The sequence below is a fragment of the Dama dama genome, chromosome 19, assembly GCF_033118175.1.
Source record: "Dama dama isolate Ldn47 chromosome 19, ASM3311817v1, whole genome shotgun sequence".
NCBI lineage: Eukaryota > Metazoa > Chordata > Mammalia > Artiodactyla > Cervidae > Dama > Dama dama.
The window spans coordinates 18577055-18721233 of record NC_083699.1 but is presented as its reverse complement, the minus strand read 5'-3'; the positions used below and the strand labels follow the sequence as shown (position 1 = coordinate 18721233).

The 144179-nt window shown below is 35.9% G+C and overlaps 1 long non-coding RNA gene across 1 annotated transcript; it reads right to left on the bottom strand.

Annotated features, from left to right (window-relative positions):
- Positions 1-41161: 41161 nt before the first annotated feature.
- LOC133074046 (uncharacterized) lies at positions 41162-135869 on the bottom strand. Its single transcript, XR_009697080.1, has 3 exons — positions 135745-135869; positions 45186-45314; positions 41162-41323 (listed from the first exon to the last, which is right to left on the bottom strand). It is a non-coding gene; the product is annotated as an uncharacterized LOC133074046 (long non-coding RNA).
- Between the last annotated feature and the right edge of the window lie 8310 nt (positions 135870-144179).

Sequence of the window (144179 nt, the reverse complement as noted above, 5' to 3'; positions counted from 1 at the left end):
AAGAAAATGAATGACACTACGTTAATATGTTCAGAATATATGGTATAACTGAAAGATGATATTGTTGAATAAACTAAAAGGAGACATAAGATCAAATGAAAAACTATAGTCACTATTACAGCAAATCTTCAAGCAAATATGGGAGATTATTATCTATAAAACTTCATGTTAAGCACTTCAGAGAATATAAAGATGAGTAAATTTACTATTTCATATGCAAGGAAGAAAAAGTATACAAAAGTCAGGATATATAAAGTGTGAAAAATGAAAGATATGTTAAGTATAAAAATACTAACAAATACTAGAAGGTGTTAATGAAAAATATTGGCTGCCGTATCAGTAAACAAAGGATTTTGCAGTCATCAAGCCATCACATCACAGCCTCCCAGACAATGAGTCCTGAGAGAACTCAAGATGGACACAGGATGCCTGCCCCAGCCTGCACTCCCCTTGCCTTTGTAGCAGTCAACCACTGCAGCCACCACAATAGTGCACCCTGAGGAAACTCAGGATGAGAAAACACAGGATACTGAGGATACTGGCTCCAGATGGTAAGGCGCATATCAAATGAATGACTTCAGTGAGCCCAGACATTTGTATCTCCATATCAATAACCTCAGATATGCAGATGACATGACCCTTATGGCAGAAAGTGAAGAGGAACTAAAAAGCCTCTTGATGAAATGAAAGAGGAGAGTGAAAAAGTTGGCTTAAATCTCAGCATTCAGAAAACTAAGATCATGGCATCTGGTCCCATCACTTCATGGAAAATAGATGGGGAAACAGGGGAAACAGTGTCAGACTTTATTTTTTGGGGCTCCAAAATCACTGCAGATAGTGATTGCAGCCATGAAATTAAAAGACACTTACTCCTTGGAAGGAAAGTTATGACCAACCTGGACAGCATATTAAAAAGCAGAGACATTACTTTGTCAACAAAGGTCCGTCTAGTCAAGGCTATGGTTTTTCCAGTGGTCATGTATGGATATGAGAGTTGGACTGTGAAGAAAGCTGAGCACCGAGAAATTGATGCTTTTGAACTGTGGTGTTGGAGAAGACTCTTGAGAGTCCCTTGGACTGCAAGGAGATCCAACCAGTCCATCCTAAAGGAGATCAGTCCTGGTTATACATTGGAAGGACTGATGCTGAAGCTGAAACTCCAATACTCTGGCCACTTCATGCGAAGAGTTGACTCATTGGAAAAGACCCTGATGCTGGGAGGGATTGGATGCAGGAGGAGAAGGGGATGACAGAGGATGAGATGGCTGGATGGCATCACCGATTGGAAGGACATGAGTATGAGTCGACTCTGGGAGTTGGTGATGGACAGGGAGGCCTGGCATGCTGCAATTCATGGGGTTGAAAAGAGTCAGACACGACTGAGCGACTGAACTGAACTGAACTGAACTGATACACCCAAAGTGCTAAATTCCTTAGCTTGAGATATGTGTTTGGTTTTTTTTTTTTTCAGTTAACAGGAATCTTTGGATGAGATCATGGCATCCGGTCCCATCACTTCATGGCAAATAGATGGGTAAACATTGGAAACAGTCTCAGACTTTATTTTTCTGGGCTCCAAAATCACTGCAGATCGTGATTGCAGCCATGAAATTAAAAGACGCTTACTCCTTGGAAGGAAACCTAGACAGCATATTAAAAAGCAGAGACATTACTTTGTCAACCAAGGTCCATATAGTCAAGGCCATGGTTTTTCCAACAGTCATGTATGGATGTGAGAGTTGGACTATAAAGAAAGCTGAGCACAGAAGAATTGATGCTTTTGAACTGTGGTTTTGGAGAAGACTCTTGAGAGTCCCTTGGACTGCAAGGAGATCCAACCAGTCCATCCTAAAGGAGATCAGTCCTGAGTGTTCATTGGAAGGACTGATTTTGAAGCTGAAACCCCAATATTTTGGCCACCTGATGTGAAGAACTGACTCATTTGAAAAGACCCTGATGCTGAGAAAGATGGAAGGCAGAAGGAGAAGGGGGCAACAGAGGATGAGATGGTTGGATGGCATCACTGACTCAACGGACATGGGTTTGGGTGGACTCCAGGAGTTGGTGATGGACAGGGAGGCCTTGCGTGCTGCGGTTCATGGGGTCACAGAGAGTCAGACATGACTGAGCGACTGAACTGAACTGAACTGATTGGATGTTCTGACTACATGACTTTTGTTGCAAAAACTCTTATGTATCCTGGCTCCCCCCTTGCCTCTTGAGAGCCACCCCTCAGAGTGACCTGAGAGTACTGTCTCAAGGGTTTGAAGCCCTCAGAACGTCTGTCAAATAAACCATAAATCTCAAGTTTTAGGTTGTGTGTTTTTTTCTGGTAGAGCCAGGGATCAAGATAGTTATAAATCACATGAATTTGGCTAAAGAATTTAGAAGAGAATGGAGAAGGAATTCCTTGGAGGTCCAGTTAGGTGGGCTTCTCAGGTCATGCAGTTGGTAAAGAATCCACCTGCCGAAGTAGGAGACACAAGAGATGTGGGTTTCATCCCCGGGTGGGGAAGATCCTCTGGAGTAGAAAATGACAACCCACTCCAGTACTCTTGCTGGGAAATTTCCATGGACATTGGAGTCAGATGCGATTGAGTATAAACACATCAGTGATCAGGACTCCACATTTCCATTGCGGGGGGACACAAGTTTATCCCTGGTCTGGGAACTAAGATCCCCTGTGCCACATGCTACAGGTAAAAAAACAGAGTCAGGAATTCAGGATATGTTTAAAGAAGTAGGTGGAGGTATACATAGAAAAGTTAACTAAGTGATAAATTATTATTGAATAAAAATATGCATTTAAAAATATATTCTATATTTAACATTGTATCCTTTAAAGTATGTATATATTGGGCTTATTTTATACATAGACATACTTAGAACAAGAGAACATGGAATGTAAAATAATAAAAAATTTAAAAAAAAACCTCATCTTTCCATTGGCTTCCAATATCAATTAGGAGATATATCATTAAAGGGGATAAGGATAAAAAAGTGGATTCCCAAGTGACAAAACAGTAACTTCTTCATATTCATCCTGTCTGTCTCATCCTATTTAAACCTCTTTTACTTGTGAATGTGTGCATTTGCAACTTTAAAAGCTCAGCCTTCCCCTGATACTTTTAAGTCAAACCAGGCTGCTTATGATCCTTTTAGAGGTTTTGTAACGTTCTCATATAGTAAACACAAGGAATCCCTCAGAAATGTGACTTCAGCTAAAACAAAATGAAACCTGGATCATTTTTCTTGTTTTTCCATGCTCCCCATCATCCTTTCAATCCCATATTTCCTATTGTCAATCCATGATCTATTTAGTAACTTCTTAACATCTGTTATGTTTTTCAAGTCCCACATCATATTCATCAGCTTGAACATCACACAGAACCTCTCCACCTCCAAGATCTTATATTAGATGCTTTCTCTTATTATAAACCTCTTATCTTTTTTTTCTTTTTTCTTTCAGGTTCACTAACCTTATTCTTTGTATTTTTATCACAAACTCCAATTGCTTCCCTCAACACTCTGTTGGTAAAGAATCCGTCTGCGATGCAGGAGATCCCGGTTTGATTCCTGGGTCTGGAAGATCCCCTGGAGAAGAGATGGGCTACCCAATTCAGTTTTCTTGGGCTTCCCTTGTGGTTCAGCTGGTAAAGAATCCACCTGCAATGAGGGAGACCTGGGTTCAATCCCTGGGTTTGGAAGATTCCCCTGGAGAAGGGAAAAGCTACCCACTCCAGTATTCTGGCCTAGAGAATTCCATGGGGTTGCAAAGAGTCAGACATGACTGAACAACTTTTACTTTCACTTTCCCATCACTCAACTCTGCCAATTTACTCAGCTCTTTAATCTCTAACTGTAATTGATTCCAGAATGCATCATGATCTTTATTTCTACCACTGCACCCATCCAAAGCTCAGATTTCCCCAGAGTTTATTGCCCTTTCTCTACTTCTAGGCCATATATTATTGCTGATTAAAGATTTAAAACATGAAGTCATATATATGTGCCATGAGCTCAGTTGTATCAGACTCTTTGTGACCCCATGGACTATATAACCTGTCAGGCTCCTATGTCCATGGAGCTTTCAAGGCAAGAATACTGGAGTGGGTTGCCATTTCCTCCTCCAGGGGATTTTTCCAGCCCAGGGACTGAACTCATGTCTCCTGTGTCTCCTACATTGCAGGCAAATTCTTTGCCTGCTGAGTCATCAGGCAAATGCTCCTTCAAAAAAATGGCATTCATTTTTTAGTGGGGCTCACTATTGCAAAATATATTTAGTTCACACATTTTTTCTCATTCCCTAACATACTTCCAATAAAGAAATACTAAAATTTACACACCACCATATCACTTTAAGAGGGCTTCCCTGGTAGCTCAAATGGTTATGAATCTGCCTGCAATGCAGGAGACAAGGGTTCGATCCCTGGGCCAGGAAGATCCCCTGGCGAAGGGAATGACAACTCATGCCAGCATTCTTGACTGGGAAATCCCATGTACAGAGGAGCCTGACTGGCTACAGTCCACAGGGTTACAAAGAATTGGACACGACTGAGCAACTAACATATCACTTTAAATCCCCAATTCACATACACTTTAATAACAACTCCCAATATGAACTTCCTCAGGTAATATCCTCCCAAACTCAGCAAATTTCTTTTACCATATTTATCTCTTATTCTATCATCTGGTCTCAGAAAAAGATATATCTATCTTCCCAACATTTATATTTTAAAATGCTTGCTTTACCATATACTTAGCCCCTTTCTTGGGCTTCCCTGGTGGCTCAGAGGTTAGTGTCTGCTTCCAATGTGAAAGAACTGGGTTCGATCCCTGGGTTGGGAAGATCCCCTGGAGAAGGAAATGGTAACCCACTCCAGTATTCTTGCCTGGAGAATTCCATGGACAGAGAAGCCTGGTGGGCTACAGTCCGAGGGGTCACAAAGAGTCGGACACGACTGAGCGACTTCACTTTCACTTTCACTAAGCCCCTTTCTTACTAATGTCTATTATCTAATACTAAATATCCACCTGAGTGTTCCACACAAACATTTATTAAGACAAATATCTAATTCATCACCTTGCTCTCCTCTTTTTTCATATACTTAACATAGTGAACCAGCCTCAACTTTTAGACCATTTTTTTTCACATTGTTGTCAAGTTTTTTAAAATCAGCTTGCACAGTTTACGTATCATTGTACTGTCCTCCACCTCTTTATTTCTGCTGCCACCAGGACTGAAAAGACAGAGCTTGTGAGATATCGTAACTTCACTGTTGCAAAAACCTTTTCACTACTTTGATTCTGCTCTGATTTCTCTTTCATATATTATTGCCAAATTAATCTTCTGAAAAAAATACACTATTACATTGTTTATTTCCTTGACAGTACATCATTTGCCAAACAGTCTCAATTCATTAGTCTGATGCTGAAGACTCTCCTGAATTTGAATTTCTCAGCTCTATTTTTAGAATTTTACACTCTTCCACAAAATGAGTTTTATACTTCACCCAAACAGAAATGATACACAGTGTCAAAGTGCTTTTTTAGCTACCTAGCACTTTCGGAACACACTTCATGTGTTGAAAGGAGTTTCCTTCTTTATGATTTCAGCCTCCATTACTGCCAAGAAACAGGCATGGTCCCCTAATTAGACACACTGACTTGAAGAAAAAAAAAAAAACAAGAAGAGAAATATAAGAAAAGAAAGGTACTGTGTGAACAACTTTATATGAGAAGGCTGATGAGATATTTAGCAGTCAAAGGCAAAAATAGAAATCTTTGTCCATAAAATTCTCAATTTAGTGTTATGTGCCAACTATCTTTATTTTATTATAATTTCTTCCTCTTTTTAATATTCTCAATTTGGTTTACTTCCTCAAAGCAGGATTTCCCTGGTGGCTCAGTGGTAAAGAATCTGCCTGAAATGCAGGAGATGCAGAAGAAGTATGGCAGACATGAGTTCATTCCCTGGGTGGGGAAAATCTCCTGGAGGAAGAATTGGCAATGCACTCAGTATTGTTGTCTGGAAAATTACATGGACAGAGGGGCCTGGCAGGCTATAGACCATGAGGTCACAAAGAGATGGACACAACTGAGCATGCAATCATATACGTATGGCCATTTATAAATATGCACTTTAAATCTCAAATTACTTTTCTACTAAATAATAAAATGTACTCCTCTAGCTTTAGTTTTTGTAAATTTTACTGAAGTATGTTTCACCTCTGACGAACTCTTCATCCTTGAAAAAGATCTTTTTGCCTAAAATCATTTCTTTTACCAGTCATACCTTTCAGAACTTTTACATTCTCTCCTCACTAACTTTCCAAATGTGGCTATTCCCTTTAGTTTAAAAAGAAAGGGCTTTTCTTGCTCTACATTTCTTTTCATGTTGATTTAATACTCATTAATGACTATGTATTGATAAAGCTAAAAATATATTTATCTGACATGAATTTTTGTCATATGTCTCCAATATACTTCAAGATATTAGTGCTAAATATCACACTATGTTTCTAAATTTCCTATATCTGGAATTTAATTTAAAGAAGCTTTCCATTCCACCTTTCTGGCTTCTGTCAGCACACAATTACTCTTTCTATGGCACTACCTTGAAATATCTCTCCTTTAGGATTCTCTGTATAAGGCAGTGAAAGTCATTCAGTCGAGTCCGATTCTTTGTGACCCCATGGACTATAGAGTCCATGGAATTCTCCAGGCCAGAAAACTGGAGTGGGTAGTTGTTCCCTTCTCTAGGGGATCTTCCCAACCCAGAGATTCTTTACCAACTGAGCTATCAGGGAAGCCCGTATGAGGCAGGGTCATAACTAAATTGGAATATGAATTCCATGGAATAGTCACAATATTCTTCAAGGAACTGAACAGCAAGCTAATGGACCACCCAGAATTCTCCTCTCAATCATAATTGCAGGAAGCTGAGGATAGAGTGGTAAAAATACTTTAATATAAAAAAAAGAGAGTGCAATAATTATATTCATTGTGAAAGAGGGGAAAATATCTTTGCAAATTTAACATAATCATTATTTAAAACATCTTTTACTGTTATGAAACAATTAAAATAAGATTACAAACTATAAGAAACATAGTACTTTATTGATTTTTTTGCATATCTAAGATACATAGGCCTTGTAAACCAACTTTCTCAATCCTCACAATGTAAAATTTCCCACTTGTTTTCAAATTACATTCAGTAAGGACATATAGATGAATGCAATGATAACTCCATTCACTTTAGGCTTATAATAATTTTTACAATATGCTTTGATTTGGAGATTGTAGGGTTGTGTAGCATAAAATGTATTATGTAAAAGTATCTGTTTCCACATCTGATGCTGACATTCAAAATTCAACATAAGAGCAAGCAGAGGAGATAAAAATGGAGAATTTTTAAAAAGGCCCTATGAGTTGTTTGGAAAAAGACACAAGGCCTCTTGGGGGGATATTAGGAATTTAATGAGGAAGATAGAGATGGAAGAGTAGTTATGAGAGAGTGGAGAACCTAATCAAAGTATGACATATGTTTAGAAAGAAGACACAAGCAAATTTAGGAATAAAAGAATAAAGATAAGGGAAGGCTTGGGAGTTTGGGATTAGCTGATGCAACTGTTATATATAGAATAGATAAACAACAAGGTCCTACTTTGTATAGCACAGGAAACTATATTCAATATTCTGTAAGCTATATGATTGACACAGAGTTTCTGCCAAGCTACAGAAACAAGAGTTTTCAGTCTTAGGTCTTTTAGTAAACTGCCATATCTCTTAATACTGTGTATCCTTCGGTATTTCTGAAGTTATATTTTCAAGTTCAAAGTTTTCCTTTAAAAGACATATGGCAAAGTGCCAGAGAAGTAACTGTATTGGATTTCGAGTAGATGGACTAAGCTTTAGCCTTCTAAAGTTTCCAAATTTTCTATTATGGACCTATATGACTTTTGTAATTGAAAAAAAATTGCTAAAACATGCCAGTCTCTTTTAAAATCAACAGGTTCTGTTATTCATTAAGTCAATCAAAGAATGAGTCCTGATTTTATTTCATGAATTAGTATCAAAGAAATAAATATAATATATTCACCCATAATGGTGTTTAAATGTGAATCTTTTTTTACTAGTGTAAGTTCCAAAAAAACAGATAGGATTTCATAGATTATCTTCCAAAATGAAGCAATGGGAATGAGGGCAAAATGGTGATCATAAGACTGCTTGGGCTCCTCAGTGACCAAGATTCATATTCTCTCTCTGTGTCTCCCTTAATAATTACTCTATATTTCAAAGCAAAGCTGCACTCCAAGATTTCAGGAGGATCCCATACTTCTACACTGTAAGAATTCTTTTAACTGGAGTGCTGTTAGCTAGGAAAACATTCTAACATCATAGTTTAGAATCATGGAGAACTTGTATCTAAAACTTTCTAACTGATTGGAGTTTAATGTGAATATATTGATAGAAGCAACCTCTCAGGCCTTGTCTCCTCCTGCTAGAGCTCTGAAATCATGAAAATCCTGGTTACTTGCTTAGCTTGACTCGGCCACCAAGGCCATTTGTGACCTTAACCCAGGAAGGATGTAAGTAGTTTAGTCTAACTGAATGAAAATTAGCATGAAATCATCTTTGTGCTAGTTATTCATTATCTTATTAAACTACAATGTATACTGGAATGATTGCGTGCCCAAGACTACTCATGCTGTCGCTTAAGTCATGTCTTCTTTGTAATCCCATGGACTGTAGCCCACCCAGCTCGTCTGTTCATGGGATTTTCCAGGCAAGAGTACTGGAATGGGCAATTTCCTTCTCCAGAGCATCTTCCCAAGTCAGGGACTGAACACATGTCACCTGTGTCTCCTGCATTGGCAGACAGATTCTTTATCATCAAGCCACCTGGGAAGCCATTTGTCTTACACTGTGTCCTTAAAAAATTAAAGCTACCTTCCAAATACAGCATTAGAGCTAAGGGAAAATGCAGACTGGGTGAAAACTAGACCAGTTTTGTACAGGTCATTAGGCTTATTAAATATTAAAGAAAATGAGCTGCAATTTTCAAATATCATATATGGTAGTCAAAGCAAAAACAAATGGAACATGATCTGCCTCTCAGTTTAAAATGTCTACCAAATATAAACATATTAATTGCTTGATGAAAGCAATAGATTTGTTGTTACTTAGGACAGGAATATCTCTCTTTAAGAGATGCTAAGAGATGTGATGCATCCCAACAACCTCCTTATAATAAATGTAATACTGATTTTCAGAAAATAGAATCACATTGGAAAGGAGAAAGAACAGTAAAAGGGAAGTGTGCTTCATCTGGTAAAAACCTAATAGTGGGAGATCAATTTTTAACAATCTTTCTCCATTTGTCACCCCCTGAGACTAAACTGCTCACTATGAGACTATTCTCTCTGATATGCACTAACCAATCCAAGTAGTGTATACTCCAGGAGTATAAAACTACAGAAAAGGAAAAAAAAGGTGACAACACTGGTATTGAGATATGGGAAGAGGCCGTAGCTTTTAAACACCACCCCACTTCTTGCCACACATACATACATAAGCATATACACTCACAATCTTAGTTATACTTTTGATAAAAACTAAATGGCACACAGTTCAAGATCATTTATGTGAGGTCAAATTAGACCTGCCCCAAAGTCTATCTAACTTTGATCTTGAGCAAATTAACCAATCTCTTCATCATTAAATAGGGATAATACTGGTACCTACTTTAAGAATTTTGAGTAAGATTAAATAAATCAATTTTTATAAAAGGCTTAGAAAACTGCCAGCATGTACTATGCACTATTTGTTTATTTAAAAAATAACAAGAAATGTCTATAAAGATTTGGAGGATCAACATTCTACGTTGTTCAATCATCTGTTTATTTAAAAAATGTTCATTGTATATCTATTGTGTCAAGCCCTGAATTTAAGAAACATCATGGCAGCTGTGACTATGATAGATCTGCTGTCAAGCCCTAATATCCTAATAACTATTTCACTTTTAAATCTAACAACTGATTTCTGTCTCTTTCTCTCTCTTTTTTTCATTTCTCTCTTTTATTTAAAAAATTGTCTCACTAATTAACAGATCAATAAAATATTGTACATAAAACATAGTTTAGAAAGCTTGTCTAGTCAGATTGCTTGGATGTAACACTTTACAGATTAAAGTGACTGTAGTGTTAAATTTTTGTGAGAGTGAATTGAGAAGCCAAATACAAAGTCCACCTTTATTTTGAGATGGGCTTTTAACTAGTGAGTGCTATCTGGAGATATGGACCTAATCGTAGAGTGTATAGCTAAATATGTTCAATTATGAAGGAAGTTTGGCTCTAGGCTTGTTTACTCCATATCATCCTTCCTTATCATAAACATGGTAACATACAACCATTGAGAGCTCCAACAGATACAAACACAATGTATATTCTTGGTAACGTTTGACCGTGGCCAAAACTAATGCTTTATTTCAATAGAAACAAGACACTTAAGTATGCATAGTTTGAAATCAAGGTGTGGTATTTAAAATGTCTTATGTTGACATGTATATTTGTTGAGTTCTTGATTTAAATCACCTATATTTGAATATATGTATATGATTTATGCATATCCTGAATGCATATCAGAAAGCTAAAGTTTAAATATTTTATTTTCATTTCTTGGCAGAAAAGTTGATTGTGATGTAAATTTTCTTCTAAATTATTTGTGACATTGTTTTGTCCACTAAAGAATGAAAGACCCCAAACACTTCATAAATTAAAGATATCATTATTTTTCCTAATGGAAAACATTCACATTCATGTCAGTATTAAAGCCTCATAGGAAAATATATTTATGTATTAAGTAAATGAAATATTTTAGGATATATATGTAAATCATTTTAAGGGTTTTGAAAAAAAGAATTCATTTAGTTTACCAAGGGGAAGTTTTCAAAGTTAAATTTTAATTAAAAGAAATTACATTGATATTGCTCAGATGCACAGTTAACTGAAATACTGAAATTAAAAGTTCGATTAAAATTTTTTTGTGAGCTAATATTGGTGACAGAAAAGTAAATATTTTAACATACATTAAGTTCTAAATAAACAATGACTCCATAGGAATTATAAAATTCTTACATGATACATATTAGTAACAAATATTACAGAAGATTATCTTTTAATTTTGTTGGCTCTAAAATAGTCATTAAAATATATCCATACATTAAATTTAAGAAATATCTTTTGGAATATAGTGTTTCAATATTTCAATATTGAAAAGTATTTAAAATGTATATGTAGACTTCTGTTTTATTTATATCTTTAATACCAATGAGTATGGCAACATAGTTATATGTTTAAAACAATAATGATTATTTGATAGATTGACTAAGCAAAGTTTTCCAAGAGTCTATTTCCTCTTTGCAAGATATGCAAGAAAGCAAGCATAAAAATACCTTACTTAGCAATATTCTTATAGAATATCTTATTACTGCAATTCTATTATTGTCAGTCTAATATAAAACTAATTTGAGTCAAATATTAATGTATTTTAATATATTTCCATAAAATAACAAAAATTAGCAAAAAAAAGCTGGGATAAATATTTTAGAAAATAGGCAATATTGGAAAAAAAGAAAAAAAAGGCTATAAAATTTATAGCAGTTTTAACTATAGGACATACAAAAACATTTTCCCCAGAGTGACATTTTAAACTTAAATTTTGTTTATAAATGTTACTTATAAAATGTATTAATGCTGGAATAAAATATATATATATAAAATATATAATCTATGGCATCAGGTATAAAATCACTGTTAATGGAAGCATATAAACAACTGTACATAAAGGAGAACAATAAATATCATGTCCTCAACAAATGCTGTGAACCACGTGGTGTTAAAATAAAAACTTATTAATAAAACAATTTTAATTTGTTTTTCTATAATATTTTTATATAGACCAGGGATTGGCAACCTCTGTCCACAAACCATATCTGGTCCACCAGCTGTTTTGTAAATAAAGTTTTACTTAAACAAAATTGCATTCATTCCTTTACATATGGTCTATGGCTGCTTTTGTTCCACCATACACTTAAACAGTTATGATAGAGATCATATAGCTTACAAAACCTAAATTATTTACTACCTGGTTCTTTATAGGAAAAGTTTTCTCAACCCAAAATAGATCATTGTTATAAATAATCTATTATTACTAGTTACGTGATTTAAAATGGTTTTTCAAATGCTTCTTGGTTTCAAATGCATATTTTCAAAAGAATATATCATATTACCATAAGAACTTTTTATTTCCTTAATGCTTCAGTATTTTAACGGTAAAGATAAAAGTTCTACTTCATAATGTTCTCTGACATGTTAAAATTTCTAAAATTAAATAGGTTTTTAAAATACCATTTTAATGAAGCATTGGATTTAATTAATTTTATATATCTGAATTACCACAAGGGAATTCAAACTCTACAACTGTTCTTTGTGAAATGAACTTGGCACGTTTATGGATCTATGCAAAAAATAAAATAGTCTATGCATCACTGCTCAGTTTTATCCATTTGACTTATCACCAGGTATTTTTTTTTATTTAAAACTTAAAACGCTTTTCTCATATACATGCAATTACCTGCACTTTTGTATTTATTGGGCTTACCTGATAGCTCAGTTGGTAAAGAATCCACCTGCAATGCAGGTGACCCCAGTTTGATTCCTGGATGGGGAAGATCCACTGGAGAAGGGATAGACCAGCCACTCCAGTATTCTTGGACTTCCCTTGTGGCTCAGCTGGTGAAGAATCTGCCTGCAATGCAGGAGGCCTGGGTTCTATCCCTGGGTTGGGAAGATCCCCTCCAGAAGGGAAAGGTTACTCATTCCAGTATTCTGGCCTGAAAAATTCCATGGATTGTATAGTCTATGGGGTCACAAAGTGTCGGACATGACTTAGTAACTTTCACTTTAACTTTGCATTTATTTAAACAGATGTGCACAGGTTTGCACATATTTTTTAACAAAATAAAAATGCTATGATTAGAATAAGTATATGATTTTATAAACCCATCTTGATAATCCATAATTTGTTTTCCGATTTTTCTAAATCAGCAATTCTTAGTGACTGGCAAGTCAATAAACAGTTTTCATTTCAAGAATGTCACTTTCTGCTCTGCCTCAGAGGTATCTTTGTAAAGAGCATAATTTCTGATAATATGTAGATTAACACATGTAAGAGTCACTCAAGTAGTTATTATTCAATTTAAATATAATTTCTGCATAATTGCATCATAATGCAGCTTCCATTCGGCTGCTTAATATTCTTGACATCATATAAACTCAAATCGCTAACCTAAGAGCAACCTCTGCTGGCAAACAGAGATTGAGCTGCAAACATTTTAACCATAGTTTTACAATGTCATTTGACCATGTCAGAATAAAAAGTGTTTGAGGGACAGTTTTAACATTTTTGTTGTATATAGCTGAGTGACAAATTGTACACTTTTAATATAAAATGAAGGTAAGTATAGTATATTGGTTTTAGGAGTAAAAAATAATTTCATAAGGTTTCTATTAAATGCTTGATTCTCAATTCTCAGTTTTGTGGCCTGAGGATCACTTAGGAAGAAAAGTTAAACATACGAGCTCAGATTTCAGAAGATCTTAAGAATATTGAACGAAAGGATGATGTATCAAAAAGTTTACTGCAAAATACAAAGTTTTATATAAACAAGCTAATTCTAAATGTTAAGAATGGTTCTAGTACAATGAACCCAATAGATATGAATTCCTTAGTGAATTTTCCTTTCCAGATAAATATTGCAAATGAGACCATATAGAAAGATTCAGATAACACTTCTGTATTAGAAGCATTTAAAATAAATGCCATCTCGATATAAGTTCCAAAGATTACATCTACTAAGGATACAATCACACTTTTGGGGTCTATGTTACGGAAACATACACCAAGTTTAACTATAAAATGTGCCTTGTGTAGTAGCAAATAATTGTTAAGTAAGTATATATAATATTTTGTCTTTTAGACTGAGTTTCATGGAGGATACATATTGTATAAAGGCATGCACATCTAGTCTAACAGAACTATCCACACAAAAATATTACACTTGAACAGTGAACAACTCAAACCCACAAACACTGAGTGGGATATATATGTCCTAAATCCACTTGACACTGCTGTCCATTTTTTGGATAAAATTATCCCTCTGGTCTTCATGGAGACATCCTGATATATCGTGAAAAACAAATAAAAATGTAGGTCCTTTTTTAAAAATGTTTAATACAGACAGTTCTTTATGAAACAGAACTCTCTACAACTGAGAGTTGTACAACTGGCTCTTACTTCTCCCAAGTGTATTTTCCATAGGAATATGCCATTCATATTTATCCACTCTAAGTCTTTGCACAAACCTTGGCTCTTCTTTCATAATAATAATACTATCTAACATGAATGCCTGGTACAGTGGTTCTCAAAGTGTGGTCAAGGATCTTGGAGGTCTCTAAGGCACTTTCACTGAGTTCATGAAGTCAAATCTATTTTTGTAATACTAAAATGTCATTTGCCATTTTCACTTTGTTGACATTTGCACTGAAGGTGCAAAAGCAGTGGTGGAGAAAACTGCTAGTGTCTCACCAAAACTCAGGGCACTGGTACCAAACTGCATCCTTTACCATCATACACAGTTCAAAAAGAAAAAAAAAAAAAATATCAGATTCACTTAAGAATATCCACAATGCAAAAAAAAAGCATTAATTTTACTAAATCACAACCCATGAATATGTCTTTTTTACTCCTCCCTGTGATAAAATAGAAAATTTATATATGCACTTCTGCTATATATTAAAGTACGATGGTCATCTCCAGGAAAATCAGATGTGTGATTATTTGAGTTGAGTGGTACTAGTTGCACTTTACATAGAAAATAATTTTTACTTGAAAGAACAACTGACACACAAACTGCAATTATCTTGAAGATTATCTGGCAGAAATTTTGACAGAAAGGAATACAGTGAGTTTATACTTCAAGGAAAACAATTATTTGTTAATAATAAAATTCAGGATTTTAAGCAACATTATGAAGTATAAAAACACTTGCATCTATCATGATAGGCTTAGGAACTTCCCAATAAATAAAGATTTTTCTAATATGATTGGTGGTGACATTAATGAATGTTATTTTTGAATGTCGCATAATGAAATGTGGCAACATTTGAGAGAGAGCATAATGAGTTAACCAACATTTTTCAAGTGACTAATGCATGATGTTATGAAACTATGCATCATAAAAGGTCCATTCCAAGTATATAACAGATCAATGGGCTTTAATGTAACAGAGTTCTGAAAGTTCATTGATATAGTTTCAAATCCCACATTGCAACAAAGCTTTAGGAAACTATCAATTGTCAAGATTTGATGTACTACCAAAGAATATCCACAATTATCAGAAAAGCTTTTAAAAGTATTTCTCCATTTTCCAACTACATATCTATTTATGAGCTATTCTCTTCATATATTTCCACAAAAACAACATATCACAACATATTGCATGCAGAAAAAGATATGGTAAGTCATCCCTGTTTTATTATGGCAAACAGTATAGACTCACAAAAATGTAACAATGTAACAAAGCCATTCTTTTAACTAAATTTTTGGTCTGGAAAATATAGTTACTTTACATTAAAAAAATATTATTTATTTTGGCTTATAAGGGATACATTGCTATAATTTTAATTAATTAATTAGAAAATTATTTTAAAATTCTTTTATGCAGATATTAATAGTTATAGCCAACATACACATTCATTAGGGTGCACAACAATTTTTAAGTTTGTTGAACTTAAAAATTTGAGAACTATTGACTTGATACAGTTAGATACTAGTTTATTGACTTACTTCATCAGTCCTCAAAGCAATCATATGAGCAATGTTATTTTAACGATTTATAGATGAAATGGAACTGCAGAAATTTGCCAGAGGTCACATAACTAAAACGGAATAAAGCCAGGATCTGAACACCAGGTCCCATACTGTTTACTATTATACTACTTCCATGATTTTGGTGATGAAGTCTCCTCCAGAGAGTTTATCTGATTGTCTAAGTTTTACACTGAGTAACACTGTATTACAAACAGAATCAGTGACAAAACAAAATACCTGAATTTGATTCCTAACTCTACCATAAATTCCTTGCAATTCAATAGCTTAAACACTGAGCAAATTAATAATGTTCATAGTTCTTGTAACAAGAAAATTAAATAACACATATAAAATTTCTGTACAAATGTAAAGCATACTAAAGTTATTACTGCCTTTGCTTTATGTCTCAACTGAAGACATTCCTCCCCACAAAGCCTTTTTTAACTATCACATTCCTCTGTGTTTGTGGTCTTACAAAGATTTATGGTATTTTTAATGCACTCATTTGAGAACTCATTTTTTATTTTATGTATGTCTTCTATATTCATGCTTAAGTTATAGGATCTATAGCATAGGCAATCTCATATCTAAGTGAATACCCAGCTTCTAACTTAGGAAGTTAACTCTAGCCAAAAGCACCCAGTAAGTGTTTTCTTATGAAATCAGTGATTCCACCTTTCATTCAGGTTTAATATCAGTCCACTCCAAACCTTATGAATCTGACTTAACTTTTTTTTTTTTTTTTTGAGGAAAAGAGCCAGTAATTATATTCTTACTGAGACCTGTGTAGGAGAAATTTTAGAAAAGTGTCTACCAAGGACCATTAAAGCCAATAAAATGAAAACATACTTCAGGGAAGAAAAAAGAGTAATGATGATCGATACTTGTAATGAAGTTCTGAAGATCTATCTATACACATGTGCTCCTGTTTTTAACTCTTAGGTCCTTACATGCAGAGTTTGTAAATATTTTGTGTATTGTCTTTGAGATGTGCAAACCTTGATGAGTTGGTCTGCAATCACATCCAAACACATCACAAAAATTGTACTGGATCTCTGGATACCATAGTGATGACACTAAAGGGTTGAAGAATACACTGAAAGAGTGTTTAGTTTCTTCACAAAACTTCCCTGATGGCTCAGATGGTAAAGAATCTGCCTACAATGCAGGAGTCTTGGGTTCAATCCCTGGATCAGGAAGATCCCCTGGAGAAGAGGATGGCAACCCACTACTGTATTCTTGCCTGGAGAATTCCATGAACAGAGGATGCTGGTGGGCTACAGTCCTTGGGGTCGCAAAGAGTCCGACACGACTGAGCCACTAACACACTATATCTCCCATGTCAGTGTCTAATAAACTCCAGATGCTAGAGTACTTACAGTTTATTTTTAAACAGTGTGCAAATTGAGATAAACACACATATTCTTCTTTCTCTTGGGTACACGTCGTTTTCCTTCTTTCCTTATAGCAAAGCAGAGCCCATATTTAATACCCATGATTATCTGATTTTCCCTGTAGGCTCACTGTATGACTTGTTAATCCTTAGAACATTGTGAAAACAATGTTTGGGTCTGTATTCAAGAACAGCATGGTACTTGTTACACTGGAAAATGTTTGAGTGTATCTTTTTTAAGTAGGGCAATTCTGAATATTGACTTGTTTCCTAATTACATTCTAAAAAGTTAAAAAAATCCAATTAATTCAAAATAATCACCTCTTTTTTTAACTTCACATTCGTTTGTAAGTCTTCAACTACTTCTAAATAACATCAGACCTTCACTGGAATATTTAGTTGTTCATCTTCAGTTCACTGATACATCAGGGTGTCATTTTTGATAAAATATCAGCTCACATACTGTATAAAATAAAATTATTGTGTAGTAATTTAATGACATAGCTCTTTCCTTTTATGAGTTCAGAAAATATCTCATTAGCAGTTTCACAAATTACCACAATAACTTATGCTGACATGCTCATTTATTCTCATTTATGGATAAATCTGGTTGACAAGCCTAATGAAATATTACAGGAATTCCAAGTCTATGATATGGATCAGGCATCATTAGAGAATCTCAAAATGAGGACTACTTGATATAAGGTGGAGGGAAGTTCATCGGTGGGGCCACGAGCTGAGTACACTTAGTCACTCTCCCCCATGTCCCTTGAGAAGGTCTGAGACTAGGGCCAAGAGCAGGCAGTAACAGGGCCTCCCTGGGCTTCCCAGAGGTGAGTTCCCAGAGAATGTGGCTCCATGCGCTAGAGCAGACAGGACAGGAGATGCCATGGATCCCACCCTTGTGGAGGGGCCTGGAAGGTGCCTCTTTAGCCAGAGCGTGGAAAAGACTCATGCCCACCAGGACTACTTGATGCAAACACTTCACTATAAAATGAAATATCGAGCTTCTACAAATTTTACACTAAAAATGTACTTGTCTGTAGACACTTATCCTTAGTACAATGTGGAGATGTTCTTACTTCCCACTCAGCAAGAACCACAGTGATTTCAACCATCTGCATGATACTTCATGAGAGAAAATAATCCTGCAACGTTGAGTTTTTCTTTGTCTTTAGAATATTATTTTGTGTTTTTTGGTTGATAAGTATGATAGTGAAGAAAAAACACAAATGTTAGAGGCTCAGTCATGTCTGGACTCTTGGCCACATGGACTGTGGCCCACCAGGCTCCTCTGTCAATAGAATTCTACATGCAAGCATACGGGAGTGGGTAGCCTTTGCCTTCTCCAGGGGATCTTCCCAATCCAGGGATCAAACCCAGGTCTACTGCATTTCAGGCACATTCTTTACCATTTGAACCACCAGTGAAGAGGTAATTATTACAACCCACTCTCAATGACCACTTCTAGAAATGAAAAGAATTTAGTATACAAAATCATTTGGAGTTGATACAAACACGTTTTATTTAAAAACGTAAAATTATTTAAAATCGCTATGAAGAGACTAATGAACAAAAAGTTATACTTCAATCTTTGAGGTTTTTAACAATTATCTTAATTGTTTAAGGAATTATAAGTGAACTTTTAGAGGTTTCCCTGGTGGCTCAGATAGTAAAGAATCTGCCTGCAATGCAGGAGACCCAGGTTCAAATCCCAGGCTCAGGAAGGTACCCTAGAGAAGGAAAGGGCAACCCACTCCATTATTCTTGCCTGGGAAATTCCATGGACAGAGGAGCCTGGCGGGCTCATGGGGTTGCAAAGAGTCGGACAAAACTGAGTGAGTAACAGTTTCAGTTTTCAAGTGAACTTTTAAAGTATAATTGGAATATATATTTTAACTGAACATCTGTGTAAAAGATACTAATTAAATATCATACAAAGATTGATAAAACAAAAATAGTTCATATTCTTTAAGAGATTATAGTCCAAAGTATTCTGGATATATCTATACAAAGATTGATATTCACAAATTGCTCAACTTCTTTGTTCATTTTAATGTATCTCTTCCTTCAACATAAAAATTTATTTTATTATTTCTTTACATACTATTATTGCCAAATTCAGACTTAAATTGACAAAAGTGGGGAAACCCACTAAACCATTCAGGTATGACCTAAATAAATCCCTTATGATTATACAGTGGAAGTGAGAAATAGATTTAAGGGACCAGATCTGACAGACAGAGTGCCTGATGAACTATGGATGGAGGTTCGTGACATTGTACAGGAGACAGGGACCAAGACCATCCCCAAGAAAAAGAAATGCAAAAAAGCAAAATGACTGTCTGAGGAGATCTTATAAATAGCTGTGAAAAGAAGAGAAGTGAAAAGCAAAGGAAAAAAGGAAAGATATATGCATTTGAATGAAGAGTTCAAAAGCATAGCAAGGAGAGACAAGAAAGCCTTCCGCAGCAATCAATGAAAAGAAATAGAGGAAAACAATAGAATGGGAAAGACTAGAGATCTCTTCAAGAAATAGAGATACCAAGGGGATATTTCATGCAAAGATGGACTCAATAAAGGAGAGAAATGGTGTGGACCTAATAGAAGCAGAAGATATTAAGAAGAGGTGGCAAGAACACAGAAGAACTGTATAGAAAAGATCTTCATGACCCAGGTAATCATGATGGTGTGATCACTCACACTCACCTAGAGCCAGACATCCTGGAATGTGAAGTCAAGTGCCCCTTAGGAAGCATCAGTATGAACAAAGCTACTGGAGGTGATGAAATTCCAGTTGAACTATTTCAAATCCTGAAAGATGATGCTGTGAAAGTGCTGCACTCAATATGCCAGCAAATTTGGAAAACTAAGCAGTGGCCACAAACTGGAAAGGTCAGTTTTCATTCCAATCCTAAAGAAAGGCAATGCCAAAGAATGCTCAAACTATCGCACAATTGCACTCATCTCACACGCTCGAAAAGTAATGCTCAAAATTCTCCAAGTCAGGCTCCAGCAATACATAAGCCGTGAAATTCCAGATGTTCAAGCTGGTTTTAAAAAGGCAGAGGAACCAGAGATCAAATTGCCAACATCCGCTGGATCATCAAAAAAGCAAGAGAGTTCCAGAAAAACATCTATTTCTGCTTTATTGACTATGCCAAAGCCATCGACTGTGTGGATCACAATAAACTGTGGAAAATTCTGAAAGAGATGGGCATACCAGACCACCTGACCTGCCTCTTGAGAAACCTGTATGCAGGTCAAGAAGCAACAGTTAGAACTGGACATGGAATAACAGACTGGTTCCAAATAGGGAAAGGAGTACATCAAGGCTGTATATTGTCACCCTGCTTATTTAACTTATATGCAGAGTACATCATGAGAAACGCTGGGCTGGAAGAAGCACAAGCTGGAATCAAGATTGCTGGGAGAAATATCAATAACCTCAGATATGCAGATGACAACACCCTTAAGGCAGAAAGTGAAGAAGAACTAAAGAACCTCTCAATGAAAGTGAAAGAAGAGAGTGAAAAGGTTGGCTTAAAGCTCAACATTCAGGAAACTAAGATCATGGCATCCAGTTCCATCAATTCATGGCGAATAGATGGGGAAACAGTGGCTGACTTTATTTTTCTGGGCTCCGAAATCACTGCAGATAGTGATTGCAGCCATGAAATTAAGAGTCACTTACTCCTTGGAAGGAAAGCTATGACCAACCTAGACAGCATATTAAAAAGCAGAGGCATTACTTTGCCAACAAAGGTCTGTCTGGTCAAAGCTATGGTCTTTCCAGTAGTCATGTATGGATGTGAGAGTTGGACTATAAAGAAAGCTCAGCACCAAAGAATTGATGCTTTTGAACTGTGGTGTTGGAGAAGACTCTTGAGAGTCCCTTGGACAGCAAGGAGATCCAACCAGTCCATCCTAAAGGAGATCAGTCCTGGGTGTTCATTGGAAGGATTGATGTTGAAGCTGAAACTCCAATCCTTTGACCACCTGATGTGAAGAGCTGACTCATTTGAAAATACCCTTATGTTGGGAAAGATTGAGGGCAGGAGGAGAAGAGGACAACAGACATGAGATGGTTGGATGGCATCGACAACTCAATGGACATGGGTTTGGGTAGACTCCAGGAATTGGTGATGGACAGGGAGACCTGGCGTGCTGCAGTTCATGGGGTCGCAAAGAGTCAGACATCACTGAGCGACTGAACTGAACTGAACTTACACACTATTTCATAATGCAGATAAAGAGAGACTGCATGACTGCCTATGTGCTTAGAAGTCAGTTGTGTCTGACTCTTTCCAACTCCATGGACTATAGTCTACCAGGCTCCTCTGTCCATGGGATTCTCTCATTAAGAATACTGATGTGGGTTGCCATTTCCTCCTCCAGTGGGTCTTTCTGAGTCAGGGATTGAACCCACATTTTTATCAGTAGTGCTACCTGGGAAACCCCCATGACTATCTACAGTAACATTTTTTTGATAGCCTCATACACATTTTTCATATTTATGGTGTGAAAAGCACGCTACTGTGGTGTGAATATTTTATTATACTTCATATATATGATAGTGCTTGGACAATCATAGGCTTGCAATATTTTAAAAGTACAGATCTAAATCTACTAATCCATTTCTTGTCATCCATTGCCTTTATTATACCATTGCAACATTAAATTGATATCAATTATAATTACTAATCATTAAAGAAAAACATTTACTGAAGAACCTCTATTAATAGCATAATTCATACAGTTCTTGACTATTTCTCCCATATTATCTGACAACGCTCTTTCACCTTTCTGTACACCTTCTAGTAACAACAAGCCTTTTCTCAATTCCTCGAACCACCAAGCTCATTCTTATTGTTTTTGACTTCTCATCTGTCTAAAACTCTGTTCTTCTAGATCTTCATGGCACTAACATAGTCTTACCACTCAGTTTCCAGCTTAAGGATCACATCCTCAGATATGCTTGTTCTGAAAAGTTTCTTTCAGTTCAGTTCAGTTAAGTCACTCAGTCATGTCTGACTCTTTGTGACCCCGTGAATCGCAGCACGCCAGGCCTCTCTGTCCATCACCAACTCCCAGAGTTTACTCAAACTCATGCCCATTGAGTTGGTGAAGTCATCCAGCCATCTCATCCTTCTGTCTTCCCCTTCTCCTTCTGCCCCCAATCCCTCCCAGCATCAGGGTCTTTTCCAATGAGTCAACTCTTCACATGAGCTGGCCAAAGTATTGGAGTTTCAGCTTCAGCATCAGTCCTTCCAGTGAACACCCAGGACTGATCTCCTTTAGGATGGACTGGTTGGATCTCCTTGCAGTTCAAGGGACTCTCAAGAGTCTTCTCCAACACCATAGTTTAAAATCATCAATTTTTCGGTGCTCAGCTTTCCTCACAGTCCAACTCTCACATCCACACCTGAGCACTGGAAAAACCATAACCTTGACCAGATGGACCTTTGTTGGCAAAGCAATGTCTCTGCTTTTTAATATGCTGTCTAGATTGGTCATAACTTTCCTTCCAAGGAGTAAGGATCTTTTAATTTCATGGCTGCAATCATAATCTGCAGTGATTTTGGAGCCCCCCAAAATAAAGTCTGACATTGTTTCCACTGTCTCCCCATCTATTTTCCATGAAGTGATAGGACCAGATACCATGATCTTAGTTTTCTGAATATTAAGCTTTAAGCCAACTTTTTCACTCTCCTCTTCCACCTTCATCAAGATGCTTTTTAGTTCATCTTCACTTTCTGCCATAAGGTTGGTGTCAGCTGCATATCTGAGGTTATTGATATTTCTCCCAGCAATCTTGATTCCAGCTTGTGCTTCTTCCAGCCCAGGTTAGACCAAATGTTAACTCTCCTTTTATTACATTATTCTATTTTATCTTTTATCACAATCTGAAACTAACTTATTTGTCCATTTATCTGCTGGCTCTTCCTCTAAAATAAAGAAAGGAAGGAAGGAAAGAAGGAAGGGAGATACAAAAATAAATAAATAAAAAGAAACATAGAAATAATAAAAGGAACATGAAAACCTGGTCTTTGTTACTTTTCTTCATCAGCATTCTTTCGCACAACAGTGCCTGCCTTCTAGCATGTCTTAATAAAATATTTATTTAATAAATAAATGAATGAATATATAGTTCTGGCACCTAAAAGCATATTCTTTAGAGTAAAGAACATATTATTAAATAAAATGTTAATAAAAGTGTTCAGTGTTGTAGCAAGCATTTAATTTTTTTAACTCCCATAGGAGCATAAAGAAAGAAACAGTGTTCTGCTATTGGAAACTTAGAGAAGCTTTGCAGAGGCATTAAATGTATAAGCTCCAACTGAATAGAAGGATGATTACAGAATTGTCATTCATACCAGAATACATTAAAGAGCAAAAGGCAGACAACGGGCATAAACTGGAAAATAGCAGATTAGGAGTGTGTGTGGAGGAAGACAGGAAGACTAAAACGGAGGATATTTTGGCTTAACATGATGTCAAATTAAAAAGTGCACACAAAAGAAATAGATTTTATCCTACAAGCAATAGTTTCTATTAAAGGTAGGGTATGGCAAGATGACATTTGTGTTTTGAAGATAACAACTCAAATATTCAATGTCTTTGTAAAACTTCCCTAAATTCCCATAAGCCCCCTTGAGCATGGGAAGAATGTAGCTGAGTAGAAAGGAGGGTAAAGAGTTGAGAAATGAGATAAGGATGTGCTAGTGATATTATCCTTATGTACAACAAAAACTCTGTACCTCCGGAAGTCTCTGGATTACATGCAGAGCCAAGGGAGTTACAACAAAAACCTGGAATTTCAGAGTTGAATGGGAGGGAATGCAAAGAAGAAAGCCTTGGAGTTTAAATGAATGAGATAACACTGAAGACATCTTTAAAAAAAGAATAATAAGATTGAAAAAGAGCCTATTTCAGTACAAAATAAGAGAACACATGGAAAACCACTCTGTGCTAATCTGTTTAAGATTTTCTCTGACAACAGTTAAACTGATTGCACACATTGACATAAGTATTCAATATATTTTTATGTAACAATGAATAAATAATTTTATTGGCCATTTCCAATATGGAACAAGATAACAAAAAACAAGCAAAAACGAAAGTAAATTTTCTGCATTTTTAGTTCCATTGATGAAACAAGTGTAGATCCAATTTACAGCTTTGTCAATTTCATATTCTAGTTTAAACTAGTTTTTATTTAGACTTTCACTAAAATTGGTAAATAAAGATAGATATTTCTGTTAAGATTTAGGATAGCTAAGCAAGATAATAATATAAATAGAATGTAATATTATATTTATTTATTAATATAATAATGTAAAAGAAAACATAAAGAACATGTTGGGCTGTATGTATTAGGCTGGGAAAGCAGAACTCTACATCATTTCATACCAGTAAAGAATGCTAAACTCTTTACAGGATGGATATAAAGTGGTCCTTTTCCCTCTGTTAAAATGCAGAGTTGTTCTTTTCTGCTCAAACCACTTTTTATGATAATGGCTTTAGGAGTGGAAGTGAAGAATAATTCATCTAACTGAAACTTAAAACACTACCGATAGGCAGAAAGTAATTACCTATGACACAAACTACCCAAGCTCTTGGAATAACATCCATATCTTTATGAAAAGTGTTATGAAATCATTCAAAACCATGAGCATCATGGGACATTCATTTACATCTTATCTGCCCCTCTCAGAGTTCTATGGGATGCTTAAATAGAAGTAGAATAAATAAGAGCAGCAAGGTAATCCTCCTATTATATTCAGCCGTGGTGAGATCCTACTGTGTCTAGTTGCACACCTTGGAACTTAAGAAGAATGAAGAGAATTCAGGATAAAGGAAGAAAAATAACTGAAGGGTTAGAAAAATGGGAATCCCAAGAAAGGTAAGAAAGATTTACATTATTTAGTTTAGAGAAGAGCTGGCTGAAAGGCCCTTATTAACAGTCTTCACTGAAGAGCTATTTCACAGATTGTGGTGATCAGCTCTTTTCATTTTTGTTGAAAACAAAACAGACAAAAATGAATTTTAATACCAAAACAAGGAAAGAAAGAAAGAAGTTTTTGATAAAGGGAGGGCTGTTGGACATTAAATCAACTTCTAAGAGATTTCAGAACTTTGTAATTGTGGAAATTTTTTAAAAAGGGAATACGTGTAAATCTATGGCTGATTCATATCAATGTATGATAAAACCCACTGAAATGTTGTGAAGTAATTAGCCTCCAACTAATAAAAAAATAAATAAATAAAATAAAAAATAAAAAAAAAATAGAATTTTAAATGTTTGAGGCTTCGAGGTCAAGAGAAGGACAAGATGACCTTTTAAGATGATTGCCATGACTTCAATTCAAAGACTGCATTACAAAAGAATACAGGACATCCATTATTCACCAAGACGGATTGTGTAGATAGGAGAAACAAAAATAAGTACAAAAGGCAGACAAATGTGGCATCTCTTCTTGAAGTTATTTACTAATTTGTATAAATGCTTTCTTCATGTGACAATGAAGGAAGTGTTTTTCTCTCTATTTGACACACAGAGACTTCTGCGCAAATAAGTAGATACATACACGCTTCAAAGAAATGAGAAGATAATTCTTTCCCTTAATGAGAACTTTTCTTCTCAAGACAAGTTCCTTCCATATTCATATGAGATGGGATCTCCCACTCTATATTAACACAGAAATAAAAAAGAAAACCTTAGAGCTGCTGATTTAACCCTTCAGTGACACTGTGGGAAAGTTTGAGATTGAGAATATAGAAAAAAGCTTTTAAACTTCAGTGTGTGTAGAAACTACCCACAGGTTTGTTAAACGTGTACATCCATGGCTCAAGCCCTCAGAGATTCTAATTCAGATGGACCCAGGGATCTGCATTTCTAGCAACAGCTCAGGTAATTATGATGCTGGTTTCTGAAGACTACAATGGCAGGAACAATGTTCTAGAAACTTTGGTTCTGGCTCATTTATACATTTATTCAATATATTTTCTAGTAACTGTACATAGTTAAGTTAGAGATTAATCAAGTTATAAAATCACCATGGAAAAATAATGTGTAATCAAAATTGTCCCTGAAACTCCCAAACATCACCTGTAAATTAGAGTGTGATGTGTGTACTAATATAAAAACACACTATGGTCTAACAAATACTTAGATAATCCAAGACACATTTAACTAAAATCAGTTCAGTTTGCCAAAGCACAACTATTCACACCAAACTACCATTAAGATATAATAATTAATTTCTAACGGTTAATATGTAATCAATAGATAATTCTAAAATTAATATGCTTGTCGACAAGGTTTAATATTAGCCCTATGTAACAGGGAGGCCTGGCGTGCTGCAGTTCATGGGGTCACAGAGTCAGACACGACTGAGTGACTGAACTGAACTGAATTGCACCATATATGCTAACAGTTCTAAATGCGGTTGTGAGGATTAAATGAGATAATAAATGTGGAAATATCAAATACAAGGTTGGATGCCCAATGCTTTCTAAATTTCTAGTTAGATTTTTCCTAATTACTACCACAACAACTTTTTTTCTTTGAAAACTATGGAGAAGGACTTGATGAACAGATTCTCAAAACTCAAAATCTGTGCTCTCAAACATAATCTCCCCTTCTCCATTAGCTCTTTAATGCAATAAGAGATTTGTTTCATGACATTTTAGACACAGAGTTAGATGATAAAATCAGCTGATGAATTAAATGCAGGATGGCAGTAACCGACAAAACATTGTAAAGCAATTTTCCTCCAATTAAAAGGTAAATTTAAAAAATAGATAAATAAATGCTGCTTGATATGACTTGCATGTTACAATAATCTGTGGAAAATTCCTAAAGAGATGGGCATACCAGACCACCCAATCTGTCTCCTGAGAAACCTGTATGTGGATCAAGAAGCAACAGTTATAACAGGACAAGGAATAACTCACTGGTTCAAAATTGGGAAAGGAGTACAACAAGGCTATATATTGTCACCCTGCTTATTTAAATTCTATGCAGAATAAATCATATGAAATGCCAGGCTGAATGAGTCACAAACTGGAATCAAGATTGCCAGGAGAAATATCAACATCCTCAGATATGCACATGATACCATTCTAAATGCAGCAATCGAAGAGGAACTAAAAAGACTCTTGATGAGAGTGAAAGAAGAGAGCAAAAAAACTGGCACAAAACTCAACATTCAAAAGTACTAAGATCATGGCATCTGGTCACACCACTTTATGGCAAATAGAAGGGGGAAAAGTGGAAGCAGTAACAGATTTTGTTTTCTTGGTTTCCAAAATCACTGTGGATGGTTATTGCAGCCATGAAATTGAAAGATGCTTGCTCCATAGTAAAAAGCCATGACAAACCTAGACAGTGTATTAAAAAGCAGACACATCACTCTTCCAAAAAAATGTCTATATAGTCAAAGCTTTGGTTTTTCCAGCAATCATTTACGGATGTGAGAGTTGGGCCATAAAGAATGCTGAACACTGAAGAACTGATGCTTTCGAATTGTGGTGCTGGAGAAGGTCTCGAGAGTCCCTTGGACTGCAAGGAGATCAAATCAGTCAACCCTAAGGAAATCATCCCTGAATATTCATTGGAATGACTGTTGCTGAAGCTGAAGCTCCAAAACTTTTGGTTACCTGATGCGAAGAGCCAACTCATTGTAAAGACCCTGATGCTCGAAAAGGTTGAAGGCAAAAGGAGAAAGGGGTGACAGAGAATGAGATGGTTAGATAGCATCACTGATTCAATGGACAGGAATCAGAAAACTCCAAGAGATAGGGTGCAGGGGTCCATGGGGTTGCAAAGGGTTGGACATGATTTAATGACTGAACAATAAGTGACAAAATCATGATCTGCCTGTATCACTATTTGACCATTATGAGCCTGAGTTTTCTCAGGGGTTTGGACTATATAAACTCAACATATACATTACCATATGTAAAATAGGTAGCCAGTGGGAATTTGCTGTATGATGCATGGAACCCAAAGCTGGTGTTCTGTGACAACCTAGAGGGAAGGGATGGGAAATCAAGTGAGAGAGAGAATTAAGAGGGAGGGGACATGCGTATGCCTATGGCTGATTTGTGTTGATATGTGGCAGAAACCATTACAATATTATAAAGTAATTATCCTTCAATTAAAATTAAATTAAAATAAATGAACTCAAAATTTTGCTCCCAGCTTTAAATTTTCATGCTTCTATATAGTTTTAGGCTTCCCTGGTGGCTCAGATGGTAAAGAATCTGTCTGTAATGCAGGTTCAATCCCTGGATCAGGAAGATCTCCTGGAGAAGGGCATGAGAGCCTACTCCAGTATTCTTGTCTGGAGAATCCCATGGACAGAGGAGCCTTGTTGGCTTCAGTTCATGGGTTGCAAAGAGTTGCCACAACTGATTAACACATATGATTTTCACATTCCTGTTTGTTTTGTTTTATCCCAGGTTACAAACATCAGCTGACCACTCATAGTACCCCTTCAAGTAATTCATTTCATCATTCTGAACCAGATATCAAAAGAAAATACAGAAAATTGGTTAAAATCATGTTTATGAAAATCATTCACACCTGGATTTAAAACTGGCTCTGACCTTTAGTAACTGTGCAAGCATTTATTAAACTTTCTAAAGTTATATTTCTCAATTTAAATGAGTAAAATATTACATACCTCTCATAAGTTTTGAAGAAATCAAATACTGTATATAAAGAACTTACTATGATATTTGGCATAAAGTAAGCACTGACAAAGTCATAGATGTTAATTCAGTTGTCCTCATACTGAAATGATCATTGTTACCCCTCCTAAACCTGACTTCTAATTTTTGTTTAGGTAAAACTCAAAAACAAGTCATAAAAAACTGCAAAAGTGGAATGTCAGCAATTCATTAATTAGACTCCTGTTCATACTTGTTAACAATTAAGCTTGTCTAATTAAACAAAAGCCTCTCAACTATTCAGATAAATTATATTTATATATTACAGATATTTAAATTGCACATACCACATTTTTCTCATAGGAAGCAGGTTTTAGACAAGCATTCCTTTTTCATTAATAAGTGATTGTTTCTCTTAAAGTTATTTAACATAACAAATAAATCTGACAATAGTCTGCCCTGTTCCTAAAAAAAATGCATTTAGTTATTAGCATTAATAATGACATGGCTTTAATTGCATAAACTATAATGGAACTCAGAATATAAGCCAGTGGTATTGTGAATTGTCTTTTCAGGCCCATTAAGTAAGGTTTTTTTTGTTTTTTTGTTTTTTTTTTTACATTTTAAAGTTTGTTACAAAAGAAGATATTCTCCCAAGTATGTAAGACCAAAATATTTTCACAAGTTAAGGTTTCAAAGATTGCTTTTACAACAAAGAAAATTTAAGAAAATACTTCAGAATTACCTTAATAAATTACATAATTTCTAATGCTTATTTGGCATGAGCAATGAAAAGTGAACTTCTTATTCATTCTTATTAAATAAAAGGGAGGTTTACAATGTTCATATAGTCTGGTTGCTCTAGAATTTGCATATATGTAACTTGCCTATATTCATAAAATTAGCATATATCAGTATCCACTAAATCTAATTTGAGTGCAACTTAATCATTAAAGATTTAGAAAGCAACTCACGATATTTTAGTGCTCTGGGTTATCATTTAAAAATCAGTAATAATTACAACTAGAAATATCTATTTAATAGACTCTTAAAGAGCATTGTTCCTAAGTCTAGTTTTTTATTTTTACTTAGTTCTCTCTTTTTTTTTCCCATCAGTATTCTAAACTCATTAATTCCCATGGTCTCAGGAAACCCAGTCCTGAATTCCTCTGTCTTTAACATTTCCATCAGACTTTATTCAAGGGTTCCTTTCATTCCTACTATAAGCACATTAAAGAGTTCTTCAATTTTGAACAAATCAAAGAGAAAAGAAAAGCTTTTAATTTTCTTTCTATTCCACTGCTCACTAGTTTTTGAGCAGTGACAAAACCCTCCTGGACATGATATATGCCCATTATTTCTCCACACCATCAACCCATCTGTTATCTTTCTAATACATGATATCTGTTTGCTTTTCCAGAATCGTCTTTCTCAAAAGTTTCTATTCTTATCACTGCTTTTATCTGCCAAAAGCACTTCTATTGTTTCCTGTTTAATAATCTGCAATTCCCTATTGCCACTACATCAAGTGCAAACTTTTCTGTCTAGCTTTCAAGACTTGCCATGATCTAATTGAACCTATTCTATCAAGGATGAATAAGCAGTCACTCTCTAAAATACACACACAGTTACAGTCAAGCTGGTATTTTCACCATCCACTCTGCACATAATGTTTCTTTCTTAAATTGTCACTTTCTTAATGTTCTTTCTTTCTGGGATTGTTGCTTTGTCATGAAGTTGTGTCTGGCTCTTTTGCGACCCCATGGACTATAGCCCACCAGGCTCCTCTGTCCATGGGGTTTTCCAGGCAAGAATACTAGAGTGAGTTGCCATTCCCTTCTCTAGGGGATCTTCCCAACCCAGGGATCGAAACTGCATCTCCTCCATTGGCAGGCAGATTCTTTACCACCGAGCCATCTGGGAAGCCTATTCCTTATCAATTTATATCTAGATTACCTTCTTGGCCAGGATGATGCATTATCTTCAAGGGCACCATCTTTTACTCAAGTTCTCACTTACATTTTATTCTCTTGAATTTATGAAATATGTGGTTGTTTTCTACTTGTTTTTATACCAATGAACTTCTAATTTTTTTTAACCAAATGGTGTAAATAATGACTTTTATCCATTCTTCCATTCTTCCTTTCATCTACAAGCACCCTGGGGTCCACATGGCGAGAGTGACAAGCTCGTTAGTTCCACAGGCTATATACACTAGAGTCATCATTTATACATAAAGATATGAAGGTGACTCCCAAGATTGTTGAGGAGAGAGCCCACATTGTAATAAAAATGGCCCTATAATCACAGGAGATGAATATTTATTGGAAGGACTGTTGTTGAAGCTGAAGCTCCAGTACTTTGGCCAAATGATATGTGGAGCTGACTCATTGGAAAAGACCCTGATGCTGGCAAAGATTGAAAACAAAAGGAGAAGGGGGTGGCAGAGGGTGAGATAGGTAGATAGCATCACAGACTCAATGGACATGAATTTGAGCAAACTCCAGGAGACAGTGGAGGACAGAGGAGCCTGGTGGCTACTGTCCATGGGGTCACAAAGAGTCAGACAGGATTTAGCAACTGAACAACAACAACAGTAATAATCATAGAAGATTTCTTTCAATATATGTTTCTTATTTTTTAAAAAAATGTTCTGTATTTAGGTCAAAGTGCATATAGATGAAACATTGCTATATAGGGCTTTCCTGGTTGTTCAGGGGTAAAGAATCTGCCTGCCAATGCCTGCAATGCAGGAGACGTGGGTTCGATCCCTGGGTTGGGAAGATACCCTGCAGAAGAAAATGGCAACTCATTCCAGTATTCTGGCCTGGGAAATCTCATGGACAGAGGAGCCTGGCAAGTTAAACTTCAACACTGAATCTTAAGAATTTGTAAATTTTGAGCATTGGTCAGTAGCTACTGCAACTTCTGCTCCCAACATAGAGTCATTCATACTATAAAGACGGTCTGAGGAAAAATTACTCTCAAATTCCTTCTCTGCAGATTGAGGTTATTTTTATCAGGAAAATATAGGAGATCCTCAACTTATTATTCCTATTCAACTCATCTCGGGTTCAGAAACAGTACTATAGGTATCTATCTACAATCATTGATTTAGAAGAAATTTAAAAATATACCAAAGTCTGGGGAGCCTTGTACTATAAGAGATTCTAGTGGTCTAAGAGAATTGATGGTTTCCTAGGTGAGCAATTTTCTGCCAAAAAGTATCTTAAGCATAAAAAGAAATAAATTCCATTGGTTATAATAATAAATCACCCACACAATTTTAAAGTACTTATCTTTTTAACAAAATATATACTTTTTTGCCAACTATTTGGAAATATAAACTACAAATGTCTCTGGACTTGGGTTCATTTTCTTAAAACAGAATTTGGCATCAATTTTTAAATTTTCTGGTAAAGCAATGTAGGTTTGAATTAGCATTTCCAACTCTAATAATATGAATACATTATATTGATAGTGCTATTAGAATACAGACAGGAAAATGGTAGTCTCATTATAACTATTCATAAAGATAATGCATATCATTTTCTAGTATTTGAGGGAGTATCTTTTGATATACGCATTTGAATTCAAGGAGATTTATGCCTGTATAAGGATTATATCACAACCTTTTTTATGTTTTATTCTATTGTATGAATTTTACCGAAGACATTATTTTATGGATTATAATTCTTTTGATAATGCATTAACATTTCAAATAAGGAACACATGGTGACGCTTCATGGGTCTCAATCTATTTCTTTACAGGAAAAAGAAAAAGAATGGAGGAAAACTTTCTATCTTATGTTAATCCAGAAATGCCTAAAGAAAATCAGAATCTTTAACTTGTTCCTGAAAAGAAAATTCTGTTACTGGGAGGGTCTTGTTCAGGGATAAATAAGGTCATTCTTGTTCTGGGAGGCAGGCTGTTCCCTGTCAGATATAAGTGATAAAATGAGAATAAAGGAGATGATTAAAGGGAAAAATTTTGGCCTGTCAAGAGGCTAAAGTAGTGGTTCAGACCTCCTGCTATTTAGAGCCTGCATTTATGCTCTGACGTTGAGAAACCTTGGCTAGTGTCTCTCGGTAGGGCTTGGGCAGTTGGGAAAGAAGGAGACTTAATCTGAGGAAACAGGAATTCAGGGATGCTTCAGAGCAGAAAATGATCTGCCTTCTACATATGCACAAAAGAGGGAAGATTGCTTTTAAATTAATATAATCTTTTCTGTAAAAACTCTTTCTCCAATTCGCAAGCTCTTAATCGCTTATGTTTCCCCTTTGGTTAGTTGAGTTTTCTCCACTGTTTTGCACAGTACAAAAATAAAAACAAATGTAGGCATTCATGCAGTATTCATCTCCTGAAAATAAATGAGCATCACCTAATGATATGCCTTCTAATGAATTCATCAATTTAGCATATATCTCTATTGGAAATTACAACATGTCACTATGAAAAATGCCATTTATTTACAAAGCAAATGGTTTATATTACAAACAGACTTATTAGAGAAAGTAAAGATATTCCACCACTTGGAAATCCATAAAGTGAGTGACCCACCAGATCTTGGTAGTATGGAAACAAACTGCAACCAATTTTGCAGAAGCTTTATATTCAAATGCAGATAAAGTGTCAGACCTTAGCTTCAGGCCAACTTCAATGTAGTATTTATTAATAATACTAAAACCCACAATAACCTGAATAAATAGCATACATTTTCTTCCTAGGATCTCAAAGTGCTTCTCCTAAATTATCTAATTTATTCTTATGACACATTTCTTTAAGGGAAAGAAGGCAAATACTATAGGTAATCTTAATGTATACTTTACCAAACAACCTCGAGAGGATCTTGGAACATTCTGGTACTGAAACCTGAAGGCTTATAGCCAATTGGCTACATGCCTGGTGGTCTTGTAGCTGGGCTTTCTAATGGACAACTTGGGGCTGGGGGAAGGGTTGGCTTTATAGGGAGGGTGGATTACCTTTATAGGTGATTACCCAAGACTTAAGAGATGTGTACTTAAGAGATGCTTGGAATATAAGTTAATATATGAAATCTCACTATGAATTGAGGTTTGGTGACAATACCCTACTTAAGTGTAATACTGCCTTACTGCTTACAGTTTCACTTAGGAATATCTATAAAAATATTAGCATACATTATTTCACCAGCAATTTTATTAACTGTGAGTTTATAATGAAAGAAAAATACGTCACTTAGGTTTGTATAGGGACTATAAAGTTAGTATTTTCATAAGAATTTCATAATTAGAGTGTTAATTACAGTTCTAACACTGTAATAGATCTGACAGAGAAAGAATAAAAAGTACCAAGGCTATTCAGGCATAGGCAGGACTTCAGGATTCCAGAGAGGTAGCAGGAAATCCAGCAAGGAATACGGAAGTAAAGGGAAGATATATCAAAAGGAAAAGTGATGAGGACAAACTGAGATATCTTTTGTAATACTGCATATCATTAGAGATAATAATGACAGGCCCATAACTCTGGGTTTTGTAGATTGTTCCAGATTTTATTCTTTAGTACTAATGATTTGTGTGCATGTTTAGTCACTCAGTTGTGTCTGACTCTTTGTGACCCCATGGACTGTAGCAGGCCAGGCTTCTCTGTCCATGGGATTTCCCAGGCAAGAATACTGGAGTGGGTTGCCATTTTCTCTTCCAGGGGATCTTCCTGACCGAGGGATTGAACCAGAACCTCTTGCATCTGCTGCACTGGCAGGCGGATTCTTTACTGAGCCCCCTGGGAAGTGCGCTAGACTACTTATCTACAGTTGTTATAGAGACTTGCTGTTTTACGAGAGAACCAAACATATAAGAAGTTTTCCGAACAGTGACACTCCTAGAGAACAGAGAAAACAGCCTGTGGTACCCACCACTCAAGAGGAACTAGCTTTATATATGTGTGTGTGTGTGTGTGTGTGTGTGTGTGTGTGTGTAATTAGATTATCCCAACTATTACAAGGTTATTTTAGGTGTTGTAAAAAATTAAACCTCTAATCTTAGCCTTACTTAAACTACAGGGAGTCAACGTGTGAAAGGTTAAATATAACTAAAACCAAGTCAACCTTTCCAATTAGTACAAGAAGTTTCATATTGCTATACCCTTATTACAAAGAGGGCTGGACACCTATCCAGGAGAAAGATGTAACTTTTTTCCTATGTCAGAAGTTAATTTCTTAGTCCAGTGAATACAATTTGATTTGTTATGTTTTTTGCTGTTCTTATGGAAAGAACATTTCTTCTCATGCTGTCAAGACTTCCTCACACTTAATTTCCCTCAACCCCTCCCCTAAAATATTCCCCTTCTACGATGACCTGTTTTTAACATCCAAAGAAACTGATGTAAATTAAGCCAGAAATCTCTTTAAGCAGGCTCTCTAGAAAGAAACTCAATTCCCATTTAAATTGTTCAGTAGAATGATACCCCTCTGACGTTCAGGAGAGCTTCCAGGTGGTTTAGTGGTAAAGAATCTCCCTGCCAATGCAGGAGATGGTGGTTCAGTCCCTAGGTCAGGAAGATTCCCTGGAGGAGAAAATGGCTATCCACTGCAGTATTCTTGCTGGGACTATCCCATGGACAGAGGAACCTGGTGGGCTACCGTCCATGGGGTCACAGTCAGACACCACTTAGTGACTGAGTGTACAAGCTTGCACACACACATGCGTGCACATGCACACACACACACATACCCCATAGGCTCTCTCCCATCACCATAATAATATGACAGACTTTTATGTGGCCATAGGTTTGCATTATCCTTCACTTCTTTGTTAGTTTTGTCACACAGAGGAAAACATTTATGGTTTCTGAATATAAGTTAGCGCACACACTGAAATCTGGGAAATCAGGCTGTTATGATGATTGAAGATTTAAGTTTAAAAAGAAGAAAATGGAACTTAAGTACTAGTTATATTACTTAGGAACTGTTGACCTCAATCAAATCATTTAAAATCAATGAGCTTCAGTATCTTTTCCCCCTATAATACATGATAATATGTTTTGTTTTCACTATGAGACTGTTAGAAAAGAAAGGCATATACATGTATTTCAGAGCATTTTTAAACATGACACTTTATCAATATGAGCTTAACACATATTGATTTCTTTGCTAGGCATTTCCTAGGCTATGAAACTATAGAAAGAATAGGCTCATCTGAAAAAGGAGATTTAGTGAGACAAAGAAGTTAAGCTGAAATGTTAAATAATTTATGAACTTTGATCTCAGTGCAATGTTCAGCTAGGGTCATCTCTAGTATATAAACTCTATCACAAAAATGCATTAAGAGTTATCATAAAATTGCAAATCCCTGCAGACTTTGAAAATGACTTTCTCATAACATACCCCTTATGTATGTCTGTAGTTCTTGTGCAAAGGCTTTTTTCCCCTAGTTACATAAAAATCTAAAAGTGATCTTTCTCACTTTGATATCTGGCTGTCAGTTTCTGGGACTAACTGTGCTGAAACACTATCTCAAGCCATCAACAGCAACATTTCCAGGTTTTTAGCATTTATCGTTCCTGATATCTGTTGAGGATATCTCCTCTACTTGCTTTCAGCCCCTGTCTATTAAACTACCCAAACATTCATTTATTAGTGGCTAAACCAGGGTTAGTGAGATTCCGCAGATACCATACGATCAGCATTCATCATCTATGTTGAGTTTTTGCCACACGGTCTTGCATTGATTATTAGCTGGGATAAATCCCAAAGTACTATATTCTTCAAGGAGAACCAAAACATGGCTTTGAACCCAGAGTAACTGAGATAGCAGAGCTTTGCAAAATTAGAATTCATCTTCAGGATGCATACATTTATTTTTAGAAAGAAGACCATTCATAGTTTCATTTTTTTAAAGTAAAGCTTTAGGAAGAATTAAGCTTAAACTCATTGGTTTCTCTAAGTTAAATATGCTTGCTTATTTTGTTTGGCAAATTTTCTTTAACTTTTTTATAATATATTTGTCCATTCTATTTACACTATTGTCCCTGTAGTGCAGATGGTCAAGAATCTGCCTGCGATGCAGGAGACCTGGGTTCAATCCCTGGGTCACGAAGACCCTCTGGAGAAGGAAATGGCAATCCACTCCAGTGTTCTTGCCTGAAGAACTCCATGGACAGAGGAGCCTGACGGGCTACAGTTCATGGAGTCGCAAAGAGTCAGACACGACTGAGCGACTAACACACACACACACACACATTTACACTATAGGTTTCTTAGAATCATAACACTTAAAGGCCATCTAAGCCATTTGCCTCTTATTTTTAAAGAAGCTAGTAAGGCTTCACTTCATTTCAGTTCAGTCTCTCAGTCATACCTGATCTTTGTGACCCCATGGACTGCACATGCCATGCTTTCCTGTCCATCACCAGCTCCCAGAGCTTGCTTAATCTCATATCCATATAGTCAGTGATGTCATCCAACCATTTCATCCTCTGTCGTCCCCTTCTCCAGCACTCAATCATTCCCAGTATCAGATCCTTTTCCAATGAATCGGTTCTTCGCATCAGGTGGCCAAAGTATTAGAGTTTAAGCTTCAACATCAGTCCTTCCAATGAATATTCAGGGTTGATTTCCTTTAGGATTGACTGGTTTGATCTCCTTACCATTTACAGGAGTCTCAAGAGTCTTCTCCAACATCACAGTTCAAAGCATCAATTCTTTGGCAGTCAGCTTTGTTTATAGTCCACCTCTCACATTCATGCATGACTACTGGAAAAACCACAGCTTTGACTAGACAGATCTTTGTTGGTAAAGTAATATCTCCGCTTTTTAATATGCTGTCTAGGTTGATCATAGCTTTTCTTCCAAGGAGAAAATGTCTTTTAATTTCATGGCTGTAGTCACCATCTGCAGTGATTTTCAGTTCAGTTCAGTTGCTCAGTCGTTCCGACTCTTTGCAACCCCATGAACTGCAGCAGGCCAGGCCTCACTGTCCATCACCAACTCCCAGAATTTCCCCAAACTCGTGTCTATTGAGTCGCAGTGATTTTGGAGACCCCCCCAAAATAAAGTTTCTCATTGTTTCCATTGTTTCCCCATCTATTTGCCATGAAGTAATGGGACCGGAAGCCTCATTTTTCAGAAAAAAACCTCAGTTTTCTGAAAGTTGAGTTTTAAACCACCTTTTTCACTCTTCTCTTTCACTTTCATCAAAAGGCTCTTTAGTTCTTCTTCACCTTCTGCCATAAGGGTGGTGTCAACTGCATATCTGAGGTTATTGATATTTCTTCCACTAATCTTGATTCGAGCTATGATGTACTTCTTTCCCAAATTGGAACCAGTCTGTTGTTCCATGTCCAGTTAACTGTTGCTTCTTGACCTGCATACAGATTTCTCAGGAGCCAGATCATGTGGTCTGGTATTCCCACCTCTTTAAGAATTTTTTAGTTTGTTGTGATCCACACAGTCAAAGGCTTTGGCATAGTCAATAAAGCAGAAAAAAATGTTTTTCTGGAACTCTCTTGCTTTTTCGATGATCCAACGGATGTTGGCAATTTGATCTCTGTTCCTCTGCCTTTTCTAAATCCAGCTTGAACATATGGAAGTTCCCAGTTCACGTACTATTCAAGTCTGCCTTGGAGAATTCTGAGCATTACTTTGCTAGCATGTGAGATGGGTGCAATTGTGTGATATTTTGAACATTCTTTGGCATTGCCTTTCTTTGGGATTGGAATGAAAATTGACCTTTTCCAGTCCTGTGACCACTGCTAATTTTTCCAAATTTACTGGCATATTGAGTGCAACACTTTTAACAGCATCACTTGAGTGCATAGCATATTGAATGCAACACTTAAACAGCATAAAGTTTATAATGAAGTAACTTTCCCAAGACTACTCTCCGAGTCAATAAAAAACTCTCTTCTATTGAACATCATTTTTATTACAAAATACTACGTTCCTGGGGACAGGGATCATTCTTTAAAAAAATCTTTCCAATATTATTTCCTCTTAAAACTATATTCTTCATTCTTTATCATGCCAATAAAGAAAATAAGGATATTGTTGGTGTATATTTTCAAAGTGTGTATTCTACCTAAAGTAATGATGGAAGATAATTGAATATGGGGGATTAATATACAAGAATTTTACTTACAATTTACATTAAAATCTGGAGAAAACATATAAATAAAAACTACATCTAGAAAACATTCATAGGAATTAATTTAACAGACATCTTTAATGACAATTGATGTGTTTTGAACAGGTACTGTGATGTGAACTTTTATTATCTTATTTTAATATCAACATGATTATATGAATTAGGTCTATTTATGCCACTTATTTTTGCAGAAGAGGGAAGTGAGGTACTACAAGAATTCAGTTTTAAATGTATATAGGATTTTGACATTTGAACATAAAACGTTCATTACAATGTATTCAATATTTACAAGATTTTACATGCATAGGGCATGTAGATCTTACATATGTCATTATCACTTATTGCTATTACTATAACTCTTTGTGTTCAAATAGATGGGGATACAGTGGAAACAAAATATTTTGTATTCCAAAATAACTGCAGTTGGTGACTGTAACCATGAAATTAAAAGATGTTTGCTTCTTGGAAGAAAAGCTATGACAAACCTAGACAGTGTATTAAAAAGCAAGGACTTTACTTTGCCAACAAAGGTTCGTATAGTCAAAGCTATGGTTTTTGCAGTAGTCATGTATGGATGTGAGAGCTGAACCATAAAGAAGGCTGAGCACTGAAGAACTGATGCTTTCAAACTGTGGTGTTGGACAAGACTCTTGAGAGTGTCTTGGACTGCAAGAGATCAAACCAGTCAATCCTGAGGGAAATCAATCATGAATATTCATTGGAAGGACTGATGCTGAAGCTGAAGCTCGAATACTTTGGCCACCTGATGCAAAGAGCCAACTCACTGGAAAAGACACTGATGGGGGGAAATATTGAAGGCAGGAGGAGAAGGGGACAACAGAAACTGAGATGGTTGGATGGCATCACCGACTGGATGGACATGAGTTTGGGCAAGCTCTGGGAGTTGGTGATGGATAGGGAAAGCTGGCATGCTGCAGTCCATGGGGTTGCAAAGAGTTGGACATGGTTGAATGATGGAACTGAACTGAACTGAGGGAAAATACTGGGTATCTCAGAAGGTATCTAAGTAAGAGAAAAACACATAATTATTCTGCAATAAATACTAAAACAGTGGATAAATGCATGCACTAAATAGCCAGCACTTGTTGTAACTGGAATAAATGATAAATAAAAAGAAGTTTTGAGGTGGGCGCTAAGTACTCCCGTAGAGCTATTAGTGTCCCTAGGAATTTTCAGACCCAGGACAAAAAATAATTTTCTCTTTTATCTGGCTAACTCACCTTCATCAGGCTTAAAAATACTAATTTATAGATTTTTCCATTTAAAAATATGTATTATATTAATACTGTTTTTCAGTTCAGTTCAGTTCATTCCCTCCGTCGTGCCCGACTTGACAACCCTGTGGACTGCAGCATGCCACGCTTCCCTGTCCATCACCAGCTCCCAGAGCTTGCTCAAACTCATGCCCATCCAGTCAGTGATGTCATCCAACCATTCATCCCCTCTTGTCCTCTTCTCCTCCTGCCCTCAATCATGCCCAGTATCATGGTCTTTTCCAATGAGTTGGCTCTTCGCATCAAGTGGCCAAAGTATTGGAGTTTCAGCTTCAGCATCAGTCCTTCCAGTGAACACCCAGGACTGATCTCCTTTAGGATGGACTGGTTGGATCTCCTTGCAGTCCAAGGGACTCTCAAGAATCTTCTCCAACACCACAGTTCCAACTCATCAATTCTTTGGTGCTCAGCTTTCTTTATAGTCCAACTGTCACATCCATACATGACTACTGGAAAAAACCATAGCTTTGACTTGATGGACCTTTGTCAGCAAAGTGATGTCTCTACCTTTTTTTTCTTTTCCTACTTTGTAATATGCTTTTTAGGTTGGTCATAGCTTTTCTTCCAAGAAGAAAGTGTCTTTTAATTTCATAGCTGCAGTCACCATCTGCAGTGATTTTGGAGCCCAAGAAAATAAAGTCTTTCACTGTTTCCATTGTTTCCCCATCTATTTGCCATGAAGTGATGGGACTAGAGGCTATGATATTAGTTTTTCGAATGTTGACTTTTAAACCAGCTTTTTCACTCTCCTTTTTCACTTTTATCAAAAGACTCTTTAGTTCCTCTTCACTTCCTGCCATAAGGGTGGTGTCATCTGTGTATCTGAGGTTATTGATAGATCTCTCGGCAACTTTGATTCCAGCTTGTGCTTCATTCAGGCTGGCATTTCACATGATGTACTCTGCATAGAAGTTAAATAAGCAGGGTTACAATATACAGGGTTTGGGTTTCTCTTATTACTTGTGCTCATCAGGAAATTGAGGTCAACCTGATTAGCTTTTATCTAAAGTGACTGTTATCTAACTATACCTCAGAGACCAATGACCTAAAGCAGAATAACAACAAAATACAGAATTTAAAAAAAATACAGAATTAATGAATTTATGAGGAAATACCCTCAATAAATCACTATATTTTATTTACTTTTACAATTCAGTAAACTATTACAAATCTGGTCTTCTTATCTATAAAAATAAACTGATAATCTATCATGATACCTAGGAGAGATTATTTTTAAATTTTCCTACTGAATGATAAATTAGCAGGCAATATTATCCATCAGGTTTTATGAAAGCACAGCTAGGAAAGCTTAGCTGATGCAGAATTTAAGGACGTTATTTCGTAATAGATGAAACATGTAATATTGAGGTCCCTCATTAAATTTTAACAGCTATAGGTTAGGCCAGAGAGGTGAAGTGAGATGCATCATCCATTCCTTCTCTCAATAGGAAAGATGTCATCTTTTATTTCTATTGTTAGATATTTTACCTCCACAAAACACACACACACAAACACATACAAACATTTGATTTAACTTGTATTAGTACAACAGGATGTCGACAGACCTGATGACTTCCAAAAAATTTGAATTTAAATTATTTCTTTAGCTAGGGTTCCAAATTAATTTTGCAGTCTCTAATTCAGGCACATCTGAAACACTTCAATACTATGTTCTATTTTTAGACTTTTCCACATCTCAAGAGAAATTGACAAATCATGAAGTAGTGAGTTTTCTTTTACTATAGTTAAATAAAGGTTCTCCCACATTCATCTTGTTGCTATCAACCCTGAGTCTATGATTAGTAGGGATGTGACCAAGCAGAACTGTATCCCTAGACTACACCAAAGGAACTGCTACTCCTTACGACATTGCTACACTGTTCCTATTTTAAGATAGAATCATCATCACTTCCATTTCATTACCACTGGTTTGCTTCATGTTTTGCTGACACTGCTAAATAAAAAAGAGCCTTAGTATTTATAGCAATGCAAAAAATTATCTGTATCACTTCAGTTATTAAAATGACTATATTAAAATAAAAATCTTACACAATAAAAGTTCTTCCTCTTTCATAAAATAATTTTAATATAAAAATGCAAAATCCTTGTGTTTTAATACCCTTAAACATATCTTTCTTAAAAAAACAAAAGACCACAGATTAAATGCACATTTCACTAAAATTACATTCAGACATTCTTAAAAGACATAGCACCGCAGGTCATCCCAAGATGCCCTCGTGTTTGATTTTGTGAGTTAATCAGTCAGACATTTAACACTACAGAAACATGAAGCTGCAAAGAACCACTGTGTGTCAACAACACAACCCTACCACCATACGTATTCAGAAACTGCATCTTCTATAAACGGAAATATGATTTACTAGGGAATACATATGTGAAAGCAAGTACTTTAAATTACATTAATTTTAAAAAGATAAATTGTGCAAAATTGTTTATTAAAAAACATTTTTCCAAAGCTATAGAAGCCTATCAGCAAGCAGTCCTATCTTTGCCTACATCTGTCAGCTCTATTCATAACTCAAAGTTCTGATTCAAACTGAAAGCAAGCATCTGAGATGTATAAGTAGATAAATTTTATCTATGTATTTTCTGTCACTTCATATTATGGTGCATCTGCTACCATGCAGTTTCTATCATGTATCATGTAAAGTAACAAGATATCTCAGAAGTAACAATGCAACAGAACTAAACAGTACTGTTCATTCACTGTGACAACATTTGCTTTTAGCAGAGCTACCACAAGGCTGCGTTTTCTATTTATACGACACAAATATATTGGCTCTTGTTGTAACGTTCCTTTCTCTCTATAGTGTTGTAATAATCTGTGTTACATTGCTTCCTTTCATGTTATATTATATACAGATAATATTTTTTATATTTAGTATAGATTTGTATCAAACTCTTCATTATGGATTTATTTTACTGATGACATGGAAGCTATTTCAAATAAATATCCAAAGCTATCACTTATTTGGAATATTTGAAATTTTCTAGGATCCTGAAACATTTCCAAATATGAGAATATGTCCCACTAACAATTATTATAACATAATTAAACCGAATTTTGGGTTCTGACATATCCAAATAAACATGCACAAGTAAATCAATACCCTCTTAGAGCTCACATTCAAGAATTTCATTAATTGAATAGAATCACTACATGTAAAGAAATATTTTAAGATTTTTCTAATCCTCAATTTATAATTAATTAATACTTATCCTATACTTTAAATGCTCTGGAATAACAAATCCTGTGTAAATGTGCATATTTATTCGAGGAAATACATGTGTTAAAGCACAACTTAATACCCTGGTGTAATAGAGCACAGTATTAGAATTTAAGTGAGGAACTATGGGCTTTCCAGAAGCATTCCAAGGGCATAGTCTGCCAATAATTCTGTACATGGGAACTGGAACTTGGGAATTGTAAGTCACTTAGTTGCTTTGCTTTAAACTTGGTCAAGAAATGGCTTACGTCAATAGCATAGCTCCTGAGAAAAAGTATTCAGCACGGTACTAGGTCTGGGTGAAAGCGTTAACCGCTCGGTCGTGTCCCACTCTTTGCAACCCTATGGACTGTAGTCGACCAGGCTCTTCTGTCCTTGGAATTCTCCAGGCAAGAATATTGAAGTGTGTAGCCATTCCCTTCTCCAGGGGATCTTCTCAACCCAGGAATGGAATCTGAGTTCCCTGCATTGCAGGCAGATTTTTACTGTCTGAGCCGCTAGGGAAGCATTTAGGTCAAGGCAAGTTTCAAATGATGATGTTGATTGTACCTTAATTTAAATGTGATTCCAGCATGCCATGCACAATTATGCTTCAGAAGAACATTCCAAGCACAATCAGATAAACAGTAAGAGATAAATGCTTTTTACAAAGGTAAATGAATAGCTAGATGGGGACATTCAATCCATCAATCCATTCTAGCAGATATGAGATATATTTATTTAGCGAATGACTTTCTTCTGACTATTCCAAAAATATTGTTAGTACTCAGGTTTCTGATTTAAGCTCTCTGCATTTTACTCATCTATATAGTCTCCCTTGGGCAACCAATTAATCCACATTTACTCTGAATCTATGCACTTAGATTTTCTCAGACTGCAGTTGCTAAAGAATCTATTAGTAGCAGTGACTTCTGTGGAAATTAAAGCCTTGGTAAGTTAGTACTTCCTTACAAGGATATTCACTAAAGTCTTAAAAATGTTATTCTACCTATGTTTCTACCTAATGTTATAAAGCTCCAAAACCAGTAAATAATTGTTACAAGCCTTTTCTGTTTCTAGGATTGTACTCTCCCTAAGCTTGATGTAGTATTTTTGTTTCAATAATTTACTATTTAGTTTGGATTGAACACTCTAGATTATTATTTCTAGATGAAGTCTTCCAACAAAGCTAAGAAACTATATTTTCTTTCTTGTTGTTGAAGGACTGGCCTCAGAAGACAATTTGTTCATTCAACAAGAGTTCGATGAGGATCAGCAAATATGCTAGTTTACAAGGCAGTTATAAGTGAAAATGTACTAATGCGTTCTCGGACTAGTGGTTCATGCATGTGTATGTGCTAAGTCGCCTCAGTTGTGCCCGACTGTTTGTGACCTTATGGACCATAGCCTGCCAGGCTTCACTGTCCACAGGATTCTCCAAGAGAGAATACTGGAGTGGGTTGCCATGCCCTCCTCCAGGGACTAGTGGTAAAGACTGGCATATAAACAGATTAGTTACAGTTTAAAGATGCTTACTATGACAGAGGTGTGCATTTAGTGCTTCAAATCATCCAACTCTGTGTGAGTCAAAGAAGCTTCACAGTAGATGATGGCACTTGAGCTGATACTCAAAGGCAGTCTGCCAGGGAGAGAGGGGAGCTGAATCTAAAAAAGAAAAATAGCACAGCAAAAGGCACAGTTTAAGAAAATGACCATTTGTTAATGGGTAAAAAATGTATAATGGCATAATGTTTACAGGGGAGAAGACAATGGTATGACAGAGGGCGATGTACTGGAGAAAGGTAAAGATCACCAGATTGGGAAGAGGTCTATTTGCCAGATTCAGGAATTTTTATTTACTTTTTAAAGCTACTGGAGACTATAAATTATCTTTCTAAAAGTACCTAAAGTAGGAGAAGGTTAACACAAGGAAACAGCAGAGGCATGAAGCCCAAAAGATAAACAATATTAGGTAGGACAAAGTTAGAAGGGAAGAAGAAGAGTGTTAGTTGCTCAGTAGCATCTGACTCTTTGTGACGCCATGGACTGTACCTCGCCAGGTTCCTCTGTCCATGGAATTCTCCAGGCAAGAATACTGGAGGGGCTAGCCATTCCTTTCTCCAGGAGATCTTCCCAGCCCAGGGATCAAATCCTAGTTTCCTGCACTGCAAGCAGATTCTTTATCATCTGAGCCACCGGGGAAGTACAGACCAAACGGTGTATGTGTGTGTGTGTTAGTAACTCAGTCTTGTCTGATTCTTTGCCACCCCATGGCCTGTAGCCTGCCAGACTCCTCTGTCCATAGGATTCTCCAGGCAAGAATACTGGAGTGGGTGGCCATTTCTTTCTCCAGGGGATCTTCATGACCCAGGGATCAAACCCAGGTCTCCTGCATTGCAGGCAGAGTCTTTACTATCTGAGCCACTGGGGAAGCCCAGACCCAAGGGTAACAAAAGCCCAGTGAGTTAAACTCTGGCAGTGATGTTGAAAGTGGAGAGGTGCAGAGGCTGAGAGAAAGTGGAGAGGTGCAGAGCCTGAGAGACCCTCCTGAGTTACAGCTAGTCAAGGACAGGGTAAAAGCAGTGTCAGCCCTCTTGCATGTTTCTATGTCTGAAATATCTGAAGAGCCACCTGATATGTCCTGTATAAGTTTATGAAGCACTGTTATTTGGAAATATAAAACCTTCACTTTGAACCACATTCTCAGTTTTGCTTTTCCTGCTGGGTACTCTACTCAACTAACAGCTATCACAGTTAGCAGAAGCAATCTCCCATCTTTAGAGAAATCCCAGTTAATCGAGATTGTGTCTCTATTACACGATCCTCAGCAACTGTAGGAGAAAATTTTCTTTCTCTCAATGAGAATAAGACTAGGTCACTTTAACATAGTCTCCTGCCAAAATTCCAAGAAGGATGAAAAATGTAGGGTCCTTCCATTCAGGAATTCTTAAGTAGCCGGGAGAATATAATAAGAATCCAGACTTGAAATCAAAGTAATACTTAGTTACATAATTAGTCTAGTAAACAGATATTCTGGTTTGGTTGGGGGCAATTGCCATAGAAAACACGCTGCAAAGTGGATGGCCAATATGAGTTTATAACAAGTTTGGTGCACAGACCAGACATGTGTACCAGGCAAGAAACACATTTTTCCAGTGTTGAATCACTTTCCTCAAAATGAACTCATGCAGAAGCTAATTCATTCCATCAACACATTTTTAACTAACTGCTTCCTCTTCATGTTCACTGGGCTAAAAATTTGAACAGGGTAGACATGGCTCTTGGCTATCCTGGAGACCACATCCCACTAGGGAGGACGCACACAAAACAAGCAAAGCAACAAATACAACTATTACAGCTTGTGAACAGGCTGTGAATACAAAGAGGAAGATCCATTTGACCACATTTGAGCACAGAGGATAGAGAGGTGAGGACACAGACAACAAAACCTCAAGTGATCCACTCTCTGCCTGTCTGGCAATTCATCTTTTCTAAGACATTGAGTCCATCCAGAGGAAAACTAATTTATTCAGTCAACAAATCTTTGTTAAATTCTTATTAATCACTAAGTTCTTAACATTGGGAAACCTGACACCAATCATTCTCACATACTAGATAGGGCATCCAATTGTGCTAATTCCTCTTCTTTGATGCAATCCTTAATATAAATGCAACAATTATATGATTTATTTTAAAAGTTTCATTTTCCTTGTGACAGATGAAAAAGAGAAAGGGACTAAAACACTCACTTAAGTGCAAGGTCATCAGTAAAAGTGTAATTTAAAAGCATATCAAACAAGATAAGATACAGGACAACACATTTTTCCCACCTTATTTAGCAAGAGGTAAACCGTCTGGTCAAGGCTATGGTTTTCCCAGTGGTCATGAATGGACATGAGAGTTGAACTGTGAGGAAAGATGAGTGCCAAAAAATTGATGCTTTTGAACTATGGTGTTGGAGAAGACTCTTGAGAGTCCCTTGGACTGCAAGGAGATCCAACCAGTCCATCCGAAAGGAGATCAGTCCTGGGTGTTCATTGGAAGGACTGATGCTGAAGCTGAAACTCCAATACTTTGGCCAGCTCATGCGAAGAGTTGACTCATTGGAAAAGACCCTGATGCTGGGAGGGATTGGGGGCAGGAGGAGAAGGGGACGACAGAGGATGAGATGGCTGGATGGCATCACCAACTTGGTGGGCATGAGTTTGAGTGAACTCCGGGAGTTGTTGATGGACAGGGAGGCCTGGTGTGCTTCGATTCATGGGGTTGCAAAGAGTCAGACACAACTGGGCGACTGAACTGAACCGACTGAAAAGATTCATTGTTCTGAGGGAACAAGTGGTCACAGTTTAACATAGCCAGAAGTAGAAGATCTCTTAGTTAAATATACTTCAGGGAATTCCCTGGCAGTCCAGTGGTTGGGGCTCTGTGTGTCCACTGCAAGAGGCACAGGTTCATTCCTGGTCAGGGAACTGAGATCCCTCAAGCCTTGTGGCATCACTAAAATAAATAAACAAATACATAAACTTCAGGTTTCTCAACATTAAAAATAAAATCAAAATTGAAAGTAATAATAAGGCAAATAAAGAATATTTTTCAAATGTAATAAAGTAGTTTTCATTCTTTTTTTGAATATTCTATTTTATTTATGTATTTATTTGTGGTTGTGCTGGGTCTTCATTGATGCAGGCAGGTCTTCTCTAGTTGCAGGGGGCAGGGGCTTCTTATTGTGGTGGTTTCTCTTGTTGTGGAGCCTGGGCTCAGTAGTGGGACACCGGCCTAGTTACTATATGGCACGTGGGATCTTCTCAGACCAGGGATTGAACTCATGTCTCCTGCATTGGCAGTCAGACTCCCAGCCACTGGACCACCAGGGAAGTCCAAATGTACTAAAATCGTTTTAAGATATAGTTATAATAATAGTTTTAAGATATAGTTATAAGAATAGTTTTTCGTAGTAGTATACAAAGCAGCTGCATGAGATCAATGTCAAGAATCAAAGAGGACTGACAAGTCTATAGGAATAAAGAAAACACAATATTATAGTTGAGCCAATTTATATTGCTACTTTTATCCTCTTTTCTACATACATTATTTATTCAAATTTATCCTACTATCTAACAATTGCATGATTCAACAATAACATGACTTCCATAAGTAAGCCAATGTTCTATCTTCTTCTACTAAGATTAAGAACAATGGAATGTGTGAATTTTGTTTAAACACTTCATTTTCCAATTTACATGGTTTCTCACCTATTCTGAAGTCTTTCAAAGTATGTATGTGGATCACTCTGTACAACTACTACCAAAGTGAAAATTAGACAACCAGTGCTTTAATTGAAAGAAATAAGATGGTAACGATAACCCTATATACAAAACAGAAAAAGAGACACAGAAATACAGAACAGACTTTTGAACTCTGTGAGAGAAGGCGAGGGTGGGATGTTTCGAGAGGAATCGGGTGGAGAGGGAGATGGGAGCGGGGATTGGGATGGGGAAGATGTGTAAATCCATGGCTGATTCATATCAATGTATGACAAAACCCACTGAAATGTTGTGAAGTAATTAGCCTCCAACTAATAAAAAAATTAAAAAAAAAAAGAAAGAAATAAGATATGTCTCATAAATATTTCAAAAGGAAAATTCATGAAAAATAAAATAAGAGCTAATCATAAGGAAAGTATAGAACTGTTATTGTTAAAGTGAAGTCACTCAGTCGTGTCCGACTCTTTGTGATCCCATGGACTATAGCCTACTGGGCCCCTCCATCCACGGGATTTTCCAGGCAAGAGTATTAGAGTGGGTTGCCTTTTCCTTCTCCAGGGGATCTTCCTGACCCTGGGATATAACTCAGATCTCCCGCATTATAGGCAGATGCAGAGCCACCAGGGAAGTTGTTATTGTTAGCATATACTCAAAAAGCAAAGAGAAAAAAAAAAATTGGAATGAGAGATCTCTGAGCCTATTTAAACAAGAGAGTATTTTTTAATGGATTAATGGCAATGAAAAGGCAAAGAAGACAATAGAAGACAAAGAAAGGGAAGAAAACATTAAAGCATCAACTTGACTATCAATACTCATATCTGGATTTCATTAAACTGTCAAAGAAAAAGACTCCATGCTGCTTGTTGAAGCTGGTTAGACAGATTACCTTTTTTGGGGGGAGGGGTCGGTGGGTGGAAGGATGGGGGCACTGTATGCCTTGTGGTATCTTAGTTCCCTGACCAGGGATCAAATCTTTTCCCCTTGCAATGTTGCACTGGAAGCATGGAATCCTAAATGTAGCACCAAGGAAGTACTAGTAAGGTGGATTTTATTCAGGACTGTCCCAGTAGGTTACAAGGATCACTGCAAAGGGATTTTACAGTGGGGGAGAGACATCGGGCTTAATTCTGAATACAGCACAGGGAAATGGGGATTTAGAGGCATGGAACAGGATGGAGGCCAGTGGATGGAAAATTACTAAGAGGAAGCATCAGAGATAAGGGGGATTTTGGCTAAACAGACCTAGGATCCTTGCTGACCAGTGTACTAAGACTATACCAGGGGGATGGTGAAAAATGAGGAACTTGATTAGGTATTAAGGGCGATCAGATATTGAGGGAAGGGTGTTAGCTAACCTGACTTATCAAGGTTCTTGCTAAAATTTTAGATTTTACAAGGAAGTGCACAGGTGGGCCTAGGAGAAAATTCAGAAGCCTGACTGAACTGTGTCAAGCAATGAATCTTTGTTAAACCAGTGAGAACTATAACATTTTTTAAAATTAGAGAATGATAATATTTTTCACATAGGAAAGGTACAAAAATAAAAGAAGATAAAGTAACTCTTGTTGCTGTTTTGGTTGCTAAGCAGTGTGCCACTCTTTTGCAACTTCATGGATAGGAACCCTCCAGGCTCCTTATGTCCTGGAATTTCCCAAGCAAGAATACGGGAGTGGGTTTTCATTTTCTTTTCCAGGGGATCTTCCTGACTCTGGGATTGAACTCCTTTCTCCTGCATTGGCAGGTGGATTTTTTACCATTGCACCACCTGGCAAGCCCATAAGTTACCTCTAGCTATTAAGGAAAAGATTATAATTTTGGAATGAGTAGTTATTTCCTCAAGACCTCAGAGTCTTAAAATCTGTCCTTAAAATGTGAGGAGCTAAAGGAAATCAAAGTGAACAGAAGCATGGCTATCTGAATTCACTGAAGGAAAGAGAACCTAGGCTTAGATGACTCAAAGCCAACTTGAATTTTCCATCAGAGCGTGCCTCCTGGGATGGACTATGGTCATAACTGCCACACTATAAGGGAGGTAGCACTAATGGTGAGTTTCAGGAGATGGTGTTTTAGTTCTGGTTATAAGAAAGGTCTAAGTGAAAACTCTAAACTCTAATGTTTCAAAATGTTGTAACTTTGACCAAATTATTTAAGCTCTGGTCATTAGTTTCACAGGGCTTCCCAGGTGGTGCTAGTCATAAAGAACCCACTAGCCAATGCAGGAGACGAAAGAGATGCAGGTTCAATCCCTGGGTCAGGAAGATCCCCTGGAGGAGTGCATGGCACTCAGTATTCTTTCCTGGAGAATCCTCACGGACAGAGGAGCCTAGCAGGCTATGGTCCATAGGGTCACACAGAGTCGGACATGGCTGAAGTGACTTAGCATGCACGCACACATTAGTTTCATAATATGCAAACAGGGCTAAAGCATACTTTATAGGGTTTTATTAAGATTGAAATATAATGTAGGTAAAGGTCTTAGTATATTCTCAGAAATCAGTTAAAACTAAATAAACACATTAGCTAATACTGCAAAAATTATTAGAATAGTACTAGCCTCACATATAGTAGACACATAAAATAATAGTTCACTCTTTTAGTGCATAAATAATTTATACTAAGAAAGGGAAAGACTATACATCATGACAAGGTTGTGCTGTTTTAAAGAAATTGGCTAGATAAGAAGACCAAGGGAGAAACTAATGACAAAGGAGCAGAAACCGTCTAGATGTTACTCACAGGCTTCAAATTGGGCCAGGGCATGTCAAAGGATAATGACAGTCAGGTAGCAGCATTCACATTCAATGATAAATCAATACTCTTAGGCAATCCCTTGACAAAAATATTATTGGATAGTTGAATGTGTGTGGTAGGCAGTTACTTTATAAGCCAAAACAAACTTATGGTTACCAGGGGATGTGGAGCGGAGAAGGGATAAATTCAGAGATTGGGACTGACATATACACACTACTTTATATAAAGTAGAAATGAGATGATTTATATTTTAATATAAAATAATAGCTGATTATATATGATTATAATAATAGAATATATATATATAATATAGATGATTAATAAGGACCTACTGTATAGCACAGGGAACTCTAGTCAATACTCCGTAATGACCTATATGGGAAAAGAATCTTAAAAAGAGTGGATGTATGTACATGTATAACTTATTCACTTTGGTGTATACCTGAAACTAACACAATACTGTAAACCTATTATATTCCTATAAATTTTTTAAAAAGACTATATTCTAGAATTTAGTTGATTCTACAGTTTTAGGAATATGTTAATATATAAACAGAGATATAAAGAGCATAATAATGAACATAAAGATATTATTTCAAACAATTGTGTAGCTTTTATTATGCATGCCAGGACATGATGGGCATGCTATTGCAGAAAGTAAACAAAAGCTAATGTGCCGTTTCTGTAAAAATGCCTCAATCTCTGGACACCTCAATTTTTATGACTGTAAGGTACTCACTACCTGGAGAAAGGTTACCAAAACTCATGTATTAGCATCAAGCTGTACTAGAATCTCAAATTTCCCCAAAAGCAGCCTTCGGCAACTGTTAGATGAATGCCAAATGCTCTCCTGACAGTCAGTATTTGGAATGCCTTGTCAAAAGTAACTCTGGTCCATAGTGCAATCTCTCCAAGAAGCTCCTGGGTAAGTTAGGATGTCCGGGCTTGGATAAAACAGACTTAATATCCAGTTTTTACTGGCCAAACATGAGGTTGATTTGCAGATTCTGCTATAGGGTATCCAGGCCTTCTACAGAAATGCCCTTTGAACAAGTAAGATGCCTAAGCCTCAATATAAGTTGTCCATTCAACTGATATTAAGTATTCAATTTATAGCAGCACTCCACCATGCATATACATGTATCCATTCTCTCCTAAACTCCCCTCCTATCCAGGCAACCACATAGCACTGAGCAGAGTTTCCTGAGCTATACAGTAGGTCCTTGTTGGTTACCCATTTTAAGTATAGCAGTGTGCACATGACCATCCCAAACTCCCTAGCTATCTTTCCCCTGTGGCAACTATAAATTTGTCCTCTAAGTCCAACTACAGTCATTTTTAAGCTTTTTTTACATTTATTTCCAAGTGCTATTCCTTATCTCCACACCAATAAATTTAATGTAGCAGTATAAAAATAATAACAAAGTTTGATATACAAATCTTCTAAACAAACCTTAAACCTTAGAATTAGCATTTAACCACTGCTTCACACACACAGAGAAACCAATCTTTTTGGAATTTGATTGCAATTGCTTCATCTTATAGATTAAATTGAGGAAGTCAAATTTGTTAAATTAATTGGGGAAGAAGGGATAAGTGTAACCATCACAGGCTAGGTTCATAGGGAAAGAGACTTGGAGACCAAGACAGCACACACAGTATTCTCAAAAGAGAAAAAAGTAGTCAGTAATGGTCAGAAGGAGGAGCTGAGACACTGTAGGTCCAGCAGCAGCTTTAGTCAACCTAATTGGGAGCTCTAGAGTTATATTTTCAAAGTTAGGCAAAAATAGCCCAATTCTTTTACTGATCAGTCATTGAGAATGAAAGACCAGGGAAGTGCTATGACCCTTGGCAAGGTGGCTCTGTTTAGCTGAGACAATTTATAAAGGAGAGGACAGCTGAATACTGTCTGTCAAGAGCACTCTTAATAGTTATAGGAACAACTCTCTCATCAGAGAAGAATCTAGATGGTGTATCACACTGTCACTGCAACTTCACTGTATCGACTCATTTTATCTTGATGTTCATTTCCATTTATTCTGGTCTTTAATTATAAATAGCAGTAAAGAAATTATGTTTTTATTCATATAGCTCTTGAAGATTATGGTTTATATAGATATTGGAAAGTCTCTGTTTTTAAATTTTTTAATCATAATATTTTCTTTCATAAGAAAAAAGAAAGTTGTTGGTTTCTAAATATGTATCCAGTACCTTCATTCAATTCATTCATTCTTCTCTTTCTAGCTTTTTACTCTTGTTGAGTGCTTTGTTTACTTATTTTTAGTTTTTCTTCTATAATGAGCATTCTGAAAGATAATTTTCTCTTGAACTCAGATATTACTAATACTGTGGGTTTTAATTAGCTTTATTTAAAAAATATTTTCATTTAAAATATTCTGCAACTTCAATTTTATTATTAATTCAAGAAAATTTCAGATTATGTTTTTTTTAATTGGTTTAATATTTTTGCAATTAGATTCCTTATCAATTACATTTTACTGAAGACTATCTCTTATATGAATTCTATTTTGAGGGCTAATTTAAGTTAATGTATGAAAATTACCACACAAAAGAACAAATTCTGGTTGGGAAAATACTTTGACTCAGTTTTCCAGATGACTAATTTGTTCATTTCATGTTTTTACTTCCTTAACTAGCCCTTACGTTAGCTGCTTATTTTAGCACTTGCATTTTAATTCACACTGACTTTTAATGTTCTTCAATATTTACTATAAGCACCTTCTTATTTTACAAATGTGAATCTAACTTCTGAATATAGAAAAATTTCATCTCCTCCATTAACACTTTTTAAATCTGACCTTGTTTCTCTATTCATTTTGGAGTATTTCTTGCTATTGCATTAGAGAATCTCTCATTGAGAAAAGAATGAAAAGAAAAGCATAAGTAAAGAAAGGCAAAAACATGAAAGAAAAAAAAAACTAAAATTCTATTTATGGAGTGAAGATAGAAATGACTATGTTTCTATAAAATACCTTTCGTGAGCAAAATAGATTTGCAGTAATATTTAGAGCAACACTCCAAGGTCAATATGATTTCTTTCCTATAATCATTACTACATCAATTAAATATATGAAGATTCTATTGAAATAAACCCTGAATATTAGTTGGAAGGATTGATGCTGAAGCTGAAGCTCCAATAGTTTGGCCTCCTAATGCGAAGAGCTGACTCATTGAAAAAGATCCTAATGCTGGGAAAGATTGAGGGCAGGAAAAGAATGGGGTGACAGAGGATAAGATGGTTGGATAGCACCACTGACTCAACGGACATGAGTTTGAGCAAACTCCGGGAGATAGTGAAGGACCAGGAAGTCTGTGCTGCAGTCCACTGGGTCTCAAAGAGTCAATACCACTTAGGGTCTGAACAAATTTGTAATACTTAAAGAACAATTTTATGTTTCTTTAAGTTTGGGGTGGGACAGATTTAGATTTGTTAAGAGGAACATTTAGTATTTTTTTAAAAACATTAAGTCCTTCATACCCACACTGCTGTGGTGTTTGCTTGAGGCCATCATTAGAAAGCAGAAGGACTGTGACATTGTGAACCCAACACCGCAGCTCTCCATTTAAAAAATGCCGAAGCAGTCCGTGCATTTGCTATAATCTCTGTATGGGTAATTTCATGTAAACAACTGCAGTTTCTCTCATGACAAGATTGAGGGGATGACATATCTACTATGGGATAATTTGTTAGATGTTGAATGTGGAAGACATGAGTCTGATCCAAAGAGGAAAGTAAAGTTTCTGATTTTCCAAGGCCAAAAGGTGAAAGAGTGGTGATATTTTCTATATATCTACTAAAGAGAGAGGGAAAATAAATATAAGTAGATACTTGGATCCTAAGGAAAATAAACTTTGTCTGATTAAAATAAAGTCAAAGCAGTAATAAAAGACCATGTCCACTAAGGCAAAAATTATCCATTTATTTATGACAAGACTCCAATAGGAAAGCACAATATTGAACTGAACTGCTGGTGATCAACCTTCACACACATGCATAGATTGAAGCCCTAGATTACAATCCTTTCCATTTATGCATGGAAGAAATGTGCTAATGTGCTATATTAAATATAATTTAAGCTTAATTGGTCTAATGACTAATAGGATGATACTAGAAAAGACTTCATCAGCCACAGAAAGGGTATGAAATCCATAAGTCTATTTCGCCTCTAAAATGTTGAATAAGTGTACCTTAGTAAGTTATGTAACATTTGTTTTAAAATATAACTGTCTTTATACCATCAAAAATAATTAAAAACAAGAAAGAAAGTCACTGTTTTAATAAAAATAATTAGATTTTGTGCTAGGACTGAGGAGACAGAGTTGAATCAGACCAGATCTTTGAACTCATAAACACAGCATTATACCTTTGATGACTACTATGTTCTGTTTTATACCTAAGTATTTTTCTTACATCCTCTAGTAGACTGTAAACTCAACTGGTCCTAGGCCATGTGATCATTGTTGAGGCTATTACTGTTTTCACCATGATCTTTTACATGAAATTTTGTATTTAGTAGATACTTTGTAAATATTTATTAATGAATAAATGTATATGAAAATGAATGAATGGATAGTATTTTAACACAATAATTCTATATAATATATATCAGAAATTATGTTTTATCTTCTACAAAGATGACAAAAATCCTCAAATGTTTGCTATTCAAAGGAAAGAAAATGTATGATTAATTTAAAGCAAACCAATACAAATAAATATTCATTTATTATCAAACTCATGTGAGAATCTGTTTGAAATGTTACATAGAATTACTTAATACAAGACATAACAATTATACACAAGACATTGGGAATAAACAGTGCAATTACTTAAATCTAAATCAATGAATCAGTATTTCTTACAAAGAGCTTCTTGATGAGGGTGAAGGAGGAGAGTAAAAGAGCCCGCTTAAAACTAAATATCAAAAAAAAAATAAAATCACGGCATCTGGCCCCATTACTGCGTGCCAAACAGAAGGGGGAAAGGTGGAAGTAGTGACAGATTTCCTTTTCTTGGGCTCTAAAATCACTGTGGATGGTGACTGCAGCCATGAAATCAGAAGATGATTGCTTCTCAACAGGAAAGCTATGAGAAACCTAGACAGTGTGTTGAATAGCAGAGACATTACTCTGGCAACAAAGGTCTGTATAGACAAGGCTATTGTCTTCCCAGTGGTCACATACAGTTATGAGACCTGGACCACAAAGGAGGCAGAGCACCAAAGAATTGATGCCTTTCAACTGTGGTGTTGGAGAAGACTCTTTGGAGTGCCTTGGGCTGCAAGGGGATCTTAAGGGAAACCAGTTAATCTTAAGAGAAATCCTCAGTATTCATTGGAAAAACTGATGCTGAAGCTGAAGCTCCAGTATTTTGGTCATCTGATGCGAACAGTCAACTCATTGGAAAAGTCCCTGATGCTGGGAAAGATTGAGGGAAGAAGGAGAAGAGAGCGTCAGGGGATGAGATGGCTGGATGGCATAACTGATGCAATGGATATGAACTTGGGCAAACTTCAGGAGACGGTGAGGGAGAGAGAGGCCTGGCACGCTGCAGTCCATGGGGTCGCAGACAGTTGAACAAAAGTGAGTGGCTGAACAACAATATACTGTTGTTTCATTCTACATGCTGCTGTTTCATTCTACATATTGTGACTGAGCTGTGGGGAAATAATTCAGCTATAAGGTCCAGTACTTGAGGAATCAAACAAGCTCTCCTAACTGTAAGAGCAGGGGTTCCAGGTTATAATTCAGGAAAGTGGAGCAGTATGGAGGAAAGAGTCATTATTCTGGGGCATTTGGTCTCAGACAGCATCGGGGACCAGTCAGGCATGGCAGTGAACAGAACTATGCAGAGTACTCAAGTTTCAACCGGATGAATTGGGAAGGAAGAGAAAAATCCACTCACTCATTTTTTTAATCACTAGATAGACATATAACAAATATCTATTATAAGCCAAGCACTGCGCTTTGTGCTGCATTTTCAAACATGGTCTCTGCTTTCATGGAGTTTATAGTCTAGCTATTCAAAGAAACAGATAACTGAAAAGGAGTATGCAATGGCATAACTGCTAGGTAATTGTGATATTGGAAGAAAACTTTGAATCGGCCCCAAAAAGAGTTAATACATACTGTGACCATACAACAGTCTGTATAAAATTTGAGCTTGGGAGTTTAAGTTGAAAAATTTATAGAAATTTATATAGGTTCTTAAAAGCTAGGAGCATTATCATTCTATATGAAGGGATATAATTCTTTGATTAAAATTAATTTGTATAATTAAATTAAAATGTTCTCTTTTTAATGTATTATCAAATTTGCCAGATTATAAGAAAATGGTACTTATAATTAATGCAGCAAATATTAGATGGGTTTTTATTGCAACAATTAAGAATTGTCTTTTTAATGCTGACATAAACTGCCTTACAGTAATAATACCCAGGAAAGAGCATTTCAAGACATCATTAATATACTTTTATTAATAATACCTGGGAATATTACATTATGTTTAATATAATACAACTATATTACATATAAAATCATTTTCAGAATTATTATAAAAGTGTTTCTGCACAAAGTAAAACATTTTAAGAACTGAACTGCATAACTTTTTATTCATATATACCCTTCTAGGTACACATAGAGTTCTCAGAAGAAACTTTTCACCCCATTCCAATCCCTTTTCACATATTCAGCAATATACATGCAAACTGTCATATGAATGCACCCTGAAAAACTTTTTCAGGTGTCTGTATGCTATTTTGGAAATTTCTCAAACATTTTTACCATTTACTTTCTCTGTTACTACTCATTACTCAATTCTGTTGATTCTATTGCCCATGTTTAACTCCATTTCTTGGCTCCCAGACTTTGTCTAGGTAAAAATTGACTAGGTATTGACTGCATGAGTTTTAAATATTTGTAGTACCTAAAGAAAAGATCTCAGTATTTCCCATTCATTTCCATGAAGCTTCTTATGAGTGCTCCTGACCTTCTCATTCCCACAGACTGCTCCTAATGGTTTTCTTCATGAAAGAGAGAGAATTAAGCAGAACCCTTTATTTCTTTAAATATTATAAAATATTTCTCATTTAGAACATATATAAAAATGCATAATGATTACAGGAAACATTTTTGTAATGAATTATTCCAACTTCTCCTATAGCTACCACTTATGAACTACTAACCTAGAGTAGCTATGATGTAGCAACTGGTTACAAATAGCAGGGTTTAAAAAATGGCCATTAGAGAGTAGAGAGTGAAGTAAGCCAGAAAGATAAAGAACATTACAGCATACTGACACATGTATATGGAATTTAGAAAGGTGATAACGATAACCCTATATGCAGAACAGAAAAAGAGACACAGAAATACAGAACAGACTTTTGAACTTTGTGGGAGAATGTGAGGGTGGGATATTTCAAAAGAACAGCATGTATACTATCTATGGTGAAACAGATCACCAGCCCAGGTGGGATGCACGAGACAAGTGCTCCGGCCTGGTGCACTGGGAAGACCCAGAGGAATCGGGTGGAGAGGGAGGTGGGAGGGGGGATCGGGATTGGGAATACATGTAAATCCATGGCTGATTCATATCAATGTATGACAAAACCCACTGGGGAAAAAAAAAATAATAATAAAAAAAAAAAAAATCAAAAAAAAAAAAAAAAATGGCCATTAGATCAAACAACATCCAAAGAGACATCCTCAAAATCTTAACATCTTCTGTTCTTAAAAAAAATTCAAAATGAAATTTTAAAAAGAATTTAAAATTTCAAATGGAAAAGCAAGACTTTAAACCAGAATCAGCTGACTCTATAGAAAATAACTAATGACCCCACTGAAAGAATAAAGGGAATATATTTCAAAAACTCTATTAGACTTATTTATAATTTGTTATAATGAAATGAATTTGTTTAACAAAAGTGTGTTTTTTGAATTATTTAAATATATCCATTTAAAGTTCGGGAAAGAGCTTATGGTTGCTGAGGGGAAGTTTGAGGGGAAGGGATAGTTATGGACTTTGGGATGGATAAGCACACACTGCTACATTTAAAACGAATAACCAACAAGGACCTACTGTATGTCACAGGTCACTCTGCTCAATGTTATGTGGCAGCCTGGATGTGGGGAGGGCTTGGGGGAGAATGGATAAATGAATACATATGGCTGAGTCCCTTTGCTGTTCATCTGAAATTATCACAAAATAGTTTGCTAATCAGCTATACTCCAAATCAAAATAAAAATTTAAAATATATGTACATATATATGTATATATATCCATTTAAGAGCCAAAGTTATATTTCTTTAGTAATCTTTGATGAAATCTTTATACAAACATTATAATATAAATGTCACTGTTTTTGACAAATAATTGTCATTATAAGCTTTAACTATCATCGCAAGAAAATATAAAGATTCTTCACTTGGCATTAAGGCAGGTATGTAAGAATGATTTTCTTGGGTTAATGGCCTCAGATCAGTAAGCCTTTTGCTCTTGTGTTTATATTTTATAGTTCTCTCTCCCGTCCTTTACTATCAGACTGTCACTGTATTCTTATCATTTTACTTTGATTTCAAGTAAAATAATATTTTTCTTGAAATATTAATGTGACATACATTTTATGTCATTTGGGGGCAATCTCCCACACTTTTCTGGGGTTTTAGACAAGCAAGTCAGCAAAAAAAAAGCTTCCTGATAAATGAAGTGTTACTGTAATTAATTAATGTTACCAAGCCCCATCTGGTTGATTTTATAAGAGTTATAAAAAAATAAAAGAATGAAATGTTTTGATTTTACCATTGGCTATATTTGAAAATCAATTTCATAAGTATAATGAAAATTATACATTATCTAAATATGTCTTAACGTTAAAATTGAAATACTGGAACCCTTGGTTTCACAAGTTAACATCATTTTGACATCATTATTTCAACTCAGATGTAGTTCTACTTTATTTGTTTCTGTTATTACAATAAGCCATAAGCCAGTCCTAGGTTCCGTCATTCTTTTGATTAATTCGGGTTTCTCATATTTCCTATCAGTAAATCTCTTTGGCCTGATTCAATGCAGCATTATCCTTCATTAGAGAGTCGGATTTCATGCTATCAGAGAACACTGTGGGGGAAAGAGACCTTAGAGATCATTTGCCCAGTCCTTTTATTTTAGAGATTAAAAAGGGATTTTAGAAAGATGCTGCTTTTTGAAAAACCTCTTTTGTTCTGATTAAAGTTTATCCTTTTCTGGTACACTTAAATAAGTTTCTTATATCTTCTTTACATAAACAATCTCACTATTATATAAGGCCAGCTAACTGGTATTGTACTTCAATAAGGCATTACAAGGTTGAGAAAAGAATGAAAATAACATTTTTTGTTGTTTTAAATTTCACACACTATAATATATAAATTACATCTACATGTTATAGTTTTATCCTAAAGAAGTTCTCAATTATGACCAAATAATTCCTATCACATCTTATCTCTTTGTCCATTTTATATTTTATGTTATGGTGAGGGGAGAGAGATACCTGGGAAAAGTCATTTTAGTGGCATTTATGAAAATAAAAGGACATTTCAGTATTTTTTCTGATCATTAAAAATAATGCAAAATATTGGCAATAAAAGAATATAACATAAATAATAGTGACTCATTATGTCACCATTCAGAGGTTGAATATCTTGAAGTATGTCTATTTTGTCTTTTTGCTGTACATTTTTCCCCACATGCATACATGTATGTGTATTTCACTTTGGGAGCCTGGATACTATCTTAAAAGACAATTTACCAATTTTTTTGTTCAGATGTAACACACCAAGGGTAAACTGGCAACTAAAGTCTCAATAATTTCTACTTCTGTGTCTATCAATAATTCATAGCTCAACTCAAGCAGAAGGGGAGCTACTGAGAAAAAGTAAAAGAAAACTACACCCCACTTTAATCCTAGACAAACTGTAGAAATTAGGAGAAATGCTTTGCTGAAAAAAGCAGCAACAGTAGGAATTTCTTCCCTGACTACCTATTCAATCACTGGTAGAGGGTAATGCAAGGCATGTTGCAAATAATCTAGAGTTAAATATGATAGAAAGGAGAGAACCTTTGCAATTTAACTTTCTAAATTTTTTACTTTAAAAATTTACTTTAAAAATTTTTGACTTTAAAAACACCCCCACCCCAAGGCATCTGCCTTGGTGTGGCCAGGTGATACCTGTCACAACATGGGCTAATAGTAGTGGCTGACTGCTAGAGAGTGCTGAAGAGAAGGGGAGTCAGCAACAGGAAGAAGGCTGAGAAGTCTTCAGTACCCCATCCAAAATAATTCAAATTCACCTACATGATGTGTGCAGAGCAAGAAGAAAAATTATTGCCCTTTATACATCCAAAGGCTATCACAAAGTTCCTTTATCCTCAAGTCTGTGAAAAAACAAACAAACAAACACCCTCCTGTTCTTATGGGGTGATGATGCTTTTAAGGGTGGAAAGATAATTTGAGAAACTGAAAAGTTTATCACCAAATAAACAGTAAACGATACTCAAACAATTGGACTGTTCTTGACAGTCATTTTGGTAGTCACACCCCTTCCCCTCTGTCAGATACATATGGTCAAAGATCGGGATTCAGGAGAAATATTCACAACTTATTAATAGATATAGCAAAAACAAAGCAGCTACTTTTTCCTTGTATAAGTACATTATGGAATGAATTAAAATTCAGATTTCCTATTTGTACATGTTTCTGTGGACAATGTGTATTTTAGGCTGCCACATCTTAAATTTATTACAGTATTGCACTATTAGTGATCAGTTCAGTTCAGTCGCTCAGTCATGTCTGACTCTGCGACCCCAAAGACTGCAGCATGCTATGCTTCCATGTCCATTACCAATTCTCGGAGCTTACTCAAACTCATGCCCATCGAATCAATGAAGTCATCCAGCCATCTCATCCTCTGATATCCCCTTCTCCTCCTGCCTTCAATCTTCCCCAGCATCAGGGTCTTTTCCAATGAGGCAGTTCTTTGCATCAGGTGACCAAAGTGTTAGAGTTTCAGCTTCATCATCAGTTCTTCCAATGAATATTCAGGACTGATTTCCTTTAGGATGGACTGGTTGGATCTCCTTGCAGTACAAGGGACTCTCAAGAGTCTTCTCCAACGCCACAGTTCAAACACATCAATTCTTCGGAGCTCAGCTTTCTTTATAGGCCAACTCTCACATCCACACATGACTACTGGAAAGACCATAGCTTTGACTAGACAGACCTTTGTTGGCAAAATAATGTCGCTGCTTTTCAATAGGCTGTCTAGGTTGGTCATAGCTTTTCTTCCAAGGAATAGCGTCTTTTAATTTCATGGCTGCAGTCACAATCTGTAGTGATTTTGGAGCCCCCCAAAATAAAGTGTGTCACTATTTCCACTGTTTTCCCATCTATTTGCCATGAAGTGATGGGATCAGATGCCACGATCTTAGTTTTCTGAATGTTGAGTTTTAACCCAAAATTTTCACTCTCCTCTTTAGTGATGGGATCAAAGATTTAGTCCCAATGTCAACTAGTTTAACATTTGGCTATCTAGATTTGAACAGTTCATAAAAGCCATCAGGCAAAAGCATTCCACTGTACAAAATATAAGACAAAAACAGTGTGATGATAGCAAATAGGGTTTTATATGAACCTTTTACATGCAAGTTAGTGAAACCACAAATTATTGTCATGGTTTAAATTTTATTTATTTATTTCTTGCTAAAATATAAATCCTTATGTACAGAACAGCTACAAAACAGAAGACATGATTCAAGAAAAGGAACTGCATCAGTGAAAGTGTGCTATATTTTTCAATAGCACTTTCTTTCTATTAAAAGAATTATACATTGAAGATTCCTGATTTTGAATACAGCCCATCTACTAATCACTTTGTTAACTGTAATTAGTTGCTGCAGGTTGATACCCCAGGAAACACTCCTCTCTTTTAAAAGATATTCAGAGAGATTACAGTCCTTAAAACACATGAAGTTGAGACTTTATAATTTGATGTCTTAAAAAAAATCATTAAAAAGGGAAATTTAAAATAAAGTATGGAGAATTATCTTAAATATTTAAAAATGAAAAGAACAATTATTTCATTAATTTGCTTATCTGAGTTCTGCAAGTAAGCAGATCTATTTTTAGAAATACATATATTTTAGTATCTTTGTAGATATAAATTTTCTATAATTTTAGATCCAAATTTAGAAAATGGAAAGCCATGGAATAAAGTAGTGCTATGCCTGGCATGGAAAGAGTAGACAATTTAACATGACACCTGGAATTCTGATTTAAGAAATTATGACATTGGATTTAGTTCAAGGCACTTAAAAACTTGAATGGTAATGACAACTAACTAAAAATATTCTTATAAAATTTTCAGTTCAGTTCAGTCGCTCAGTCATGTCTGACTCTTTGCATCCCCATGGACTGCAGCAAGCCAAGCTTCCCTGTCCATCACCAACTCCAGAAGTTTCAACTCGTGTTCATTGAGTTGGTGATGCCATCCAACCATCACATCCTCCATCATTGCCCTCTCCTCCCACCTTCAGTCTTTCCCAGCATCAGAGTCTTTTAAAATGAGGCAGTTCTTCACATCAGGTGGCCAAAGTATGGGAGTTTCAGCTTCAACATCATTCCTTCCAATGAATATTCAGGACTGATTTCCTTTAGGATGGACTGGTTGGATCTCCTTGCAGTCCAAGGGACTCTCAAGAGTCTTCTCCAACACCACAGTTCAAAAGCATCACTTTTTCAGCACTCATCTTTCTTTATAGGCCAACTCTCACATCCATACATGACTATTGGAAAAACCATAGCCTTGATTAGACGGACCTTTATTGGCAAAATAATGTCTCTGCTTTTAATATGCTGACTAGGTTGGTCATAGCTTTTCTTCCAAGGAATAGCATGTTTTAATTTCATGACTGCAATCACCATGTGCAGTGATTTTGGAGCCCCCAAAAATAAAGTCTGTCACTGTTTCCATTGTTTTCCCATCTATTTGTCATGAAGTGATCGGACCAGATGCCATGATCTTAGTTTTCTGAATGCTGAGCTTTAAGCCAACTTTTTCACTCTCCTCTTTCACTTTCATCAAGAAGCTCTTTAGTTCTTCTTCGCTTTCTGCCATAAGGGTGGTGTCATCAGAATACCTGAGGTTATAGGTATTTCTCCTGGCAATCTTGATTCCAGCTTTTGCTTCATCCAGCCTAGCGTGTCTCATGATGTACTCTGCATATAAGTTGAATAAGCAGGGTGGCAATAAATGGCTTGACATACTCCTTTTCCTATTTGGAAGCAGTCTATTGTTCCATGTCCAGTTCTAACTGTTGCTTCCTGACCTGCATACATATTTCTCAAGAGGCAGGTTAGGTGGTCTGGTATTCTCATCTCTTTAAGAATTTTCCACAATTTGTGGTGATCCACCAGTCAGAGACTTTGGCACAGTCAATAAAGGAGAAATAAATGCTTTTCTGGAACTCTCTTGCTTTTCAATAATCCAATGGATTTTGGCAGTTTGATCTCTGGTTCCTCTGCCTTTCCTAAAACCAGCTTGAATATCTGGAAATCATGGTTCAGGTATTGCTGAAGCCTGGCTTGGAGAATTTTGAGCATTACTTTACTAGCGTGTAAGATGAGTGCAATAGTGCGTTAGTTTGAGCACTCTTTGGCATTGCCTTTCTTTGGGATTGGAATGAAAACTGACCTTTTCCAGTCCTGTGGCCACTGCTGAGCTTTCCAAATTTGCTGGCATGTTGAGTGCAGCACTTTCACAGCATCATCTTTTAGGATTTGAAATACCTCAACTGGATTCCATCACCTCCACTTGCTTTGTTTGTAGTGATGCTTCCTAAGGCCCACTTGACTTCACATTCCAGGATGTCTGGCCCTAGGTGAGTGATCATACCATCATGATTATCTGGGTCATTAAGATCTTTTTTGTAGAGGTTTTCTGTGTATTCTTGCCACCTTCTCTTAATATTTTCTGCTTCTGTTAGGTCCATACTATTTCTGTCCTATACTGAGCCCAACTTTTCATGAAATATTCCCTTGGTATCTCTAATTTTCTTGAAGAGATCTCTAGTTTTTCCCATTCTATTGTTTTCCTCTATTTCTTTGCACTGATCCCTGAGGAAGGCTTTCTTATATCTCTTTGCTATTCTTTGGAACTCTGCATTCAGATGGGTCTATCTTTGCTTTCTTCCTTTTCTTTTCACTTCTCTTCACAGCTTTTTATAAGGCCTCCTCAGACAGCCATTTTGCTTTTTTGTATTTCTTTTTCTTGGCAATGTTCTTGATCTCTGCCTCCTGTACAATGTCATGAACCTCTGTCCTTAGTTCATCAGGCACTCTATCAGATTCAATCCCTTGAATCTATTTCTCACTTCTACTGTATAATCGTAAGGGACTTGATTTAGTTCATACCTGAATGGTCTGGTGCTTTTCCCTACTTTCTTCAATTTAAGCCTGAATTTGGCAATAAGAAGTTCATGATCTGAGCCACAGTCAGCTCCTGGTCTTGTTTTGCTGACTGTATAGAGTTTCTCCATCTTTGGCTGCAAAGAATATAATCAGTCTGATATCAGTATTCACCATTTGGTGATGTCCATGTGTAGAGTCTTCTCTTGTGTTCTTGGAAGAGGGTGTTTGCTATGACCAGATATAAAATTTTACTATCTACAAAATGCCTTCACAATTTCTAAAAGAAAAGGCAACATAAATATCCTGAATCTTACTTATTCACAATAAATAGCACTATTGCATATTTAGTTGATCTTATTTTAGTCTCCTGTGTGGAAACAAAGGCTTAGCATTATTAATTAACTTGCTCTAAGTTAGTTTTGGGCTTCCCTGTAGCTCAGCTGGTAAAGAATCTGCCTGCAATGCAGGGGACGCCGGTTTGATTCTCAGGAGTCAGGAATGATCCCCTGGAGAAGGGCCTGTCAACTCACTCCAGTACTCTTGCCTGGAGAATCCCCTTGGACAGAGGAGCCTGGCGGGCCCCAGTCTATGGTGTCACAAAGAGTCGGACACAACTGAGTGACTAAGCGCACGGCAACTCTAGCTGTGCTTTGCACAGCTCTTGGCATATAGTGTAAATACTGTAAGCTTGTTGTAGCTTATAAATGTTAATGTCAAGAATCAAACTGAAGGCTTAAAGTGAATGATAACTACTACTGCATTAGTATTTAAAACTGAGAAAAATTTCAAATGTGTTTATTAATTCATTAAAAATAACAAAAATAAACTCCTTACATGTTAACCTGAAAACATTTATAAGAACAAAATTGTGCTTTCCATAACAAAAACATTGAGAACCATGATAATATTTTACACTTTTGCAAATCTCTTTATTGGCTTAATAGAAGCCAGCTGAACATATCTGTGGCATTCAGACAGATAGCCTCTGGTAAACTTCACTGCATATTCAAGTGAGAATGAAAGTAAAAAGGAAATAAAACCTTGAATTATTTTAAAAATTTGTTTTGATCTTGCAGCATCCCTAAAAGAACCTCAAGTCTGTCTAGATTGTAGCTTGTGGCCCACCAGGTTCCTCTGCCCACAGGATTTCTCAGGCAAGAATACAGGAGTGAGTTGCTATGCCCTCCTCCAGGGAATCTTCCTGAACCAGGGATTGAACTTGCATCTCCTGCATTGATAAGCAGACTCTTTACTGCCAAGCCACCAGGGAAGCCCCATGGCAAAGCAGCAAAGAATCCACCTGCAATGCAGGAGATGCAGGAGACATGGGTTTGACCCCTGGGTCAGGAAGATCCCCTGGAGGAGGAAATGACAACCCGCTCCAGTGTTCTTGCCTGGGAAATCTCATGGACAGAGGCACCTGGCAGGCTACAGTCCATGAGGTTGCAAAAATCAGAAAGGACTGAGCAAGCATGCACGGTGGTTCTGAGTAGATCTCCATAGTTATTTTAAATTCTATAATCCTAAATCTTAATTGGTGAGTTAAATTTTGAAACCAGGCTTTTGCTGCTTTGTAGGTATGACCAGGTTTTTATTTATTTATTTATTTTTAGGTATTTTGACTCAGCATTGAATAAGAAAGCCTAAGAAAGGGACAAAGAAAATTCAGAAAACTACCGTAATAAGCAATACTCCATAGTGATAAGTGGGCAGAGTAGAACAGACTCAAAGCCAGTCTAAATAGAATCAGGCCCATGGTTGAAACTGAACTGAATACAGATGGCATAAATGCATGACTGGAGATTGATTAGCTCAAAGTCACCAACAAGAGGCTGACAGATGATTAAATATTTGCCAATGTAAGTCCAGTTCTGTGACATTCAACTAAATGTGGACCCCAAGTGCCACTGTCTTGCTGTGAGAACAGTCTACCCACTTTTCTCAGAAGATATGCTAAAATAATTGAAAATGAAGGGAAAGTAATGATTCTAAAAATGATATATTTGCCAAACATCTTTCATCCAGAATGAGATAATAAGTTTTAGTACAAAAGTCCTTGAAGAGGGGACAAAAGTTCCATTTCCTTTAAATACTACCTGAGAGATAGAGGTAAGTAGCTTAATCTCTCTGTCCCTCAGTAATTCTAAATGAAGGAGATAAACAAAATGGTATCTAACACTTTCTAAAGTCCAATACATAATGTAACAAACAGTAGAGAGAGCAGAAGACGTTATGAAACCTCTGATTAGCATTACTTACGTTAAGGAACAAAATATATTTGATATCCTCATTTTGCTGGGAAAGGCTCTGGTTATTTTATCATTATTATTGGTGTAGCTTCAAAATCTTTTCAAAATACATATTGAAGAATGGCTTAAAAACTGGTTTCCTTTTAGGAACTGAGAGTGAGAGGGAAGTAACAAGTTTAGAAATAACACCAGGGAGAATTAGAAGAGTATAAAATGAGACATATGTTCCAGGTAACAGAAAGAATGCAAAAATGTCTCAAGAGGTCAAAATCAATCCCTGTAGTTGGAAAGCAAGTCTAAGCAGACAGAGAAAGAGAAAGAAGATTCTATGTGTGTTAAGTCACTTCAGTCATGTCTGACTCTTTGCAACCCTATGGACTGTAGCCTACCAGGCTCCTCTGTCCATGGGGTTTTCCAGGCAAGAATACTGAAGTGAGTTCTCATGCTCTCCTCCAGGGGAACTTCCCCACCCAGCGATTGAACCTGTGTCTCTGTGATTCCTGCATTGCAGGCAGATTCTTTACCCCTGAGCCATCGGAGAAGCCCAGATTCTATGAGGACCTGAGAAATTAAGTAGAAAGGAGATCACACAAGAACTTGCATCTCCCATGCCCTAGAGCAAGGAAAAACAAAGAGAACATGGAAGATATTTCCAAGAAGGAAATGAGAAAAACTAAGGCAGAAACAATAGACTATATCATTAATTAACCATAAAAGTACTTTAAAGAGAACTGGGAATGCAGATCCAAACCAGTACTACCTTCTGAAGAAAAATAAAGAAAGAATAGAAGACTTTAACCTAATATAGCCTGTGCTGTGCTCAGTCACTTCAGTTGTGTCCAACTCTTGGTGACCCCATAGACCCTACAAAGCCCACCAGGCTCCTTTGTCCATGGGATTCCCCTGGCAAGAATACTGGAGTGAATTGCTATTTCTGCCTCCATGGGATCTTCCTGACCCAGGGACCAAACCCATGTCTCTTAAGCCTCCTGCATTTGCATGAGGGTTCTTTACCACTAGTGCCACCTGGGAAGTCTCTAGCAAATTTTTAACTTATAAAGATATAAATCTGAGAGTCATTCATAAAGAAAAAGTAGTAAATAACATGTTTCAGAACACTCCTCAGCAGAAATTATGGAGTAATCTGATAAGATTTTAAAAGAAAATGTTAAGAATAAGAAATATTATGCTCTTTCAAGATATTTTCCATTCATGTAGAAAACGAAAAGACTTCCCCAGATATGTATGGGCTCAGAAATAATGGCACTAATTGTTGTTCAGCTACTAAGTCGTTTCTGACTCTTTAGGATGCCATGGACTGGAGCACACCGGGATTCTCTTTCTTTCACTCTCTCCCAGAGTTGGTTCAAACTCATGTCCATTGAGTCAATGATGTTATCTAACCATCTCATCATCTGTCACCCTCTTCGCCTCTGGCCCTCAATCTTTCCCAGGAAGAGCGTTTTTTCCAGTGAGTCGGCTCTTTGCATCAGGTGGCCAAGGTATTGGAGCTTCAGTTTCAGCATCAGTCCTTCCAATGAATATTCAAGTTTGATTTTCTTTAGGATTGACCAGTTTGATCTCCTTGCTGTATAAGGAACTCTCAAGAGTCTGCTCCAGTACCACAGTTCAAAAGCATCAATTCTTTGGCCCTCAGCCTTCTTTATGGTACAACTCTCACATGCATATATGACTACTGGAAAAAACTATAGCTTTGACTATATGGACCTTTGTCAGCAAAGCAATGTCTCTGCTTTTTAATATGTTGTCTAGCTTTGTCATAGCTTTTCTTCCAAGGAGCAAGCGTCATTTTATTTCGTGGCTGCAATCACCAACCACAGTGATTTTGGAGCCCAATGGAATTAATAAATCCTAAACATAAAAATGTATTGAATCTAACTCCAACAAAAAATCAGGAAGTAGATAACAATTTACAATTTAAAATGCAAAAAATATGATATTGATAGATTAACAGAACTAACTGCTTATTCTGTTTAGAGTCTAAAGACAAAAATAAATCCTACAGCTTAAAATGTGACGCTTAATACCAAGGTACTACTTTTTTTTTATCTGTTTCTTTGTTTCTCCTTCACCTATACCAGCACATCTCTCTTAAGCTTCCTCCTTTTGTGAAGAGTACAGATGAAATGTTTTTCCCTGAATTGATAGAAGCTTAAAAATGAAACAGTACTTTATTCTTTAGGCACTTGCTAATAATATTGAAACTATACAGTTGAGCTACTAGGCTCAGTGCATTATTAAACCAAAAGTTTTTGCTTTGTCTCTCTAAGTTATTGGTTTCCTTAGGAAAACAAATAAAAGCCATCTTAATAGCCAATAAACTTAACTAATGATTTTCTTCATAATTAAAACTCATATTGAATTATATGATCCACTGTGCTGCTTCTATTTTAATTGAGAAATAATAGTAAATCACTTAAAATGTGATATTATCTGACATATAGTCCCCTTTTCATACTCTTTTGAATCTCAGATCAATGATGTTCTTTCAGTAACTAATATTCACTATACAAATACATATGCTCATATAATAGTATAATATAAAATAAATATACCAAAAATATTGCGTTGTTATTTATGACTTGTAGAATTCTAGACAATTATAGTATGTTAATGTACACATTTTTCAAAGTATTTTTTTTCATACATAGGAAACAAGACTAAAAGGTCAATGTTTTAAACTATGACTAAATTAAAAAATGCAGCTAAACCACCGATGGTAGTTTTCTCAAATGTTAGGATTCTGGATATTTTAATTTGTAAAATTTTATTCTTTCCTATATTTGTCAAATTTCCCACAATGAATATTCATTTTCATGATACAAGAAATACACTAGTGAATATAGTGTATTTTGTCACGTTAGTCTACTTTTGCATCCTGACTAGGTGTAATTGGTATTTTGGAACATGCTATTAGAATACTGCACAGGTAATGGCTTGGGTGACTTATGTATATATTTCTCCTCAACTAAACTGCAGTCTCCTAAAAGACCAAATCTGACCCGGTCCTGATATCAACAGACCCTGAAATATGAATAGAAATGCAGTCCTACCTATCATATGTCTTGATATTTAAAATGATAAATAAACTGAAAAATAAGAAATGTTTTAGCCTCTTACCTTAGCAAATGCACCTTTCTAATGACAAAAGAAAAAATATGTGTCAAGCTCTCATTTTCAAGTTAGTAAATATCAAAGATGAATAAATGTAACTATCACTACACATGCTTGGATGCTGTGTGGATAAGCTGCTGATGTTAGATGCATAAATACATATGCACACACACACACTATATATATATATATATATATATATATGAATAGACAGATATTTCATAAATTATTACACACCTATTTCATAACATATTTTTCTTGCCTTCATTTCAACAAAATCACTAATCATGGTAATAATTAAGATTTTCACATAATGATTTAAAGCAATTAATAAAATGAAATTATTCTAAAGGATATGGAAGTTAAATACATCTTAAACAAATAGGTAATTAAGGTTAAATGTAAAAATTAAAAAGTATTTTCACATATATTTATTTTTCTAAAATATTAAAAAACAACTCTTGCAAGAAAATATATAAATTATCATTAATGAGGAAAAAAATATCATTAATGAATATCAAAAGTTTTAAATTTTATACATATTGATTTGATGTTATGAAATTTTATGAAATGCTTATTTAAAATAATTATTTTTATGAATAGAAATAAAAGTAGAACTATCCACAAATCTGTCATTCAGTGTCCATCTAGTAACCCATGTAAAGTACTGGTATCAAGCTTCATGCATATTACATCTAGATCTACATTTAGTCAAAATTATGAGTAATAAGATCTACATTTAGTCAAAATTATGAGTAATATAAATTTTTAAATATTGAAAAATTCCTCAGACAAATGTGCAACAGTTGTAAAAAGTATTCTTATTTCTAAGAACTTTTAGGACTGCAAACTGGAGAACAAAGAGATGCAAGAAAATGAACACTCAGCCTTCCCAGGATAAAGTGCTTCATTGTGTAAGAATCTAACACATTCATGTTAGCTGAAAGAAAGTATTTTAAAAATTAACTAGTCTATATTTTTTAAAGAGCTCTACCTTTCAAACTCTGAAGAAGTAAATCAGTCTTTGACACTGAAAACAGTTTGACATTATGGGGTACAGCCCACAAATCTTCAAAACATTCGGATACAATCACTTTTTGCTTTAGGAACAAGTGCCCAGATATGCAGTGAAGCTTTTCCTGGGATCTCAGTGGTGTTAATCATGACAGCAAATGTTTAAGATTATACATTGTGCTGAGCAGAAACCGCCATGTGTTATTTAATAAGTTTAGTTATATTCGCAGTCCTCTGACTTGTTGAGTTCTTCTGCACTGATCTAAAGGCCATGTTGGTGGGAATCATGTCCTATCCAACTTGCTCACACAGTCATTCAGAGTGTTATATATAACACAAAATGTAAAAACCACAGAATTTGTTGAATTAACTTGAAATATAATAAGAAATTTCTAAAGACATATATGGGAAAAGGTCTTAAAGACGTATTATGATACTTTTTGGAATTCGACAAAAGAATGACTAAACTGACATAAAAAATGTAATTAAGGGTTTAAGATTGAATAACAGAGCAAAACAAAAGAGGACATTGTGGGGACTACCTGCAATATCCCCTTCCTTCTTTTGAGTATAGCCTATATATCGAAAGTCCCTAGCCTTAAGAATAATAAAATAAATCATCACAATGATATCATTACAAATAATAAGATAAATATTGATATCTCTCTTCAAAACCCAATCCATCTTTACTTCTGAAAGAGAATCTGTTTACACTAAATGTGTAAAGTATGCATGCTTGGGCATAAAGCTTATATCCTTCTTATACTAGAAATATCTCCAATTTTATAAGCATGGAGCATTACTTAACATAAATGTGCTACTAGAAGAAATTATAAAATGTAGGCTAAATAGTTGTTTAGTAAGAAAAAATGTATTTTTAACTGTCAATTTGTTGAAGCAAGTGTCAGACAGTGTCACTCTACTGTAGTCCTATCTCAAAATATCTCTATTTTTACTCCAAAATAAGAAACACTTTATAATGTATTTCTGTATCTCCAAATGATTTCACTGAAACCAGTGCAGGTTTTCAATAAGGTAATCAAATCCTTCAGAGACTCTTCTAAATATAATTCTTAACCTGCAAGGTATTTTATATTCTCTTTAAAAGAATACTGACAGAAATAAAATATGAAAGGATTTCCTCCTTAGTCCCCATAGACATGGAGTGGATCTGACTCTGTTTCAGCCTGAGTCAACAAAAGATATTAATGGAAATACTACACCTCAGTACGCTCCACACTGCTAAAGTTGACAAAAATAGTCAAAGTGTTTTAAAAAGAAAAGGCTAGAAAAGTTTGAATTTTCGTAGCTCATTGTGAACCTTGAAAAAAGTCATTAAGTCTGTATATTGATGATACCTTCTTCGAAAAAATATATATATGACAAGTGAATCATTCTCAATGTATTACTGTTTTATATCCCTAGTTAAATGTTTCCAAAAATTACTTCCCTTAGTAATAAGGTTATATTATATATATATATATATATATATATATATATATATAAAAACTTTTAATGCCATATAATGAAATATTATTTTCCCCCTGCTGTATACATTCACCTCAAATTTTAGTTAAGTGATTTGTAAAATGCCATTCTGTTAATCTTTCTCAATAACTAAAACATAATTTGGCTCTCCTAAAAATTCTAAAGCTGATAGGAACCTAAACTTTTAGAACCAACGAAGAGTTTTCAACTAATCTAAATCTGACTTATAGCTTGTTCTGAAAGTTAAAGTCTTTCTGGTACAATGTGTTTTTTTCTATAAAACAGTTTAGTCACACAATGGATAAACAGGAGAAAGCTGCCAATATATGATATGTAAATTAATTGGTTCATACATGATATTCCTTAGCACTTTAGTGCTTGATGCCAAGTATCTGCTGAATGCAGCAAGCCATGAAGGAATATAGTGCTTTATGTGGTACCCACTAATTCCACAATCAAACTTTTGGATCAAGTTGGAAAACTCTTCTAACTTAAAAATGATTACTACACTGTCCCTTGTGATACCTGTGTATTAGGTGAAATGGTAGCTACCAAAAGATAGGTCCACATCCTAGTTCCTATAACCTGTGATATTGTCTTCTTGGGGAAAAGGGTCTTTGCAAATAATAATAATTAAGAGTCTTAAGATGAAAATATCATCCTGGATGATCTGGATGGACTCTAAATCCAATAATGTATGTCCTTAGAAGAGGAAGGCAGAGGCACATTTGAGACAGACAGAAGAAGAGATGAATAGCAGAGGACAAGGCCATATGAAAAAAAATGAAGGCAGAGATTGGAGTAATGCAAACACAGGTTGCAACAGGCAAGAAGCAGAATTTCCCCTAGAGCCTCAGGAGAGAGTGATACCCTGCCAATAGCTGATTTTAGTCTTAGGGCTTCCAGGACTAAATAAATAAATAAATAAATGTTTGTTGTTTTAAGTTATTAGTTTGTGGTAATCTGTTAAGACATCCTGAAAAAAATAATATATCTTGTAATTTTTTATTTTTGTGTCCATAAGAGAGCAACCAAACTCAAACCTTCCTTATTCCTCATTCCAGTGCTAACTTTTGGACCTCTTTTTTGTAAATAAAGTCCTATTGTACTGTAATAGTCAAACTTATTAGAGATTTCAAATCTTTTTTAATCTGCACTAATATATTTATAAGGAATGCCACTATTTGTTTGCGTTTATGTTCCAGTTGCCAAGTTTTATAGATTTTGAGTGGTCTTGCCTCTCCTTGATTTCACTAAAAAGTCCTGACATTATTAATGTGTGATTTTGCAAAAGAACTTAAATTTAATTTATGAATTACTATTTTGTGAGATGATAGAAATGCCTGTATTTTATGTGAATAGATGTCCTCATCAAAAAACTTAATTTTATGTAAGAATTGACAGCATAACTTGTCAATGATAATTCAAAGTTAATTCATAATTTTCAATTCAGTTCATTTCACTCGCTCAGTTGTGCCTGACTCTTTGTGACACCATGGACTGCAGCAGGCCAGGCCTCCCTGTCCATCACCAACTCCCAGAGTTTACCCAAACTCATGTCCATTGAGTCAGTGATGCCATCCAAGCATCTCATCCTCTGTCATCCCCTTCTCCTCCCACCTTCAATCTTTCCCAGTATCAGGGTCTTCTCAAATGAGTCAGCTTTTCCAATCAGGTGGCCAAAAGACTGGAGTTTCAGCTTCTACATCAGTCCTTTCAGTGAACACTCAGGACTGATCTCCTTTAGGATGGACTAGTTGGATCTCCTTGCAGTCCAAGGGACTCTCCAGAGTCTTCTCCAACACCACATTTCAAAAGCATCAATTCTTCTGTGCTCAACTTTCTTCATAGTCCAAGTCTCACATCCATACATGACTACTGGAAAAACCATAGCTTTCACTAGACAGACCTTTGTCAGCAAAGTAAAATCACAGAAGCAGAGAATTGGATGGTATCTTGTTGATAAGTTTATTAAACTTTGAGACTAGAAAAGACAACTTCCCTATATTTGTTAGAATGTTATCCAATACTATTTGAAGATTTCTGTTGAAGAAACACTCAAAACTTTAAACCACAGCCCATTCAATTGAATTCTTATAACCATCCATGGTTTCTAAATTTTTTGAAGTATATTTAAGCCTCACTTTTTCATTTTTACTTTCATGTATACTTATATTTTTCTCTGAATTTGCATATTAAAATAGATTCAAAATATCCTTTAATTAGGTAAAATAAGACTTGAGAAGAGTGACTAAGAGTTTGGTACAGTGAAAATATAGAGATAGAGAACCAATAAAATTCTCTAAGGAAATAATGGAAAATAAAAATCTGATCTAGTTAAAGCAACCCAAATGTTTGTCATCTGACAAATGATAAACACAACATGGTATATCTATGTAATGAAATATTATTCCACAATATAAGAAATGGTACAATATGGGTAAGTCTTGAAAACATATGCCAAGTGAAAGAAGTCAATTAAATATACACATACATACATACATACATACATATTATGACTCTATTTTATGAAATGTCCAGTATAAGCCAATCTATGGAGCAGATAGTAGATTAGTGGTTGTCAAGGACAATCAGTAGGTGTAATGTACAGTGACTGCCAGTGGATTTCTTTTTAAGGTGATAAAATTTTATATTAGATATTTATAGCTGCACATCTCTATAATATACTAAAAACTACTGAATGGTACATATTAAAATGTGAATTTTATGATACATAAATTACATCTCAATAGGTGGCACAGTGGTAAAGAATCTTACTGCAATGAGGGAGACCTGGGATCGATCCCTGGATAGGGATCCCCTAGAGAAGGGAATGGCAACCCACTCCAGTATTCTTGTCTGCAGAATTTCATGGACAGAGGAGCCTGGTGGGCTCCATGGGGTCACAGAGAGTCAGACATGACTGAGTGACTAACATTACTACTACTAAAACTTCTAAAACACAAACACAATGCAAAAACATAAAAAGCAAAGCAAGATCCATGTGGTACCAGCAGCCATGAGAAAGGAAGTAGGGGGATGGCAAAATGAATTTGGATAGACCTGAGAGCCTGAGAATCACACGTCATCTACAGACAGATAATACTCTTCAAAATCTTGACAAGCTAATCACAGTACAGCAGCCAAAACTGGGTTAAGGCTGTACACACTCTGACTCAAAGGCATCTGTAAGAAAACTGTCTAAATTCTGCTGTGGAAGACTCTGGACCCTATGGATCCTTGGGCCCATCTGGACCCACTAACCAGATGTCCTCTCCAGAACAGCTCAACCCTGAGAGAAGCTACAGTATATAGAATTTAAACTGAGAAGCTTCAGAAAGAATCATGAAAGAAAAAGAGGGACAACAGATTTTTAAAATACATGGATATATATATTTTTTAACATCTATAAAAATAACAACTGAAGTTCTAGAGCCATGAAGTTAGGTATGTTATCTTGATATGTTCTCTTCTTTAAGAGAACAGAAAGGAAGACTAACTTCTTTGTACATGAGCAATGGAAAGGACTGTAGTAAATCCCATGCAAATATACTATAATTTAAATACAAAAAAGTAGAATAAATAAATAAACAAATAAAGTTAGAACTGGACATGGAACAACAGACTGGTTCCAAATAGGAAAAGGAGTACCTCAAGGCTGTATATTGTCACCTTGCTTATTCAATTTGAATGCAGAGTACATCATGAGGAATGCTGGGCTGGAGGAAGCACAAGCTAGAATTAAGATTGCTGGGACAGATATCAATAACCTCAGATATGCAGATGACACCAACCTTATGGCAGAAAGCAAAGAAGAAGTAAAGAGCCTCCTGATGAAAGTGAAAGAGGAGAGTGAAAAAGTTGACTTAAAGCTCAACATTCAGAAAACTAAGATCATGGTATCCATTCCCGTCACTTCATGTCAAATAGATAGGGAAACAGTGGAAACAGTGGCTGACTTTATTTTTCTGGGCTCCAAAATCACTGCAGATGGTGATTGCAGCCATGAAATTAAAAGATGCTTACTCCTTGGAAGGAAAGCTATATCCAACCTAGACAGCATATTAAAAAGCAGAGACATTACTTTGTCAACAAAGGTCTGTCTAGTCAAGGCTATGGTTTTTCCAGTAGTCATGTATGGATGTGAGAGTTGGCCTATAAAGAAAGCTGAGTGCTGAAGAATTGATGCTTTTGAACTGTGGTGTTGGAGAAGACTCTTGAGAGTCCCTTGGACTGCAAGGAGATCAAACCAGTCCATCCTAAAGGAGATCAGTCCTGAATATTCATTGGAAGGACTGATGTTGAAGCTGAAACCCCAATATTTTGGCCACCTGATGTGAAGAGCTGACTCATTTGAAAAGACCTTGATGCTGGGATAGATTAAGGGCAGGAGGAAAAGGGATATGGTTGGATGACATCACTGACTCAATGGACGTGAGTTTGAGTAAACTCCGGGAGTTGGTGATGGACAGGGAGGCCTAGCATGCTGTGGTTAATGGGGTCATAAAGAGTCAAACATGACTGAGCTACTGAACTGAACTGAACTGAAAGCAGAATAACTTTGCACACCAAAAAGACAAAAACAAAAACAAAAAAACAACAACTGACAGTATTTCAAAACAAGCTAAAGAAACTTAATAAAAAGATAGAACAATGAAACAAAAACTTAGAAAAACTAGTATATGATATGATTGGAGAAGCCAGAATTGCAAAAGATTTTACATAATATAAGAAATAATTAGAAGGAAAGAAAAAAAATTTCAGAAATAGAAACTATATTAGAAGTTTTATACGTCCTCTTAAGAGAAGTAGAAGATGGAAAGGAGGGAACTTTTAATCAAAAAGAAGAGAATAAATATATACAAAGTACTTAAAAGATATTGAGAGAGACAAATGAAAGCAAAGCAATGAAATGTAATAAACACTAAAAACAATAAGAAACATTTTTCTGAAATGAAAAAGACTTGAAACAACACACTGAAATGGCAGACTACATATTTGGGGAAGTTGACCCAGGAGAACCAAAACGAAACATATCCTGGTAAAGTCACTGGACCTTAAAAGAGAGAATTTTTCTTTGCTTTTAGTCAAAAAGACCAAGAGACTTAAAAGAGGAAGAAAATCAGATTACTACCAAATTATTCAACCTTAACATGCCAGAACAGAATAATATATTTCTGAAACTCAAGGGATGAAAATATGAGTCAAATATGACCTACTTTCAAGTCAATAAACTACAAACTATTAAAAACAAGGAATACTGTTCTTAATGAGCCCTTCTCTGAAAGCATTATATATGAGGATTTGTGTGTGTGTGTGTGTGTGTGTGTGTGTGCATGTGTGCTCCATTGTGTCTGACTCTTTGTGACTCCATGGACTACTTGTAGGAAATATTAAATATAAACCATACCTAAAATTGGGCTTCCCTGGTGACTCAGCTGGTAAAGAATCCACCTGCAATGTAAGACACCTGGGTTCGATCCCTGGGCTGGGAAATTCCCAAGGAGGAGGGAAAGACTATGCACTTCAGTACTCTGGCCTGGAGAATTTCATGGACTGTATAGTCCAGGGGTCTCAAAGAATCGGACACAACTGAGCGACTTTCACTTTCACTTTCTTCATACCTAAAACGAATGATGATTATAAGGAAATTTAGTAGTATATGATGTCTGTATACTGTGAAAATATATTATATAACTACCAAAAAATAATGTGGGGGAATACAGAGAGTAAATGAAAAAGTAAATAAACTCACAGATTGCCTAGTCAATATTAACATAAAGTAAAATAATATTTTAAACTAGCTCCTGTGGGGATTCACTATGGTTTTCTCTCTGCTTTCATATGTTTGAAATTATTCATAATAAGAATGCTAATAAAAGAGGTAACTTTGAACTTTGCAGTTTATAGAGTCGTGCAAAAAAGCAAATGAGAGACAATGAAGACTGGAAACATGTTAGTAAAGAGAGGAATAGAAAGGAGAGAACGGATGTATTATTGGATAGAACTGGCAGAAATCTGTGACCTGTGGAGGTAAAAAGGGTAGAGGTGCCAAAGATGACTCCAAGCTTCTGGCTGAGAGGACTTAGTAGATGTGAATATCTTGAGACATGAGACACATGAGGAAGTGATGCAATTAACTTAGAGTGAAGCACAGAAGAATACGTTTTGCATAGATGATGATGAACTATATCTGCAGAGATTAAATTTGCCAAAAATGTTAAGGTAAAATTATATAATTAGGTACCATAATGATTGGAACCCTATGCCCAATTAAAAATAAAATCTATCAAATAACTTCAGAATTGACTCACTCTCTCTCTTCCTTCCTGTCTACTTTGGTTTGTGAAGCTCTTTCCTCTGTTAATTCATCTTTCCTGCTTTCTCTTCTGTTCTTACATTTTAAGAATGCAATAGAAGAGAATTGGCCTGCCAATGCAGGAGAGGCAGATTCGACCCCAGGAAGATCCCTTGGAGAAGGAAATGGCAACCCACTCCAGTATTGCTGCTGGGGATAATCCCATCAACAGAGGAGCCTGGTGGGCTACAGACCATGGGATGGCAAAAAAGCTGGTCAGGAGCTAGTGACTAAATAACAGCTTAGATATTTAAATTTGTTTGGAAAATGATCTGTCCTGGTTTTAAAATTTCAAATAATAAGGGGAAATGTTAAATGTTGTTTAAAGAAAAATAAACAACTGCCTTCTAATTCTGCTCCCCAGGATTTGGAGACATGAAGCTCTTTTAATTGTTTACCCTGGCACTTATTTTTCTATTTTGAAATTATAGGCAAATTCTATGAACTCTGAATTTATCAATTAATAAATTACTTATTGTCTCCCATTAAGATAAATGTTTAGTTCTTATACTCACTTATCCTATAATCACAATACAGTTATGTCACATTAATATTATATCAGCATATGGTGCTTTCATTACAAGCAGTTAAACGTGGTTACACTTGACCCAGTCAATGCACTCAAGTTACATTTTGTTCTTTTTAAACAAAGTTGCTTTGTTTTTCATGAAGTTTGTAATGATTACCTCTTTTGTCCATATTTTTAGTTTACTGTGGTCCTTTATAATGTGCCTTGTCTCATCATCCAGTACTCCTTCAATGAAATTTTCTCTTTTTTACGTTTCTTTAATTGAAGTAAATCAGTGAACTAAATTAATGTAAGATCAAACATCACATGTTCTATCAGTTTTCCTTAGCCATCAAAAGACCTGGGGAGGCACATGGCTTTCAAAGGATTCTGCATAGTTATCGCCTCAAACGCCCCATTACCATAATTCTGAGAATTTACTTCCCGATACTGCATAAGGAGAGGCATGTTGTAGGGTTTACAAGCACAGATTCTGAAGTCAATTCTAACCAATTCAAATCCTACTCCTTGGGGGGTGTTACAGGATATAAATGAATAATATGTATAAAGTGTCCAAAGTAGTTAATTTACAAAGGGAAAGACAGAGTACTTTTTAAATAAAAATGCTCTTCCTTCATCATATTTAGGGTGTCTTCTTTCTTGGCTCCCTCTACTGTTTTGGAGGAACAGATGTTTCAAGAGCTTCTTGAGAAAGGATGGGAGATACATTGCTCAGATGTTGCATGTTGAAAATTTACTTCTTCTACCCTTACACTTGCTAAAATTCTAGTTTAAAAATATTTCAATCATACCATTAAATTAATTAAAATTGCAATAAATCATGTGATTAAATTCAATGCAATTGGGCAACTAATTAAAGTGTTTTTTAAAATCTCAACAAAACAGCTTTAGGATTCCCTGCATCAAAAGCTAACACTAATTTAGTAAATTCTGACACTGAAGATTTTCAGTGATTAATGAGAACAGAGAAACACAACAGTGGCCCCAAGTATGTTATGAGCTACATTATTGCAAAGGATATGGAACCTGATATACAGAAAATGAGCTACCTATATTCCTTAAAGCTTTCCTGTAATTTAACTCTCTCTCAGCCACTGAAACTAAGTCTCCAGGAGTAATAGCCTACATTCATCCTCCCTGTTGATGATAGTTTGTAGGTAATGTACTTGAAAGTCAATTTGGATGTAAATAAAATACTTCACTCTCACTTTGCTGAGAAAACACAGTCTAACTACCAGCTATCAATATGGTTCAAATTAAATCCTTTTCCTTAAAATAGAGTGGAAAATCTGGAAACATCAAATATTTCATAATAACAATAACATTAAAGGAAGTTTTTAACCAAAGTAAAAACAACAAGCAAAACCATCAGCACAACAATTAAAAAAAAAATAATAATAATAATTAACCAGACTACAGGAGATGAAGCTAATGAAAATAATAAAATTTAATAGAAGAAAAAGACTAAAATATTAAAATAATAGGTAAAAGATTAATTTTATACTAAGCTTATATTGTACTATTAAAATAAATGAAATATAAAATAATTTTAAAGTAAATAATAAAATAAATAAGCAAGTAAGAATATTAAATGAGTAAAACTTTAAAAAGATAAAATTTTAAACTAAAAATAAGAAAAATTGAATATTTTTTAAAACTCAATTAATAGAGCTCAAAATCTAGTCTCCCACACGCAAAACAAAACAATAACAAAACTTGATTTTTTTTTTTTAATAACTTGACTAACGCTGCGCCTCACAGGACAAACCGTGACTGTGAGGGAGACAGTATGGCGCTGGGCGCTGGCCTCTCAGCAGCAGTGCCGGACGCTGCCAGGCAGGGACTCTCACTCAGGAGGGTTCAAAGGCCGGGCGGCTCTGAGGGGTCGGACGTGCCAGGTCGGCCGGGACCAGCGTCCTGGCTCCGCCGTGGGCTGTGTAGTGCCCGCACCCGTGACTGTCCTTGCACGCTGACCCTAGGCGAGGTCCGGGACACCCGCGACCTTAATACACACTCTCAAGAGTAAATGAGACAGAATTGTATAGAAAAAATAAATTGGAGAAAACAGAAAAATATTTAAAAATAGAAATTACATGCTAAGAAATATGGCACATGCAGCCACACTCCATTGACAAAATTATATTACATCCAGTAAGTATCCATTCTATTACATAAGATTGGATAGGATGGAGGGGGAAAATAATCAAAGAAATAGTGTGAGAAAATACCTGTGAACTGAAGAAAAAAAAAGTCTTTAGATTGAAAATTATCACCAAATGGCAGAAGAAAATAAAGAAAAATCACCTGAAAAACATATAAATGTGAAAATGTTGACTAGAAAGATAAGAAAATTTCAAATTTTCAGAAAAAATACACACAAAGGAATAGACAATTTCTTATAATATCTTAATTACCAAATTTGATGAAGAATATAAAAATACCTGAATAGAACTGAAAATTAAGATAAATTTGAAAAGGTAATAAAAAATCTTCAACTTTTAAATAAATATTTGATTAAATTCAGCACCTTTCTACGATATTATATTGTCATCCAACATAATCTACAAATGATACATTAAAATAATTTGAGATTCCAAGATAACAAGCAAGTTTACAATGCTTATATGATTCATGTTTGTTTCACCTAGCATACTGGCAACATTTTTTTTAACTGAGATCTTAGAGAAATGGGACTAGCATACAGTGTAAGTTTTAGCATATATTGGTACACACTTTTAGAAGGACGGTTTTAAATGTGCATATTCTTGCTCCAAGAAAGGAATCTTACAGAAATACATATACATATATACATATATGTATATGTATAACATTCCACCATATATCTTATATATATATGTGTGTGTGTGTGTATATATATATATATATATATATATATATATTCATCAGAGGATGAAATGGTTGAATGGCAACACCAACATGATGGACATGAGTTTGAGAAGGCTCCAGCAGTTGGTGATGGACACGGAAGCCTGGAGTGCTGTGGTCCATGGGATCACAGAGCATCAGACATAACTGAGCAACTGAACTGAACTGATGAATATGTGCGTGTGTATATATATATATATATATATATATATATACACACACACACAATGTATGTTTTTCACAGTTTTATAAGAATGAAAAATTGAAAAATGCTGCATGCCCATCAATGACAAATGATTAAGTAAAATATTATATGTTCATCTTAAAACAATCTGAAGGTTTAAAAAGGTAAGTATTTTACTTATAAGTTTGTCTGACATATTTAAATTTTGGTACTAGGCATGGATAGAGGAGCCTGGCAAGCTACAGTCCATAGGGTCGCAAAGACTCAGACACAACTGAGCACACACACACTACTACTACATTCATCTATGCAATATATAGGAGAGATACATCCAAAAAGGACTTACACGTTTTTTTCTATAAGCCTTTCATTTATGTATGCATTTATTTTCATACTAAGCATATATTTACTGTTTACTTTGGTTAAAATCCTTAAAAATATGTAAAGAAGCATGATAAATATAGTTTCCAATTTCTATTATCGTTAATGGTTTATCTTGTAGTATTGTAATTATCCTGTTTTACTGCCTATTAGCTGCTCTAGTGCCAATTACTTTGGTACTGCTTTACTAGGTAAACAGAGTGAAATAAAGTTCACTAATGGTTAGTAATATGATGCAAAAAGTTTAGAAGTGATGAAATGAGCAATATCACTAAACTGCTGAAACTGTGCTGAGATTCACTAAGTGCTCTACAAAAGAAAGCAAACAAACAAGAATTCATTACACAGTTGACTAAGCTCTGCAACTGATGGGCAATCCTCATTGCCATGTGACATTCAGGCTCTCATTAGTGATTTCAGGCCAGGAGAGGAGACAATAAAATTTGATGCAAGCTGTCAAGGTGAAGTTTTAAGAGTTATGATTCTGAATTTATTGTCAAGAGTCATATAAGAGTAATACAGGACAAACAGATTTAGAAATGTCTTTACACAAGAAATTAGGTGGCTATAGTCCTAAATCAAATTCAAAAATCTTAACATCTTAAAAAAAAAAATCAGGGAAACACATAAAAAAATGTTATATTAATCCAACTTACATTTTTTAGGATTCTTTGTATAAAAGATAATGATAATCAATGAATAATGGTAATGCCTATAATTGTCCATTATTTTCTCATAAATTTGACTTTAAGAAAATCATACTAGCTATTCCTAGGAATAAGATAAACAAAAGCTCTACAGGTACCTCCGAATAAAATAAAACCTTTAGTAACATCTCTTGAACTGGAATGCAATCAAAATCTAAATCTGTATATCACCATGAAATAATGACTTCCTGGGCTAGGGAAGCAAATAATAGGTCATATTTTTAATCTTTTAGCATGGGGAGAGAGCCTTGTAAAACCAAACAGATTGCCTGGCAAAGGTTTCTGAACTTGATTTTTTTTTTTTTTATAATCACAGAGAACTGCCAGCTATCAATAGAAAATCTCAACCAAAGGATTCATAGAGCTTAATCTATTAGATTAAACAGATGTAGTTAACAAGGCTCTTTCAGTCTAAAGAGAGGTATAATAATATGTTAGAGGTGTCAGTAAAATTTCTAAAACTTACTGCTGGCTTTCTAAAGTTGTTAATATTTTAGCTTCTAGCAATAATTTTATCATGGTCCTATTGACTTATCTTTCTGAAAATAAAATATATCATTATGTGATGCATAATATAAAGTTCTTTGTTAATTTTTTAAAAAATTCTAAGTAAACTATACTTTTTTCTTGAGAATTTTACTTTCTGTGAATTGCAATAATTATAAAAGCATATTATGTGAAAATCATGAGATAGTAATTTTAATAATGAAACAAAAGTATTGTAAATGTTGTACTACTATTACATTCTCAAATAACTAAGTAATCAAAAATTATAAGATAAAGTACATGTATTTATTAACTATATAACATCAAACATTTTTTCACAATAGAATCTGTTTTTTAAAAATGTGGTTTTAAAATATTCTGCTTTTCAGTTTACTTTAGTATATTAAGTGCCTTACACTAAGCAAGAATCATTTGAAAAAAACTAAAGATACAGAAAGTGTAAATGCCTAGAGAAGATTGTAATTTTAAATTAAGAAGACAAGCCCAGTAAGATTAAATAATTTTTATAAAGTCACATTTAAAAGAGGAGAAGGTAGATCTAGAGTCTATGGTCTCCTGACTATCACTGTATTTTCCCACTCTATTATTATGGGCTATCATTTTCAATTAAATGTTAACTATGTTAAAACTTTGTGGGCTTCTCAGGTGGCGTTAGTGGTAAAGAACCCATCTGCCAATGCAGGTGACGTAAGAAATGCTGGTTTGACCCATGGGTTGAGAAGATCCCCTGGAAGAGGGCTTGGCAACCCACTCTAGTATTCTTGCCTGGAGAAGTCCATGGACAGAGGAGCCTGGTGGGCTATGGTCCTTAGAGTCGCAAAGATTGAAGTGACTTAGCACACACAGATGCATGCATGCTAAAACTTTACATAATTGTAAAGTTAGAGAAATTAGAAACACACTATTGAATATCTTATAAACTGTGTTTATCATTGTTAGTAACCTCATAAATCTTCAGTAAAAAGAATATTTATATTCACAGGTTTATCAGATATCCTGAACTTTAATGAGCCACATCATGGGACAGAAAATCATAAATAAGGTAGACACATAAAGCAAAACTTTAAACTTTTGAGTCTAAAAAGCAAGTTTCATATGATGTAAGCCTCATATTTTAAATTTTTCCAGCCATTATGAACTATTATTCAAGATACCTAAATTTGTTGAGATTAGTGGCATTGTTCATCACTCCTAAAATGCAATACTCTGTGTGTAGTCTATTTAAATCTACTCATTCTATTGAATAATTAGCTCTGGAACCCCAAAGAAAATTGCCCTAAAGATAAAAATAAAGCAGTGAGGCAGAAAGACTGCTTTTTACCTCTTTTAAAATCACCTGTAACTTATACCTTTCTTAAACAAGTTAGGACTGAGAACATTCAAAGGTTACTGAATAAGGAACTGTTCACATCATTCAACAAAGAACCTCTTTCACCCATCTAGCTGGTTGTCTCTTCTCAAGACCAGCCCCTACCAACCTTCCACTTAGTCATAAACTATTGTAAGTACAGTTCTTTGAGGCATTGATATAAGGTGATTATGTTCTCAAATTCAAAGCAGTTCAGCTCATTGAAAAGGCTGACTCAGAGCAATGAATGTTTCAGCACTAGGCTCTTCACTAGCAATGAAAACTCTGCTGCTGCCTGTGGGTGTAGATCAAGGTCAGCGATTTGCAGGTAAATAGCTCCCTCCACTGGCCCAACCATCATTCTGCGCTCTGAAGTCTAAAATCCAAGTCTCCTACCACCAAGTTTGCAAACATAACACAGAATGCTAGAGCAGCTTGAAAATTTAGAAACACTGAATTTATAGGTGTCAGCCAGTAATTAAGAGGTGGCAACCCTTTGAGTACTAAGATCTAAATGGGAACTTAATGAGTTGAAGGAATACATATCAATGCCTATAAATATGAAAACACCTATAAGGGAAAGCAAGACCTGAGACCGGAAAACACACTCTAAAAAGCAGTTTGCAGTTTTGAGAGGATAAAATGATAACAAAAGGAGTACCAGTGATCTTTAAACTGCCATATAGTGGATACTGGGTCTAGTTGGGCTTTTGTTTTGCTGGTTGGGCATTAAAGTTTAGAGGTTACTCAATTTGCTTGGGTCAGAATTGTTGTTAAAACTTGCCTTCTCCCAAAGAATATATATGTTTTCAATTTGAGAGGATACTCCTCATTAGCCTATCTATGGTGTATATATTTCTTTGTCATGATATTGTGCAGCCCAACTTCTTTATTTTACAAGTGAGGAGGTTAGAAAACATGAACTAATTTACTAAAAATGTCCTTTTCTAAGCTCTAGCCAGATCATCTGACACTTAGTCTGGTATTCTATATAGGAGAAGAGTGTTTCTTGCAATGTGTAGTCCCTGGACCAACAGCAACATCATCATACCTGAGACTTGCTAAGAATGCAAATAACAGGCCCACCTCCCAGACCTATCAAATCAGAAACTTGGGGCAAATGAAAGAAATCTGGGTTTAAGCAAGTCTTCCAGATGATTATGATATGCATTAGAGTTTGAAACTTTACTTGACATATATAATTACTTTAAATTATTTAATAACATTAATGAATATAATTTAAGTTTAAATTAAACTTTAAATTTATGTACTAAATTGTAGTGCATAAAATCAACTTACGAGTTATGTTCAAACTGATCCTCTTCAGTCAAAACTGGATAAATTGTTCCCATCAATGCTGACTGTATCCCTTCCAATGTTCCATTCTATTTTGTCCACAAATACTGTTCATTCTTCTAGTTCACTCAAAGTACAATTTCTGTGTATTTTTTTTCTTCTATAACTCAACTAAGTTGCAGATCAAACTGGTCTTGTCCTATTACTATTTGGTAGAATAGTATTACTATTCTATACAATTATTATTACTATTCTATACAGTTACTATTACTATTCTATACAATTACTATTTGGTAGAAAGTTGCATACTTCTACAAAAGCAATTTTAACACTTCACTTACTCATGTATAATAATTGATTTCCATTATAAGATTCTAAATGTTTGACAGGCCAAAAGGTGTTGATATGCCACCAAATTTGGAGAACTCAGCAGTAGCCACAGGACTGGAAAAGGTCAGTTTTCATTCCAATCCCCAAAAAAGGCAATGCCAAAGAATGTTCAAACTATCACACAATTGTACTCACTTCACATGATAGCAAGGTAATGCTCAAAATCCAAGCTAGGCTTCAAATGAAAGTAAATTGAGAACTTCCAAATATACAAGCTAGATATAAAAAAGGCAGAGGAACCAGAGATCAAATTGCCAATATCCCTTGGATCATAGACAAAGCAAGGGAATTCCAAAAAACACCTGCTTCATTGAGTACATTAAAGCCTTTGATTGTGTGGATCACAAATTCTTAAAGAGATGGGAATTTCATACCACCTTACCTGTCTCCTGAGAAATCTGTGTATAGGACAAGAAGCAACAGTTAGAACCAGACATATAAGAATGGATTGGTTCCAAATTGGGAAAGGAGTACATCAAAGCTGTATATTGTCACCCTGCTTATTTAATTTATATGCCAAGTACATCATGCAGATTGTTGGCTGGATGAATCATAATCTGGAATCAATCAGCAATATTGTTGGAGAAATATCAACAGCCTCAGATATGAAGATGATACTACCCTAATGCAAGAAAGTGAAGAGGAACGAAAGAGCCTCTTGGGGGGTGAAAGAATAGAGTGAAAAAGTTAGCTTAAAATTTAACATTCAAAATCTAAGATCATGGCATCTGACTCCTATCACTTCATGGCAAATATATGGGGAAACAATGGAAACAGTGGCAGATTTTATTTTCTTGGGCTCCAAAATCACAGCAGATGGTGACTGCAGCCATGAAATTAAAAGGCACTTGTTCCTCAGAGGGAAAGCTATGACAAACCCAGAGAGCATATTAAAAAGCAGAGATATATCACTTTGACGACAAGTTCAGTTTAGTTCAGTCATTCAGTCATATCCATCTCTTTGCGATCCCATGGACTGAAGTGTGCCAGGCTTCCATCACCAACTCCTGGAGCTTGTTCAAACTCATGTCCATTGAGTCAGTGATGCCATACAACCATCTCATCCTCTGTCATCCCCTTCTTCTCTGCCGACAAAGGTCTGTCTAATCAAAGCTGTAGTTATTTTTTCCAGTAGTCATGTATGGATGTGAGGGTTGGACCATAAAGAAGGTTGAGGGCCAGAGAATTGATGCTTTTGAACCGTGGTGCTGGAGAAGACTTTTGAGAGTCCTTTGAACTGCAAGGAGCTCAAACCAGTCAATCCTAAAGGAAATCAATCCTGACTTGGAAGGATTGATGCTGATGTTGAAGCTCCAGTACTTTGGCCACCTGATACGAAGAGCTGACTCATTGCAAAAGACCCTGATGCTGGGAAAGATCGAGGGCAGGAGGAGAAGGGGAATGACAGAGGATGAGATGGTTGGATGGCATCACTGACTCAAAGGACATGGATTTGGGTGAATTCTGGGAGCTGGTGATGGACAAGGAGGCCTGGTGTGCTGTGGTTCACGGGTCGCAGAGTAGGACATGACTGAGTGACTGAACTGAACTGAACTGAATCTCAATAAATGCAAAAAAAGCCTTTGTCAAAAACCATCACCCATTTATGATTAAAACTTTTCAAAACATGGATCATGGAGGATGAGATGGTTGGATGGTATCACCGACTCAATGGACATCAGTTTGGGTGGACCCCGGGAGTTGGTGATGGACAGGGAGACCTGGCATGCTGCGGTTCATGGGGTCGCAAAGAGTCAGACATGACTGAGGGACTGAACTGAACTGAACTGAAGTCACTAATAATTCTCTGCTCAGGTAAAGAGGTTAAAAATTACTGATGTTTCCATCCCTCCCGTACCCTACCAAAAGACTTTGTTCTAATTGTTATGGAACGTGGTCAAGGCATCAGAAGTTAAAAAAAATTCCTCAGGTGATCTTTAATGCGAAGTCAAAGCTAAGAACTGTGACCTAGAATGATCTCCAAGGAAATATTAAGATTTGTTTAAAAATAACAGTAATCAGACTTTGTTTTAAAATAACAAAATGAGAATATCAGGAATTTGTTTTAAAATAACAGGAATAACAGGAGGAGAAGGGGATGACAGAGGATGAGATGGTTGGATGGCATCACTGACTCAATGGACATGAGTTTGAGTAAACTCCAGGAGTTGGTGATGGACAGGGAGGCCTGGCGTGCTGCAGTCCATGGGGTCGCAAAGAGTCGGACCCAGCTGAGCGACTGAACTGAACTGAATGAACTAAACAGGAATCAGGCTGTACTACCACCTCTACAGGAAACTGGTAAAAAATATCTCTGGTTTAGGTCTACTGAACCGGCTGACTGAGTTTACCATTTCCATATAGAAAGAAGAAAAATATGCTTACAACGTCAGTGTTTATAAAGCAGTGACAAGGGCAAACATTTCTATTAATCAGAATACACACTAATCTCCCCTAATATCTTACTTAGATCCTTCCCCAGTTCCACAAATGACATACTGAAGTACTATTTTTATAGATGAAAATCTCACAAGCCTCTGTCTCAGTTAACAATAGTATTTTGGGACTCCATACAAGATTTATTTGCTTGGCTGGACAGTTTCTCAGAACCACATTCTCGTTCTTTAATGAAAATGCTATTCCTGGCATATCAATCCTTAGTGCCAACTATTTGAATAGATTTCTAATGGACTTCTAATATAATGTTAATACATTCTCACTTAGCACCCTTTTTGAAAAATGTCAAACACTTTGATCATCTGCTCCAGAAGTTTCAAACCAGTGCTCTCAGATATGTTAAATGTACTATATTCAAAAAGGAAAAAAAAAAAGGAAAAAGACACTAACAAAAACAAACAAACAAAAAACCACAGAAAGTCAGTTGTTTCATTTGAGAGATCTCATCTAAAACATAAACTTTTTTTTTTAATAGACTGGAATGTTTAGCAACACTGGACATCAACTTTTCATGCTCTATGAAAATGAAAACCACAAGTTCTATCTCCAACACTTACTGCTTATACTCTTAAGTCTGCCACAGTCCCTATGAGGATTGCTAATGCATTTATTAACTGTCTGACTCTTGATATCCTACATTAGCTGGACCTCAGGTTTCACTGATGAGGGTATTAATGCTAAGTGGAAAGATGGGGATAGGGAGAAAATTTAAAGTTGAATTCAGTTAAGGACAGTTAGAGATTTCTCCCTGTGAAGTCAACCTGATAATCTCACCTTTTTTAAACCCAGTTCTACAAATATGATAAGGGTCCCATGAAAGGACCAATCTTACAGTAATTGTACATAGCCCAAACATGACAAAAAAGGATGAAGGACAACATGTCTAGGAAGAAAAAAGAAAAAAAATATCTGGAGAAATGAAATTTTAATTTAGAAAAAATTTCCCAGAGTGTAGAGATGGCTTAAAAATTCCAAATGTCAAAATGTGTTTTATAATTCAGAAATGACTAAATAAGTCAATTTATACACATACGTGTGCATACATTGTAGGAATTATTTCCTCATATTGCAATCTTTCTTTGATCTTTCTTAAATTTCAAATGATTGACACTTCCAGTGGCTTTGTTTTATGTTTTATGTCTTTGCTCTGATCTGAATGACTACAGCTTTTGAAATATATTCCTTGTTATAATCCAAAATATGTCAGATATAGGAATCTAGCCATTCTAATCTTCTTTTGAGCTAACTCTTACTTCACTAACTATATTTTCTTTGACCCCCTTTGATCACTTCCTCTGGTATTTACTATCTATCTTGTCTCCCTTTTAAAACTAGAATGTTCACTTCAGGTAGTTAGCATTCTATGTCTAGGAATCACTAAGGTAAGAAAGAAAATAAACTCTCTCTCTCTTTTCCTCTCATTCTACCAAGGGAAGAGTATTTCTGAGAAACATTTACAGACATAAATTTCAGTCTTTTTCTCTTTTCATTGTTTCCCTCAACACTGACAAAGGATCAAAGATTCAAACCTAATCATTTTTAGAACTTCAGGATTTAGCTTTGTACTGTATCAGCTTTATCTCATTATCAATTTTTTGACGCAGTTGTTTTGGGTTGATATCAGAGTGAAAGTCATTTCTTTGTCTATTCTAGGTAGAACTAGAGAATATATACTTCATGGAAGAATAACTGGCAACCAATATCAAGGTGTTCTCAGAGAGTATGGTGACAGACTGTCATAGCTTTTCTAGTCAGTAAAGGGAGGGTAAGTGTTCAGGATTTCCAGGGAATCACAAATACATTGATTCACTGTTGTTTTGCTAAGTTGCCTCAGTCATGTCTGTCTCTTTGTGACCCCATGGACTGTAGCCAGCCAGACTCCTCAGTCCATGGGATTCTCCAAGCAAGAATACTGGAGTGGGTTGCCATGCCTTTCTCCAGGGGATCGACCCAGAGATCAAACCCGAGTCTCTCATGCCTCCTGAGTTGGCAGGCAAGTTCTTTACAATTAATGCCAGCTTGGAAGCCATTGATATGCATTATCCAGCTATCAATGCACATGAATACATAATCACTCCATTCATATATTAACTTATTTAGTCCAGAGACTCAAAATCTAAGCGCTATTGACATCGTGGGCCAAACAGTTCTTTGTTTTGAGGGACTCTCCTGTGCATTATAAGATGTTTAACAGATCTCTAGCCTTTACCCACTTTCTGCCTGTAGCACCCCCAAAGTCACATGTTGATAATCAAGAATGCTTCCAAAAAAAAAAGAATGCTTCCAGACACTGCCAAATGTCCCTTGGAGGGCAAAACCACCCCTATTGAGACCATTAATTTAGTCTTTTTTATTTTTTTTTATTAGTTGGAGGCTAATTACTTCACTACATATGGTTACACATTTCCAAGAAACAGATTCTGGAAATGAACTTTAATGAAAGTTTTTGAAAGAGTATTCATATCTAGTAATATTTTTTAAGATTTATTTATGGATGTGCTGGGTCCTCGTTGTTGCAGGTGAGGGCCACTCTCCAGTTGCATTGTGGAGGCTTCTTACTGCAATGGTTTCTCTTGTTATGGAGCACAGGCTTTAGCATGTGGGATTCAACAGTCAGGGTTCCTGGGCTCTATAGGGAAAGCTAAGTAGCTGTGGTGTGCAGACTTTGTTGTTACACAGCGTGTGGGATATTCCTAGACCAGAGATCCAACCTGTGTCCCCTGCATTGGCAGGCAGATGCTTTATCACCGAGCCACCAGGGAAATCCAATATCCAGAAGTACTGTTTGAGCTAAATTGTAAATCACTAGAGACATCACAAGTAAATAGTTAGGGAGCACCAATATTCAGATTCTATTCTTTTGGGTCCTATTAAAATTAGATACAGGATCAGACTTAAGTGATGGCTTAATCATGCATGACATGTTTTTAGGGAGTTGGAAAGTTAATTTTAAACCAAAAAATGTTTATCTACTGATTATAATTTGCACTGTTTTCTAATTGCTTAATTTATAAAATTAAAGACATTTTGGCTAAACAAGATTTTTTACATTTCAAAATATAAATGTCATGGTAATGATAAATGTTTTGATTCATTCTCAGTTTTACCTGGATTTGTATATTCTAATTTGTGTTTTTACTACTTCTGTAGTTAAGATACACATACCAATAACATGTCTTTTTGACAGAGTCAGAATATAATGAAAGGTTAAAATTTATTCCTGTATGTCTTTTAAAGGAAAGAAGATTGTAATGACAATGTTGAACTTTAGCTAAGACCTGTGCTCCCAGAAAACAGAAAAGGTAAAGACACTACCCAACCATTTGTGTTCAGAGAAACAGCAGACCATATTGCCCATGCACATTCTGAGATGAAATCCATCTCCATCCTTTTACAATCACTCCTCTGCTTTATGAAACCACTAGCTGTCTTCTTGTTTGAGACGTTCACCAGTGATGAACCTTCTCCCTACTGTAAAAGTCAGAATAAAATCACATCTTTAATTGACTGGTACATTCTTGTCTTTCACAATGTCTTTCATGGTGCCTTTTCACTTTTTTTGTTTGTATAGCTTTTTGTTCCTTCATTTTATTTTTATTTACTTGTACTTAGGTGGAGTGAGTGGAGGAGTCCAGCAATCTCTAAAGATAATGAGGCAATCTCACAAACTATGTTTGAGCAATCATTTGTCATTTAACAAGATTCCCAGATTTTTCATATGCACATTCTAATTTGAACTGCAGTATCTAAAACTTTTCCTAAACATTCCTTCTAGTAATATATAAGTTGTTGCATTTTCTATCTTTCCTAGCTTTTATTTATATCTTTTGCTATTAGAATTCAAAATGGGTAAAATTATACTTGAACCACAATGAATATCATCATTTCTATACCATATCAGGTTCTTTCATATTAGCCTTTGTATATGTTTCTCAGCTTAAAATGATTTCCTCTCTTATCACATCCTACTCATTATAATACATCATTATATATATCTTTTTCCACTAGATCATGAACATACTGGAAGCTGAGACTGTGTTTTCTTTATCTTATCACTAGCACTTAGGAAAACAATTGGAACATAGTGCATGCAGATACTGTTTCTGGTGATTGGATAGGACTCCAAGACAAGCAAGATATAGAAGGTTCTGACCCACAATTAGCAATTTCACATCATGATATATACTTTGAAGTAATAATAGCCATGAAGTTGATAAAACTGATATTTAGAAAGCATCTGGTTTACATACAAGAAAGCCCCTTTAAAGACAGGTTATTTGAGCTAAGACTGAAAAGGGCCTGATACATATATATGGGGAGGTAAGTGACAGTGTAGCATAAGCACAGGCAAGAAGAAGGGCTAAGGCCCAGAAGAAAGTCATATTTTCAGCTTACAGAAAGGAGGCCAGTATGGTTGAATCATGAAAGGTTGATGAGGATAAAAGAAAAGAGTGAAAAAGCTGGCTTGAAATTCAACATTAAAAAATCTAAGATCATGGCATCCAGTGCCTTCACTTCATGGCGAATAGATGACGGAGAAGTGGAAGCAGTAAGAGATTTTCTTTTCTCGGCCTCTAGAATCACCGCAGATGGTGACTGCAGCCACAAAATTAAAGTACGCTCCTTGGAAGAAAAGCTATGACCAACCTACACAGAGTATTAAAAAGCAGAGACATTACTTTGCTGACAAAGGTCCATATACACAAAACCATGGCTTTTCCAGTAGTCATGTACAGATGTGAGAGCTGGACCATAAAGAAGGCTGAGTGCCAAAGAATTGATATTTTTGAACAATGGTGCTAGAGAAGGCTCTTGAGAATCCCTTGGACAACAAGGAGATCAAACCAGTCAATCCTAAAGACAATCAATATTCATTGGAAGAACTGATACTTAAGCTGAAGTTCCAATATTTGGCCACCTGATGCAAAGAGCAACTCACTGGAAAAGACCCTGATGTTGGGAAAGATTGAGGGCAGGAGGAGAAGGGTGCGACAGAGGATGAGATGATAAGATAGCACCATTGACTCAGTGGACATGAATTTGAGCAAACTCTGTAAGACAGTGGAGGACAAGGGAGCCTAGCGTGCTGCAGACCATGGGGTCACAAGGAGTTAGACACGACTTAGTGACAGAACAATAACAACATCAATGGGAGTATTATGAACTAAGAATGGAGAGCGAGATTTAAATTTAACACATTACTATTACTGCCGTATGCAGAAAGGAGGGGAGGCAAGAGTAAAAACAGGAAAAAAAGTAAGATAGAATATAGCAAAGATCAACTTTACCTAATTTAAAATTTTCTTGAATCAGTAGTGTAAAAGGATAAAATGACATTCCAAAACAAAAGCATTCACTGCACAGAGGGAAAAGCAGGCATAGTCAAGAGAAGACATCTCTTGTTACCTTGTCATCTCTTGTCTCTTGTCAAGACATCTCACGTGTCACCAGGAGTTTGTCTGCCAGAGACTAAGAATAAGGTCTTTTAGACTGGTACTTCTCACATATCAATGTGCATTGGATCATCAGGCAATCTTGTTAAAATGCAGATTTTGATTCAATAGGCCTGAAATAGGGCCCCAGGCTCTTCACTTTTAACCAGCTCTCTGTTGAGACTAATACTGGTATTCTGCAGACACATTTGCAGTAACAAGGTTTTAGATGATGGCCAAACCAAGGTAAAAAGATATAATATGCTATGAAAAGGAACAAAAGATTAAGGGGTTTTGAAAACAAAATTGAATACTATCATGATTGGTTTCAAGAATTCTCTACAGATATATCAAAGTAGTCAGGCACCAGGGCTTGAACAAATTTGCTTCTGATTTATGTAAGCTACTGTTAGAGATGGAGAAGGAAATGGCAACCGCTCCAGTCCATGGGGTCGCAGAGTCGGACACGACTGAGCGACTTCACTTTCTTTCTTTCTGTAGTTCCTTTTGGAGAAGGAAATGGCAACCCACTCCAGTGTTCTTGCCTGGAGAATCCCATGGACAGAGAGGCCTGGTGGGCTACAATCTATGGGGTTGCAAAGAGTCGGACACGACTAAGCAACTAACACACACACACACACACACACACACACACACACAAACTGTTAGAGAGTGGCCAACTGTTTTTTTTTCTCTAATTATTACGATTCCCTATTCTGATATCTTTAAAAGAGACATGGAGTCTCAAAACCACTTTAAGACTTACTGGTGTATATGCTCGGGCCTGGTGCCCTGGGAAGACCCAGAGGAATCAGGTGGAGAGGGAAGTGGGAGGGGGGATCGGGATGGGGAATACGTGTAAATCTATGACTGATTCATATCAATGTATGACAAAACCCACTGAAATGTTGTGAAGTAATTAGCCTCCAACTAATAGAAAAAAAAAAAAAAAAAAGAAATCTGAAAAACAAAAACAAAAACAAAAAAAAGACTTACTGGTTTTTCAGTTCCTATAGTCAGTCTTGTTTTGTGAAATCACCTCATAAAACATTACTGTAGCTATTTCCTTTGACCCCTCAGGTAGGCCAAAGACACAGATATTCTATTCTCTAGTACTCTGTGGTGGGGCTCAGTGATTCTTAAAACCACTTCCTCCTTAAAAAAATCACTAATCTACTAATTAGTTGTTGTTAGAACACTGACAGAACTGGGAAAATACACGGGCATGAATAAACACTCACTTTTACTAAAATGTATTTTTAAAAAATTAGTTTTACATCACATATTTTTATATAGAATGAGTAAAGTAACAGAGTGAACCTTAGAAGGAATAAAGATTGACATTCTTTTACAGCTTAATTTATTGCTTTCGACCTATATAAGGCACCACAATACTAAAAAATGGACAGTCAAGTTTAGGAATTAGTCACATTAAGTTTAACATTTACTTTCTACTAATTGAAGATAGTGATTAAATGAATGGCTTCTAATTTCTCTCATGGTGTCTTGAGTTCTGTAGTATATATTTCAAAGACTATTCTAAATCAGATCTACTTTTATGATTAATATACTTTCAAGCTACAGACATTATCTCAATGTTTTATATATTATACACTCCTAGGTTTCTCTCAGTAAAACTGTCAAAATAACACACTGGAGATTAACAGATTTTCTATATTTTCTAACACATTTGGGAAATAATGCAGTTATAGGTAAGAAATCCTTGTTTTCAATATTACACAGGCAAAGATATCACAATTCAGAACAAATTGCAGTGAATGCTATGCTTTAGAAATTTGCAATTCTAACAAAAGCACATCATGATTTTTTTAAAAAAAGGTTAATACACAGTATTAGTATTTTGAAATTCATACATTCATCTTCATCTAACTTTATAAAAACTAGCATTAAATATTAAAATAGTACCTTCTGTTTGGCAAAATTAGAATTCATTTTTTTGGGGAATTTTAATCTATTAATATTACTCATCCATTTTCCTTTCTGAAATATCTTCAAACTTAACATTTCTTTGTTCATTTCTTTACAAAGTACCCAGCGTTTTACTTCTCATTCACCATAGTGAATAATACCAGAGTGAGCACAAAGTTAAGCACACTAAATTTCAACTCAGAGCTTTCGTTAAATTCAACATACAGGTCAAACAGAAAGACCTCCAGGTCATCTGAAAACTTTTCAGAGACAGTCAAATGTTAAAAAAAAAAAAAAAAAAATAGAGATTAATTTTACTACAGTAATGTGGACCATCCCTTGATACCAGTGCCTGTTACTGACACACATTCATCTACTTCACCTCAGGCCTTTCAACCAACGGCTTCTAGTCTTTTTTCTTATAATTTATTGATGGGTTGAGTTAATAAAGGTAGGTCAATCTTATGACTGACAGTTAAAATGGATTTAAGATGATCTTCATACAGCCTTTTAGAAGTATATCTAAAGCTGTGATTTGAATATAGGAGAAAATACCAAAGTGAGAAGCCTCAAAAAAGAAAGAAAATGGCCGAAGAAGCAGGAGGAATTCATTATAGAATAGGCACTGTTATGTCATGTTAAACTTTGGAAATGCTGTTTGAAATTATAATTTGTATTTTCTTTAATATTATATAATTTCAAAGAAGTAAATATCAATTTTGATTCTATTGGAATATATTTAGAACATATTTTCTAGTTTTCCCAATGTAGACACAATTGGCTGAAAGAATTCTTGAGACTTCCCAGATATACAGTAGGGATTTAAAAGGCCATCCTTAGGATTTCTGTTACTTATGAAAATCAAAGCAGAAAACATCTCCTAATTTTCAAGTGTTAATTAATCAAGGCCTCTCATATTCAAGATTATGTAACTTTTACATGTAACACAGAGTATTCATGGTCCATATTCATGTTTGAGACTCACTGCTTTGTTAAATTTCTTTAGTGTGGGTATTCCTTTTCCTAACTTTGAATAATAAGTCATTCAGGTTCCTAAAAGTTTTCAACTCACTCTCAAATGATACAAATGATACAAAGTAGCCTGGAGTCACAAAATGTTTAATAATTAAAAGTCTATATTTAATAATTAAATGTAATTAGCCTCCAACTAATAAAAATAATTGGGAAAAAAATAAAAATTTAAAAAAATTAAGTGTGAACTTTTGAATATTCCTTTTGGTCAAGACAGAGTAACAGAAACCTAATTCACCTTCCCACCTGAACCAAACAACTGGGTTTCATATACAATGCTTTTTAAGACAATGGGAATAAGACAATGGACAGTAATATTTGAGAGAAAAGACCAAATGAGGTAAGAGGAAAAAAATAAGTTTCAATTCAGATTAACAGCTTACACAAAAATTGACTAAAATTGGATCATGATTTAAATGTGAGAATTAAAACTGCAAAACTTCTGGAAAAAAATACATAAAAATCTTTGTGCTCTTGAGTGAGACAAAGATTTCTTAGATGCAATACCAAAACCAAGATCAAAGAAACATCAAGTTGATGATTTGAACTTTATCACAATTTAAAAACTTCTGTTCTTAAAAGACACTGGTGAAAGAATGAGAAGACAAGCAGAGACAGACAGCGGGACAATACTTGTAAATCATACAACTGATAAAGAATTTGGGTATAGAATATATAAAGTACTCTCAAAAATCTGTAAGAAAACAAGCAACTTAAATTAGTAAAGATTTGAACATACATTAACTTTGCCATTGAAGATACACAAATGGTAAATACAGTTATGAAAAAGATTATGACAAAGATTTGTGAATACAGCCTAGGCTTATGAAAAGGTGGTCAACATTTGTCACTATGGAAACTATACACATATTTGAACAGATAACATTTAAAAGACAGACCATACCAAGTATGATGAATGAGGTGGAGCAACTGGAATTCTCACACACTACTAGTAGGAATGTAAATTGGTAAAACTACTTTGGAAAATGGCAATAAAAATTCTGGCAGTTTCCTAAAAAGTTTCCTAAACATAAAAATTCCTTATGATCCAGCCATTTCACTTAGATGCCTTCCCAAGAAACATGCCAGTGCAGTGACTTGTACATGGATATTCAGGACATTTTTATTTGTAATAGACCCCAAATGCAAACAATCTAAATATCCATCAATAGGCTCATGGATGAACAAAGTATAATATAGTTATATGATGGAAAACTACTTAGCAGCAAATGGAATGAATTGCTGATACATACAATAATATGGTTAAGTCTCAAAATACTCAAACTGAGTGTAGAATACTAAAAGAGTTTATAATGTGTTTATCCATTAACATAAAATTCTAGAAAATGCAAACTAAAGTGACCAAAAGCAGAACAGTGCTCATCTGAAACAGAGAAGGAAAAGAGTAGAAAAAGCGAGGGATAAAAATAAGACATGAGAAAACTTTGGGGAGTAATGAATACACTCAATATCATGAGTATACTGATGGTTCATGTGTATGTGCATATGGTAAAATAATAAATTGTATACTTTTTACATACACCGTTGACTGGATGTCAATTATATCCCAATAAGATTGTTGAAACAAAAAGTGATCATTTTAAGATGTTTCTGGTTTCCCTCACAATGTTCTAAATACTCCACTTCTTTCAAACAATTTGATCCTTTTATTTTCATTTAAGGAAATATGTTTCCATATGGCAACAAATAGTTAGGCCTGATTGCCTCTGAGGAAGGGAATATAGGTGGCTTCTTTTTTCTCACTCAATAGCTAATGTTTTTGACACTTGGGATAGGACTGAGAATAAATAAGAGGTGTAAAATGTTCTGATTTGGTTGCTAATATTATGTAATGGATTGGCAGCTTCTGGGTCTGACAGAAATTTAAAGCTTTTTCTCTCAAGGACACGTCTGTAGCTTCTTTAGGGTTGAACTGTCCAATATGGTGGAATTTGCCTATTTGAAGCTACTGAGCACTTGAACTATGGTTTGAAATGTGGTTACTAGTAAAATGCACACCAATTTCAATAGAAGGAAAACAAATGCAAAGTATCTCATTGATACTTTTCATTTTGACTATAATCTTGAAATAAAAATATATTAAATACCTTATATTTCCAATTAGAAAAATAGAAAACAATTTAAATTAGTAAGTGTCTTTAAAATAATTGCACTTATTTCTTTTCCATTTTTAAAAATGTGGCTACTAGAAAGTTTAAAATTACATATGCGGGTTCACATTATAATGGACAGCGCTGCTCCAGTTAATCCCTTATTAGGCATCCTCATACAATTGCCTCAGCATTGGCAGTGCTCTTTTTTTAGCTGCTTACTTCAAAGACCCCCTTGGCTTATGCCCCACTGATACACCCCTTGCACTTCCTCCCAGAGTCTCTTCACATTGGAAGGCAGAAACTCTAGGCTGACATTCCCTCTGTGGGTTCCTGAGCTAGAACTTGGGATTTGTGATGGAAACTATGATGCACAGCCCAGATTATCCTTCAAGAAAGAAAGACTTAATCCCCAACTTAGTTGGAGGGTTTACTCTATCAGCCCTCTTTGAGGGTGTCTTACCCGAGGTCACACTTCCTTCCATGGACAACCAGTGTCCAAAGACTGATTACCAAGGGGATATAAAGGACCTGCCCTCTAGTACTATTTCAGGTAAACTCTGAAGAGACATTCAGCCTCACAGCTCAACTTCTTGCTCAGCCCAAAATTTCCACAGGTGTTGATCCCAATAGTATTCAATAGTAAAAGCATTTTTCACAAGCTACCCAATCTCTGTTCCAGAATTTGCTTCCTGGGAAGGCAACGTTCAACACTGTGGCACATTAACTCAAGAAAAACAAGTATAGATTCTTTCCACAAAAAATAAGTTCACTCCATTGACACTAGTCCCTTTAGCCTAGTTTGTCTTGCCTCAAGCACCAGCCCATTAAATCTCTCTGTTACCAAGGAAACACATCAAGCTTTTAGAGTAACCTCACTGAAATCCTTCTCATTAGACTTGAGGCTAAGTGCAGACATTCTTCTTCCAACTTAATGGGAAGATGGAATTTATAGCACAACTCTCTCTAAATGAATTCTATCCAAAAATCCTCTCCTTATATTATACTCTTCTGTCAGTTATACTCCTGTATATAATCAGTTATATTTTATGCCTCAAAATAAATTGAGGCAAGAAGTATAAAGGAGGAGAATTAGGCATTCAGTTACTCATATACAGTCTGATAGTTCCATGTTTCCTCTTTTATAAAAATACCAGAATAATACAAACACAGTAAAAATATCACAAGACCAAGTGCTCATCAAAGAAAGTTTGTGCAGAATCAAATTACAGTTTTAAATAACTTTTCAATATCACAAATTTATAGTTATTATTAAAAATACTTCAAATTTTCTTTTTTGAATGATGGTATTCTTAAATTTATAAAATGCACATGCAGAAACAAATCTGTATAAGACTAGAAGAAAAGACTAAGAGCCAACCTGAGTCATATCCTCAGTTCAGTTCAGTCGCTCAGTCGTGTCTGACTCTTTATGACCCCATGTACTGAAGCACGCCAGGCTTCCCTATCCATCACCAGCTCCCAGAGCTTGCCCAAACTCATGCCCATCAAGTCAATGATGCCATCTTACCATCGCATCCTCTGTCGTCCCCTTCTCCTCGTGCTTTCAATCTTTCAAATGAGGCAGTTCTTCACATCAGGAGGCCAAAGTATTGGAGTTTCAGCTTCAGCATCATTCCTTCCAATGAATATTCAGGATTGATTTAATTTAGGATGGGCTGGTTGGATCTCCTTGCAGGCCAAGGGACTCTCAGGAGTCTTCTCCAACATCACAGCTCAAAAGCATCAATTCTTCGGTGCTCAGCTTTCTTCGCAGTCCAACTCTCACATCCATATATGACCACTGGAAAAACCATAGCCTTGACTAGACAGACCTTTGTTGACAAAGCGATGTCTTTGCTTTTCAATATGCTGTCTAGGTTGGTCACAGCTTTCCTTCCAAGTAGTAAACGTCTCTTAATTTCATGGCTGCAATCACTATCTGCAGTGATTTTGGAGCCCCCAAAAATAAAGTAAGCCACTGTTTCCCCATCTATTTCCCATGAATTGATGGAACCGGATGCCATGATCTTAGTTTTCTGAATGTTGAGCTTTAAGCCAACTTTTTCACTCTCCTCTTTCACTTTCATCAAGAGGCTCTTTAGTTCCTCTTCACTTTCTGCCATAAGGGTGGTGTCATCTGCATATCTGAGGTTATCGATATTTCTCCCGGCAATCTTGATTCCAGCTTGTGCTTTCTCTAGCCCAGTATTTCTCATGATGTACTCTGCATATCAGTTAAATAAGCAGGGTGACAATAGACAGCCTTGATGTACCCCTTTTCCTATTTGAAACCATGTTGTTCCATGTCCAGTTCTAACTGTTGCTTCTGGGCCTGCATACAGGTTTCTCAAGAGGCAGGTTAAGTGGTCTGGTATTTCCATCTCTTAAAGAATTTCCCACAGTTTATTGTGATCCACACAGTCCAAGGCTTTGGCATAGTCAATAAAGCAGAAATAGATGTTTTTCTGGAACTCTTACTTTTTTGATGATCCAGCGGATATTGGCAATTTAATCTCTGGTTCCTCTGCCTTTTCTAAAACCAGCTTGAACATCTGGAAGTTCACGGTTCATGTATTGCTGAAGCCTGGCTTGAAGAATTTTAAGCATTACTTTACTAGTGTGTGAGATGAATGCAATTGTGCAGTAGTTTGAGCATTCTTTGTCATTGTTTTTCTTTGGGACTGGAATGAAAACTGACCTTTTCTGGTCCTGTGGCCACTGCTGAGTTTTCCAAATTTGCTGGTATATTGAGTGCAGCACTTTCACAGCATCATCTTTCAGGATTTGAAATAGCTTGATTTCAAATCAATAGGTGATTCTATCACCTCCACTAGCTTTGTTCATAGTGATGCTTCCTAAGGCCCATTTGACTTCGCATTCCATAGTATAAAAGGGAGAAATTCTACCATCCACTTTAATACTGTGTTTCATTTGCAAATAAACTTTTATGCTATTTTATTAGTTTTTTACCCACAAGATCCTGGAACATATACAAGACAAGTGTTACTTCCTTTAGTGGTCTCAGAAGTTTAAGTAACTTGTTTAACATTACATAATCTGTAAGTGGAAGATGAATTTAGAATTCAGGTATTTTCATTTACATATCACTAAACATTTCATTCCTTATTTGTGACTAAACTTATTTTTCTTATTAGCATCATCTCTCCTCTCAATTCTGGCTACATAATTTTATCATAGAATTTAGCACTTGATTCTAACAGTAATTGTTTTCTAATTATTATAGTTTAGGTTTTTTTGTAAACACGTATGTTATTTTCCTATTTTCTTCATTGTGAAAAAGTTTAGCTAATTTAATAAAGTCTCTGGAATATTTTGTACATATTTTATGTCTATACAATTGTGTACCTACAATAATGTGTTTTAAAAAGCTACTTTGCATTTCCTATTATTCAGTATCAACTCTGTGTATGTGTTAGTCACTTAGTCATGTCTGACTCTTTGTGACCCCATGGGCTGTAGCATGCCAGGTTCCTCTATCCATGGGATTCTCCAGGCAAGAATACTGGAGTGGATTGCCACCTCCTTCTCCAGGGAGTATCAACTCTATAACATTATTAAGTCATGATGAAAAATGGAATATGCTTACTAAAATATTATTGCATCTACCTTAAAATATTTTTTAAATATTTTAAATATTTTTCAAAATTGGATTTTATATGGAGTAACACTTTGAAAATTAGTATCATTAAGCCTTGTATTTCAATTTTAATGCCACTACAAACTTTTATGACATATGTCTCTGTTTTCCCTCAATATATAAAACATATATTTTTTTAGGCATGAATTTTTAAATTTCAGTTCTTAATTAAAAGACCACATTGATTTAAATTTCATTTTGTTCTATCTAAATAAATTACAGTTTGAAATAACAGGTCCCTTGGATAAGTGTTCCAAGGTGAGAAGTAGAAGATAAGAAGAAGATTTATAACAAAGCTACTTAAGGATAGTCTTTGATATATTCTTTGGTAATTATTTTAAAAGCTACACTTCCTTACATGGCAAGCCAAGAACGAATGGTAAAGTTACAACCCAAGTTGAATTTATATGTAACATTATTTGTAAGACCAACCATAAAAACACTGCTGATTTTCCAGTGCAAAGATGACATTTTCTGACCCACTACCAGGAATGTATGCACTTTAGATTCTTTTAAGACCAATGATGATGAATTTGCAGTAACTGATCTATATTCTCTCACAGGTCTGGGTCAATGTCCATGAAAGAAGAGGAAGCTGACAGAATTAACTCTCCACTATTGGCCTCAAGAATATGTTTCAACGAGGTGCATCATCAGTCTCAGAAACCATATTAGAATTGTTATATTAGTAATAGTAGTAATACTAATTTTACTATTTGGTCTACAGGTAAATCAAACAAGTGCCTAGGTCCATGATCCAGTCTATTCTTTTATTTAATAAGGCTTTAGTGGGTTATTATATTAAACTCCATGAGAGAAATAAGTAATATGGACCCTGTTCTCCAGAAACTTAAAATTCCATTTTTAAAAAACACATGGACAGAAATAATTTCAAACAGTAATTAAACAGTAGTGATGTTTTTCTAACCATGTTTATGATCTCCAATTTCATTGATCTACTTCCATGACCATAGTAGAATAATACCCAAATCCTTAGGTAACACATACTATACAAGTCATAAAGCTACTGATCAATAAACTTTCATCCCATACTCATTACACCATTTGGGGATGAAATACACTTTCTTACCTCCAGGATTCCTACTTATCTTTCAGAACTTATTTACATATGACCTCTATTGAAATCATCCCCAAATTCTCTAAGCAGAATTAATTAAAATTTGAGCTTTGCTTCAACAACACCAGAGAGGTACCATAATGAAAAAGGAAAAGCACAGGCTTTGGTGTTGGATTGCTCTTATGGATTCATTACTTTCATGATATTCAACCTTAAGACAATCATTTACCCACATAAGACTCAGTTTCCTCTTACATAAAATGGAATCATTCACATGTGAAATCTAAAAATATGATACAAATGAGTGCACATGCAAAATAGAAACAGACTCAGATGCAAAAAACAACTTGAGGTTACCAAAGGGCAGATGAAAGGGAGAAGGGACAAGTTAGGAATATGAGAGTAAACAGGTACAAATTACTGTGCATAAAATAAACAATAGTACATATTGTATATCACAGGGAATTATAGCCATTATCTCATAAAAGCTTATAGTGAATTATAATCTGCAAAAATAATAAATCACTATACTGTATACCTGATAATATAATATTATAAAATCACTACCCTAATTAAAAAATAGAACTGGTAATATCCATCTTAGTTACTGAACAAACATACATAATACATATAGCCTAGTACATGATAAAGTACACAATAACATAAAATATCATTATATAATTATACTATATGTAAAATACCTGGGCTACAATAGAGGGACAGTTGCTGCTGCTGCTAAGTCACTTTAGTCATGTCCAACTCTGTGTGACCCCATAGACGGCAGCCCACCAGGCTTCCCCGTCCATGGGATTCTCTAAGCAAGAACACTGGAGTGGGTTGCCATTTCCTTCTCCAATGCATGAAAGTAAAAAGTGAAAGTGAAATCGCTCAGTCGTGTCTGACTCTTAGCGACCCCATGGACTGCAGCCTACCAGGCTCCTCCGTCCCTGGGATTTTTCTAAGCAAGAGTACTGGAGTGGGGTGCCATTGCCTTCTCTCTAGTACTATTTAATTATATAAATAATAACAACAACATTTAGGTCTATATTTCCTTTATTAGCTTTTATTGGGATATTTATTACCCTTTCATTAACAGAACTAAAGTTAAAATCTGTATCTTATTTTATTTCCTTGGTTCAGCTAAGTCTTTCACTTTTAGTAGGTATTTAATGAATATCTGTAGAATTAATGGGTTAACAAATGATTGGCATAAAAGCTGAAATGATATGTTTTGGTAAACCAGGTTGACTTTCCAAGAGGTAATACAGTAAGAATATGCTGAAGAGTAATGGACGGGGAACAGGGATAGAGGATGAATTAGTAACATTCGATTATGGAGACTCTGGTGGCATGGGAAGGGAATATAAGTTTCATTATGGGACAATAGTGGTCAGATTGCTTTCCTTGCTCTTAGTATTTTGGTGACTGTATCTGTTTTATTCACCACTGTGTAATAGACTCTTGCAATATTTATTCTAAATAAAAATTGAGATGTATTGTACAAGAAGCATTTAGGTACTGTTAGGGTAATAAGGCAGTATGGGATAGTAGAAATACCCCTGAGGCTACAAGACAAACATACAGCTGATACTTGCCAAAACTGAAGCAACCACTAAAATTAAGTCTCACCAATGCTGTTTTCCCCACTCCTGCCCCTTTCCAGCTCTGATTAGATAAAAGAGGACACAGGTTCCTGGCCATCCACAGGCAACCACTATCTAAGAGGATCTGGATGTATGTATGTGTGTGGCGGGGGGGGGGGGCTTCCCTGGTAGCTCAGCTGGTAAAGAATCCTTCTACAATGCAGGAGACCCCACCTCAACTCCTGGGTCAGGAAGATCCCCTGGAGAAGGGATAGGCTGCCCACTCCAGTATTCGTGGGCTTCCCTGGTAGCTCAGACGGTAAAGAATCAACCTGCATTGTGGGAGACCTGGGTTCAATCCCTGGGGTTGGGAAGATCCCCCGGAGGAGGGCATGGCAACCCATTCCAGTATTCTTGCCTGCAGAATCCTCATGGACAGAGGAGCCTGGTGGGCTACAGTCCACGGGGTCACAAAGAGTCAGACACAGCTGAGGGACTAAGCATAGAACAGCGTGTGTGTGTGTGTGTGTGTGTGTGTGTGTGTGTGTGTGTGTGTGTGTGTGTGTGTGTGTGTGTGTCTATGTTAGTGCTCAGTTATGTCTGACTCTTTGCAACAGTATGGAATGTAGCCCACCAGGCTCCTCTGTCCATGGAATGCTCCAGCCAAGAATACTGGAGTGGATTGTTATTCTCTTCTCCAGGGGATCTTCCCGACACAATGAGAGAACCCAGGGCTCCTGCATTGCAGGTGGATTCTTTACCATCTGAGCCACCAGGGAAGACCCCATAGATATTTCATCTATTATTGTTTATATGGACTTTCTGAGTCTATGACTATCTAATATCAGACAACTTATGTTCTGCCTTATTTTTCCCATCTGTATAATGGGGATAATAACATTCCTGACCTTGTAGGATTAATGTGACGATTAAAGGAGGTCCACCATACAAGACACTTAACACTCAAGCATTTAGTACACAATAAGCATTGAAATATTACCTACCACCAAAATTAGTAAAGACCCATTTGTATATAGGAACAAGATCCTGTTTTGTTTCTAGCTCTACAACTGGAAAGTTTGTACTTAATCTTATAAATACACTGAATCAGAAATCAGGGTATAGGAGTTCTACTCTGCTCCAGTCACTAACTTGTTAAGAGGTCTTGATTAGGTCAAGCTTGATTTAGCTTCTCTAGGTCAGGAGTTGCTTATCTGTAAACTAAATAATACTCCAACGAAATGGTTTCTGCAGCTTCTTCTCACACTGTTCATAACCCGATGTACTGTTAAGGGTGATATACGAAGCCACTCCTGTCAATGCAAGGTGCGGACCTTTTCTGAGATCAGTGGTCTATAGAGGGATGGGATGGAAATGAGGGTTCAAGAATTTGATAAAGGGAAGATACAAAGTGGAAGTAGAAGCACCAAACAGTTTACCCCTAAAGGAATGAGCTAGAAAGACTTCAAGGCAGGAGATAGCAAGTCAAACTAAAAAATTATAATTCAGAGGACACATATCTATGTTTGAAGACAAAAGGAAGATATTGCATTTTAAAAAGGTTAAAATGCATAACTTTCATATCTGTCAATTTTCTAAAATTAGTCTACTACTGATCTTTCTATCATTTTCAACAACTAAAGATTTTTTGTTTCCAGTAGTCAATTTTTTCAGAACTTTTCTCACTTTGATTTATTATTCCAGAATGCCCAATCAACAAGCAGTGAATATTGTTGCCAACCTAAGAAAGTTAACTTAAAACTAAAGGCAAAATTTAACAATTTTCAGTGACATTTCTTTTGCTCCATAGAGGCATAATACATCCAGAAGAATTTTATCAAATAAAGTTAAAATAACCTAAGATCTTCTTACTCTCTGTACTGCTCTGCACTTTAAACATAATGATATACTTGCTCATTTTAGCTGAACTAAAGATGATGTCATTACTGAGGCATAAGATAAGGATGGGAATGAGAATGAGTCAAAGGAAGGAAAATAGAGGTAAGAGTTTAGAAATGAGAATACATATACAACCATACTCTGGCTGAGAAACAGAAGTAATTTAAGTAAGGGGAAAAATCTGAAAAAAGAACTGGTAAGATTGGAAACCAATATTTTACCATTATAGGTGTGTTCAGAATCTCTAACAAAACAAACACTTGGTATATAATAATACCTTCAAGACAATTTAAAACCATTAGAAAATAAATATAAAGGGACTTGCTCCAATTATATGAAAATATATTTTCCTTGAATACCAATTTTACAGATATTATTTTATGACAGAACATTGATGGTTGCTAACATTTATATTTGGAGAAGGGCATGGCAACCCACTCCAGTATTCTGGCCTGGAGAACCCACATGGAGAGAGGAGCCTGGTGGGCTACAGTCCCTGGGGTTGCAAAGAGTCACACACGACTGAGTGACTAAGTATGACATTTACATTGAATACAATATTGAAGGCAAGATTGAACTTACTTTCATGTGCACTCTGCTTAGTCGCATTCAACTCTTTGCAAACCCTTGGACTGTAGCCCACCAGGGGGCTCTGCCGTGGAGATTCTCAGGCAAGAATGCTGGAGTGGGTTGCCATGCCCTCCTCCAGGGACCCAGGGATTGAACCCAGGTCTCCCGCATTACAGGCGAGTTCTTTACCGATTGAACCACCAGGGAAGCTCAAGAATACTGGAGTGGGTAGCCTATCCCTTCTCCAGGGGATCTTCCCAACCTAGGAATAGAACCAGGGTCTCCTGCATTGCAGGCAGATTCTTTACCAGCTGAGCTTCCCTTTACCAGGGAAACCTGAACTTACTTTCATATATCATCACATATCAAAAGAGGTAGATGATAGACAGATGGATTACAGGAACCTTAGTATACGGCATGCACTTCACTAATTGAAAAAAAAAATCATTTAATTCTCATTAAAAATTTACAAAGTAATATTATCTTTATTTTACAGGCAATAAAATTAAGACTCAGAAATATCAAGCCATGTTCTCAAAGTCATATAACTAGTGGCATATCAGAGAATCAAACATTTGTCATTATTGAAAAAAATATAAATTCTGGAAGAAACAAGAGAAAATACACTAGAGAAGTGTTGTTTGTTAAAAATTCAAATTCAGGACACTTTAGTGATATGCCAAATAAGGAAATCATGGGCAAAAATAGAAAACTGACTGGAAATATTTCAAATAACAGAAATTTTGAAGAAGAATCACACTACTCTAAATCAAGACCCTCCTGGTTAATTTATACTCATTGAATGCATTTGATGCTACTAACTAGAGACTCTCAAATGTTAGCTGTGGCAGAATTAAAAAGAAGGTTGTTAAAAGAGACTGCTGGATCTCTCCCCAAGAGGTTCAAGGATAGTGCCTCTTGGGAAGGGGTCTGAGAACTTGCATTTCAAACAAGTTTCCAGGTTATGCTTATGTTGTTGGTACAGGCACATCAGTTTGAGAAACTATTGTGTAAGCTATTACATCTGGAAGGTCCACTTAAAGTAGGCTACTTAAAAGCTCCGTGACATCACTTACAGCAGAAGTGACTTTATAAAATAATTCAATAAAGTTTATAAACAATAAAAATACATAGCATTTCTTAAATAACGAAATGCTCTGAAAGTTCACTTTTTTATATAATTTTGTTCAGAATATCATTTCTGTAATTTATTTTTAAAGTTGAAATACCAAGCAGAGTAAAGGAAGTGGGATCACACAGCAGAATTTTCTCTTTTAATTTACCTTCCATAAATAGACTCAAGCACTAAAGAGAAATGATGATGCTCACTGATCACAGGGATTCAGGAGAAATACTTTACATGAGAAAATAGAAATCACTCATCAATGGAAACACAACTGTCCCTCATTAGAGCCATAAGGAAGTAATCTTTTATATACAAAATTAAATTACTGTTTTAAATACCTTCATATAATCACATAAATTATAAAATGTGTGGTTTAGTTCATGTCTGTTGAGGCCAATCTTAAAAGGAAAAAAAAGCCTTAACAAAAATAATTTTAAAAGAATAAGAAACATATAATGTTGGCTCACAGGCCACAATGTAGTTAAACTAGAAATCAGTAACAGAAAGATAACTAGAAAATTCCAACATATGTGGAATTCACACAACACACTTCTAAATAACACAAGGGTCAAAGAACTATCAAGAAAAAAATTTAAATATGTTACACTAAATGAAAATGAAAACATACCATCAAAATGTGTGGAATGCAGAGAAAGCAGTGCTTACAGAGAAATTTAGAGTATCAAATGCATACATTAGAAAGGAATAAAGATCTAAAATCACCAATTTAAGTTTTAATATTAGAAAATAGAAAAAGAAGAGTGAATTAAATGCAAAGAAACAGAAGAAAAGAAATAAGAATTAGAACAAAAAATCAATGAAATTGAAAACAGGAAATCAACAGAAAAATCAACAAAACGAAAATCTGATTCTTTGAAAGGTTCGATAAAATCAGACTTTAGCCATGTTTTTTAACTATGAAAAAAAGACAGAAGACACAAATCTCTAATACCAGAATGGAGCAGTGATAATATCATTGCTTATACCATGCAAAATAAACACTTTGCACAACCTCATGCCCACAAATTTGATAATCTAGATGAAATGAACCAATTCCTTGACGTTAAAAGTTGCCAAAACTCACATGAGAAGAAATAAACAATCTCAATACCTTATATCTATTAAAATAACTGAATAAATAAGGAATGCTTTTCCAAAACAAAAAGCACTTGGCCTAAGTAGGTGCACTGGTGAGTTTCACCAAACATTTAGAGAGAGCACACCAATTCTCCATAATCTATTTCAGAGGATGAAAGCACAGGGAAAAAACTGTCATTCTGTGAGGCAAGCATTACTCAAATACCAATGCCAGAGAAATATTAAAAAACTACAGATCAATATTCCTTGTGAGCATAAATGCAAAAATCCTCAACAAAATATTAACAAATCAAATCTAAAATGTTTACAAAGAATTATAAACATAACCAAATGTGATTCATTCCAAGCATACATAAGCTGGTTCCAACATTTGAAATCAATTAATGTAATTCATCACATCAGACTAAAAAAGAAAAATCAGGTAATCATATTAATAGATGCAAAAAAGCACTTGAAAAATCTAATACCCATTCATAGTAAAGTTTCTAGATAATGAACTTAAATAAGGAAAGGAAATAAAAGGGGTATACATTAGGAAGAAAGAAATAAAATAGTTTTTATGACAACATGATCATCTATGTAGAAATGTTTTTAATGGAAAAAAAAAAATACTCCTAGAACTAACAAGTGATTATAAGAAGTTTGTAGAATACAAAGTAAATATACAAAAGTCAATCAGTTTCCTAAATACTAACAATGAACAAATTAAATTTGAAATTAAATATATAATTTAGAGTGAAAGAAAATGAAAGTCAAAGTGTTAGTTGCTCAGCCGTGTGTGACTCTGCAACTGCACTGACTGCAGCCCACGAGACTCCTCTGTCCATGGTATTCTCCAGGTAAGAATACTGGAGTGGGTAAGCCATTCCATTCTCCAGGGGATCTTCCCTACCCAGGGGTCAAACACTGGTCTCCTACAATGCAGGCAGATTCTTTACCATCTGAGCTACCAGGGATGCCCGATTTATATTAGTGCTTCCCAAAATGAAATACATAGGTTTAAATGTAACAAAATATGTATAAGATATATGAGGAAAACTACAACAATCTTGATAAACAAAGTCAAAGAAAAACTTTAAAAAAAAAAAGATATTCCACATTCACAGACAATAATAATACTGTCAAGATATTAGTTCCTCCCTAATTGATCTACAAATTTAATACAATCCAAATCAAAATCCCAGCAAGTTATTTGTGGATATCAACAGGATGATTCTAAAGTTTATAAGAGGTACAGCGAACTATAAGACAGTATGGCGAACCCTGCAGTATTCTTGCCTGGGAAATTATATCGACAGAGGAGCCTGGCAGTCTACAATCCACGCGATTGCAAAAACTCAGACATGACTTAGTGACTGGGCAAATGAACGATCCAAATTATATATAAACCTCTTCCCTGGTGGCTCAGTCAGCAACGAATCCACCTGCAATGTGGGAGACCTGGGTTTGATCCCTGGGTTGGAAAGATCCCCTTGAGGAGGGCATGGCAATCTACTCCCGTATTCTTACCTGGAGAATCCCTATGGACAGAGGAGCCTGGTGGACTACTAGTCCATGGGGTTGCAAAGAGTTGGACACGACTGAGTGACTAAGCACTCTTAAAACTAAAGAATAAGAAGAATAAAACCCAGTTAAAAATGGGCCAAAATCCTCCAAGACATATCATCAAAGACCAAAGATGATATACAGATGGCAAAGAAGCATATGAAAGATGCTCTAGACCATATGTCACCAGGAAAGCGCAAATTAAAACAGCAACAAGCTACCACTACATGCCTATTAGAAGGGCCAGAATCAGAACACTGACAACACCAAATGCTGATGAGGATGTGGAGTGGAGCAATAGGAATGCTCACTCACTGTTGGTGCGAAAGCAAAACTGTATACTTTGGAAGTTTGTACAGTTTGGCAGTTTCTCAGAAAACTAAACATAGTCTTACCATACAATGCACTAATTGCACTCCTTAGTATTTATTCAAAGGAGTTGAAAATTCATGTCCACACAAAAACCTAGCACACGGATGCTTACAGCAGCTTTACTCATAATTGCCAAAATTTGTATGCAACCAAGACACCCTTCAGTAGAGGAATGGATACTATGGTACATAAAGACAATAGAATATTAGTCAGCACTTAAAAGAAGCGAAATATTAAGCCATGAAAAGACACAGAGGAATCTTGAGTATTACTTAGTAAAAGAAGCTAATCTGAAAAAGTTATAAACTCCAACTACATGACTTTCTGGAAAAGGCAAAACTTTGAGGACAGTAAAACAATCAATAGTTGCCAGGGATTGAGAGTTAGAAGAATAGTCAGTGGAATGCGGAGGATTTTGAAAGCAATGAAACTATTCTCTATGGTAATGTAATGATGGATTTATGTCATTATTTATTTGCTGCTAACCACAGAACGTACTATACCAAGAGAGAGCCTAAGGTAAACTATGGATTTTGGGTGACTATGTCAATGTAGGTTTATTAATTGTAATAATGTGCCACTTGGGTGGGGGATATTTGATGATGGAGGAGGCTAAAATCTCCACCTTCTGCTCAATTTTTCCATGAACCTAAAATACATCTTAAAAAATCTTTTTTAAAAAGTAAAATTAAGAAAAAAAAAAAAAGGACAAGGAGGAAGGAAAAGGAAAAATTAAGTTACTGAAGTTGTCTCCTGTTTTCAAAAATGTGTTATCAGGTTCTAATGGTCTCTGCTCCGGTGTATGAAAATCACTTAGTTGTGTCCAACTCTTTGCAACCCCATGGACTGTCCATGGAATTCTCCAGGCCAGAATACTGGAGTGGGAAGCCTTTCCCTTCTCCAGGGAAATCTTCCCAACCCAGGGATCCAACCCAGGTCTCCCGCATTGCAGGCGGATTCTTTATCAGCTGAGCCACAAGGGAAGCCCTCTGCTCAGGAAATCTTTGCTATTTCTATAAGACCCATCTCATTTTTATCCTGCTTATCCCTGCTCTGTGGCTCACTCCTTCATCTTATACTTATCAACTATTAAGATAGTTAATAATCTCCACTATAAAAGTCCAATCCTCTTCTGGCGTTTTCTCTCAACACTTCAAGGTTATCAAGATAAAATTTGCAATTATGAAATTTAAGAGAATAAATCCTAAGAGTTCTCATAATAAGAAAAATATTTTTTCATTTTCTTTAATTTTGTGTCTATATGAGATGATGTATGCTCACTAACCTTACTGTGGTAATCATTTCATGATATATGTAAGTCAAATACTTATTCTGTACACTTTAAATTGTACTGTGCTGAATGATTTCAAATTTCAGAAGAGTGGCCAGCTCTATGGGAGAAAGCACAGGAGGTTATCAGTGTAGGGACACATATCAAGGTTCTGGTAATTCTCTGCTTCTTCAGGTGGTGTGTTCAAAGATGTTCAATTTATCACTAGTCTTTGAACTGAACTTATATATACTGTGTATGCTTTGTACATGTAATATATTTTGCAATAAAATGCTTTTAAATAAACCACAAAAATAAAACAAAATAAATTTTTCATCAGGCTAATTTTGATTTGTTAAAATTTCATAAATGGGATAACTGAAACAACTAAATCAAGGAGGCTTCCCTTTGACTTTTATCCCTGTGCAGACCGAAGATAATTTCTGGTTTGATAACTTCATCTCAGGGTTACAAAAAAACTCTTTCCTTATGAATTATGATTAGGGGTTTTCTGTCTGTTCCTGTTTCTTCACTCCTGCAGAAATAAATGGTCTTGGGGAGAATGTGAGCTTATTTTCTAACTAGAAGTGGACTGTTAGTTGAAGTAGCTTTAAATCTACATTGTCATCTTTAAATGTGCAGATTACATATTTAGGGCTTGAGGGCTTATACTTAAAACCATCCTTGGATCATACCTTGATAAGGTTTAGTTCTCAAAGAATGGAGAAGTAGGTCGAAGGATTTAAGGGAGGTGTAAGAAAGCAATAATTTTTCACTCTGTATTACCAGATATTAGTAGGCATCTTAACTCCCTCAAGAAAACTGAGAACACAGCACTGGATGGCTAAAATATTGTAAAACCAAAGTCTTTGATTCCCAGAATCTGATTTTTTGACTAACTGGAGTACAAGTCTAGAAAAATTCCAAAGACATCTCTAAACGAAATGCTTAAAATCATCTACCACACTAATATCTGCTTTGGATAAGAATTATAAAACAATCTGAGGGCTGTCTTTTCACCTTACTTATAGTTTCCTTTGTAGTGCAAAAGCTTTTAAGTTTCATTAGGTCCCATTTCTTTAGTTTTGCTTTTATTTCCAATATTCTGGGAGGTGGGTCATAGAGGATCTTGCTTTGATTTATGTCGGAGAGTGTTTTGCCTATGTTCTCCTCTAGGAGTTTTATAGTTTCTGGTCTTACATTTAGATCTTTAATCCATTTTGAGTTTATTTTTGTGTATGGTGTTAGAAAGTGTTCTAGTTTCATTCTTTTACAAGTGGTTGACCAGTTTTCCCAGCACCACTTGTTAAAGAGGTTGTCTTTTTTCCATTGTATATCCTTGCCTCCTTTGTCAAAGATAAGGTGTCCATAGGTTCGTGGATTTATCTCTGGGCTTTCTATTCTGTTCCATCGATCTATATTTCTTTGTGCCAGTACCATACTGTCTTGATGACTGTGGCTTTGTAGTAGAGTCTGAAGTCAGGCAGGTTGATTCCTCCAGTTCCATTCTTCTTTCTCAAGATTACTTTGGCTATTCGAGGTTTTTTGTATTTCCATACAAATTGTGAAATTCTTTGGTCTAGTTCTGTGAAAAATACTGTTGGTAGCTTGATAGGGATTACATTGAATCTATAGACTGCTTTGGGTAGAATAGCCATTTTGACAATATTGATTCTTCCAATCCATGAACACGGTATGTTTCTCCATCTGTTTGTGTCCTCTTTGATTTCTTTCATCAGTGTTTTATAGCACTCAGATTGGGAGAAAATAATAGCAAATGAAGAAACAGACAAAGGATTAATCTCAAAAATATACAAGCAACTCCTGCAGCTCAATTCCAGAAAAATAAATGACCCAATCAAAAAATGGGCCAAAGAACTAAACAGACATTTCTCCAAAGAAGACATACAGATGGCTAACAAACACATGAAAAGATGCTCAACATCACTCATTATTAGAGAAATGCAAATCAAAACCACAATGAGGTACCATTACACGTCAGTCAGGATGGCTGCTATCCAAAAGTCTACAAGCAATAAATGCTGGAGAGGGTGTGGAGAAAAGGGAACCCTCTTACACTGTTGGTGGGAATGCAAACTAGTACAGCCGCTATGGAAAACAGTGTGGAGATTTCTTAAAAAACTGGAAATAGAACTGCCATATGACCCAGCAATCCCACTTCTGGGCATACACACTGAGGAAACCAAATCTGAAAGAGACACATGCACCCCAATGTTCATCGCAGCACTGTTTATAATAGCCAGGACATGGAAGCAACCTAGATGCCCATCAGCAGATGAATGGATAAGGAAGCTGTGGTACATATACACCACGGAATATTACTCAGCCATTAAAAAGAATTCATTTGAACCAGTCCTAATGAGATGGATGAAGCTGGAGCCCATTATACAGAGTGAAGTAAGCCAGAAAGATAAAGAACATTACAGCATACTGACACATGTATATGGAATTTAGAAAGGTGATAACGATAACCCTATATGCAGAACAGAAAAAGAGACACAGAAATACAGAACAGACTTTTGAACTTTGTGGGAGAATGTGAGGGTGGGATATTTCAAAAGAACAGCATGTATACTATCTATGGTGAAACAGATCACCAGCCCAGGTGGGATGCACGAGACAAGTGCTCCGGCCTGGTGCACTGGGAAGACCCAGAGGAATCGGGTGGAGAGGGAGGTGGGAGGGGGGATCGGGATTGGGAATACATGTAAATCCATGGCTGATTCATATCAATGTATGACAAAACCCACTGGAAAAAAAAAAATAATAATAATAATAAATTAAAAAAAAAAAAGAATTATAAAACAGCTTTTCATTTGCAACAATATACCTAATGGTTAGCATTATCTATCTCCTTCATCTTCCAAATTACAAAGAAAATGTCTTTGGTAATTTTCCATTTACTTTTTTTAATAAGAAAGTGTGCTTTTACATTTAATATGTGATTCAGCCTACTTAAAATATAATTAGAAATACATAGATAGATGACTTAATAGCATTAGCTCTTTGGACTTTTAAAGACAGTAATTTGAATTCAAATATTAATCCATGAATTATATTTGAAGGTCTGCAGGCTTTATTACAAAAAGAAAAATACATCTCTTTTTCTTTTATCAACCTTTTATTTGGGCATACTTAATAGTGGAAAAACTGTTTTAATGTCCATAAACTGCTTTTTTCTCCTTTAAATGTGACGTGTGACATGAAATTAATGTCTTTGGAGGAATTAAAAAATTGTTTTTCTGTTAATTTACTGCTTCAAAACCTTCTGTATCACTTAGTGCTAAATCTTCATCCCATTCAGACCAGCATAATCGCTACTAAACCTGTCTCTGACTCACCATTTCTTGCTATAGAGCCATCCAACATACTTCTCCGTTTTTAATTTTGTTGAAGTTATATAATGTAGAAACATATTTTAATATTTATGCTCTGTGTATAAAGGTGATATATTCATTACATAGCATTTGAGACTATAAATATTGATAAGAAAAACATCAATCATAATTGTCACATTAGAGGGAATTGTTTAGATTCTGGTATCTTCTATATCTAGCACTAGATCTATATTTGTATGTATCTACCTCTGTCTATAAACGGCGATGCCATATTTTGTATTAACATTTGTACCCTGCTTTTATCACTTAACACTACCTTATCACTTAATAAAAATCATTTTCCCCATGATGATATTTCATCCCATTTTATAAATGGAACAAATTTTATCTTACCATTTTGTATAGGAGGATTACATTTGGAAGTTTTGTCTCAGAAAAGCTGACCATAATGTCTATCCATATGAGTCTTATTTCTATAGTACTCCATAAAAATAAAAAGACCTTTAAGTAAAAAAGTAGCTGGAAAAGCACTGAAGAGAAAATCCATAGCACTATATAGTCACATTAACTCTGGACTAAACTTACTCATTTTTATTGTCTTGAGCAAATATGTCTGTGGGGTATGCAGGTCAGCTGTGCAGATGGCGTGAAACTGGGAGAAATTAAAAACATGTTGGATGATGAAATCATAATCCAAAATGATCAGGCAGGTGGAAATGGTGAAAAGGAGAGTGTATTTTTGAAAGGATGAGTGTAAAGTTCCATGCCTGACTTAGAAACAAACAAAAAAATTAGTGGCATATGACATGGAATGTGACTTAACAGGAAGTTCATGTAAAATAAAAAAGAAAGTGATATAACACAGCTGACAAAAAAGCTAATGCACTTTTGAGATATTTTAATAAAAATACTATCACTAAACCCAGGAAACTGAAGATTTCTTTTCCTCTAAACTGGACAGGACAACATGAAATTTGCTCAGTTCTCTGGTTTATACTTTATGAAGGATATTCCAAATGGTCACCATCTAATAATGTTCATGTTGTAAACGTCTCACAATATAACATATAAAGATAAATTGAGAATAATAAGGATATTTAGCAGGACAAAATAATAGTGAATTCTACTATAAATCAATTCAATAGCTGTATTAAAATATGTGAAGTGATTAGGGACAGTAATTTGATTTACAGTAGGAGATTTATTTTGTGTCTCATGAAAACAAAATTAAGACCTAAACAGGTTCTGATACCATTTCCAATGCATGTGGGGACAGGGAGATTTTCTACATCAACAAACGATTCTCAGGGTACCAACCGGGTACCTTACAATTCAACTCAATTTGACATTATCTCCCTGGAGATCATAGTCCATAGGTTAAGGCCTCAGTCCCACTAGGCCACCCTCCACTCCAGAGACCAGCTGCAAGGATGTCTGTGCTTCCGACCCTGGCAGACACAAACTGCAGGTTCCAGTGACCACTCCAAATCAGGATGCCAACTGCAAGTCCAGGCTCTTACCTGTACTTCTGACAGACTGGCTATAAATCAGAGGTTCTTAGGACTCTCACCCTGGATTTGATTAATTTGTTAGAATGACTCAAAGAACTTAGGAAACCTATTTACCGACTAAGTAAAAGTGTTAGTCACTCAGTCATGTCCGACTCTTTGTGACCCCATGGGCTGTAGCCCGCCAGGCTCCTCTATCCAAGGGATTCCCCAGGCAAGCATACTGGAGTGGGTTGCCATGCCCTCCTCCAGTGGATCTTCCCAACCCAGGAATCGAACCCACATCTCATGTCTCCTGCATTGGGAGGTGGGTTCTTTACCACTAACGCCACCTAGGAAGCTCCCTAAATTACCAGTTAATTACCAAAGATATTAAAGAATAGGAATCAACAGTCAGATGAAGAGGTGCATAGGATCTTGTGTCCTTGTGGGGCTTGGGGCCTGGCACTGTGGCATGTCAAAGTGTTCTGGTTCTCCAACCTGGAAGCTCTCACAAACACCTTCCCTTTTGGGTTTTTATGGAAACTTTATCATGTAGGCATGATTGATTAACTCACTGGCCACTGATGGTTGATTCTACCCTTAGCCCCTCACCTTTCCTGGAAATCAAGATGGGACAACGAAAGTTCCAGCCCTTTACTCCATGGTTGGTTCCCCTGGTAACCAGCCCTCATCCCTAAGTGCCCTCCAAAAGCTCCTTTCATTACCATAAACCCACTTTTGGTGAAAAGGGCTTGTTATATATAACAAGACACTCATCTCACCCTTATGTCTCTGAAGTCTTTTCAGGAACTGAGGACTAAAAACCAAATATAATAAAAAATGTTTCTAGTGCTCTCTTGCTCAGGAAATTCCAAGGATCTGGGGATTTGTAAGCCAGGAACTCTGGACAAAGACCAAATATGCATGAGAAATATATTTTCATAATCTGAATGACCATGTATATGTAAATCACAGTATCACAGGACCAAAGAATGAAAGGTATGAAAAGAATAATTTTGGCTCAACACGGTTCAATATATAAAAATACATGACAGTGATAATTGAAAGCATTTGAAGTATCTAGAAATAGAATGGGCTGCCTCAGTCTATCTCATGAATTTAGGAATTTTCAGTCTCTGGAGCTGTTCAAGCAAAAAACAGATAACTATATAGTCCTCTATATTCATTCCCTGCACAGTCTCATATTCTCACATTGCTTAAATTGCTATTATTGATGATTCTAAATATTGATTTCAAGTTTCACCTGTATCCTAAATCCCAGTCACACAATTGCACCAACCTTCTGTTGTCTCTATTTCAGTGGCTCTCAACTGAGGACAATTTTGTCCATGCCTCAGAGAACTCTTGGAAAAGTCTAGAGCCATTTTAGGTTGGCACTAGTGAGAGGAGTGTCAACTTGCAACTATTTGGTGGAGGCCAGGGATTTTGCTAAACATTCTACAATGCGCAAGGGAGCTCCCCACAATAAAGAATTATCCTGCCCAAGACGTTAACAGTACCCAAGGTTAAGAAACACTGCTTTACATGTATTTCCACAGGTAACAAACAGAATGACCAATTCAAAACTCATTATTTCCATCCTATTATCCCCTCTTCACCTCAAAATCTGAAAGTGTTAGTCACTCAGTTGTGTCTGACTCTTTGCAACCCAATGGACTGTAGCCTGCCCAGGCCCCTCTGTCCATAGAATTCTTCAGTCAAGAATACTGGAGTTGGTTGCTTTTCCTTCTCCAGGGGATCTTTCTGACCTAGGGACTGAACCAAGTCTCTCGCATTACAGGGACATTCTTTACCATCTGAACCACAGGGAAGCCTGAGGAAAATCTGAAGTCTCCTCTGAAACAAGCTTAGTTGCTATTCCCTATTATGATTAACAGCATCATTAGCTACCCAGTCACATGAGCTAGAAATCTCAGAGTCATCCTTAACTCCTTACTTTCCCTTGTCTGTTAATCTACTTCTCAAATGTCTTTAAATATTTTCCCTTCTTTCCATCACTACTGCCACTGATTTAGCTTGGTTTCTCATTTTCTCCCAATAAGACTTTTTCTTTCCAATTCATCCCTCACATTGTTTCCAGGATTATCTTTCTGAAACATAAAAGCAGTAACCCTATTAAATCATGCAGAAACCACAGGTAAGCCTCCAGTGTCCAACGAATAAAAGCTCAAACTTTGAATCGACATCAGAGGTGCTAAATAACCTGGTCCCAAGTTCTCTTTTCATCCCATAATATTACCTCCTTCCCTAGATGCTAGACTGTAATACTTTTAATGTCCTTTTAAATACAAAGGTTCCATAGCTCTAATATTTTTCACTTATGGATAAAAAAGATAGCAGAATTCACATTAAATATGCCCCACTACACTACCTTTATATGAGAATCCATTATCTTGTTTCTGGTGAGGTTTCAATTTTGAGTAGATATTCCCAGAAAGAAATATATCAAGAACAAGAAATGTATAATGGTCTCTTTCCTACTATAGTGATTATAACTGTTTTATATGTTTGGTAGTCAAAAGAGGATGAAATGGTTGGATGGCATCACTGACTCAGTGGACACGAGTTTAAGCAAACTGGGAAATGAAGGACAGGGAAGCCTGGCATGCTGCAGTCCATAGGGTTGCAAAGAGATGGACACAACTGAACAACTGAACAATAACAGTCACAAGTAAGAGGCTAACAGATATTTATGTTTTGCTTTGTCATATTCTTAAATATTTAGATTTTACAAATATATACTTCCAAAGATCAGGGATCCATAATGCCAGCACATATATTCTCCCACTGGAAGATTGAGAGGATCACTACGTATGGTACATTTTCTTTTTATGAAGTGCCAAAATTTCTTCAGGGAAGGTTAAAAATGTAACAGCCCTTTGAGGGTAGCTCTGAAAGGAAAACAAATATTTGATTATCTAATGTGTGTAACCAGGGTAAAGTGACTGAACATACAGACGGATAAATGTTTTGCATGAAGCTAAGAAAGAACTCGTGAAATATATTTGAGTATGTACTGGATTGAAGTACCTTAAAGGTACACACATCTCAAAATGTCTTTTTAAAAGGTAAAAAAGAGGCATGTTTGGGGAAGCACAAATCAGTGCACCCAAACCCTTTATATTTGCCTTTGGAATCTGGATTCATTTATTCTTTCACACACATGTACTCAAACAGTCTCTTCCTCTGTGTTAAAGCTGAATCCTTCCTAAGGAGACCCTACACTACTGGCAGCCAAGAACAGTTAGGTGTTCCAGAGAAGCAAGTCTGGGGTTACAGCCAAATCTCTGCAAAGCAGAGAGTTATCTAAATAAAAAAGAGTTGACTCTGATGGCAAAAGGCTTCTTGCAGGTGCAGATGCATGCATTTTGAAACCTAAGTTAACTCTTTCAGTTGCTTCTCCTATGCCACCTGTGCAAGCATGCTTAGGACCTCAGTTGTGTCCGACTCTTTTGAGACCTCATAGACTGTAGTCCACCAAGCTCCGCCGTCCCTGGGATTCTCCACCCAAGAATACTGGAGTGGGTTGCCATTTCCTCCTCCAGGGGATCTTCTGGACCCAGGGATCAAACTCAGGTCTCCTGTATCTCTTGCATTGCAGGTGGACTGTTTATCTGCTGAGCCATGGAGGAAGCCCTGTTCCACCACCACTACCTTATTCTCACAGTGTTCTAAAATTACGGGAGTTCTTCACACAAGAATTTCTTTACTCAAAACTGTTCAAGGTGTGGGATGGAGAAGGAAAGCAGTGAAGACAAAGGAGGGTGGTGTACAGAAAGAAAAGCAAGATAAAGTAAGAATGGGGTGGGGGTAAAGACCTTTCTGCTATTTCCCAGGCCTTATCCTTACCTTTATACAATATAATTTGAAGTATTCTATTCAGTTTTAATACATAAACTAGCCTTCATGCACATTTTGCTGGCATTAGAACGTGGTAAATCAATAGACTACACTATCAAAATGAAGCCCCAGATGTCAATTAAGATACCTGCATCATCACTGCCATTTTTTAAAGAAAGCATATTTCCTGGTGTTTTAGTAGATAAAATTATTTTATTCATAATAATCTCTACTTTCCATTCATCTTTGTAATAAATTAGTTTTTATATCATTTAATTTTTTAATCAGATCCTAGGAAACTACTGAAAATAACAATTTTGGAACACTTCATTCCCTACCTGGCATACAAGAAACTTCCTCCTCAACAATGCTTCTTAATAAAAAATACAAATAGCAATTAATCTGGTTAAGTAGAGTTTTCAGCAAAATTAAACAAAGCAATTTCTCAAGTTCTGCAGTTTGCTTATTAGAGGTAAGTAAAAGTTAAAAATAAAGCAAAGCAATCCACAAAGCATCATTTTCTGATATTTAGCCTAATAGTTATACAAACCTAGTTTTTCTTGTTTTTCTCAATGTGATGAACTTAAGTGAAATGAAAGTCGCTCATTCGTCTCTGACTCTTTGCAACCCCATGGACTATACAGTCCATGGATTTCTCCAGGCCAGAATATTAGAGTGGGTACCCTTTGCCTTCTCCAGGAGATCTTTCCTAACCAGGAATTGAACCCAGGTCTCTCTCATTGCAGGTGGATTCTTCAGCATATGGGCCACCAGGGAAGCCCAAGAATACTGAAGTGGGTAGCCTATCCCTTCTCCAGCGGATCTTCCCGACCCAGGAATCGAAACAGGGTCTCCTGCATTGCAGGTAGATTCTTTACCAGTTGAGCTATCAGTGAAGCGCCTCTCAATGTGATATGGATCATCAAATCAGACAAAAAATACCCTTACCTTATTGATAGGTTTTTCTTGCTCACAAACTCAGTACCATATCTCTTTGGCCATTTGTAATTTGCCCATTTTCACAGTACTGGCTGAGGCTAGGATGACTACTTTTATTTTCCAGGAATATTCCAACACAGAACAGTGAAAAAAATATATCTGCAAAGCTGACAAATATTTATTCCAAAAAAATGGAATAATACATATGCAAAGTGCCTCTAAAATTGACTTATGAAATCATGCACATAGTTCACAATAACTGTTGCAGTGAACTAGACCCAATCTTAATAAATAGGCATAAATTTGATAAAGCTAATCTATAACGAATCTAATTCCCCATATGTGACATATCTACAAAATAAGCTCCATTTGACATTGACTAGAAGATTCAGTGTAGAAAGTGTCAGTGAAACCTTAGCACCTTTACCAAACTGAAAAACCTGTGCACATATCAGAGTAGAATGTACCTTACCAAATGAGAAGAATGAGAAAATCATGGACATTTTGGTGACTAGAACTGGGCAAGACAAAACTATGGTGCAATAACTAATGAGTGCACACTAAAGGAAGAGAAACATCAGGTCAGATTTCTAAGGTGAAAGATAGGTCTTTACTTCTACACAAAGTGATTACTCAGGAAGCGGATGAAATGATCAACATGACCATGATGGGGAGCAGATTATGCCCCTCCCCAAAAGGTGCCATTTTAGCATTGGGTTATTTTGAGCTGAAGGCAAACACGACCCAGCAGACCCAGGAAAATCTTCTGCCTCTCCCTTAACTGCCTAAAAGAATTTAAATAGAGGGATTGGGCCAGAAAGAGAGCTATTACAAAAGATAACTTTTTAAACTTCTGATATCAAATACCTGCTTTTCTCATTTTCCTGTGAATTGCCCTCTTCCTCTTTGAAGCCCTGAGACCCTATTTCTTTTTTTAGCTCAGGATAGCATATAAGCCTCATCTGATTCCTTTTGGGTCCCATATTTTTATGGGACTCTCATATGAGAATAAATTTATTCTGCTCTTATTGATCTAAATTATGTCAACTTACTTGTTAGATCAATTAAAGAACCTAGAAGGAAGGGCAGAAAGAAAAGTTTTCTGCCCTGACAATCATTTAGTCAGACAATTTCATTTTTTTTTTTCCCAGTGTATTCATAATATTACCTATCACCAATATCGTTATCAGGATTCAATATACAGCAAGTGAATGGTAATGTTATTGCTACCATCACATATATACCTCAAGGGCAAGGTTTACTCTTTTGCATTATTTATAAACCCATTTAATGTTTGGCATAATGCTCTGCATATGAATACTGTATGCCTAAAGGACAGTGATGATAGGTGTCTCTGAAATTTACATATAAAATCATGAGTATATGAAATCATACTCAAAGTGATTTTTTTTAAAAGATTCAGCTATCATTTTTTTTGTTTTTGATTGTGGCTGGGCAAGAGTGGAAAGGCAAGAAGTGACAACTAATAAAGAGTGTAGATAAAGCTAAACCAGGGAAAATGATTTTTAAAACTTAGAAATAAGAACAAGAAGACCTGGAAAAGCCCCTCTTGTAGGTACCTCATGAAGTATGCAGCACCCTGCTCTGGACTCTATGCAGAAGGAAATAGCCAGAAGAGCATAGGCGATGTAGGTCATTTGTCTGAATTACTTGCTAAGACAGATTTTGATAATAACTTTCTAATATTTAAATGACACATATTAAAAGAACCATGTGATTCTAGTGATTTTCTAAGTCTCTACTAAGATCAAGCAAGAGGATGTGGGCCTGTGTAGCAGCAAGAGAGATTTCAGAAAGAGTTTAGGTAAGAATTTCACAACAATCCAAGTAGCTATACATGGTGGTGAATAAGCAAGGGAAGTTAGTTATAGCATAGCTTCTTTGAAAGTGTTTTGAAATTGAAGAGATTCTGATATCATCCTGAAAATCACTTCTTAAGCTCTTCTTTAGCCCTCTAAGATTTTAAGATTATATGTTAACGGCCAATTCAAAAATACAACTATAGAGAACTGGTTATATTTAACCAGAAAAAGTCTATTGGTAAACTAAGAATATCACTTCTTATGAGTCAAATATCTAGCCTTCATTAAGTTTTTTATTCAGTAATAGACCAATAAAATTGGTTGGAACAACTAAAAATTTTTCTTTAGCTGAAGGTACAACAAGGAATTTAATACCTTTAATAACAAGTTTTAAAGAAACCATCAGGCAGTTTACTAATTCCTGAGGAAAAAAAAATCCACAATTTTAAAGAACATTGGTGTTACATAGAAAGTAACTCTTTAATTAACCTTTAGCTCTTTAGAAATTAACATCAATACCCAAAATAGAAAAAAAAAAAAAAAACAAATGTCCTAAAATCTTTGGTATAATTTTAAAGAGTTAGCAGTACATGTGTCCCATAAAAATATGTAAAAAGTTAAAAAATATTTCAATCTAGTATTAAAGATAATGACAATATGGGTTAAAAAGTAACTCATTCAAGAACTTTTCCTTACAAACCCTTATTGAATGAATTGAGAACCCTGTCCTCCAGGAGCTCCTCATGTTGTGGGCAAGACCAATTTTATCAATTACTACCCAATATGAAAGGCTGGAAAAAATCCAATGGCTATGCAGAGAAAGTAAAACCTAATCTTAAAATGCCACATTTTTTTAAAAGTTAAATTAAAAATTCAAGTTAGATTTTTCAGGTTAGGTAGTGTATGTCTGATTATGATACATAGACATCAAAGATCCAATGCATTTACTTTCAAAGTCAACATTCTTTAAAGCATATCCCACCGACCTCAGTAAAACTTTACTGTCTACCATTTCTGTTAGTCAAACTGAGTTTTATTTTTGGTTTTGATTTCAAGCTCCTTTAATGTGTTTTGTATTTCAAATGACTGACCTAGGAAAATGAGAGCTTCAAGCCCTGAGCTGGTTTTATATCCTGACAGTTTCCAGACATGCTATGCTCTCCCCGGGGGCTGGGAGATCTCAGGAGGAGGCTCCGTCTATTTCCAACTAATATCTGACAACTGTCAAATTTCTGTGTCTCATCTTAAACTTTTCATCCTTGCTTCAGCCTCATTTTTCTACTTGCCTATATCTCTGCTTTCCACTTAATAAAATATCATCAAAATCACCAAGGGAACTTGTTAAAAACAAAAACAGTGACCCATAACAGACTGAATCTCCTGGATTCATGGATGGGAATTTGGATTGTTAACAAGCCTCTTGCCAGCCCCTCAATTCCCAGGGGATTCCCAAGTTCTATCAGTGTGAAAGAGTACTTTATGAGATATCAGCCTCATTGCTAACATTGAGCCCTAGGACATATACTTTAAGATCTCAGTTCCATATAATTTTCAAACTAATCATCACAAGAATTCTATGCAGTGAGAATCATTGCTTCTATGTTACACAAAATGAAACAGAGGCTCAAGGAAATTAAGTATCATGTGGAGCTATGAACACTGCCAGAATGCTGTGTGGACTGTATGGTAGGATGAAAAAGATAAAGGGCCAGAAGTGAGCCTTATATTTGAATCCTGGCAATGCTACTACTCAGGGGTTTCCCAGGTGGCACTAGTGGTAAAGAATCCGCTTCCCAGCGCAGGAAGCATAAGAGAAATGGGTTCGATTCCTGGGCGGGGAAGATCTCCTGGAGTGGGGCATGGCAACCCATTTCAGTATCCTTGCCTGGAGAATACCATGGACAGAGAAGACTGGAAAGCCACAATCCATGGGGCCGCCAAGAGTCAGACATGACTGAGCGACTTAGGACGCACACGCATAATGATGCTACAGCAGCCTGATCTTGTCATTCGACCTTGCTGAGCCCAGGTTAATCACAGGAAAGTGGCGATTACAGTGCTGACCTTTATAGCTTATAGCATACCGAGGTCACTTTAGAAACGTTAATCCATTTCCATCTACAATTCCATTTTTTTCCTTTTTTATCTCCTTAAGCATGAGCCCATTTTAAAAGTCTTCTTTTAGCTTCTTTACTTATGAGTAGAAATGCATTACCACTTTTTAACAACCTTATGTTAGTCATCTAAATATGATTATTTGGGAGGTACATCTGTTATGTAAACCACCATAACAAGCCTGTTTAAATAGGCTAAAATTGGAAACAATAGAATTTTCAAAATTAGGTGACTATTAAAGAGAAATTATTAATTAAAATTATAAGACCAGCCACACAGTGTAATAATATATAAGCACTAAATATTATAATTTGTAAAGAACTGCTGTCAAAATAATAGGCATAAAATAAGATGTGAATTACATGATTTCATTTTAAACTGTATGTACACATGCATGTGTATATATAAACATATATATTGGCAATTTTGCCAAAAGATAGAAAGGAAATATCTCAAAGTAGTAATAGTAGTTATCTTTGGGTTTAATAATTATGTATTATTTTTGTTTTCTTCTTTGTAGCTTTTCTGATTTTATACATTTTCTACAAAATTATGTGTACATTTTACAGAGAGAAAAAGTAAACATTATTAAAATAAAATTTATAAGTAAGTTCAGTTCAGTCACTCAGTCATGTCTGACTCTTTGTGACCCCATGGACTGAAGCATGCCAGGCTTCCCTGTCCATCAACAACTTTATTTACTTATAAACCAAAAAATGCTTCAAAATATTAGAATGGGCCATGCAATCACTTGCTTCTTTTTATTCTGGCATCCATAACAAAAATACATTTCTTACAAGGGTTTTTTAGTTTCTGTTCTACCCAATACTGTAAAATACTTAATAAAAGATAAGGATCTTCTCTCAGATTATACACATTAGTTTTTCTCTGACCATATTTGGCTTCCATGAGAATTCTACAAATAAAATATCTGCAACAGAAGGCTCTGAAATCAGGGAACAAACTGTTCTTAACTGTGTGGGGTAATTTTTCATTTACATGAGAATCAGCCTTCCCAAAATAAAATGGCAATATTCACTCTCTCCTGGGCACTGTTCTTTTTTTCCTCTTCTTTTTTTTTAAATTATCCTCTCTGTGACCTTAGGCAAGTAATTTAACCTTTCTGTGTCTCTATTTCTTATATAGAATAGAATGATAATAGTATCAACTTGATAAGCCTTTTCATTTGAGGATTAAATCAGTTAATATTTAGAAAGCCCAGAAGAAAATAATCATAACATAATAATGATAGTAATAATAATAACAGATACTATTTTTAACCTTAACAACCACCTTTAAGAGGCAGGTATACCGCTGCCCTAGATAGTACATGGGGATTTGGAGACCAAGAAGCTGAGTTACTTCTCACCTTACACGTGACACTGAGAGTCAAATGCAACTTTTACTGACATCGAAGCCCACACATGGTCATTAAACCATCAGGCGACAGACAATATTCATAAATATTAACCAGCCTATTGTAAGCCAGACACAGACACTGGACAATACTGTGCAAGGCTCAGCTCTTGCCTTCAGTCTAATGAGAAGGGCTAGCAGGTCTTTGAGCATGAAGTGGGATGGCAACCATGAGGATATAAGGCCATAATAGCAGAGAGAAAGGTGTTAAGTGTATTCTAGAGAGGTCAGACAAAGCAAACTGGAGGAAGCAGCCCTTCAGCAGAGATCTGAAGGATGAGCTAGAGTTAGCCAGCAAGCTGGTGAGGAACAATAATCAGTTGGCATTTGCTCCCTGGCGTTCTGTGCTGGAACTCCGGAGACGCCAGCGTTAACTTCATGCCAGGTGAAAAATGATCTGAGTGTCCACAGCTGCAGCTGTGGCTTTATACCCTATCCCTCCTACTTCCATCGTTAATGAGCCTGAGACCAGAAAAGAATACATCTTAGTAACTAAGGGCTCTTCTGTTAGTCTTTGGTCCAGAGATAGAAGGAAGTTCTTCACTTCTGTTAACGAAACAGCCACAGATCCTTTGCTACTTTGCTTTAGTTCTTTCTAAAATAGAAGTTTGATGCCACTAACTCTCATTTTTATACATCTTGGTGGCAGGTGGCTGTATGCTCATAAATATACTGATTATAAAAACACATGTATTTTTTTTCCCCCAGGAATGGTTCTAAAGCATGTCAAAACTTCTAAGGTTCCTTAGGTTAATTCCTGCTGTTAGGAATTCTTCTGATTTGCCTGAACTTTTAGCAGTTCTGACTACTTGTAGTTACACAACACCCCAGAGACACAGGCATGCCAGAAGGTATTTATTCCAGATGTAAATAACTTTACTGAGTCAAGGTAAGTTTGGGGCCTTTATAGATATCTCCATATTTCAAATATTATTTTTTAAAAAGATGTCTCATTTCAAAGTTTTATTTGAGGAGAAGCAACTTTCTTTTTCTGTTGTGGTGTGTTAGATACAGCCTCGGTATACAGAGTTTAGAAAGATTTCCATTTTGCTTTTAGACGTCACTTCTATATGACTGCAACCACTTATTTGAATTTGTATAAAAAAAAAAAAGAATTTCATCTTTTCTTTACTTAATTATCAATAAACAAACTTCAGTGCTGTTCTGGGCTGGCAGTGTGAAATAGGAAGATTCATAGGAAACACAGGATTCATTTCCTTTCTTTAAGGAGTTTGCATTATGGTGGAAAAGCTAAAAATCATCTTAAAGTGATCTGGGGCACTGACCACAGAAAAGAGTAATATCAGGAACACCAGAGGAAGAAAACTTTTCTCTACACTAAGAGGAGCATAACATGGGATCCGGTAGCAGCAGTTTTCTATTGTTTATATATTTTTTGTATCTGTGTTTTTTGAATCCCTAGTTTTGGAAATAAAGAAAAGTTTCTAGTATATTTTTCAAGGCAATTTATCTTTCAAAATGATCACTTAAATAAATTTAAAAAATGTACTCTCCTGAAATAAGTTTTTAAAAATGTATGTTAGAGAATCTTCACCAAACTAGTTGCAACATACCGAGAAAAATATATTTCAATTGTTACAAGAAATAGCAGCTTTAATTCAACCACTAGGGGGGAAATCCTGCAGTAGTCACTGCAGTATATTTCTCTGAAGCTGAATTTTTAGCTTTATTTGAACAAGGTATGCTTCCCCTAAGCTGTTCTTCTCTAGCCAAGCCAAGCTCGAAGGCTTAAAATAAGGTGAAAGTCTTGGGTCACTATATCTTACTACTTCTTCTCATATGGATTAAAAATAAAACAGTAACAGCAGATTCAACTCCAAGGAATGGTGTGGAAATTTGTCTTTCGGACACTGAAGAGAAGGCGACTGACTCTGTGCAGATGAGTCCACAGAGAAATTCTGCATCCTCACTTCAACTGACACTTAAAAATACCAACAAATTATTTTAAGTTGAAGAATTCCACTCTTGCATAAATTTGGAGACATTATATAAAATCAAAACAAAAATAGCATCATCAAAGAAGAGAGGTCTGTCTTGGACAAAAGGGGAAATTCCAGGTCTTTGTATAATTTTTAATGCGGTGGATCCAATGACATTGTTTTGTAGCCTCTTTATTTGTAAGACACTACCCATCTATCTATAATTTGAGTAGATAACATTTATGTTTCTTTAAAATGTTTATTTTTATTTAGTGTCTTTTCAAATAACACAAGTTTTTCTTTACATATGCCTATTACTCTCCATACAAGGTATAGATATCATTACACAAAAACAAAGAAAAGGACAGCCTGTGTGGAGGCTGGGATCCCAAGAATGATACCTCAGTGCTCCCCAAAACTATGCAAGCCAATACCTAAGGATCTCCCAAGAAATTACTTTGGACTCCTACAATTGTAAAAGAGCTGTAGAGGGTATGACCTAAACCATGTTGTGGACAACCAAATATTTGATCTTCGTGTAAAAAGAACTTTTATTATAGGATGCAAAAATAGTCCTCAAACTCTTCAACTGTTTCCTTAAATGTATTGCTTTAACATGTGTTATATATCTACTCTATGTCTACTGAAGAGATGTAACGATGAGCTGGTGAATTCTGCCTGAATAATTATACAGTTTATAACTGTCTTAATAACCCTTTTAAAACCATGAAGGTAAGACTATTCATGTAAGAGGTTAAAGACAGAGTAAGATTAAACATCAATAGTGGCTATCCTAGCCACTATTCTAACTCGCTCTGCCTTACTTGAGCCATAAAAGCAATCAACTAGAACAACAGCTCCAAAGAGCTTGGCCCATTTTGAGGTTGTCCATCATTATTGAGTATTAGGAAATCTACATGTAAATAACATAGAAACCTGGCCTTGTCTTCATGCTACCATTCATCCATTATGGTAGATAAACACTTTTCAAGAAATTTATAGGTTCTGTGGATATAATATTAAAATACTTTGTGTTTTGGAACTTACATTCCAATATGATAGATACACAATAAATTAATTACAAAATTACTGTAAAAATCTCATATTGGCTCTGTTATGCACAGCCCTCAGTGTTTCTAAAAGAGTACTGAATGCTTATATTGATAGTGGCACTGGGCACAAACTAGTGATAAAATCCAAAAATTTCAGCCCAATGTTCAAGGCCATCTCCAATACTGCCTCACTCACCTGTATGATATGATCTCTTGCTGCTCACATCTAAGACCAGTGGAGCAGGCAGAACCCAACACAAATGAAATGTACAATCAGACATTTTCATTTTCACCCACCAAAATTGCTCTTTCTATCCATCCCTTGAGAGGACAGCCTTCCAATGTGGTGTCTACTAAATCCCTAAGTCCAACTTTTCCCTCCATTTAAATATTATACACCTTGTGCAGACTGTTCTCTAGTAGCATTTATTTTGATTTGTAATTTACTGGGTACTCATATTCATAAATATGCCCATCCTAGTCATTTGACTGACCACTTTTTGAGGACAGGGACTGCCTCTAACTTTTTTTGGCATCTCAGGCTTTTTTTTAGCATACTATCTTACATAGTTATCTATAGTGAAACAGATCACCAGCCCAGGTGGGATGCATGAGACAAGTGCTCAGGCATGGTGCACTGGGAAGACCCAGAGGAATCGGGTGGAGAGGGAGGTGGGAGGGGGGATCGGGATGGGGAATACATGTAACTCCATGGCTGATTCATGTCAATGTATGACAAAACCCACTGAAATGTTGTGAAGTAATTAGCCTCCAACTAATTAAAAAAAAAAAAAAAACTCTCCTTTCATTTTTTTCATGTTGAATTGTGTTATATTTGCTTTTGTGCAGTGGCAGCACATAAAATTCAGTACCTGCTTCATGTTACACATCGATTACAAGGGAATACATACAAGTTTATAAGTGGTCTAACAGTTTTAGAGTATTAATACTAAGAGTAAAACCTCAGCAACTCAACATCTGATATTTCCAATTTAATTCTGAACTTTTGAATCTTTCATTTTCTAATATGAACTCCTAGTCAGAACTCTCAAGTTTTCAGAGTTTTTGTGCATTTTGGCCATCTCAATTCTAAGGAACCTGAATTTATATATCTGTGCATCCTCTTTTCATATAATCATGTCAGCCAATATTTTCTGTTCAAAATATAAAAAACAACATTTCCCCAAAGTTTAACAGCAGAAAAAACTAAGCATACAACTGAATGAAACAGTGAAACAAGTACATTCTTTAAATTTCATATCTGTCAATAGATAATCTTCAGACTAAGTTATCTAGCTAGAAATAGGTATGTGTATATGAAGGTGCAAAAACTCATCTAATATCCAACAAATTCATTTTTATAACTGCAATATTTCTGCACCAGAGTCACGTATACATGCTACTGACTACACACACACAACACACATTTACATGACATATTAGACCACACAAAATGTATATACACAAAACACATATTTTCCATCTTCATTGTTTTCATAGTTACACAACATTCTTTCTGGCACACAAATGTGAAAATCACTCATATTTTACAGGTGTGTCCATGCCTACACCTACAGGTAAAAGTGACTTAATATTTAGTCCCTGGTAGTTAAACATAAATATTTTTTTTTTTTGGTTTTTAAAAGTCGATCTGGTAAAATTACATGGTAATATGGTTTAGGCTTACTTCCTTCTTTTTTTCTCCTCTGACAAGGAAATATAAAAGTATTTCGGTGCCACTGTCATTGTGTTTCTTGAGACCATCATTCGGGTCATATTTTATCAACAAACAATGTTCTGTAAAGCTTTTATTATATCATGTTGGAAAAATTAAAGATTGTTATCCCAAGCCCCCATGATCCAGGTGAAAATGAAATGAGTGTAGACACACAGGCACAATTCAGGACAGAGAACGTTTGGTACACAAAGAATAATCAGATGGGTTCCTACCCAGCACAATTCCATTCAGTAGTTTCTCTTGCACGTACCAGCTCAGCTGCCCTCGATCCATGCTGCTTTTAGATACTACAAAGCAATTTTCACTCCAGTTGCCGCCCGCTCAAGTTCTTCCTTTTGCACTCAGAAACGGATATGCTTGGACAGTGAGTGATGCCCTGTTGCAGCTGCCTCCCGGAATCCTTCAGCAACCCACCTCAGAGTAGCGCCGGGTTAAGCCCTGCCGCTAGCTCCAAGCTCCTTCTCCCCGGCAGCTGGGGGTATTCGGTCGGCCACTGGGCGGAGAGATCGAGCACTAGGGCGCCATCTGGAGGCGTCTTTAGGCAGCCGCAGCCAGTTTAAAACAACTAGGTGGAACAAAAATGTCAGCAAATTCTTTGTTAAATAAGCATACCGTTCGATACACTTTGCTGCGAACATTTTTTTAAAAGACAGAAAAATGTAAGAGAGCCTCATTCTCTTCCCTATGAGCATTCTCTTTCTTTTACACATCACAATAAAGTGAAAACTTCTATCTCATTTAGGCACAAATATCAAGAGATGCCAAATTAATTATCTGCTTCTTCTTGTCTTATCTCAAAAGAAAATAATCAACACTGGCTACTATCAGAAATGTTCAATATTTTAGTAGCTAACTCAAAGGCAGCTTTTCAAAAGAGAAACATATGCCTCTTAACTAACATAATGTAAGCATGTTAAACATGCTCTGCTACTTTAAAAATTACAAAACTTACCTCCGGAAATGTTTAGTGTGTTCCTTATCAATGCAATATATTGACTTGAGAATGATAACAAGGAAAACCAGTTTCGGTTCTAGTGCATGTGATAAGGTGTTCATATGACTTTAATATTTCAACAAAAGCTCTTTGAATTAATTTCCCTCTAAATATCTCCCTAAGCTTCTTTCCCTTAAAGAGGATAATTTGTATACCTGAATGAGATATAAGCTTAATTAATTAATTGAATGGAGCACTTAAAGTCTTATCTACTGTGATATGCATTTAGAAATGTGATTATTGGATGTTTCATTACTCCCTACAGATCAAAATGAATATGCATCACCATCCCCAATCTCCATCCAACCACTAGTCCTACTTCCACTAAGCATCATGATTTGGTATTTCACTTTTCCTTTAAAATTAAAATTTGACTTTGAAACTATTTAGTAATAGACACATCTACAGTGATTTATAGTTTTCCAAGCAAATGTGGACTAGAGCTTGATTATATACTCTGTGAGACCCCTGTGGGAAATAGAAATTCTTAACACTTCACTTTCAAATCAGTGTTTGAGAATTTCTGTCAGGGTAAACAGAGAATAAATTTGTTTCATCAGTAGTTCATCTTAATTTTTATTTCTGTGTGTATGATAAATGAATGTACTGGCTTTTCAAAGGCATACCATTAAACATATTCTTATGAAAAATGAGATTTTCTTTTTCTTTTAAACAGAGCATGTACCAAATAGTCAAGCCATAATTTCTGTGAGTTTGTAAAGTCTCTAAAAATTTATGTACTGATGAGATTAAAAAGAATGTTAATTCTTCATGTCTCTATATCCTTGATTCTTACTATTGTGGAATATGAAAACATATTAGTTAACTGATTCCTAAATTATATGACTTACATGTTGCACTATGGTTAGTGCTGCACAGAACTTCTTAGACAACAAGACACTGAAATATATAGTTTAAGACAACAAGCAGAAAAATAATGCTTGGAAATTTACAAATAATAAAGTAATAAGCACTGACCAAACACAGATATGCCGAACTTTTACCAAGTAAAATTTTATACATGAAAATGTAAATGTAAGAAAGAGATAAATTAGAGGATAAATTTTCCCAGCGTAAATTTTTGAACTTACAAAATCATTCTTTATGTAAAAAATCCCCAGAATTTCAAGAATGACTTCATTACATGCATAAACAGAAAAAAAGAGATATTAATGAGAAGAGTAGATGTGTGAATTTCATAGCCAGAGTTACTTTATCTATCCACATCATCACCAAAAGCTAAAATTGATAGAAGATGGATGCTGCATGTAAAAGAGATGATTATGTGGCCAGAAGGAGAAGAAGAGTATTACAATCATGTGCTGTCCCCTGAAAAAAAGTCTAAAATTAATCTCAAGACACTGAGAAAAGAGAAAAATATAGGAAAAGACTAAGTCCCCAAATAGGAGTATACTAAGGAAGTCAATTATTTCAATTTAGCATGTAAAACTTATAGAAAGCAAAAAGGTCCAAGTCAAAGTCACACATTGGAGTCTAAAAATGCAGGCAACATGTGGAGTCTAAACATCTGTCTTTTACAATGAACTAAGATAAAAGGTCTGCATTAGTGTTCCACTGCTATGTAACAATAACAAGTTAAATTTATTACCTGTCAGTTTTTGTAGGGCAGCCATCCACAGACAAAACTTTGATGAGTACTCAGCTCAGAGTCTCACAGGCTGCATCCAGGTATCAACTGGGCCATATTCTTGTCTGGAGACTTGATTGGGGAAGAATGTTTCTAAATTAAATCAGGTTATTGGCAGAATTCATTTCCTTGACTTCTTCAAGGCCACCAGGAAAACATGTCTCCATTTCAGGGAAGCAGCGGTCTCTCTTTTAAGGGCTTTCACCTGAATAAGTCTGACTGACTCAGAATAACCTCCTTTTCAAGGAATTCAAGATCAACTAATTTGTGACTTTAACTACATCTGCAAATATCTTAGTTTTTCTTTTTTTTTTTTATTGGGTAGAAGCAAGTCACAGGTTCCAGTCATACTAAAGAAGAGGGAACTGTGTAAGGGTATTTACACATTGAGGGTCACCTTAGGGTGTGTCTATAATAGGATCTAGGTAGACACACTTGAGTTTTCTTGCTTACTGTCCAAAAACATGAGTGAAACAGCCTGATAGGAATGGGGGTGCATTTTGTTGCCTTTAGGATCAGGGCAGAAACATATCATAGAGGTTTTGTAGATGCATGGTTATATCTAACAAAAAAATATAATAGCAACAACAACAAAAAAAAACCTAGAGCAGTCATTTGATCAAGCACATGGAGGCAGGACGTAGGAGCCTTGAATTGAGACGGGATATCAGACACATAAGCACGATGTGGGTCAGGGAAGAGCCCTGCTGCTGATGCAGTTTCAATGGTTATTTGTACTAGATCTTTTGTGTTGCCTGTTTGCCTGTCCACATCTCCTCACATCTAGTCATCCATACTCAGAAGTGACTCAGCCTTATTAGAACAGGAATATATGCCTGAAGAAAGAAGACATCCAGAGATGGGCCAGAAACTTATGGGAAAAATATAAACCTGTCCAATTAGATTTTCAGGAATTTGAACTAAAGTAAAAGGGAGAAGCTGCCAGTTGGTGGAGAACACTGCAGCTGAAAGGCCACATAGCAATTAAGAACCATGTGTTAGCTGATGCAGAGAAAGAAGCTTAGCATAAGGGGGAAAAAATGGTGCAGACTCAAAAACAAGTAGAGATTAGAGAAACCATTCATTCTCTTAATTCCTCTAATACATTCATATGGAGTTCCCATTGTGTCCTAGGCACTGTTCTAGGTGCTAGGAATACCACAATGACTAAAGCAAAGACCCTGTTTTTGTGAAGCTTATTCTTGTAGTGGGAGATAGATGGTAAATATGTCCCAGCATATAAATTATATTTCATTAGTTGAAAAAACTGTAGAAATAAAAACAAAGCAGGGAATGCAGTTTAAAAGTAATGGGGGAAATGTTACCTGGGGAAATGGTCAGGGATATTTGATCAAGTGTCTTTTGAATGGAAACTTGAATGCCAACGATGGTGCCAGCCATGCTGATATTTGTGGAAAAGGGATATTGGGCAGAGTGCACGGCAGGGTACAAAAGCATTGAGACAAATGTGTGCCTGATGAATCAAAGCAATAGCAAAAGCGGAAAACTGCCTGGTATAGTGAAAGCGAGAGAGCTGGCAATAGGATGTGAAGTCAGATGTGGAGTGAGTGAGAAGATCACACAGGGCTTGTGAACTTGTGTCAGAATGCTAGCTTTTACCTAGAGAGGTGAGGGTTACTAGAAGATAATATCAAGCTTACATTTTTATGTATTATTCTGGCTATTGTACAGAACAGATGGGAAGTGTGGTAGGTGACTGGGAGGCCATTTGGACCCTGAGACAGATGAAGTCTGGCCTAATTTCCAATTATGTTTCCCACGAGGTCTATATATTTGTTTCAGTCTTTGAATTTCCATGAGCCAACACTATATCCTTTTCTTCCAGAAAAAGAAGAAAAACCCTTTTCTTAAACTACATTGCTAAAGACTCTAAGGAATGTTAAAAGCATTCAAGACTTGGATATTTTGAATTTTTATATGCTTTGGCAGGCATTAGAGCTAAAAGGTACTAGTACTTTAAAATCATGATACCTTTTTTTTTTTTTCTTTTATAAATGATAGAAAGTGCTTGCACATGGGCAGGTGATGTCAACCTATTGTTGAACAGAGTTATTTTTCCAGGGCATTGGCTTAAGCCAGAGAAAGGTCAGTTCCTAGAAATAATCTTCTGATTTTTTGTGGCATGAGTGTTTCAAGAGTTTTCAACTCCATGGATATTATCATCCAATATCAATAAGATATATACCTGAATTTTAATATTTTATGGATAACTATTTTGTTTGTTATATTGTGTGTATGCTAAGTTGCTTCAATTGTGCCTGACTCTCTGTGACGCTATGGACTATAGTGCACCAGGCCCCTCTGTCCATGGGATTCTCCAGGCAAGAATACTGGAATAGGTTGCCATGCCCTCCTCTATGGGGTCTTCCCAACCCAGGGATTGAACCCATATCTTTTATGTCTCCTGCATTGGCAAGTGGGTTCTTTACCAATACTGCCACCTGGGAAGCCCTTGTTATATTATAGTTTTTAAAACTAGGTATGCCTTCCTTTTAGAAATAAAATAATTTTAGAGACAAAACAATTCAAATATTTTCTAAAGACTCTATTAATTTCCAATTGTATATCCTAATTCACACAAATACAGAAACACATGCAGATATGGGTCATTTGAATATGTGTAGACATATTTTGGCTACTTTTCATGCATTTCAAATGAAATTCTACAAAATCAGTCATAAAGTATTTCAAAATGAGAGGAAGTTGGGCAGTTAGCAAACACTCTGTCACTGTATTAAGCACATGAGACATCTCATCACTACCCTTTCAATAAAAATGTCCAGTTAAATCAAAAAATAAGAAAATTAGTGTTCAGATTATCTTTTGGAAATATTAAGAGTGCATTACATTAAAATACATGCTTAAATATACAAAATTCTTATATTTTATTTATATTTTTGGTGAAGCTTTCTAGAAGGTATTTAATTATATTTTTTAGAGGGGAGTAAATTTATAGCCTCATCAGTTCCACATTGTTTGATAATCTTCTCATCATTAAAAACAGTGAATGATATCTTAGCTCTGCCACAAATGTTTATCTAATTTTTATTCTTATTTAAAACATTTCCTAAAGTAACATTTATAATAAACATTTCCCACTCATCAAGTTCTTAAAAATACCAACCATTAGAAGAAATAAAATTTAGACCACTATCTGTGAAAGAAGAGAATTTTGTTGGTACAAAGGTAAAAAAATAGCACCCATGCAATCATATATTTATTCTAAGATTTCCAAATGTAGAAGCACACATAAAACATCAATTTTAACATAAAAAAGACAAACTTATAGATACAGTAATCAACTAAACATTGATTGGGGCCTTCCAGGTGACACTGTTGTAAGGAATTGGCCTGCCAGTGCAAGAGATGCAAGATCTCTGGGTCATGAAGATCCCCTGGAGTAGGAAATGGCAAGCTACTCCAGTATTCTTGCCTTGAAACTTCCATGTTCAGAGGACCCTGATGGGCTACGATCCATGAGGTCACAAAGAGTCAGACATGACTGAGCACACGGCACACACACACAAAACACTGACTGGCAACAGAAATGTGAAGGGAGACTCATTAATAGATAGAACACAAAAATAGATATATTAATAGGACAAAAAAAGATGTCCTTATCATTACAGGGGACTAAAATGCAAAAATACAAAGTCAAGAGACATCTGGAGTAACAAGCAAGTTTGGCCTTAGAGTACAACATGAAGCAGGACAAAGTCTAATAAGAGTTCTGCCAAGAGATTGCACTGGTCATAGCAAACACTCTCTTCCAACGACACAAAAGATAACTCTACACATGGATATCAGCAGATGGCCAATACTGAAATCAGACTGATTATATTCTTTGCAGCCACAGATGGAGAAGCTCTATACAGTCAGCAAAAACAAGACCTGGAGCTGACTGTGGCTCAGATCATTAGCTCCTTATTGCAAAATTCAAACTTAAATTGAAGAAAGTAGGGAAAACCACTAGGCCATTCAGGTATGATCTAAATCAAACTCCTTATGGTTATACAGTGGAGTTGACAAATAGATTCAAGGGATTAGATCTGGTAGACAGAGTGCCTGAAGAACTATGGATGGAGGTTCATAACATTGTACAGGAGGCAGTAATCAAAACCATCCCCAAGAAAAAGAAATGCAAAAAGGCAAAATGGTCATCTGAGGAGGCCTTACAAACAGCTAAGAAAAGAAGAAAAGGAAAGATATATCCATCTGAATGCAGAGTTCCAAAGAATAGCAAGGAATGCAGAGTTCCAAAGAATAGCTAGGAGAGATAAGAAAGCCTTCCTCAGTGATCAATGCAAAGAAATAGAGGAAAATAATAGACTGGGAAAGACTTTCTCTTCAAGAAAATTAGAGATACCAAGGGAACATTTCATGAAAGATGGGCACAATAAAGGAGAGATATGGTATGAACCTAACAGAAGCAGAAGATATTGAGAAGAGGTGGCAAGAATACCCAGAAGAACTATACAAAAAAGATCTTCATGACCCAGATAATCACCATCGTGTGATCACTCACCTAGAGTCAGACATCCTGGAATGTGAAGTCAAGTGGGCCTTAGGAAACATCACTATGAACAAAGCTAGTGGAGGTGATGGAATTCCAGTTGAGCTATTTCAAATCCTAAAAGATGATGCTGTGAAAGTGCTACACTCAATATGCCAGCAAATTTGGAAAACTCAGCAGTGGCCACAGGACTGGAAAAGGTCAGTTTTCATTCCAATCCCAAAGAAAGGCAATGCCAAAGAAGGTTCAAATTACCATAAAATTTCACTCACCTCATGTGCTAGCATGATTATGCTCAAAATCCTTCAAACTAGACTTCAGCAGCACTTGAACTGAGAAATTCCAGATGCACAAGTTGGATTTAGAAAAGGCAGAAAAACCAAAGATCAAATTGCCAACATTTGCTGGATCATAGAAAAAGCAAGGAAATTCCAAAGAAAAAAATCTACTTCTGCTTCACTGATTACACTGAAGTCTTTGACTGTATGGATCACAGCAAACTGGGAAATTCTTAAAGAGATGTGAGTATCATCAGACCACCTTACCTGTCTCCTGAGAAACCTGTATGCAGGACAAGAAGCAACAGTTAGAAATGGGTATGGAACAAAGGACTGGTTCCAAATTGGGAAAGGAGTAAGTCAAGGCTGTATGTTGTCACCCTGATTATTTAACTTATATGTAGAGTAAATCATACAAAATGCCAGACTGGATGAATCACAAGCTGGAATCAAGACTGATGGGAGAAATATAAAAAAACCTCAGCTATGCAGTTAATAACACTTTAATGGCAGAAAGTAAAGAGGAACTAAAGAGCCTCTTGATGATGGTGAAGTGAGAGTGAAAAAGCTGGCTAAAATTCAACACACAAAAGCCAAGATCATGGCATCTGGTCCCATCACTTCAAGGAAAATAGATGGGGCAAAAGTGGAAACAGTGGCAGATTTTATTTCTTAGGCTCCAAAATCCTTGCAGATGGTGACTACAGCCAAAAAATTAAAAGACACTTGATCCTTGGAAGAAAAGCTATGACAAACATAGCATATTAAAAAGCAGAGACATCACTTTGCCACCAAAGGTCCATCTAATCAAAGCTATGGATTTTCCAGTGGTCAAGTATGTTGTGCGTGTTGGACCATAAGGAAGGCTGAGTGCTGAAGAATTGATGCTTTCAAACTGTGGCGCTGGAGAAGACTCTTGAGAGTCCCTTGTACAGCAAGGAGATCAAACCAGTCAATCCTAAAGGAAACCAACACTAAATATTTATTGGAAGGACTGATGCTGAAGTTGAAGCTCCAATATTTTGGTTACCTGATGCAAAGAGCCAACTCACTGGAAAAGTCTCATGCTGGGAAAAACTGAGGGCAGGAGAAGAAGGGGTGACAGAGGATGAGATGATTGGATGGTATTATGGACTCAATGGAGATGAGTTTGAGCAAGTTCTGGGAGATAGTGAAGGAAAGGGAAGCTTATAATGCTGCAGTTCATGGGGTTGCAAAGTTGGACACAACT